The sequence below is a fragment of the Anguilla anguilla genome, chromosome 16 (assembly GCF_013347855.1).
Source record: "Anguilla anguilla isolate fAngAng1 chromosome 16, fAngAng1.pri, whole genome shotgun sequence".
In the NCBI taxonomy this organism is placed as follows: domain Eukaryota; kingdom Metazoa; phylum Chordata; class Actinopteri; order Anguilliformes; family Anguillidae; genus Anguilla; species Anguilla anguilla.
In genome coordinates this window covers 22,253,342-22,397,520 of record NC_049216.1, presented here as the reverse complement: position 1 = coordinate 22,397,520, position 144,179 = coordinate 22,253,342, and the positions used below count along the sequence as shown (strand labels likewise).

Below are 144,179 nucleotides of genomic sequence, written 5' to 3'. Positions count from 1 at the left end.
GTCCTCTCGCTCTCTCTCTCTCCCTCTTCCTCTCTATTGGCATTTTATTACAGATGGTGTGAGACCTTTGGAGGCCCTTGTTCAATGCCTCTTCTGTTGGCTCTTGAGATTCTGAGCACTGCTCTCTCTATCAGCGTTCTCATTACTCTCCCTGAGCTGTCTTTATGGTCCGGAGGCTATGTCATTGACCCCCACCGGCACCTCATCACCGCCTCCTGTCCGTGACATTCTCCCCGGACACCCGTGGGCCAGCGTGGCGCAGGTAGCCCCAAGAGCCAGCCTTTGAACAGGCTCTTCCCTCTCCAGAGATGAGCTCTCAGGGTGTGCTACAGAAGGAGGAATTTTGGGGTCACCAGGAAGATGGAGATTTGTGGTCGAATTCATTTGTGTGTGTGTGTGTGTGTGTATGCGTGTGTGCATGTGGGCGAGCTCGTGCATGTGGCCTGCTCCTTTTGGTGGTACAAAGATTCCTCTTGTGTTATTTTCCAGAATGTTCTCTCTGCTACCTATACAAATGCCTTCAACAGAAAGTGATTCATGTGATTAGTTTAATGGCCAGTGCACAAGCAATCATGTATATTGGCTATAGTAGCTTGCTAAATCATAAATACAATTGGGCACCCTGGGCAATCATAGCCAAACTTAAACCGATTTCAGTCTGGAGTTCAGTTTAAGTTTTGCTGTGATCTCTGCCTGTTGGGCGCTATGTGCAGGACCATAATCAGCACTAGAGTAGTCAGGGTGGTTGTGCTGATATGGGTCATAGGCATCATTTGGCAACTTTCAGAGAAATTACAGGTTACTTTTATAGAGACTTTCTATAAAATATATATATCCTGTAATCAGAGATTGCTTTAGGATTTTGGTGGCCCTAAACAGGGGTAACCAATCGTGGACTTGGCTGTGGGTGGTGGAACTATGGTGGTGGTTGGCCTCCATCATGGAGAAGGAGTCTAGCACAAGAACAATAACATCAAAAAATCTATTTGCACCCTGTTAATACTGCACAATTGAAATGTCTTTAAATATGTATACATATATGTTTAAACTGGAATTGTGTGGCCCATGGATGGTTGTGGCCCTAAATGACTGCATAGAGCAAAACAGAGAATCCCACACAACAGTCAAAGCTTATAAAAGAAAGAAGGTGCTCTCAGTATGGGACAGTGCATATAAAAAATATATACCTACAGTACTCTTCAGAGAGACTACACAAAGTAGACACTGGAGCAGTCATACACTCAGCACTCGTAGAGCGTTTATGTCAGCAGCCAGCTCTGACTATAAGGTTGCCCTTTTTTTTCTTGTTGTATATTAGATAATTGCAAGGGAGCATATAATCAAGGTCATTTTGAAGCAATTAACATTCAGTCTTTATTTTTCTTTTTGCATGTTTATTCTTCTTTTCCTCTGCCTGCTGGTATATGGGCTGATATTATGACCTTGATATCTCCTTATTCCTGCTGCTGTCAGGAATGTAATTACAGTAAGTCATTGAGGGTCTCCTTGCAGCAGGAGCACCTTGATTAATTAATCCCAGTCTATTAATGTCTGTTCTCCCATTGGGCTGGCAGTGTTACACAAAAGGTCCATGATCAGGATGGTTAATTACAGGTTACTCACACACCGCTGAAGCTGTGTCTAACACATCAGCTGATGTTACACCCAACAATGCTGTTCAAGGCCCACACTTGTACAAACATTTATAGCTCTAATTAATCTGAAGCCAAAGCACTGCTGAAGCTGTGTCTGAAACATCCACTGATGTTATACCCCATAACGCTGTTCACGGGCCACACTTGTACCAACATTTATAGCTCTAATTAATCCACGATCATAGGACCCATTATATCTGATGTGGATGTGTCCCCCTTCCACTTTTCAAAAATTCTTATTTTTTTCCCCAGTGACAAAATAGACAGGAAAATGTCAACCGGGTACTTGCAGGTTCTGACAGGAAAATGTAAGAGAAAAATCGGTAACAACCTGTACCTAGTTACATAGAAAAAATTGCAGAGAATGTATTCAGATAATATAATGGAGGCTTCCGTTCAGGTTAAACAATAGACGTATTACAAGTGCGCACTATTATCCAATTCTGATGACAATGGCATTTACTTAAATCATAAGAGGAGTCTCTGTCTCCCTCCCCTCAAATGGGACAAGAACTATCATAACATTTATTATTATTATTATTTAAAGCACACTTCCTCTCAAAAATAATATGGTGTATTCTGTTTTATCCTCAGGATAATTTATGTGACCTGTATTTCATGTGCCAAAGCCAAATTAGTTTTTTTTTTTTTGAGACATTCCCCTTTAAATGAGAAATAGAGCGATTGGACAGTCATTTTTGAAATAGTGTTAGACCCTGCCATCTCAGACGAAGCCGGTCTGTAAGCAGAGGCTCTGTGAGTGTCGTCTGGTGCATCAGCGGTTTACTGGAGTGACAGTTTTTTTCCCCCCATCATACGTGTTCTGAATTTACAATCATGCCAGGCTGGGGGACTCATAGGAGACCTGGCTATATTACACTTGGAGATGAGAGAAGAGAAATCCATTGCCAAGTCAATTATGACATGTCTGTTAAATTCACTTTGCCCAAGCCAGACATCTTGCATTATTTACACTTAATAAATTATACACGTTTTCTACCAGCTTTGTGCATGTGACAAGATGAAACAAGATTTGCCAGAAAAATGAGGGAGGGAGGGGGATAGACCAAGATCATCCTTTTGTGGATTAATCTTACTTGTGGGGCTGTTTTATCTTTGTTAACTGTTTGCATTTCTGTGATGGATGCTGATGCTGTGGTGCGTGAAGGAATTTTTCTCAAAGCCATAATTGATCGTGTGGAATTCTTTTGTTTTTGAAACTGCTTTGTGTTGTAAAGCTGAGCGGACGGGCCCTGCCGAGTGCATGCTTTTCTCACTCTGCTGCCCTCGTAATAATGCCGATCCTCAAAGTTCTTCAATTTGCCTTTGGGATGGGCTGCTGGTGTGGTGACCCATATCTCACACACTCCTCATTATTCACATTGGCTTATACTTATTTCCCTCTCTTTTTTGATGTTGTTCCATTTTCTGAGGTTAGTGGGACATGCCTCCTCTCTTCGCAGCTCTTATTTTTGGTGTGACAGACTGTAAGAGGACTTGCATTGCTGGGTTAACATGGGCTTGAGCCCTTTGAGTTGGAAACATTTGATCTATGTTTTAATTTTCCTTTTCAACATCTTGCACGTGGCTAGCCAGAGCTGATGAAGTAGGGACTAAGGGTATGGAAAGACATTAAGTCCCTCTCTGTGTGTAAAGGGGCATTGCTGCCCCCATACTTCCCTGAAATGCTTTGGAATCAAAAAATTCAGAGAACTAAAAAGAGGAAAGAGAAATGGTTGAAGTTGAGTTTTTTCTTTGTTCTTTTTCTAACACAGCTTCTTCCCACAGTATACAAAACATTTGTACATCTCTCTCTCATAAACAATGTGTGAGTACACATCACACAAACTTATAGGCCTATATAGAATAAACGTGCTGGTAACCATTAACCATCCAATCATCCTGTCTGACATTTGATTTTAAAGCTTCTTTCATTATCTGTTAAATTTTCTTCTTTTACGCAACACTCTGCTGATCCATCACCAACCTCTGCTCATTATTTTCTCTCCAATCACTTTCATGACTTCTATCTCTTGTTGCAAGGTTATTGGAGAAACGATAAAGAATCTTCAGTGTCTCACACTTCCAACCTTTTTCATGCCATCCAACATACGTTTATCTTTCCATTTTGAGCAATTAAAGGATGAAGTTGTGTACTGAAAGCATTATGGTTGTTACTTAAATTGCACTGATGTTCTGCCTCAACTCCAAAAGGTTCAATAAGTGTTCTTTGTTTCCCAAGCCTCCATTTCCATCATGTTGATTTTAGCTTTGTGAAGAATATCACAGGAAATAATCCAGCTTTATTTTCAAATATAAAACACATTTGAATTCTGAGGGTAGTAGGCATTGTAATCCTTTTAGCCATCTCAACTGTCATTTCAAAATTCATCTCATTACTTTGGGGACACTACCATAGCTACCTTCTCAATTTTTCATACCTATAAAACCACTTCTGATGGCAAGTATCTCTGTCCAAATAGAATGATGGTCTTGATTTTGACAGTAAATCTGTTTTACCATAAATTAATATATAAACTCAACTGAGTCTTGAATTACTCAATCAAATTTAAGCATTGTGCTAGGGCTTGTATGTAACAGTCCACACACCTTTTTCCACCTTCATTGATTTGATAAGCCTTAACAAGAACAAATCCCTACTTCCTCCTTCAGTAAGTATAGCTTTTTGAAATTCATAACACAGCTTGTCAATCTAAATCTACGGAACAACTTCAAGGTCTGCCGTTGTTTCTGAATCATAGCTGTGGCAAGCATAAAATTCTGTACTTTGCTCAATTTTATTTCCCTTGAAGTCAACAAAAAAAATGTGCTGAAACAGAAATATGGCGAGTGAGACGGGTTTGGCAATCACATGCTCAGACGGTGTTATTTCTCCAAGCTTTGTGAACCAGTCAAGCGAGGGCAGATCCGATACGGTTTGCTTCTCCGTACGAGTTACCCAGAGCACTTCAGCCGGTGTGTTCTCAGATTCCTTTCATTCTGGGTATTAGTGGGAAAAGAGCTTAAAGGTAAATTCAATTTTGTATATAATTTCCATTTTTGCAAATGTTTATGTTTCATGGTATACCTAGAACTTAATTACACCCCAGTGTAGTCCCTGCGCCCCCTTCCTGGTTCGTTTTACTGAATGTGAGGGTCTTTAGACATATGTCCCATTGAAAAACACAAGAGAAAGCAAAGAATCAGACAATGCTAAAGTGTTGATGCTGTTGATCTCTTTTTCTCTTAATGCACCCCCCCCCCCCCCCCCAACCATTTTTTGCCAGAAGGGAAGGGGATTGACACATTCCATTACAGCGGTCTGACAGAGCGAGAGATATTGGACGCCATGTCCACTTTCATCCTGTTTTTTTTTAAGCCGGGGGATTGTTGGTGCAGAACTTGTTTACTGGGGGCCATTTGAAATCTCAAGGAATGCTGCACCATTAGAGCTATGCTGGTACTGCCGTCAGAAGGGTTTCACCAACCCGTTGCCCTGGTTACAGCCAGGATGACCCACAGAAGGACGGCCATACAGGTGGAAAGAGGAACAGAGACTAACATAGACAGAGAACTAGAGCCACAGAGAGGTGGACAGACTGATTAAGTTCAGGACTGCTTTAAAAACTGCCCCCTGCTCTGTACCTGAGAGCAGGGACGGGTAGCCCCCAAACAGTTAATAGATGATCAACTCTCACTCCAAACACATCAGGCTCCCCTGCCTCAATGTTTTACTTTTAAAAGGTATTCTCGATTGAAACTCAGATGTTTTTTTCAAAACACAATTTTAAAAAATAAAAAATAAATATATAGTGTTGAACAAAGTCTTTGATATGATTTTTGCTGCATGCAGCATATAAGATACAGTCCATCCAGCCTTCCAAGTTTTAGGGGTATTCTGCTGTGTGCAATGATGCACCTGCAGAAAAGGGAGTGGAAAGCACTTTCATTTTTCAGAGACTTTCATGTTCTCGATAATGATGGCCGCCGGATAATGTTCAAATTTTGCCTTGCCTTCAGCACCGAATGACGATGTCAGGTAACTTAGAGTACTGCTAAGGGGGAGGAGCCATCCCCTCCCCATTTTTAAAACTGGTCTTTCATCACACACCCCACCCCATTTAAAACAACGTTGGATGTTGCCCATCCATTTTGACAGTGAAATCTACTTTTCTTGAGCGGTCAGTCCGTAACTCTGAGGTTCTTCCATACCAAAAAATGTAAGATGCGGAGAAGCTTTTCTGAAACAGAGCTACGAGGGATGCATATTGTTGAGACCAGTGAAGCCAAAAAAAAAAAAAGTACCTCTGATACACAGCGCCTTCCCCTGTCGGGCTCTGGAATCACAATTAATTGCAAATTCATTGAAATGGAAAGAAGGACAGAATAAAATCACATACACATGAACAGCAATAACTACGCAGACATCCTCCAGTAACAAAGATTCTGGCAGCCGGAGGGCAGAGGCAAATTCATCTGTATTCATAATTATGCAAATTACTTGAGGCTTCATTCGTTATGCCAGAGGACCTGCGGCAAATGGGGGAAAAAGTGGGGGGAAAAAATATGACTATCTGGAGATCTGTTTAAAGGCCGTTAATCATCAATCATCCTATCAATCATATTTAAAAGCCTTCATTTCCATAAAGGAATGGTATGCACCAATGAACCGCATACTGTAAGGTAGGCGTCATCTTTAAATCATTTGCTGAAAGAATGCAAATCGATCTGGCTACCCTCAAACTGCTTTAAACCAGGTTAGGCTAAGAAAATCCCACAGCAGTACAAACAACTTAATGATGCAATACACACACACATACACACACACTCACACACTGGAAGTTGTGCATTTAGTAAGAATATGTTTTACTGTAGAAGCAGAGGCCAAACACACACACACCCAATGAGCAAAAGCAGAAATCTAGGTGTTTGGAGGAGTAGAAATCTAGATTGAGAGATGTTTCAACATAAACAGACTATGTTAACCCCGATATAGTTCAGATTTTACCCAGATATAGCTTGACTACATCCTTGTCAACTATAAAAATGTTCACATTTCAAGCAAATGTAGCCAGGTTTTCACCTTAAACGTCTAGACGATATTTCACCAGCATGTCACCAACTTTTTACCACAATAATGTTCACTGCGTGCACACAGTGCATACTGTTTTTCTGCTGAGGGTATGATTCTATCAGAAAAGTGTCTTCACAAGCCTAAATATATATTTTGCAGCAATGGCCTACATGGTTGCGATTACCTAAGCAAGTTTGACTCACTCATTAATTTCCTTAACGTTAATTGTTAAGAGAAACTGCACTGCAGAGTTTGAATTATGGCGGAGTCAGAGGGTGCTAAGCCCCTCTCCTCGATCCATGATCTCATACCCTGCTATGGGTATGTGGGATTTTGCTTGTGGTACACTCAAACAAAATATAAATGAGAACAGTAATATTTACTGTGTCCACGGATAAATAATACATTAATGAATGTCCCAAATTATTATTTTCTAATTCTGTAAATCTGATGAGGTTAGTTTCTAGATATTTTAATTATTTTTATTTTATTAAGCAGGCTACTGACAGCCACAGCTCCGTTACATGGTTAAGAGTACTTGATTCCAAAACGTCCTGTGTGCTAGCTGTTCATACAAGCATCTGCCTTGTATGTAGTATTTATGTAGTAAATGGTACATGCTAACAGATTATAAAGGTTCCATGGGTCCGATAATGTATCGCCTACGTGTGTACATTATTTTAATTATGTTTTCTCTCGCTTCCCTATGCATACCCAAAGCTTCAGCTGGGATGCCAGTGGTCATATTTAATTTCCTTTTTCATATTTCTTCATGCTTTTTAAATTTTCCATTGATCCGGACTGTCCTGGAGGCATCTGAATGAACTATCCTCGTGAGGGGATTAATCCGACTGTCAACCATGCGCTAACAAAGCGCCCGTCACCGCTAGATTCACTGCCCAGTTAATTTCTTTCTAATTGGGCCTTGTGAGCGTAATTGAGCTGTCCTTAACCCGTCTGGTGACTGTCACCGAGGACATGTTTCTCAGTCCCACATGGGTTACTTTACTCCTTGATATATATACTTTTTTAAAGGCTCTAATCTCAAAAGCGACGTCTTGAAGGGGAAGGCTGCACACGAAGACTAAAACATCGATTGCCCATGCTTTCCTCTATTGTTTGTCTCCTGTGTTTTGTGGTTTTAAAGTTATACGGAGCTTCTGCAGGAAGTGGAGGTGCTTGTGACAGGATGGTGTTGTGTAGAAATATAGTGGCAGATCCACAAGCCTTCTTCAGTCCTGTAAGCCCTCTCACCTGTCCTGGGTGGGTTCTTAAGATGATTCACTGAATTATGTTCCTCTCTCACATACTTTTCTACATTAGGAACATGGCAGCATAAAAGACACTGTCTGTTATCTTCCAAATGACTGTATGGCGTGTGGGAAAACTGCCTTAGGGTACTCCAGTATGGTACTGTAACCAAACTAGACACAGAATGTATGCATTGTATGGGTAACAAACCTTAAGATTGGCCACAAAAACTTATGTGTACGTTATGACACAAGCATCCCGATCACATCCTCTATTACATCTGTCTCTGTGGTACCATATTTTTTATAAATGTTTAGCATGGACTTGTCACATGGAGACAGAGAGCGAGAACGTCCTCTTTTTAATGTTAAGATTTTATGTATGCTTACCTCGGATACCTTCCACTCACAAAACAATTGGTTTCTCTTGCCAGCAGCCCCGAAAGGGGGCCGGCACACGTATGGGCACCGTGGGCCGCCACCTGTACACGCAGATGGTGTCATGCAGGCTTCTCAGCTTGTCTGACACTCAGGATGATCTATGTACTCTGCAGGCGTTTGTGACAGCTTGACGAAATTTGGGCGAGGAGCACTAAATCAGATTAGCCTGCCCCGATACCAAAGTGGTTCCCCCCAGTTTCAGTTTTTAAGCACCTGTCGTGTCCCCATAATGCTGTGAGACACCAGGAAAATAAACAACCCGGACAGCTTGAAGCACACAATCTCAAACTCTGACACACACAAAAAAATAAATAAATAAACAAACACACATAAAATTGCTGCGCTCGGTTTGGGCAATGGTAGCCATCCGTGATTAAAACACTTAATCTCAACGGCCTGTCGTTTCTAAAGCTGATTCACTGCACTGTGCGATTTCTTCTCCTCTGTTTGCCATTCTATCATTTTCTTTCTTACACCGTCTTGTAATTGTTCTTTTTGCCCTTCCGCCTCAGAGCTCTCTTGGGGGCAGTTCCAGAGGAAAGCGCGGCGCATTAAGCCGAATTTGATTTGATGATTGATGGCTGCATAATTAACGGGGGGGACACGGCGGGGGCCGTGCGGCGGGGCCGGCGTCTGAGCGGAGGCCTGGCAGTTCGGCGCAGGTCCCACGCCACACGGTCAGGCTCGCACTTCTCTCTCTCCCGAGCGCGCGGAGTGAACACGAGCCAGTGAAGAACCATAATGCTTCCTGTTCCGTGCGATTAAGATTTCAGGTCTCGTTCAGTTCAAAATGAAAAGGCGGTACCTGCAGATTAGGCTGAAGGCGTTCCCTGCATCAAGCTGATTATTTCCTACTGATGCTGACATAGATGTTTATTTGTACTGCAAAAATCATTTTATCTCCTTTTTTGATTTACATGCAACACTAAAATGTATCATGCAAGCAAAGATGTCCAAAGATTCCCAGTGGTATGAATACACCTGCTCTAACAAAATGACTCGCATTGACGCCAAAACATATTTTGAGTTTTATACTCAAGGAAGACAATGTAAGCTTTCTGATGACATTATTTATGTACTCCAGATAGCGAGGGAGTTATGTCTCATTCCATTTTGAGTGTCGCCAAGCCATTTATTGAGAAAAACAGTTTCAAAGTGTACTGTAGTTTCAACACTGGGTTGGGTCTCAATAGCCTAACAAAACTTTGCTGCTATTTTGTCTTATGTTTAAAACCTTTAAAACTACGTTTTTACTCTAAATTTGGCATTAAGACATACAGATTGTAGTCACGAAAGCAGCTGATTATATTGCGTGACAGGTGACAAGCAGGTGAGCTTCCAAACGATACAGAACTGTGGTGATAGCTTGCCATCTTACGTTTAAAACCTTAAACTATAATTACTTTGAATTTGGCATTGCAACATACAGATTATGAAAGCCAATATATTGTTCAACTAAAATAAGATGAAATTCTAAAACAGCCAAAAGTGGACATTTTGGACAGAAACATTGATTTATGTGAATTTCGCCATAGTGGGTCAAATTTATAGATCCCTTGCAGAGTATGAGTGGATGTGCTTTATATAGTGATGCTTTGATCACAGTAGTACCTGAGTTTTCAACAGGGGGTCTGTGATCACAGTCTTAATGCCCCCCCGCGTCCCAGTCTATGATCTCACTCCGTGCTCTCAGACGCGCCCCCCCCCCCCCCCCCCCCACCCACCCCCGTGCGATCACACATTCAACCCCTGAATACCCCTGCTTTAGTGTGCTGCCAGGTATGACATGCTGTCTTCCCGTCTTGGCCCACACTATAGAACCCTTGAGTGACAGCTGTTACATTTCTCTGAACCCTGACCGCCAACCACAAAGGCACACGTTTATGATACGGCAACCGTGAAAAGAGCCAGAAGCAGTGTGTGCAGATCTCCGAGCAGAAAAAAACAGATTAGGTTCACACTAGAGCATTACATAATAATCTTTTTAAAGGCATTAATGTGCCTTTTTCACACTTGAATCTATTTCAGTTCACAATAAGTTGCTCAATGCTTTAAATGAGCAGCTTGTTAGTGTTGTAGCTCTCTCATTGTCACTATAAATCATTGTATTTCATTTTCAAGAAATCCTCAAATATAGTATTACAAATTGGATATTGTATTATTGCAATATATCTATGTACAATGCATATACTGTACAGCATGTATGGGCATATAAATTGTGTGTATGCATGTATATGTGTAGAGAGGGATGTGAATTTAGTATAAAATAATTTGCAGTTTTAACATGGTATATGGCTTTAGAAGTCCACTATTGTTGAATATATATAAGTATAATATATATTGAAGATCATTAAATTCACATTCACCAACTCTAGACTTTAAATAGTTATTGGCTAAAAGTTTTTGGCATTTTGGTTTTTATTTTTGGTAATAAACTGTCATGATTTTGGATAGTGGAGACCGATGACATCACATTGGCTTGGGAGTTTGAGCCTGGCAAGCCTTTGTTCACACCTCTCTCCCTCTGTACCTCGTTCCCAGCGGAAGATTATTGCACTGTTTACTACATCAGATATGTTCAAGTGTTGTGAGAAATCATTTTCTGCTCAGGTAGAAGAGAGCTTAAAGGGAAATGTGTAGTCGGTATGCTTTCAGTGAAGTTCTGAGAGCTCCTTTATCTTGGTCCTAGATTCAAGGGCCTTTGTGAAATGTTTCTCCAAGCAGAACATCCTCCACTGGCCTAATCTGGCCTTTGGCTTAACAAGGTGATGTGTGAGTGATGTGGCTGTTACTACACTTTCTGAATAAAGGAGAGATCTCATAGTAGTACTAAAATAAGTAATGTTCTAATGTGTGTTAGCCTTATTACAATAATATCATTTTGGGAATATGTTTGAAAAGTCCTCGCTTATCAAAAAATGTTTTTTAAAAATACCTAACTTGTATCACAAGTAACCGTTTTCTGACTGTAGCACTTTGTCCTTTGTTTTTGTTTTTGATTTAGATTTTTAAAAATCAGGCTTTGGATCACATTACTGGTGACAGTTAAGTCTCAGCCACCAAGTCTTCAGGTTGAGTTAATGTGGCTTATTGTAAATAGTTATTAAAGTCCATTTCATTGCATATTCTGTACACCTTTTATGATTCAGCTTCCAAGCAGATTTAATATTCCCTTTTGTCAGTTGTAATCCTCTGCCACCTTAAAACATTGAAAGTGATTGTCCCCCCGCCCATGCGCTTTTTCATATCTTTATTTTATTGCAATATTTGAATAAGGACAACAGAGCACACAGAGAGAAAAGTCTGCGTCATGACTTTCATAAGTGCATCCACTGATTAGGAACTCATTTCCCACTTTTATTTTCCATAAGCAGGACTGACTTGTACCTGTCAAAAAAATACAAAGGGAAAAAGAGATCCTGCAGCGGGTTGGCCAGAAGAAGACAAAAATGCATATTGAATAAAATGAGCTTTGCTGAACTCCTGAGCAATATCATGTGATGCCGTTTTGCATAGTGGGTGGAAAGATGAGAAACAGCCTCTCCGTTGCCTGCTGAAGTACATTAACAATAAATAGCTTCTGACTGTGGACTTATATACATATGGAGTATATACATCTGGCATCTGGCACATTATTGATAATGCATTTCAAGTTTTGTACTTTCCAACAGGCATATCAAACTGGTGTTGCTGGATTTTTTTTATATTTCTCCTTTGCTTATCATTTTCACACTTGTCACTGTTTTCACAGTTTGTGGAGAGCTTGGATGGTTTTTTTAACCTAAAAGCACCTATCTGTACACAAACGTCTTTATTTGTCTGTCTCTCTGTCTCTGTTTTTATCTATATGTCTGTCTGTCTGTCTAGATATTTATTATTTTTACTCTGTCCCTGTTATCACATCAGCCCACTTATGGCTTTCATTTGTATGATTGACATTTTTTATTAATTTTACCTTTATTCAACGTGCTAGGCCTGCTGGGAACTCAGTTCTCATTTGTAGTGATGTCATGGGGAAATAAAGTGGGTCAGGAATGTGAAGGATCATGCAGGCAGTCGGGTATGGACATGCTAAGGGAAAATGACATGGGTTACATTTCATCTTTAAGCATATGGGTATTTTACCCTTTCACCTAAAATCAAGAGCAGAATGCCATGCACACAATGGGATTTGAACTAGCAATCTGGATTGCTGGATATGGCCCAAGTTCATTTGTCACTGTGTCGCTCTATAAACTGAAAAAGTGCGGCAGTCACCAAGCTATCAGTTGGTAGCTTACTGTCCTCATTAGTGCAAATGTTTATTTAGGCAGACAGATGGGTCATATCCATTAATAATTAAGTGCAATATTTTAAAACGTATGGTCTCACAGTGCAGGCAGCAGGAAACACAGAGACAGAAAACGCTATGGCACCTTATTAGCGTTTAGGGTTTGTTGTCGCACATTTGTCAGATTCATTTGACAGAAGCACAATTGTACTGTCAGAGAATTCAGGCATTCTGGGGATCAGTATGGTGTCACTGTTAAAACTGCCGCAGCCCTCCTTTGAGGCAAACAGGACGAGTGTCGTGATGTATGAGTGTGAATCGCTTGCCGTCTGCCACATAGGTGGTACTTTTGAATGTGAAATCCATCCAGCCGAGCCGATGCGATTCTCTTCGCTTTCAATGACAAGAGCACTCTGTCATATCAAGACTTTCTTTTTTTTTTTTTTTTTGTTTCTCAGTACTTAATTGACTGACGAAAGCACAACACCGCACTGTTACCTTGGGTCGCCTGATTACTTCAGTCTGAACTGGTGGTTAAATTTAAGGTGAAAATAAAAACCCCTTTGGCTCTCGAGAACCCTGGCCTGGAGCCGTTACATTAAACTGGAATGACTTGGGACTTTGGCTCAGAGTACTTGTCTCCAGTTTGATAAACCGCCCAGCAGATCTGCCTCAGATCAACAGTGCACCCAAGGTGATGCCGCCTGAATGGGGAAATGGCTCCTCTTGTGTTTAAACGCTCTTCTTATCATCCGTAAACTTGCCTCCTTTCAGATAACACACTATATCAAAAAATGAATGCGAGCAGCGACTCGGGAGAAGTGTCTGCAAGAGTCAGATCTCTCCAGGATCATCGCGTTACTCAATTTAAGGGGTCGCCTTTGGTGCTTTTCAAGTAAAACAAAACCAGGAAATAACTTCTTTTTTCAGGAAATGAAAAAATAAAGAAAAAAACATTCAGTGCAGATAAGTCCATGCTCAGAATGCTAGAGGTATAGTGTGAAATTCTCCTTGGTCTGAATAGTGCTTTTACTGTAGATATTGAGCTAAGTTCTACTTGTATACACTCTCTATTCATACATTTATTTGTCACATTTGTTTTGTAACTGTCATTTTACAATCAGATGAGTGTATCGTGGAAGGGGGAGTATCATAATTACTCAGTAGCCATTGCTGTTTAACTAAAGTTAAACAGTTCTCATGACAGTTGTACCACAAATTCTTTGGACGACCCATCTGATTTGTAAAATAACAGTCACAGAACTATTGTGACATTTATTTGTTTGTGAAATATTATAAAAGGAATAGTTCTGGGCCATTGTTCCTATTGGTTAATTAGCATTCCAACTGTGACAATCCCTGATAAATTATTGGTAAATCGAATGTTTGCACATCGTTTTAATATCATTGCAAGTTTGACGTTTTAAATACTGTAAGGTTTAAATGATCCATTAGCAGCAAATTTCAGGAAGATGGAAGCGTTTAATGTGTCATTTTTCCTCTTTGACTCAATGACTTTTGATGAGTGGGCTGAAAAGGAATTACAGGTAACCCCTCAAAATCCTAGTAGTCATGCAGAAGTCTATTTGTTGAATTTAGACAATTTGGAGAGGAATAGGAATGAGATCAACACAACAAAAAGTTAACTTCGGTTATCTGAATGACTGGGTAATGGACAGAAAGGTATCGGTTTATTTTACTAAAGTAACTTAATGTGAACTCAACACCATACCACGCGAGTCTTACGGGACAATATAAACAGCTGCTGTTCATTGGACTGCATGCTGGCATCAACAGGTATATGAATTATCCTCCGCTGAGTTGGTGTTGGTGTCTGATGTGAGTTCACCACGTCCAATAATGTGTTTGAGAGCACACTTATAAAGCCACGACGGGATTGCAAGGACCGTACTACATTTCATCCCGCCATATCTGAAAGGGACATCCGGGTTATCCGATGCTCAGAAGCGCTAAACCCTAATACACTGAGAAGGCTGCTGCATAAAGTGTAGTTCAATGTCCAGCTGCATTTGGGCCATAGAGGAAAGGAGGGAAACAGGCAGCTAAATGCAGACCTGATTGCTGTCCTGCAACATAAAAATGGGATAAAATATGCAACTTTAACATTCAGTGCAGCAACAAAAATTACAATGTTCCACAGGAGAGGGGCAGAGAATCAGCCAGTAGATTTATGTTTACGTAGCCTGGAAATCCTATGTGCCTTTTTGCCTGGTTTTAAAAATACAGAAACACCCACCAAATGCATTCTACCTTCATCCTAAACTGGTAAACTGTAGTGCTACCACTGCATGGTTCATAAAAACACTTGGGCATAAACCATCTTGCAACAATGTTGCCCAGGATTTGCAAATCAGCTGCTTAGGTGCAGGATCTCAAATTAACCACATTATGCACACTACAGTATAGCCAATCAATTCCTGTTCCTGTTCTTATATGGAAATGAAATCCCCTTTTAAGTGCGTCTAGAGTCTGCTCAAACCTCAGCTTCCGGAGCACCACAATCCAGAAATTGTCTGATGCTGGGCTGCAGGCAAGGGAAATAGTGTTGGTCAGTGGCCACAGATCTGAGAGTTCTCTCCAAAGCTATTATCGGCCATCGATGGAGAGCTGGAAAAATTGGATCAACTTTCTGGCTGAAACCAAGCAGCACACTTCACCGGTAAAACTGATGAAGAATACATCCACCTACGCTGACTGTTACACCATTTTATAAATGAGATATGGCCCTCTGACCCGTGGTGTATCATGAATGTTAGCACAGCTAGGGGGGTTTGCTGATGCTTCGCGTAATGCCTAACAACTCCCATAGCCGTGCCAATATTCATGATATACCACGGGTTCTTGTGCCATATCGCTTCATGAGTTATTGCTTAATTTCAATATCCCCAATATCTCCTGTTACATCCTTCTGTCCTCTATCCTTCCTAACAATACGATATTCTGGTTGGTAATGGGTGCTTCCCCATGAGAACAGAACACCCATTGGAATAGCATTGTACTTAGTTACTCATTTTCATGAATATTCATAATCCATCATATTGGAATGTTTTGGCTTCAATGGCAGGGAGACGGAACATAAAATTTTAAGAATTCAGTGCTGAGGATGTATCTGGATCTATAGAATTTATAAATGCCGGTTATTATACCACCAAATGGGCATATAGTATCACAATTGAGATTTCATGGATACTGTTTAAATGCCACAAATCATTCTGGAACACTGAATTTTTGCTCCCCTCAGGTCAATCATTGTTTGCCTTGAAGTGCACTAATGTATGGTGTTGGTTTCTACATTTCTATCGCTATACTGAATTATTGAACACAAATGCTGTTGTTCAACTGTGATTAATATTCGGTGTGTAACCATGTTCATAAACATGTATGAATCATAAATTTTACATTGAATCATTTTTCATTTTAAATAGAGGGAAAACATCTTATTGCTGACCTTCTAGCTTTGGAAAAAAAAGGGTTTTTTTTGTATCACTTTTGCAACACTGACTATAACATGTGAGTCTTTGTACTGAGCAACCTGTCCTAATGCCTCGGTGTTGGTTTAATTCAGTACGAGCAACTCTGGTCTTTCAAAAGGACTCTTGGAATTTTCTGTAGTTTAGAGGGCTGGAGGGTTCATATCAGTCACTTAATGGTCTCTCTTGGCACCTTTCAGAGCTCCAGAAATTAATTTGCCTTTATGTCTCTGAAAATCAAATAAGATTGATGTTTCATTTGATTGGCAGGGTGATGACTGATATCCAGTATCTATTGACTTTGACTCATTATTGCTTGTTCAGGCTGGTCAGGGAGCACAATGTATTTCAGTCTCCCTCAACAGCACCATACAATAAACTTAACATGGCAAAAAGATCAAAAACATTGTGATGCATCACGTGTGTTAAAACTGTATAAATAATGCATATATACTCTATTACTAACATTAGCTTACAATCCCCCTTCTTTTAACCGAGATCAGTGCATGCAATTTCTCCTACACTAACATCTACTCATTTAATATATGGTCTCATATAGTTAGAACGTTGTGGTGCACTGAGATTAGCTGGACGTAAGTAGCTTTTGTAGCCCCATTCCCCTGACGTTCAGGTCGTATTTAGCACCGCATGCTAAAAGCTGGTTCATATTTTCCTCTAACAGAGGGGCTTTTGTTCTCTCAGTCACCATGTGTGCTGGAGAACTTGCACGACTAGATATGCATGCAAAACCCTAGTCCCTTTTCCTTGTACGTCATATTGGTTATCGCTTTAAAATATAATATTGAAATTCATAATCATGAGTTAATACTTAAATACGATTTTAATCTATGAGACTGATTATACTTTTGCACCATTTGATCACCGCATAAGATATATATACTTATATCTCTTACAGTCCTTGGTGCCTACTAGTGAGGATTGTTAAAACGGACATTTTAATTGTCCGCCATCACTATTCTACAATTTGTAGAGGTGTAAGATGAATTTAGATTTTAGATTACTGCATGTCAGCTTTTAATCATTTCTTTCATTTTCCAATCTAAAGGCATGGATATTTTGTGTCATTGATTTACTTTTTATTTATTCCTGCTTGTTTTGTGGAGTTTCCAGGACGTGTATAGACAAGCACTGAATTTTCCACTCTGCTGGGTCTAATTGGAGCAGTTTTTGCCGTTTTATCTTACAGTAGCCCGTCTGTTCTGAGTGCTGTTTAAATGCTCCTCAATTGTATTTTCTCAGGTTGCTTGTTAGGATTTATTATCCAACTCACTGGCCTGTGTTAAGGCCAGAGCTATGAGAGATTGGTACTTCACAGTGAATCCAGTGCAGTACAGTGAATAATAAGCATTTGAATAACACCATTCTCTGAGATTGCCCTGTCCTGAAGTTAAACACAAAAGTGACTGAAATGAAACACTGCCTAGCTTCTTAAACACCATGTGAACCACCACCACCCCTCCCCCCTCCCCTTCATGTATAGTAGGTTGCAGTAGGGGTTTAGAGGTGTTGGTTTGGAGTCCCAGTGTTATTTCATTTCATTGCAGTTTTTTCACTTAGTTAAAATGTGACATTGTGATATTAGATGCACATGTGGTGCTACATTACAGTGTCATTGCATCATTAATTTTTCAACAAAGATCTTATCCGTCCATCATCCTATCTCTTACTGTGGCCTTCAAGTATGAATCATAAAACATATGTTTCATAAAGAAACTTAAGTCATTATTATACTCCAATAGAGGAAAAACATTTCAAATTGATGATTTAGTTGACATGGAAAATAAAATATCATGCATTTCAATTGAACAAAAATCCACTTGGGTTTATCTGTTTCACAATATCTCAAATACATCGGTCTACCTCTCCTCTCCACACCACATTAATTCTGATGTATTGATTTTATACTTTGAATGGAATGGCTTTTTCCCTCTTTGTGATGTCCCCTCTTCATGCAAGGTTGAAAGGTGAGGAAGATTTTTATACACTGAGACTGATGGAGAGATTTTCATTTTAGGAAAAAAAAAAAAGCTAACGCTTAGGATTTCATTCTCATACTTAAGATTAATACAGAAAAAAGACACCCTTTGAAAGAAAATGCAGTTTCTTTGGTTTGAAAAGGGAAGGGGGGGGGGTGGACATGTAAATGTGCGAGGTGAGTATATTTGCATATGCAGCAGAGTGAGAATTAAATGGTCTTATGCCCTTGAGGGTCTCCGGTTCAAATCCCACATGGCACACATTGCTTATACCCTTGAGCAAGGTCCTTTACTCGAAGTATATCTGTAAATGTCTAGCTACATAAATGTATAATGTGTAACTTGTAGGCTCCAGTAGATACGGCACTGTAAGTCACCCTAGATACACGTGTCTGCAAAGCAAACTAATTACATTATGTAATGAATATCCAGCATGGTTCACTGCACACTCATACTTGCACGCATGTGCGGTTATCTTTGGGAGGAGAAGCAATGTATTCCTCATGCTCTGCATTTGTTCAGGCTAATGAGAGGCAGTTATGACAGATCAAACTCTAGTGGGTGACCAGTTTCCTCAGATTGTTGGTTCAGTCTCGTCACGTGTGTGACCTACAGGTTGTGGGGGGGGGGGAAGGTGGAAAAAGCCAATGTGACATCCCTTGAAAGGATTTGAGGCCACCTCCGCCGCTTTGGTGGAAACTGGCTGCTTTCACCCCAGGTTGAACATGGAGGTCAGTTGATTGGCGGTTGGTCTCCCATTTTGCACTTCAAAAGATCAAATGGAAATCATATTCCTGGACTCACTGTAGCTGGTCTGCTGAAGACGTGTCTCTCTCACTGGTTCGGTCTGTACCGACATCTCCTTAGACTTCTTTGCTGGCTTGTGAGACGTAAGGACGACAAGCTGTCCTGGTCAGTGAAGCTCCCACCAAAAGCATTCATCCCTCTTTCAAAATCACAGAGGTGTCCTACAGCAATGCTAGGCGTACTTATAGGAAATCAGGCGCATTCAACAATTTTTTTTACCAGACACGATGCATTCTGGGAGGCTTTATTTTACATTGCTCAAAATGGGGGGAACCTACACAAAAAAATTACTTGGCTCAAATTCAAATGCTTTAAGTATATGGATAAACTACGCATGTGACCACTGCAGCTTTATGTACACCGGTTTACACCAGGTGAGTCGTTGCTGTTTTGTTCACTAAATGTTCACTCACTCACTCAGACTGCAGGCTCGGACCCATCTGCTTCAATTTTATGCTTGAACTTGTGGTTTACATCTTGCAGTGTAGCCTCTGTATTCCTGTTTCTGAAGTGTTCTGTGTACAGTAGTTAATGAAAGATCCACACATGCCACCTGAAGCTGTTTGGGTTTTTTGCTAAAGTATGGTTAGTATTATTTGCTCATAAACTGTAGAGGCCTTCTTTGGCTTACCGGGCTCTTTGTGATTACTGAGTTGATGGTGCTCTCTTTCTTTTTTCATATTAATGCTCCAAACAGCTTATGTTGGTTAGCCTAAGGTTTGGCTTATGCCAGTTTTTCTTCTTTTTTTTCTTATTTCTTATCATGGCTTCTTTGATTTTCATTGGCACAACCCTGGTCTTCATGTTGACAAACACCAAACAAAAGGCTAGAATCAAAACTAGATGCTGATGCTAGATGTCTTATACCTGCTCTAAAGAAGCAATTGAACACACCTGACTAATCAAAAACACTAGAGATTTTAAGTATTATAAAAACATAAAACTACTTGGCTATCTTGTACCATTTGGAGAGGGAGCAGTGATCAGCACAGTTGTAACATTAGCCTCCTAAAACACCAGAACTAGTCCGAAAACACTAGCGTGAAAAAATGTAAGATCTCCATCCAGGACACTTTTTTATAATATTATTTTTAATATAAAATTCACGCAATTATGAGAAATGTGACTTAATAAGAGTTAATGCTAGAATTGATAGATTTCCCAAAATGCTTGCGTGGAAAAATAAATGCTTAACTGCTTTACCAATACCAGGCCTGCAGGTCATTTGCCCAAAAACCCACAAAGAAGCCAGTGCTAATCTCTTTTTATTCACTGTATTCCTAGTAGAGGAAAGCATAATTCTGATGACACCAAGGAACCAGGAATTAAATTAAAGTGCCGTGTCCGAGTAACAGCATAGCAATGACCCGTATGATCCGGCAACTTCCATTTTCAACAGAGGAGACGCTAAAATGTGAGATTTATTTTTGGTTTAAGACGACTCAAGTTGAAAGGCAGACAGCTGCAGTAAAATCACGCTGCATTTTTTTATTTCACATTCGACTGTTAATTTTCATGCCCGAATGTCATCGTTGTTGTTTTTTTGTTTTGTTTTGTTTCGTTTTTTTACAATTGGAATAGCATTTGATTATCGAACCATCGTATGACAGCCATAATATGCTTCATCTTTGTTCTTAGACCATGGCTAGCGATAGTCAAAACCATCTCATGCCCTCGGCCCAACCCTGAACCAAATTCTGCTGGTGCCTGAAGTGCAAAGCATTTGTTTTCCTTTATGGATAGAGCCTTTATTTATGAACCAAAATGAATGTGATGACCAAGAAAACTGTATGTGACACCTTGTATCTACATGATATATGTTTGTACATTATGAAATCAATATCTGTATAAGAAATGTTCTTAATCTTTAAAGATATTGTTTCATATATGTTTAGTGTACTATATACCTTTAATAAAGCTATTTACTGAGCACCAAGGTTGTTATTGCAGTTTCAAATGCTTAGAATATTCATTTTACTATACTGAAGAGTAATTGGCAAACTCTATTTAGCATGTACAAATTTCCAGGAACAACACTTCATGCATTTCATCATGGGTATTAAATAATTCTCTGCTTCAGAAATGCACAGCAATTAATGATTTGGTGGATGATTCATTCTGTTGATCTGCAGACACTAAACTCTGTGTGGACTGAATTTAATGTGATTCAATTATTAAAGATCTTCATTATTTGCCAAGTGTGTTCTTGCATAAATCTGCAGAAGATGATACTCTCTGCCTCGTCAGTTTGTGTGGGAAGGCTGCAGTGGTTACCGAGATACTTGCTAGCAGTGAAATGATATTCCCTCTATGGGCGATTGATAAGAAAAGTATGTGCTTGTCTTTTAAAAATGGGGGAACCAGGCAGAATGGTTTCATCTGTGGAGAACACATGCCCTCAGGCTTTTTTGGCTGTCTAAACCGGTGCCTATGATTGTCTGGAGAGCAACTGCAACTCAGTACTTGATACCAAATAGAACATGCACAATAAGAACAGATAACAGAGCAGCCTCTGTTAAGATGCTGAGCAGGTAAAACATTTTTGCCAGTAGAAATCAGCCTTTCAAACAGTGAACACACAGTGAACTTGTGTAACCTGTCGCTTCAGAGATTGATAAGCTCCTACACAAATCCCCATTCTGTTTTATTCATCAGCTTTAAAAAAAAGCTAAAAACAAGTAATGTACCCAGGGGCCATTGTGTGTGTGTGTGCTTCTTGCTTTATATCGCAAGGTCCAGTGCCATTCAAAGTTGATCTCCAGCCTGTGGCATAAACAGTGTGATGCTAATGCAAAACCCTGTCACTTCAAATAGGACAGATCTGCACATAAATGCACATTCAAACAGATGTTGCACTTGCACAGGGCCGGCCCATGGCATAAACGGTCTATGCTGTTGTTTAGGGCCACAACCGCTAGGGGGGGGCCACACAATCCAATGTTTATCTAAGGTAAATAACGTTATTTTCGCAGTTACATTGTTCATCCCCTATTGCGGAACTAGCGGTATAAACTTTAAACGGAATGGCAACCGAACATTTCATAACAATGTAATGTAAGAAGGATTTTATAAAGCGAACCCACCCCCATCCCCCCCGCACTTTCACATACACAGACTTGCTCATGCACACAAACATACACAAATATATAGATAAAAATATGTATTTGTTTTGGATTCAAATACTTTTCTGTGCTCTTTTGATCTTACCTGGTGTAATTGAGCCTGCCAATGTGACCAAAAGGAGGGGTTTGCACTTATTGAGGGTATTTCATTGGTTCCAATGCATCAGACAAGATCAGTAAAGTGTAGAAAAGTATCTGAATCCTAAACAAATATGTATTTGACTCAGGTCTGGTTATTATTGATAAAAATAATAATTGTTGTCGTCGTCGTCACCAGATTAAGCTTGCCTGCTGCTTAATATATTTTTGTGGACCACCCTGGGCTGCTTTAGAGAAGTTTAGTACTCTTGGTCCAGAGTACAGTAAGATATGACAGCTTGGCTAGAGCTCCGGATGGCGGACATGATCAGGGGACAAGGCTGGCACGGTGGGCAGGAAACGAGGCTGGCGCGAGTTGCCTCGATAAATGGAGAAAGAACTGTGGGAGGTTTCGGCGGTACTGTAGAGCGGAACTGGCACAATTCCAAGAAAGCTGATCTCTCTCACTCCCCTTCATGGTAAAAATATCTCATTTCTTATTAGAGCAGGAAGAAAAAATGATCATCTGGAAACCCTGCGCAGAGCCAGGAGGGGGAAAAAAGGGAGCGCTTACACTCCATCCAATTCCGCGGGCTTTCTCAAATTATATTTAAATCTCATTACGCACAGAGAGAAATATCAGATTGTTCTTTCATCGGCAATTACTGTAGGCTCTCATTTACAGAGGAGGATCATGGGAATCCGATGCTTATTCATGTGCTTTATTTACCGTGTTCCAGGCAGTGGGCGGGCTGGGTACCCAAAGCACTACGAGGCCATCTAGTGGAGCGCGGTCCAGGGCGGTAAATGGGACCGATGCCATGCTCAGTGATTTCATCATCCTTCATGCCTCCATCACCCTTAAAACATCGCAGTTAAAAGGTTGTCCAGTCCCGGGTGGTTTTTTTAAAAGCATTCATGTGTGGGCCTGTGGTTATCTGCGGCCATGTTTAAGTGCATTCCTGGGCGAGAGTTGTACTGTCACACTTTACTAATCAATCCTAGTCAGAGGCTGGCTGAGAGTCATTGGGTAATTGCAAAGACTTCTACCTTTATAGAATAACCTGGGTGTGCAGTCATCAGGCTGCAGAGTTTAAATACTTACTGAAAATTAGGCCTCTATATATCTCTTTATGGAACACAGAGGGGTTCTGATGGACCACTGAAAATCATAATGCAGGAGACTGGGAAGCCACTATTTCCAGAGATAGAAACCAGCAGAGCAACGGCTCATTGGCAGGCATTTCCACAGCCGTATGCGTTCCTCTGCAGCTCTGACTGGCACTGGCAAGACTTTACCCAATGGGGAAAAAATAGGATGCTGAATTATACCTGAAGCACACTGTTTCATCCTTCAGAATACTGGAAATGTAATTAAAGTTTACATAATTGTGTTTCAAGTATTTTCAAGTATTTTCATCGGTAGCCACACAGCGCTGATGTTTAAATGTACTGTAAGCAGGACACAGCCTGGGAGTAAGAATCACACGCGCACACCTGGCAAACCGTGCAGTTCTCCAGAACCAGGACTGAGGACCACTGGTGTAGAGAATGGGTACTCAAGTCTGGCCCTAAAATCTAAATTTGGCCCTGGTTTTATTTTCTCCCAGGTAATTAAGTGAACAACTGACGTTACTGCCTGGCCAAACTGTCTTCCTACCAGGTAAAGGCGGGGTGGAAAACCAGCCATTCTCAGCCCTCCAAGACCACAATTTGAGTAACGGGCGTAGAGGGATGGGTAGGGATGGGCCGAGCAGGGATTAGTCTAATGACAGGCTTGAGGGTGTGATTTTGGGGGGGGGGGGGGGTTTGAGTGTCACAGCAGGGTTCTGCAAGTGACTTGAAACATGATGGGAAGAGATACAGTAAGAGTTCCTCTTCTATCCATATGGCACCTGTTCTGTTAAAAGCATAATGGTGAACATTTAAACAGGGCATCTCAGTGCACTGAAAGATAAATGAAGATTTATTTTTGTGTATATATTACCAGCTTCTGTACTCATAAATTCCCCGTTATGCTTTTATGAGTCTGGCGAATACACCATACATCACCTCGCATGCATGAGAAGTTATGAACTTATAGGAGATGTTCAGTTGGAAGACTGGGCACTCACACTTATCAGCACACACACATGTACACACATACAAACACACACACACACACACACTGCATTTCAGGGACTGAAGAATAATTTGCTAAAATGGTTTCATTGGACATGTTGCAAATCCTCTGTTCAGCTAATCCTTTTTACACTGGGTTTAACATTAATTAATTCATTCATTCATTCATTATAGAAAGAGTTTCACAGAAACAAGTCAGAAATGCATTCAATGGTTGTAAGAAAAAGACCAAGATATGATTTTTTAAAAAGCGACACATTTAAAATTGAAGGCCTATATAGGGGGTCTATATGATGATCAAGCTGTTATGGCTTATCTCTGTAATTATAAAGTCTGATTACAGTGTGCAAGGAGCACTGCTGGAGGCTCTGGGTCCAGTAAGGAGAGGGAGGGAAGAAGAGAGAGAAATAAAATGACAGGGAGGGCTTGAGGCCTGGACAGTGCCAAGGGAGGGAGGCGGGGGGGGGGGGGTTGTTGGCTCATTCTCATTTCAACACTGCTGTTGAAAATATTACAGGAACAGCAGGGGTGGCTGCCTTAGTCAGCCTGATCGCAGGGTCTGTGCAGCGAGCTCTCCGCAGCACCTGTTCCTGAGCCGCTGATTTGATTTCAGTCCTGGTGTTTATGCAGAGTGAGCTGTTCTTTTATGTGTTGGTGGGGATGAGTTAAGCTCTTTTTTTCCCCCTTTTTTGTTTTTGTTCGTTCTCATTCTGTCGACAAGGCAGCCAAGTCAATCCGCGGGGATTGGAGTAGCTATCTTTTAAGCCGGGGAGCTGCCGTGTCCCCCCAGGACCCATTAGGGTCTCTCTATAAATACTGTCCCCACAGCGGTACAGACACTGGCACCTTTGTTTCCTGTCTTTTCATTTATTTTTATTTCTTTATGGGGGGGGGGATTGTGTAAGGCTTTTTTAAAAATAATATCTCATAGCAGCATCACCAGGGAACATGGATGGTGGCTTTGGGCTAAGGTGGCTCCAAGTTAGCGCCATGCTCTGGAGTTGGGAGAGGAGCCATTTCCCCTCCGCAGGTTAGCTTGTCATCATTTGTTTACCGAAATGGCTGCCAGAGTTTCTTGAGTAATTGCATTTCGAGCCCATTACTTGGCAGGCTGGGATGCCATTTGGAACGTGTCGGCCATGCCAGCGGGAAGACTGTGTGAACTGGTGCACGTGAGAGGGATAACTTAAAAGAGTGAGGTCTGCAGTGACTCAATCAGCACTCAAGAAATATAAAAATAAATGAGCAAACATTCTAGCCTGTGTGTTAGCCAGAGAGCCCCAAGTCACGGGTGCTGCCTGGGCTACTGGTTTGTCGCATTGTCTTCAATGGGTCACTACGATAGTCCTGCTTCAACAGCCATATGTGGTACATGTTGTTGTGTCCTTATGGACGTGAGTGGGTTTAAATTCAGGAAGCGCAGACTGACAAATGAATACACTTTACTTTTGCTTTTATGGACGACATATAATTTGCATCAGTCCCAGGAACCACCTGAAACAAAGGGCTTCAAGTACATGATGCCAATTTTTATACCAATCACACAACTGATAACAAATAAGCTCTTTACCATACGAGTCCCCACTTTGGACAAAATATCTTCTTCTTTAATACACCATACATGTTATAGAGTACATTATCATGTTTGAAAACAAAGCACCAAGTCATGAAAACCACAAAATTGTATTCACATACAAAAAGAAACAGATCCAATGACAGGTCTACAGTAAATACCACTATCAAACACAATACAATGCAGTCATGTTCTATATAAAAATATTCCACTGAGGTACACACAGACATAGGCCTGTATTCAGTTCATTCTTAACTTTTACTTTTTATTTTCACAGCATTTTATTTTGATCTGCTTCTGCAGTCCTATGCACTGTCCTGCAGAAGTGACATACATACACCGCGTGTGATACAAGGTTGATATGATTTTTTTTTACGGCTTAATTCATAGCAGTACTGAAGAGCATCCATGTCACCTTCAGCACCAGTTTTGAGGATCTGAGTGAGAGAGACTTTGGAGAGAATTCCTTCTTGTCGCAAACAGGCGTGAAAGCCCCAGGATGCTGATAAACCGCACGTGTAGGAACTTGAATGTGATAGTTTAAAATGTTAAAAATGTGCCAGTGACTGAAGCAGTCCCTGAAATGTATGTACTTATTTAATATGCGCATTACATATTGATAACAGGAAGTGGAGTTCCGTGTCGACCAAGTCTGTGTTCATGTTCGATCATGGAGACGCTTAGGGTCCTAAGATCCTAGACGCTTATAATCCTCAGTAGATATGATGATATTGCCAGCATTCAATACAATTTATTTTTATCTGTTTTACTTATTCATATGGGAAATGCTCTTATGCAAAGCAGCTAACAAGATCATGGCAAGATGCATAAATTGCATATCACAGAACCAGAATGAGAAGTACAGAGCGGTCAGTTAGTGCAATGGAAAGCACTAATAATATACTCAGAACAGAACATCATCTGATTTTGTGGCAAGCACATATTCACTTCTAAAGTGGTCGAGTACAGAAAATAAGCTAAATGAATTATTTATTATATTGACTACCCTCACAGCAAATTGCATACTTCTTAGCAATGATCTATTTGGGCAGTATGTCTAGGCTACAGCCATGGATCACCAGGCAGTGCTAACTAGGGCAATCAGGCAAGAGAGAAAATTCATGTTTCCAATGATCCCACATGATCTCTCCATCTGCTGCCCATGGCAATGGCCCACAGGAATATCCTACTTGCCCATGTCCCTTCAGGGACCCTCTTTGCACCTGTTGGGTTTTCTAAAAGACTCTAGCACAGCATTAAAAAGTTCCAGCACTGGCTCCAAGTAGGCTGGTGTCTACTTTACTTCTTGATCAGAGAGGAGACTGCACTCACCTGGTAGGATGTAGAGAAATAGGAATCAAACAATCAGAGAGAAGGAAGGATTTCAGAGGTGTGACTCAATTGCCTTTCATGTCCTCCCAGGGGAGGATATAGCATTTTCTGCTATTCTAAAGGTCACTGTGTGGGCACAGGGACCAGACTGCAGGACTGAAGGATAGCTAAGGTATTTGAGGGTGGTCTCAGAGCCTCAGGGTATAGTCATGGAGATGAACATGAGATTTTTATTATTATTTTTTACAGTGATGAACTGTGATAAATTTGGCTCAGTTAATATGAGCACCTGTTCACCTGGCCATGGGACAGGCTAATGCCTGTGTGTAGAGTGATAGTAGGGGTTGGTGTGTGTGTGTGGAGGGGTGGCGGGGTGGGGGAATGGGATGGGATGGCGGCGGAAGAAGGAAACATGCGCGAGATGGCAGGAATTGTGGGAATCACAGCAGACGCTCATCCGTGAGCGTCTATTCTTGGACGAATCTCCGGCCGTGCGCCGTTTGACGGAGATGGCGGAACGGGTCCCATGCTGGCTCTGTCTTCCGCTTTCGTGACCATTAATAGCCGCCGCCCCGCCGCGCAGCTGCCCGGTTCCTGAGGAACCCCACCGTCCCTGGATCGCATGGCTCGCTGACCTTTCCTTCCTTCATTCTCCAATGTCATAAATAATAAGAAGTTCCTTTCTCTGAGGGGAAAAGGCCCACAAGGCACCTGCCCTCATCTGCAGTCACCTGCTGACCATGGCCACCCAATCACGAGCAGGTCCAAGGACCATGGCTGCCCAGTCACACGCAGGTCCAGGGATCATGGGCAGGAGGGTTTATTAGGGACCATGGCCTGCCTACTGTACAACAGGGGAAAATTAAATTTCTGATTTAAATAATTCATTCATTCATTAAATTAATAAAATGGGGATATTTAATATTCCACAAATTAATAAATTAATAATGTAAAGTGTTCCAGCATGGGAATAATTGTGCTACAGCTCTGTGAAAGTTAATTAAATTGCTAATTAATTAGAATAAATAATAAATATATTAAGCATATTTGACGTTCTGTTTAATATGTGCTGTGGGGTGAACGGGCAGAGGAGTGATACTTCATTGTTACCGTGACAACCTTAAACAGTGTGCTGATACAACCTTAGACATGAATTTTTCTGTGACTGCATGTGTTTTTCTCTCCGGTTGATTTTATTTATTTATTTGGGTGGATGGTGTGTGGGAGGGGCATTGGAGCACAAACGGCTCCTGGTCCTGTTTGTTTCTCTGACCGTGCGGGCCCTGCTCCACCTGGCCTGCATTTGCTCTGTTAATGTGTATCTGTGGTCCTTCATGTATGTAGCCATTTGTCTTCGGCTCCGCGCCATCGATCCGCGCCATGGCGCACTGTCACTCCTGCCTTCCATTGGCTGCGTTCCGCCCGCCGAGGCCCCCTCATCGGTTAGCCTGTCTCTCCAAATGCACCTCTCCGCAGCCGGCCCCACCCCCGGCAGGTCCCGGAATAGGGCCACGGCCCCGCTTTCACATCCGCTTGTGTGCGCCGCGCGTTCCCATTCCTCCGCTCGTTCTCCCGGAATGAAATGGAGTGCAGGGTCACCCTGTTTCCCGCGTGACTTCCAGCACAGGGCTGAAACTGGAACAGCCTGCGGGAAATCTCCACCGCTCGGACAGCACTGACATCAGGAATAGTATTCTATATTTTGGTAAATTTCTCTTTGGCGTCATGAAGCATGATTTGCTTCTGTTACAAATGCATACCTTAGCACTGGGGTGCTCGAATTTGGCTCTTGAGCCCAGTCGAAATGCTGATTTTAATTCGACCCCTCAAATAATGATTGATTTGAATCTGAAACACCAGGCGAGTTAAATCTCAGGCCAATCGGTGGCACCAATCAATCACTTATCTATCAGGTAGAGAAGAAACACAGCAGTCCCACCAGCCTCACAGGCCAGATTTGAGCAGGATACAGGTGTATACCAGGTGTGTTCAGGACCAGGGCTGACAGTGTGGCCTGTTCTCTAGAATGCATGTAAAATGAGCCTCGGTGGGCTTTACCGGAATTGGTGCCCAATTGATGCAGAGTTCTCTGACTCTCAGCATGGCCATGACAGGAGGAGCCTGAGTCAGCTGACACTGCTGTAGCTTCAGAGAGAGAGCTACTCTGTGGCTCACCGCTGAGGGCTGAGCTCCTCTTCCACACATAAAATGTGCCCTGTATTCTCTCAAACTCTCTCTCATTTTTGTTTTTGTGTTGTTCTTTCAAGGAAGAGCCCACCAGATTATGTCAATATGTACACATCCACACATACATACAGATACACACACACACACACACACACACACACACACACGCATTCAGTATGTACATATATAGAAGAGCACTGAGTGCCAAAGAGAGTGTGGCGTTCACATAACACCCTGTTCTGCCTGCAGTGCGAGCCTGAGCCTCAGCTGAGAAAAACTTTTTCAAACACACACCAACGCACAGGCAACACTGAAGCCAGCAAACCCGCAATGTACTCCCGCCCTCCGAAGAGAGAAGCATCGCATTGTGCACCCCCCGCACCCCGCCCCCCCCCCACTCACCGGATAAGGTGTGCAAACATCTTGGGGCAAACAGAGTAAACATCCTCCCCAGGCAGGAAGTTGCAGAGGGGGGGCAATGAGAGTCAGTAGGAGGCCCTCGGCAGTGCCCCCTGAGCGCCAGATTAAAGATTATTTATAGCGGGGCTGTGTGAAACGCATTACTTCTGCTGCACTCGTCCCGTCAATCCAAACGACGGCGTGCTGCAGCTCTCCAGTCGTTTAAGCCTCAAATTAAACTGAGAGACGGGAGAGGAAGCTGACTGTGCATCTGTGGGTATTAATGAAAGGATCTTCCTATCATAAATAAGCGTAAGCTGCATTAAGCTTTAAAAAAAATATGCTGTTTGATGTTCATTGAACATTTCTATTTTGATTATTAAGCACTTCTGTTATGCTTCTTATTTTGCAGAACTTGCTTTGCCTCCACGATAATTGTTTGGGACAAAATCCTCTTTACAAATGTGAGTGCATTTTTTGGAACCTGGTTCATCGATATGACATCACCAGTGATATGAACACCCATGAAATGTGAAGTGCTTCAATGGCTAATGGCGCTCACCGCTAGTGCTGCCAAAGGCCTTGCACTGGTTTTAAGAATGGACCATGTTATCAGCTGACTATGACCAATTTTATACTTAGGAAAAAGAACTGGGGGGGGTAGGATATGTATAATCAGGATCAAAGCAATTTGACCAATCCGATTGGTCTCTTCCGCCCTCCTTGTGCCCAACTCATGGATCCGTGGTGCACTTTATGCACCTACGGAAAATGGGTGAGGATTGAGTGAGTGAGGGAGGGTCTGAGAGGCTGGTCTCGTTCTGCTCATCCTCTGGGCGCGAGCGTTCCTGCATCTGCGGCTCGCCCACGTTTTACAAGGCCTTTCAGCGGCACTCTCTTGTGCCATTAATGCCTGCTTGTGAAGGCCGCAGTTATTTTTTCTTTTGTGAGATAACAGGAGGGGATTAAGCAGAATATTGGGTATTAATTTCTGGCTTTGTAGCTCACCCCCACTGTGTGCTGGTCTTCAATTATGGCTGTTCTTAGAGAGGGAGATAGGGAGGGAGGGAGAGAGGGAGGGAGGGAGAGAGAGAGAAAGGGAGGGAGGGGAGAGATGCTGGCTTCCTAATCACACTGCGTTTTTTCAACCAAGATGAATCGCCCATGTGCTCTCACCAGGCACAAAACTGAAACGTGACGAGTGTGTGTGGGCATGTGTTTGCGTGCGTGCGCGTGTGAGTGTGTGCATGATTCATGTGTGCTTTTCCAGTTGCCTTTTTCTCCCCTGGGGTGCAGTCTAACGTATAACACAACGCATATTTCGGTTTATCAAGATCAGGGGTGTCGCATGGAGGGGGGAAATTAGGATGATTCCTAGGGCGCTGACTGACAGGGGTCCTCAAAAAATGGTGCTGTAATTGTGTGGGGATGGGGTGGCCTGGGGTGGTGGGGCCCAATCTAAGATCTTTTCATGGGGCTCAAAAATCCCTGATGCTACCCCTGATGCGGGTGCAGTAACAGTGGCTGCTGTTTGTCCTCATGGATGGCTCAGGCAGCAGAGCCATAACTGCCGCATAACCACTGAACCCTGACTGATCATTGCTGTCGCTGTAATGGCTGCTTTTCACGTGTCCGTTTCCCACCCCCTTCCCCTGTTTTCAGAGCAACAGCACGTTTCTGCTCCTGTTTTTACAAGCAGATGGCAGTCCAACGTTAGCCGCCGCCACGTGTCCCATAAGCAGAATGCCGGGGAAACTCCGAACTGAAGCCTGGCCGCTTGTGTGGTGTGGAGGTGACCACAGGTCTTAAGGGTCTGGCCCCCGCTATCTCTCAGATGAGCCCTAGGATGGCACCAAAAGGAGCAATTTATTTGGCTTAATTCCGAAACAGTTCTGAATTCCTGCTTTCCAGTTTGGGTCCTGAGAGAGGGATGGGCAGACAGTTGCTGTTTGTTTGTTTTGAAACCCATTCATAAACTGAATCACTCTACCTGGGTGCATAAATAAATACAGCACAAGTGCATCCAAATGAGGACCGTGCAATCTGAACATACCAGTAATAGAACTGTCACTCTTTGTGCTTCCTTCTGTCTCAGAATTTGAGAATGCAGGAACACGGACAGCAGGAACCACAAGCATGAACAAGCAGACTGGCCGATAGTCTAGTTGCTTTCATCAGATTTTTTAAAATGGAAAACCTGAGCTTTGATGAGCAGACAGTTCCATCCACAGGCATCAAGAGCACCTGACTGCTTGAAGCCAGTCCTCCCAGCCTCTGCAGGAGGGTCTCCTTATTCAGGTAACCCAGATAACTTCATATGACTGTGCTGCAGTCCCAAAACAATATCTCTCTCCAATATGATTTTCTTATGCACACGCAGTGTAACCATTATGAATACTTCATTGATGCTTTAGCAAGTGCTACATTGGGCAATTGTATGTAGGAAGTGAAATTACATTTTCAAATGTTTTGGGGCAAAGCATCTAACTGGGCAATAGGGGACACCAGTGAGAATTGTATTTTTTATTCCATGTCCTGTACATTCTATTCTTTTTTTTTCTCAACTGGTGCTGACTTCGTAATTCAATTTCCGTTTTCAGATCCCATAGTTGATCACACTGGGTGTGATATGCGTTGGAATTGACATCATTGTGATTATCATTTTAATGTAGACTCACTGCAGTCAGGGATGCTGGTTGAGCATGAAAAAGGATGTGGTGTTCTGCAATCTCCTACTTTGTATGCAAATCTGTGAGCATCGAAACTATCTGCTCTGTAATTAATCTTGGAGAAAATTGTTTTAATAGCATCAGACTACAAGAAGCTACAAGAGGTAATCGGCTAGATAAACACCATTTATAACATGATGAAAGCTGCATGGTGCAAATGTTATCCCATCTATAGGCGTTGAGATTATATTGTTTGCATATAACTAAACACACACACACACGCACACATCCACATCCACATGCATCCCTTTCTGGTCTCATCAGTGGTTCATGAGCATATCAGCTAACTAAATGAGAATTGACGTTTCTATTGGAAAATGTCCCCTTCAAAAACCCATGTGGCAATAGAAATGTCTGATGGCTTGTTAGATGTTCGACGCATTTAGAACAACCCTTAAAAAAATCAATCCTCATATACCAGGCACGCAAATTCGCATGGAGGACCATGCAGAAGGAAAACAGATGGGGGAGGGGAGGGGAGGGGGGGGTGAAGCTTCTGCTGTTCCAAATTTGGCTTGTCACTTGGTGTCCAATCTCTCTCCTTTATACTGGCACTGCTGTCGCCGCCTGCCTGCTTCACTTTCAAACCGCTTTGAAACCGTTGTCATAGACCGCCGTTTTGATCGTAATCTGCCCCAGTTTCATGTTTTTAATGGTTGTATGGAATATTGATAGGACGCACCGTGCAGCCTATCAGGATTAATTTACACGCAGAACCTCTGTGTTTCTCCCGCAGTGCCGTCAGGGAGTTATTATCTCAGCATTGCATTTCTCCCCTACTCGTGCTCTCTCTCTCTCTCTATACACTACGGTGTCTCTTCAAGGGGGTGTGCTGCTTTTTAAAGTACATCTTAGTGCTTTAAATACCCAGCTGTAGTTGGTACCTTTCAGCTGAGCAAGCAGGCCCATTGTGTCATACTCCTGATATATCAGTGTGTCAGTGCGTGGTTGATAGGAACAGGATGAAATTCTGAGGGTGGGTACTTATATAAAGACAAACTTTTCAGAATTAGAATTTTATTTTCAGCATTTGACCCCCCAACCCCCCCCCCCCCCCCCCCCCCCCCTCCTGTTCTCACAAGTTCAGAGATAAAAATTTGTCTTTCTTTCAAATCATTTAGGCTAGCTCATCTTTCCTTTGTTTCATGTGTTGTGTGTCATCATTGGCTAGCTTGGTCATGTCTTGTGCTGTGATTGGCTAGCTGGTTCTACTAGTACGTTGATTTACAAATACAAATAAGTCTGGCCAGAATTGCTACATACACTCTATTGTGTAAAATAATAAAGGGTCAGCTCATTTACTTACATGTTATGCCTGTGCCTTGGTAATTCTTTGAAAGACTTTCTATTTTTTCCATGCCCTTCACCCCCAGGCCCCCATACAATAACAGCATACATAGGTGTGTTAACCTTAGACCCCCAGTACAAAAAGACAAATGGATGTAATAAATATTAATATCTCACGTGAGATCAATTTCATACCTAATGAATTCATCCTAATCTAATCTAGCACAGTAAACTGACGGGGTAAATGTCATTTTTTGTGTTCTGTCAGTGTTATTGCATTACCGTAGCTGGAGTCACTCCAATACTGTCTGCGGTTGTCAGAGCTGATGTATGCCAGACCCAGGGACTGCCTGGTGTGAGTCACAGTCTGCAATATGTCCTTTTCTTCCTGTCCTTTCTCATGAGATTACAGGAAAGAGGTGGTAAAAGCAGCACTTAATTTCCCCCCATTTCATTTCCCTATTCACAGAGCCACTGAAATATGTTACTACCAGTACATGCAACATTTTACTGAACCGGTTAAGGCCACTACTGGAATAAATCAATCCATTGTTGCTGCTTTGCTGTTGCTGTTGTTGTTGCTGTATGCGTGAAAGTGATTTCCTCAGGTCTTTGAATCTCTTTCCAAAAAAATTATAATTATTTCAGCAAACGTTTTCTTTTCAATTCAGTCGTTTCTATGAATATCTTGGCTCTGACCAAGTGTCAGTCAGACGTATCACCCTAGTGGCAGGAGTGCAAACTACACTTGTGATTCTGAGCTGTGCCAGAGGGAGACCTCAAAATTGGTAGCAATGATATGTTCCTGCTGGCTCAGCAGAAAGCTGTAGCCCTGCTGAATTAAAATGTGAAGATTGATTCCTCATGGTGGTGAGGGTAGGGAGGCTCCAAATGTTTTTGCATCGTCGTCCACAGCCCCACCCCCCTGTGGGCGCTGGCACCATATATCACGTGTGTCTGTTTTAAAGTGATAGGCAGACACTTCTATCCCAGTGACTGAGTCCACAAAGTCATTACACAAGCCAGACGGAGAGAGCAACAATCTCATTCACAGCTGTCCCACTGGCCTGACCACTGTTATATATCACACTCCTTGGGAATGCACTAAGAGGAAACCACCACATCCCAGGAAATGGGCAGTCAATAGCCAGAGACAGGAAGATTTATAAGCCCCCGTGAGGATGGCAGGGCATTGATTAGCTCTAATAAGAAAGAATAAGTCTGTCTTACATTTCTCTCTGAAATCCACCGGAGTGGAAACTGATTTTTTATTTTATTAGATCTTGTTTATTAATTTATTTATTTATTGGTATCCCTCTTTTTGTTCGTATGATGGTACAGTTTGTATGGCTAGTGTGTCAATAAATCAGTACAAAGAGAGGACATGCTCAATACACAACATGTATTTGCAGTACTTCTGGTGTGTGTTTAAGGCTTATGCCTGTTCTGAGAATCTGTAACTCTTCTGTAACAGCTCTACATATAATTCCTCACTTATTAGTAGCAGTAGTAATATTGCAGTAATGGCAGGAGTAACCGTGGAATTTGTTCTATAGTCTCTGTCATTTTAGTAGTAGAGTAGTTGTACTAGTAGTTACTGGCAGCTGCTGAGCTGAAAATTGACATGGTGGAAAACCTCCCCTTAAACTAATTATTGGACTTGATTTGTTTTCAATAATTATTCTTGATTAACACTACAGTGATTAATTCACAAAATACTCAATACCATCAGATATATCCAGTTTGCCGCAATTATGTGAGTAATAAAATTGTTTTATTATCATTGCAAAATGGTAAATAGTTTACCAACATCATTTAAAATGGTGGATACATGTAGGTCTATTGTTCTCTGCCATCACACTTGGAGAATATTCATGGAAAATATTTTTAGAATTTATTGCATGTTGTGCTGAAAGCTAACATGGTAGTTATCAGGGTGGTGTAACTTTTTTCTGTATGTGAACTTAGTGATTAAAACTTTAAAACTAAAGATTTTTCTAAATTGAATTGGTTTCATTTCACTGAAATGAAATGAAAAATGAAGCTGTGTGTTTACCTGCTAATTAATAATTCAGATCATTGGCACACTTGAAAATCAAGGAAAATTTATGAAAACGAGTTGAGACCAATGATCAGCTTTAAGGGAATTTTTCCTTCCATCTATGTAAGCTTATACGCTGCCATTGGCAGTAGTATTCTTGTAGCAGGGGCAGTACAGTAATATGTGTGCAGTAGTCTTTGGTCATTTTAATAATAACTGTAAAAGAAGACCTTGAAGAATTAGTGAGCCATGACTGGATGCAGTTTGGAACAGCAGGCCATAAAACACCAGGTGTCGGGCGAGAGGCAGGATATAGATTTAATCCCCTCATGGGGAGGGAGGGGCGGGGCCGCACTCCGATGCAACCCACAGATTCCAGTGCTCAGATTGATTTACTTTGTGTACCAAGTGGGTCGTGTCAAGTTACATCGTCACAGGCTTTCCAAAATGTGTGGTCAGCCCTGGCTCGAAGCACCAGCTCAGTTGTGACCAGAAGAAAAATATGTAGATGATTTTGGCGTCTATTCCACAGGTGATTAGGGAGTAGAACTAATATGTCTCCAGACTCAGGAGGTCACGTGTATTCAGGCTATTTGGTTGATGCTTTAAATCACAGACAGCTCTTCCTGTTCTTGCTCCTCAAGCAAAATACCAAGGGCTCTTTGGGCCTTCAAGTAGCAGCTCTGGTATTAAACAAAATTGGCTTTAATCGCTCTGAAAGGCATGTATTGCACTCTGCGCTCAAAAGATCCAAGTGACTTAGTAACTGATAGTAATGTGGTATTTTGTAATTATGTTTAAGTAATCAAGCGTTCTAATTAGAAATAATGTTAGTATACACAGAATAAATGTGAGTAGTCCATTACTTTAATAAAAGCACTCTGTGTGTGTGTGTGTGTGTGTGTGTGTGTGTGTGTGTGTGCATGTGTGTGTGAAAAGCCTGAAAAATCATAAAGTTCTAAAAAAGGAAAACAATGAAAATGAGTTTTTGTAAGCTATATTTGCTGTATGAGTTTAACGAGCGTACATAGCGATGATTGTCCCTAAAAAAGACAACAGTTTCATTAAGCTTCATATAAATCAATTTTAAAATGCAAAATTGCCCAGCTATGAACGATCTGATGCTGCCGCATATTAGCTCTATCTAATTAGACTGAAATGTAGTGGCACTTAGTCCTGGCTCATTAAAAGAATGAAAGGGGTAGAGTGGGAAGCCCCTGAAAGGGGGAGGTAATGAGAACACAGTTCCAGAGACTGCCTACCTAAAGGCTCACCGGCGCACTGGGAGGTCACATGGTCAGCCCACGCGTACCCTGCTGCTTTCCATCTAGAGGAGAACCCTGGGAATCGCTCATTCATGATCACTGAATTATTCTGTGGGATTCATTAAGATTGTGCGGCTGGGGGAGTTTCTGGTCTTGCATTTTGACATGATTCCACTCATGTAAAGAATCAACCATGACAGTGGGTGATGGGGTCGGGGTTGGGGGGCAGATGGGGGTAGGAAGGTGGTTCGTGGAGGTGCAGAGCAGAGGGCAGGTTTGAGGGAGGGCGGGCTTTGGGATGTGGGGAGATGGAGTGTCCAGTGGGGGGGGGGGGGGGTCTCATTCCAAAGCTTCTGGGAGGGTAATTCACGGAGGAGCGGGTGGGCGGGTAAAGCCTCTCTCTCTGAAACTCTGGCACCATGGCTGTGTGCCCCCTGGCCATGGGAAGAGCATCAGGCCACTCATGCGCTCAGGACAGGAGGGGGAAATAAAAACCAAGGGCATTCACTCCCTTCCCTGTGATGAGGCAGGAAATGGTCCGTTAAACTCCGCGGGGATACTCATTCCATAAAAACCAAAAAAAAAAAAAAAACGGGACGCCAAAGACATGAACAGCCACACACAGGGATGGAGAGAGGGAGGGAGGGAGGAAAGGAGAGAACTCTCATGAAAACAGGAATGGTGACACTTTTTTTCAGGCTGCAGATATTTTTATTTTATTTTCATGTTTTGTTTTTTATGCGGTTTGTGAATTCACCAGTTGCACAAATGAGGTAGCGGCCCAGAGACATCAAACCCAGAGATAAAATAAGCTGTAAAAATCCTGAGACAATCCAGTTATCCTGATCTGCACCAACCACATCCATTTAGGAGTAATTTCCTCCAAAATGTGAGGCTTTTATTTTATTTATTTATTTTGATTGGACAAAAATCTGTTTTGTCACTTTATTAATTTTGTCTCTTACTTGAGCATGGGTTTGCCTAACAGTTTCCAACCCAAGCAAGGCAGAACTGATTCTTATCTCTGGATGTGAATGTACTCACTATTTCTCCCCATATTTTTCTTGACTGTTCTCTAAAGCTGTCCTCTACTGTATATCAAAAGGCCCCATCCCCTATTATTTTATTATTATCTATTATGTTTTATTTTATTATTGTTGTCACTGTCAGTGTTTCTATTGTCCTTCTACTGCCCCTGTATATTATGTAGTATTGTTCCAGAATATTCTAACTTGGCTGTCCTTGTATTGTTACAGAATATTCTAACTTAAGTGTTCCAGTATTTTTCCTGAATCTTTTCAGCAGTTGACTCCATAGTGTTGGATTTTAGCTGGATTGTCTTCTCATTGCTTGTTCCTTTATTTTTGTCCCAGGCTTTCCTCTGCTCTTTGCATCCCTAGCATGACTAATCTCTGCTCCTGTAACTGTGGTCACCAGCTCTGTAAATCCAGCTCCAGTGCCTTAAATCTCCTCACCTTCTTTCCTCTCCCTTGCTGGGCAGAACCAATAGCAGCCTTAGAGCTGGGGCTCATACACAACTGTTTACCCAAAGCAGGTCGTTCCCCGCCCTCCTTTTGGGAGTTGAGATGTACTGTATGCGTTTCAGCACATCTCAGTGTTTGTTTGTGCATTTAGCCATTTACCAGGAGTCTCTGGCACTCACATTTCTAATATGTTGGTAAATGCTGCAGTGCTTTACAATTATTCTGTCGTTGTTGTTGTTATTATTATTATTACTGCTGTTTGAACAGCCTTCATTGTAAAAAAAAAAAAAAAATTAACTCAATGCATATAAATTTGATCAAACTCTGTCATTTATGAAAGTGGGTTTGTAAATGAGATGAACACTGTCACATAGCCAAGTTATCTGGCTGTAGTTGCTTTTCTTTGCCTCCCTCTGTCCTGCATTTTCTTTTCGAGGTTGCAGCCGCTTTCCTGCTGACAAACTCAAACACTGAAAATCTTGTGTCATGTCATGTGACATCCCTTCCACACACACACACACATTCTCTAGCTCTCTCTCACACACACACACACACACACATACACACACACAATCTAATACATCAAGATGTTTCCAGGCGATGTATCCATTTCTTATGAATCCTGTGTTGGGTAAAAAAATTTAAAAATGCAAACTGAAAAAGGTACAATATGTTCACACACCTACAGAGATGGGCAGCATCCCTGTCAGTAATTGGAAACCCTGAGCCGTGAAGTTTCTGTGGGAATAATTTTGTGTTTGCCTACGCAGAGTCCTAGTAAAATAACACCTTGGCAATCGTGCTTGGCAGTGTTTCTCTGACGTGGGGGAGGGCTTATGAAAGGGAAGAGAGGCAGCGGAATTTCAACGGCTGTTATTGCTACCTTGTCGCGTCGCCTCTCTCCATAGAGGCACGATGTACGGAAGACAAGAAAAGGCTGAACCTGAAATTGAAATGGTGAACCTAATCTCTTTGTTAGCACAAAAAGAGAAGAAAACAGGGAGAGGGGGATGGGGTTGCTGGAGAGAAACGAATATGGCCACTGAACTGTTTTATAAATCATTAGAATTGTTGTAACACACAGCTTATATGATCATCTGTCTCTGTTTTTGATTGCCTATGAAAATCTTAACTTCTTTCTACTTGCTGGCCACAAGGGGTGGAAAATAAAGAACTAACAACTTGAACATTTCCAGTACCCTTAGAACACCTGTCTGTTGATATTTATCTTCATATTTACAACAATGAGTAACATGGTATATGCAGTTTGCTGGCTGTGCTTTTCATGAATATGAAAAATTTCAGCTCAGTCCCCCTTCCCCACCCAAAGCTGAATTCTCCCAGGATACTAAACATATCACAGAGTTGGGTTCTGTTTTGTGCTTCTATGCCTTGAAGTCCTTATGGGGGAGAAATTAGGCATCAGAAATCAATTTTCCATCCATCCCACTCACCTGAATATAAAATGGATTGCTTTTGAAATTTGCACATTCCTTGCAGTTCTTGCTTATGTTTGAACTCTCCTGCTTGTGAGGAAAACAGAAGACTGCTGTGTTCTGCCTTCAGTTTGAGGGTTTTTAAAATGTATTCTTGCTTGCAATTTAAATGACTGCAATCCTTGTAGAGCCTTTCAAGATCATTGGTATCCTTTGGTTTGTTCTTATGAACAGCCCTCTTCAATTCAATTCAAGACCACATGTTTTGAAAAGAAAGTTGAAAAATTTAGGAGCACACCAATGCATCTCAATTAGTAAATGTGCTCCTAAATTATTTTTCCTGTTAGCGCACATCAATTGTTTATGAGCATATGCTTCTAGCCTGGGAGCCCTGTAGAGCCCTGCTTGGCTTTGTGTTTTGGGGTTTTGTTTTTTTTTCTTCTTTTTGAAAAATCATTTCTGTGTTGATTTTGAGGTGCATTTTGGGTTATCGTCTTGTTGTAAGAGTTTTCCTTTGGCGAAGTCAGCTTCCTGGCAGTGGCAACAAGATTTCTGGCTTAAATTTCTTGATCCATGCATCATCTAACTCAGGAGTGCCCACACTGTTTTGACCTGCAAACTACTTTTCCAATGGCCAGCACAACGTGATCTAGCAAGTACCAGTATCTCCTCTGAACCAAGGATGGACATGCAAATTCATTACAAACTGCCGATAAAATAATATTATCAATTATTTGGCCTGAGTAACTAAATAGCAAACTGAATGTAGCTTTTCACTATGTCGCATCTACACTCAAAAAATTTTGTTGCACTCAAAATTTTTAAGTAGGCTGTCACAAACTAATTAAGTTAAAGATACAAAGAAAGTTGTATTAAGTAAATCCAACTATTTCTTTTTTGAGTCTACTCAATAACATTGAGTGCAACTACTATTCAAAATTTTTTTGAGTGCTATATATGTTCTATATGTCTAACATCGGGCAGAGCTACTAGCTTAACCACATTTTCCAGTAGCCTCATTGTGTAGTTCAACTATTTCAAAGGCCATGTAGCATTATACCTGTATTCTCATAAAAGGTACAATCGTTATACCAGTGTCATGTCTGAACACAGAAAATCCCAGCTTTAGATTTAAAACACCATTACCGTTATCCATCGGATAGCCTACTGAAAATGAAATTCCCTGCCAAAACCCAGATTCATCATGTCACCACCATGATTGCCCTGTGCCATATAAAATGCTTTGGCAAAGTTTACAATCACGTAAAATAAAAGCCAAATTGCATAGAAACCCGTATTTGCATAAAAGTGAAATCAATACACCATCATATCTGGAAAAAAATCCCTGCTTTATTAACACCATTATCCATATGATATTGAAAGCGAAATTCCCTGCCCAAAATGGACCAGATTTACTGTGTCACCACCACATCTGCTCTGCCCCATATAAAATGCATTGGCAAAGGTATCCTGTTACTATCACGAGAATATGCACATTTACATGACAATACCACTAAATTTTGAGTGCACAATCGTGTCTGTATCATGAATGGGCATATTTAACGTAACAGAGTTTTCAACAGCAGCAGATTGGCCACATTTCATGTCAATCAAGTGTACCTGTTTGTCAGACAGAAGCAGTAGGGAAGAGGGATTAAAACGGGAAGAATTATCATTTTAACTGATGCATTGTTAAAACTGACACGCAATCAACCAGTCGATCGTGGAGGTCATGCTGTTTGATCGCGTGTCAGATCGACGTATTGGCACCCCTGATCCAACCCGTTTATTGCTGGCCAGGGTCACAGGGGCTGGAGTATATCCCAGCATGCATTGGGAAAGAGGCAGGAATACTTTGCCAAGGGCAATGGTACCCAGACGTAGTCCGATTGGACACGGGGAGAACAAACTCCCCACAGAAAGGTCCTGGCTGGGATTCAAACCAGGGACCTTCCAGCTGTGAGGGAGCAGTGCTGTCCGTGCCAATGGCAGGCATGTTTTTTTCTGAAAAGTGCATATCTTTGCATAAAAACGCTTTCTGTATCTGCACTGGGGAAATGGAGGCATGTATATGCTCCTCTTGCACTGTTTAACCAATGCATCCGTCAGTGTGTCGCGAAACTCATTAAAACGCACCTTTTATTGTGCCCAACATATTACCACAGTTTCATTTCTCGTTTAAGGCTCACTTTTATTTCTACTCCTCATTTTCCAGATATCTTCCCAATGATGCATCGGTGAACTTTAGGAATAAATAAAATCTGTATGCAACTCATTATCTGCATTTCCGAATGGGGTATTCGGGTTTGATAAGAAATGGAACTCTTCACCGAAAGCTCATTTTTAGATGTGTGTATATCTTTTGGGATGTTTATGTATAATGTCTAAAAAATTAGCTTTTGGTGAACAGATCCATTTCTTGTCAATTTTAATAACGATCGCCTCAAGTCATTAAACTTTGCGATGAAATGGGCGCTGGCGTGAGATAAGGCCCATTGGCCATGATGTAACATACAATAAAGCTGTTTTATGTTGGAGCACGTTTGGATTTTAATAGAGCACCGCACGGATAGCCTCAGCCTGTGACTGATGCCCCCCCACCTACCCTTCTGTTCTTTAAAGAATCTGGACTTTTTATTTTTTATTTTGTCCGAAGCATAGGGAAAATAAGCAAATAAATAAGATAATAAATATTCCTAATTGCCTGCAGGCATGGCAATAAAGAACCGGCGTGGTACCTTGGCTCCTGCCAGCCGATCTCGCCTCCCACCCTGGCGCTCGTGAATCAGATGTGAAGAGACAGTGTTATTAGAGTTATGCAAAACGGCGCACGAGGAGGATTGATGAAGCCAGACCCAGGGGGGGTGGTGTATATTCTCGCGCTGGCAGCTGAGAGGTATTACCTTGTGTACGTTTACCTCCGTCAGAGCAAGGTTCCGGAGGAGAGTCTCTCTCAGGGAAGGAATGAGAGATGGGACTTTAACGAGGACGGGAAACCTCGCTCGGTCTTTATCTCCGAAACTACCGAGCCTCACTTCAGAAAGGATTCGGAGGCTTCCTTCAATGTTATTTATTTTTGGCAAATGGCAGATTTCACACAGCTCTTTCTCTCGCCTTCTCTCTTTGTCTCTCTGTGTCTCTGTCTTCTCCCTGTCTGTTTCTCTCCATGTCTCTCTTTCTCTCTCTCACTGCCTACTTGTTCAGGTATGGTGGGATGTAGGGATATGAAAGATGTGCATATGAGCTATGTTCTTGGAAAGCGCTCTGACGATGTGATGCTGCAGATTTTCTTCAGCTACCAGACAGGAAAAGGTAGCTTAGGGGCGGTGGACACAGGGTCCAGTGACTCAGCATCCATTTCATGGCGCAACAACAGCCGTTCCTTCAGCAAGGGGTCCACCAGGATCCCGCCACAGAGGAGCTTCTTTCCCTTTCACACTCTGCCAGCTACGCCCACCACGCCTTTTTCCTGCTCAATGGGATCTGACCTTGTCCTGCTTCGATAAGCATTATTAGGCTTGGACTCCGGCGACTGGCCGGTCAGGCACCGTTTCACGGGTGGGGGGGAGGTGCGAGGCCGCCGCGATGGAGCTCAGCGCTCCGTAACGGCTTCCATCTGGTCACTCGGGCAACGGGGAGAGGGCTCCTCTGAGCTGTTTCACAGAGATGTGGTGAACGCTCAGATTTGTTCAGTCCATGAGTTTATCTGACGGGCGTTTAATGTGCCATTGAAAGCACTGTGAGTCAGCTCGTCTCCGTGCCATCCACAGCCCCAGGGGGTGGCAGGAGGTAGGATCACACAGGCACGAAGGTGATATCAGTAACAGGAGCGTCTCCTTTCAACCCAAAAAGTGAGCCTCTTTGAGGACTGGGAAAGCCAGCGGCGTGCCATCACAACATACACGGTCGCTTCGAAAGTCCCCTTTGTGCCCACCAATTCAACGCAATCCCCCCAAAAAAAACCTTCAATCTGCTTGAGTTTCCTCAAATAAAATGATCAAAAATTAAGGATATCCTCATGGTTCTTAAAAAGAAGAAAAGAAAAAAAGCCTAAGGCTTGATTGAAAGAGAAATTCTTTCAACAACAAAAAAAAAAACAGGATATTCGGTCCAATAAAAGGCTCAATAAACGCAAGGCCCCTAAAATAGTGTTGTCTTCCTATTCCCCCAGGGGTATGGTATCATTCCGTTGGAGAGAGGGGAAAAAAAACTAAAGGAAAAAAACACATTGAAAGAAAAGTAATGAACAAGTAATGAAGTAGTGATAACGAGTAATGAGCTCGGACACTCATTCCGGACGGCAATATGTCCAGTACCACTGGCCATTTATCGTTGGCCTCGCTCTCCCCTGAGCCGCAAGCTGAAATGTGCCAGGTCCTCTCAGGAGGGGAATTACCTGGGGGACGGGCTGAGAAAACCAGCTCTGCTCTTAGTTTGCTCAGGCTGTCCAGAGTGTTCAGCATCAGTGAATCTCACCCAATCTCAAGCTCCTAAAATTCCTCTGAGACCAGGCAATATCCTTCCCCCTGCCCTTCTCCCTGTCTTAACTTCCTTCCTGTTGTTTTTTCTCTCTCTCTCTCTTAGTGTCTCTGTCTTTTCTCATATTTTTTCTTATACTTTTTTTTCTCTTACGCACTGTCTTTCTCGCTTACTTCCTGCTCTCTTTCTCCCTCCCACTCTCTTACTCCCTCTCTCTCTGTCTTGGCCATGTGATGTTTGTTAATAAACACAGCTAATATATGAGAGAGAGAGAGTTTCACAGGAGAACAGACGAGTTGTGTTTGCTGATGAATCGTATCGCTCTCAGAAAGTCAGGCCAGTAGTGTGCATTAACATATTATATGGCCATGGGTTACTTTACCCTACTTTTCAAATGTAATGTATTCACAGGCGTGTACGAACGCACATAACTCGCATACGATTAACAAGAGTCTGCTAAATTTGCAATTCAAAGCTCAACAATAGATTATTACAATCTTTATATAACCACATCTGCATATAAAATATATATAACATATTATAATGTTATGGCAATGTGATATTTTTATCAAATATTTACACTACTGAAATGTAGCCTTTGCACAGGATCAGAGTCCTTTGTTGTAGCAGAGCATGTCCTGGCTGGCTGTGTGCATGCATCCTGCAGAATGTGATATTCCACAGGGAGTCCTGTACAGGGAAGAAGACAGAAGAGAGGTTGTCATAGAACATCAATAACCGAATGTCACAGCGCCATACCGCCTTACGGGGGGGGTGCTTGTGAAATGGAGCTTGGTAGCCAGACTTGACCCTTCACGGTGAGTGCTTGAATGATTGATTGATTGACGGCTAGACGTTGAGGAACAGTCACACGGGCGTGTCCGATAGGGTGGTTAGCTCCCCCCTCACCATGCATGCTGCAGTCACCTGCCCCTGATGAGCCAATCATGATGGATCGGGGGTTGTCACTCGGTCTGTCGGACCCGCCCTGACGGGCCAAGGTTCTGTCACTCCGTGCTTTCATCAGGCTTTGTTGCAGACCCCCTGACAACGACCCCACTGTGACCTCCGCGGGACCTCCATGACCGTGGCCATGGGAGGCTTGGTCTGGGGATGGTGGGCCGTGTCAGGGACTGCGATGCAGTTTTAAACCGAACAAAGGGAAGGACGAAAACGACAGACGCTGGGTTGATAATAATAATGCCTTGCATTTATATAGCGCTTTTCTCCCACATGGAGTGCTTTGCAGTGATTTACAGGGTTGGCACTTTACAGGGTTAGTGTTCTCACTGTGATCCCCAAAGGATTGCCAAGCATTCTGAGCAGCGCAGTACCATAACGGATGGAAGGATGGATTGCATTTATATAGCACTTTTCATCCCAGGATTTTCACGAGGTTTTACAGTGGAGGTGAGGGGTCACCAATGCGTAGCATCCACCTAGGTGATGCATGGCAGCCATCTTGCACAAAAACTGTCACCACACATCAGCTGAGGCAGAAAGGTAAGGGAGTGTGAAATATTAAAGTGAAGCTGTAATCTGTCACCTTAGTGTAGCTGCGTTGAGCCCGCCTTCAGCAGGGGGCAGGAGAGAGCAGGGAAAGGGGGTTGGACTGAAGGCTCTAGAATGCTGAAAGCTCATGTCTCATGTGATACGCTTGCGAAGCACTCTGGATTGAACAACATAACTGAAGCCTACTTTCCATGACACCCAGTTATACAAATATAACACAGATAATATGTCAAATGTATGCTAAGTCACAGCGGATAAGATCACATGCTCATCTAATAAGCACTAATATTGCATTTGCAGCAGTGTGGATATCCATGCTGTTATCAGGCAATGTTGTGGCAGTAAAGATTATTCGGCTTATCTCGATCTGAGGGAATGATTTTGACATAGTAAATACAGACAACTTGACATTCTGCTGATTATCTTGTGAGAGCCATGCATATTCATGCACGTACTGTATCAGCGTGCAGAGGAGACACTTAGAGCAGCGGGTTTGGCGATGAGCCTGCTCTTGGAATGTTGCGGAGCATGGAGGCGTCCATTCCATTAAAATTAGAGCCGTGAGATCACATGCAGGGCAAATCACACTGAGGAGGGTTGAATTTGACCAAGGTGGAATAACCCTTCCAACTGAGCTGTGAGCCCATCAAGAGTTGGCGAAAAACACCTGATTTACCCATTCAGACTGAGAGTTCATGCACGACATGTATCCTTATCCATCAGCGTTCTAAGTATAAGAACACAAGAAAGCAGCATGAAGGGAACATGTATCCAGCATAGTGCCCATAGACAGTGATTAACGAGGACTAGAGGCGGAAAGGGGGTCCACGATGACCCCATCCTTCCTGCCCCCCATACTCTGATTGGTAATCACAATCTCCTCCGCTGGTCTGAAATTGCAAAGCTACTTCGCCCCGTCCAAAATCTTAATTCCCCCCCAGATTCCCCTCCCCCAGTGTGCGATCACAATTCATCCCCAGACCAACTCCCCATTCCCCACTCTGTCCACAATTGCAATATCATGCACCTACACCCCTCATGATTCTATGTGCAATTCCACTTTAGTCAGGACCACTGTTGTCAAAGATTTGTTATTAACAATCTTAAAAGGCAATATGGTGTTTGGCAGTATGCCTCTGTTCCTGAAGCGCTCCTGGCCTTCTACGCAAGCATAAGGCAGGAAGGGCAGCTGCGCCCCCCCCCCCCCCCCCCAGAACATGCAAAACTCCATATAGAAACACTATGGTCCTAATCAAACCGGGGACGTTCTTGCTGTGGGGCAACAGTGCTATCCGCTTCACCACCCTGCCACCCATAGAGGATAGCCTGATAAACACATGGGGAGGGTGATGGAGGGGTTTTAGACTAGCAGTGTGCAGCCAGCATGTGTGTAGGAGAAAGCAGGTTTAGACAGATAGTGTGCAGCAAGCATGCATGCAGGAGGAGGTGCCATGACTAGGGGGAGGCCGTTTACATAGACTGCCCTGTTATGTGAATGGACTGAAATAGGCAAACATCACGAATCAGCTGAGCCATCAGCTGATTCAGCTGGGGCCAGGCTTGATTCTCATGGTCTGCCTGAACGTTTTGCTCAATGACTGTGCCAGGGCTGGTCCAGAACACTCTAAGGGTCACTGCCTCTCCTGCGTCCTGCATGACCTGGAACACTGTCACAAACCTTTCCAAAACAAACAGGCCCATTTCCACATATGACCTCTCTCTGCTGAGGGAGCTCAACTGGAACACTGAAACGCGAGGTGCCAGTGTTATATGGCAAGGAACCTGAGCCTTCTGACTGAATGGCTTCAGTGAATAACCTGCTGAATGAAGTTTTTAAAATATTCTTCTTTAAAAAAAACTTCAAACTTGTATTTATAAAGATGGAGAAGAGGATGGTGATGGTAATGTTGATGATGGTAATGATGATGGTGATTATATCATATTGTTACTCAGGAAGGTGATATTGTCCATGATGATTTTGATGACATTTATAGTTCTGATTATGATGATGATGTTGGTGACTGATTGTGAAGATGCTGGTCACATGTTTGTCATGATGTAGATAACATTAATGCAGGCAGTTATTGTGATGGTGATAGCACTGATAATGATGATCATGTTGGCCATGATGGTTGTGGTGATGATGACATTGGTCTGTATTAATGATGACAAATGCACTATTGTTGATAATGATGTTAGTGATGGTGACAGTGCCAGTGGTATTAGTCATGAACCTGGTGATGGCAACTGATACTGATATTGGTCATGATCAGTGGTGCCCAATCATGTGCCTTAGAGGGCCGAGAGTATGCAGGTTTTTGTTCCAGCCAATCACTTTATCTCCTGATTTCACTAATTAGTTCTTTCCTCTCTGGTTGAAGTTGTGTTAATTAGTGAAATCAGAAGGTGTAGTGGTTGGATGGAATGAACAGCCGCATACTCGTGGCCCTCTATGGCATATGATTGGTACCACTGAACTTCATGCTGGTGATAGTTCTCTAGTACACAAGAACAAGTTTGAGAGTGCAAAGGACATCTCCAACAGTTATATGTTTTACTCCAAAACAACCCAGGGCGTGGTGCTCTGCAGAGATCTGGTTACTCCTCACTGCTCAGGACATCGCGAGAAACAGGATCCCCCCTCTAATCTCCCAGCCCGGGAGAAACCAGACACCCCCCACACAGCCTCCAGCTTCTTCTCTGAGCTCGAGCCTCCCTCAGTTTTTCACCGCAAGCTGCCTAGTCAGGGCTCCGGGCCCTCTTGCGTTGTCAGTCCCGGAGAAGATTCGCCGTCATGTTCTGTTTTTGTTTTTTGCTGTGTGTCTGAAAACAGTCTTCTATCTTCCATCACTCAGAGCGCAACTCTAAATCAGGCCCCTCTGCCTGCCCAGCCAGGCCTCGTCTTCACCCCCCACCCAATGACTCTGCTTACCACCCTGTCAGCTGCCACTCGCATTAATCAGAGAGCGACCTGCTCCCTGTGACCGCCAAAAGACATTAGCCCAGTTTACAAGGTCATATCTTTTTTTTGAAGTTCCTCTTTATCCCCTTGATCTCTAGTCGGGCTGAAGCCCTCTCCAATCGATAGAAGCATGAGGACAACAGTTAAACTTCCTGACCTGAGTCATTAGACTCCCCCCCCCCCCCCCCCCAAGCATTCTCTACATGGACATGCCCCAAGTACATCGGGATGCTGAGGTCCTCCATTTTAGATCAGACCAGGGGATGATAAAAGCTGACCCTTCCCTGCATTTGAAAGCAAATGAAATGGAGAAATATTATTGGCCTGTTCTGTTTTCACATACCTCTACATTGCTTATTTTTTATTTCTTTTATTTAGAGAATTGTCGTCATCCTGAATCAAGCGGTGGTGCAGAAAAAAATATTTTCCGTTTATAAAATAGCCACTGCACCCCCTCCTTGGGTTTGCCCGTAGAGTTCAGCACCTGGTGCCCTGGTTTTAACCTGGTACTTTTGGAGTTACTTGCTGGGGAGCAGTCTTATTCAAAATGGTGGAATCTGTGTTAGAATCCCCAAGAAGAACAGGGGCCCCGTGCAGCAAAAACAGAAGCATTTTTCACTTTAACACAGCAGCCTATGACACAACACAGACCATGCCTTACTACATCTTGCCAACACAACTTGTAAAAAAAAACAGATAACAGCAGTATAACCGGGTCCTCTGCACTTGCACGCCTTTTTTTGAAAGAGAAGAGGCAGATTTGCGGGCAAACGCTTGCGTCAGCCGGTCTGAGTTTGGGTAAATGCGACCTGCTCTTGCAGCAGGCGGGCATGCGACTGTTCTGATTATTGACATGCTGTGCTGGAGCTGGTAGACACACACACAACCACCTCAGGGGGTTATCATATTGGACCCGCTGCAAAAATGTCAATACAGTGACATTTAACACATTCACATTCATTCCCTGACACACACACACACACTAAATCAAGCATGCATAAATGCAAAATATGTGCACAAACATGCACACATGCATAGACACACTCATTGCGGCTCTTTTTGCCTATAATGTAATGTTTTTGCATAAACAAATGCATTTGCAATGTTCATTTATTCCAGTTAGCAAGGTTAGGTATTCAACACACACATAGTCGCTCACAAAATACACATTCATGCATGCACTCACATGTACTCACACACCCACAACCAACTACTCGAAATGCACATATGCACACACAAAAGCGCACACAGACCTACACACAAACATGTTCACACACTTATTTCATTTCTCATTTCACATAAATAGTCATGTTAATTACAGTTAGTCAAGCCATGAACTCTTCTCATAAGAAGATTGATCTCTCAGCCAAAGAAACTCCATAATGTTGATTATAGTGTTTAACACACTCAAAGAGGAGATGACAGGTCTAAGAAATACGATTTGCAAACCAGAATGCAAATAGATATCAACATGAACCAAAAACTGAATTAATCTTCTCAAAATTTAATCATGGCAATGCTGTACCAGTTGCTGAACTAGAATGACAATATTCAAGTAAAGTAGAGGTCTGCAATGGCTATCGTCACCATCAGCCATTCACATGAACAGTATATGAGGTCATATGTTATCTGGTGTAAATTCAGGTCTTCAAAAAAACAAACATTTATGACCATGACATTTATATTTGGGTTAAAGTGTGGAAACAGTCTGTTGCAAGTGTAACTGCAAGTTTAATGCAAGTGAGGCTATAGACTGGGAACCACATGTTGCAGTACATCACTCTGTCAACTGTCAAAGAATATTTGCTTATGACTACTTTAATAAGTGGTAGCAAAATTATTACTAAAGTGCTGCTTTATGAAGCACTTTAGAAGTTGTGCTTGGCAAATTGCATACATTTTGCATAAACTGATTGTTTTTCCAAAGATCTTGGTCTGCAACTTTCTTTTTAGTTTGTGAAGATCTGACAAAAAGCTTATGAATTCAGCTAATGCACTTCATTATGGAGCATTGATGGTTTATGCTTTCTGTAGGCTTATGGAGTTACATTTATAATGTGTGACCTGTGAGCGTACTTCTGTACAAAGTAGTCCATTGATTTGAATGCACTGGCATCAATAATACCTGAAAGGGCTTTTCCCCCTTTATTCTCCTGTGTGAGTCTTTGCCTAATGGAGAAATGCTGCTATTCACAGATAAACGGGATTAGCCATGCTTCTCTCCACAGACTGGTCAATTACACAGCGTGTGTGTTAGCATCCCAGCGGCTCGCGGTCACACTCAGCCGAGCCGTTTCATTACACCGCCTCATCGTCCGCCGCCCAGCGCTCGCTCAGTCATGACAGCCATCTTACCAGGCTGCGCGACGCAGGAGAGGGTTCCATACAGACTCCCTCCTCGCCATGGTGTTCCGTTGGCCCGTTCAGCATGTTCTTCTTCTTTGATCATCAAGGACTCGTATGCTTTTCTCATTGAGATGAAGTCAGTGGGGGTAGGGGGGGGTAAATCTGCTTGAGATATTGAAATTTTTTTCTTATGGGTTTTGATTGTTTTTTAAATTTATTATTCTTTAGCTTTGAAATGAATGTGCTGAAATGTCTTCACAATGCTTATATCCATCTATGGCAGAATAAAGTTCGATAAAGGCCAGCACCATTGCTGCTTTCTTTTTCATTTCTTTAAAAGAATTTTGTACCCAGCATGGGGCTGAACTTTGGAATGGCCCGTTGTCTGCAGCTGCAGCCGTGTTTATGCTGAGAACCCCGCTGCTGAATCAGGAGGATGTAGACATCCACGTTTCTCCTCCAAAACACATGGCCTCGCCACCTGCTTCTTTTCACACCGCAGACTACAGCTAAGCTCGCGCAGAGTGAAGTCACAGGAAGACCATTCATAAGAGGCTTTAGCGGTGTACAGGCGCCCGGTCGACCAGCGGGAGTTTCTGGATAACGATGAACACAGAACCCCGACCGACTGAACTCTCCCATACCCTGGGCGAGATAATCATTGTTGCTTTCTTGACTGTAATTACAGACTTGCAGTTAGCTTTGACACCTGACACAATACTCCCTCTGGGGTTCTCCCATCTTTCCACATGTGATTTCAAAGTGCAGTTGACAGACTGCAGACTGGTCATTGACTCTGTCCTTTCATTCTTAATGCCATCAGGCAAACAAACTTGTTTGCAAATGGTCCAAGGTTCACGTCTCTCTGTCACTGTGAGTGTAAAGCTTTCCTGAGCTGCCATGGTTACCGATGTTTAAATTTAATTTACAAAAGGAGATCTGCTTGTTTATTCTTTTGTTTTTTCTGCTGAACTTTCTGATCTGAAATAGACAAAATACAGCTCTTTAAAAAGATGTTTAATGTTAAAATTCAATTAGTATATGTGCATTATTTATTTATTTTTAGCTATTTTTCTTCTGAACCTTCTGCCATATGTCCCATTCACCAGAAGCACTGCAGCTGAAGGATAGACAGTACTCCTGCGGACTTTCCTATAAGCCACTGGCCCTAGCGTACAGGAGAGAGCTGTCCAGACCGTACTAAGTGGAGGAGCGGCATACACTACATGGCCAAAAGTATGTGAACACCTGACATCCAACATCTCATCCAAAATGATGGGCATTAATATGGAGTTGGTCAACCCTTTGTCGCTATAACAACCTCCACTCTTCTGGGAAGGCTTTATACTAAATTTTGGATTGTTGCTGCAGGGATTTGCTCCCATTCAGCCAAAAGAGCATTGCTAAGGTCGGGCACTGATTGGGTGATTAGGCATGGCTCGTAGGTGGCTTGAGTGATTGTGGTTTGACATTGTAGGCAATTCATTTATGGTAATGCCTCAGAACTCTGGTAGGATGAGGCCAAATGTGTCCTCCATGCCATAAACGGTGATGGGGGTTATTGGGACTAACAAATGCTCCTCATGGGTTTTTTTTTATCCTCCTTTTCACTTTTTTTATGTCATCTTGTTGAATCCTTTTGCAGGCCAGAATCAATTGCATTTCTTGTTATCAGACAATGAAAATACTTAAGTTAATTGCAGAATATTTTTGACCGTGCCCCATAGCATTCTACTCAAAATGGCATTTCACCTTTGACAGGCTGCAAATAGTGAGTGATTATTGTGTATTATACGCCCATTTTCATGACCTATTTGAATGCCGCTGGACATGTTGTTGTCACGTCCTTGAGTTATTGGGTCAGTGTGAATAGCTCGTGCAAAGCGAGTGACTTTGATTGAAAAGCACCTTCCTGTGGAGGAGATAAAAATGTTCATTCACTCATTTTGGATGAGTGTTCTATTTGCAATGGGTCTGTGTGCACGATTCCATTTTTCTGAATCTGCAATGCAAACGCCGCTTTCAAAATAAACAATAACGCGTGGAATATCATGGCTGCTTCGCTGAATGCAGGCTGTTTATTATCATGCAAATTAAATAACTCCAGAAACGCAATGGCGTTGAGAGATTAGAACAATTATCATTATAGCGAGAGGGATAAAATGAGATTGGCAGAAGAATGATTTGGGCGGTTAAAAAATAGAAAAAAAAAGTCGACCGGTAGAGCCAGTCTCCATCAGGCATGTGTTTGAACTCCTCACAATCTGATTGCAAATGAGGTGAGATGCTCTCTCTCTCTCCTCTCTGCCTGCCAGACATCTCTGCGGCAGTCGTTTCCACGGCAATCCACCAGAGCTTCGGTGCCAGGCTCAAAGTTAAGCAACAGTGCCACCCGCTGGGCTCCAAGCGTACTGCGACTGCCAGCCGCATCCACGTCCCTCTAATCAATCTCTGTGGTGAGTCATCGCTCCCTCTCCCCTCCATGCCTGGGCTTTATTATACAACAGCATTTCCCTCTGGAAGAAATTCCTTTCCTCATGGGAATGGAAATGCCGTGAATTCAGCGAGCGTGCAGATTCGCTTATTTATTGCTTGTCTGTGGTCTATCGGCTTAATATTGGTGGTCTGTTACAGGGTGTAATTTATTGGTTCCGCACTCAGGAGGGGGAATCTTATCCAGGGTGACTGCCAGGGCTAACATCTTACATTCTATCCAGTCACAGAGCTGGGTACTTACTAAGGACACATAGGTTAAGCACCATGCTCAAGGCAGAGCTCCACCCAAGACACAAACTTGCAACCCTCTGATTACTGGGCCAAGCTGTAAATAAACAGTCTGAACATGAAGTCTAAGTCATGTGGTTTGAGGGATTGGGAAACAGACAGTTATTCTGTTGTTTTCAAAACCCTTCAGTATAGGAAGGGGAAGAGAAAAATGGAAAGAAAAAATAAAGAAAGAGAAAAGAAGAAGAGAGAGGTGGGAAACGGAGAGAGCCTGTATGAGGGAGAGACCGAGTGAGTGTGGAAAGGGAGGAAAAAGTCAGAGAAGGATCATTTTTTGCAGTCTACAGAATCCGTCAAGATTTTTTGAATAAACAGTCTGAACATGCACCCTGACTCATGGCCAACGAGAGAACACTATTTGCACTCTTCAAAATTGTTCAGCATTTTTCAGCCAAGATGAATCGCCCACATACTTGCCTTTGTGTTCACATATTCGGCAGTAAATGCAAAATGTACTGCTTATGAAAGAGGCAGTCTCACAACTCAGGTATGACTTCTTAATTGCCTGTCTATTCCCTGGGGGGAACCTAACATACAACACTGAATGTGTTGAATTGTCAAGGTACATTAACAAGGTACATTACAATTTGCAATAAGCAATTAACTATTGCTGCTTTTCCCTATGTAAAGCTAATAAGAGTCCTGCCACATGGCTTAAACAGAACCCAGCAGTGGGCAGAAACCTGGCAAATGACATTGAACACAGCTAAATGCAAATTTCTGTAAGTGGGGAAATAAGACAGTAGAGTAGTATATTATGGTAGGAACAAAATTAGAATATGTTCAATTTGAAAAATAGTTGGTGGCTGTTGTTTATCAAACTGCTTTAGCGAGGGGGGGAGGCCACCATGCTGCCACATAAAGAAAAAATTATTGAACATAAATCAAAGGAAATAATGTCAGACTGCATTTAGAACACTGCATGCAGCTCCAGGTACCACACAAAACAAATGTAGAAGCTCTTGAAAAGTACAAAGAAGGGCAAATAAATTGCTTCCTGGTAAGAAATTTAAAAATTATGAGGAAAGAGTTAAGCCACTTCAGCTTTGCCAAAAAGAAAGCATTTGATGGAGGTCTTTAAATCCATAAAAGGGATTAATCAAGTGAACTACACATTATTTGTCATATTGAGTTCTGATGGTTGAATACAGGCTTAAAGACAAATTCCATATAGGTATCAGGAAGTATTGTCGAGAGAGAGAGTTGTCTATGCATGTAACAGTTTAGCAGACCATAGAATAGCAGAGGTGGAGACCCGCCACCACTCCCCCACCCCCCCTCACCCCCCATTCTAATGCTGATGTATTAAACAGAATTACCACTGGTAATTGAACACAATGTTAGCCTTAAGATCTTTTTTGAATGACCTTTAAATTAGCATTCCAAATAAACATTTTATCCTGACTTAGGTTTTGCTTATCTTATCTTTGTGTAATCTTGTTTCCAATGCCTAAACTGGCTACTGATCAAAATGAAACCATTGAGACTAATTAAAACAAAAATATTTTTTGGTAAATAATTATTTGGCTTTTCCAAGGGGACATTTAGTTTCATGTTTTCTTCTGTAAAATGTGCTACTGTTATCTATTATCTTACAAGTTCACTTTTCACATATTGGAAATATCACAAACACAGTGTTAATATAGATAAAAATGGTTTACATCCAACACTGTAGGTGTTTCAGTACTGTCTAGTGTAACCATTCTGCTGAGTGTGTGCTTGTTATTGCGCAATGCAAAGAGGTGTTAACATTTGCAGAATTAAACTTGCTCTCTGTGGTTGCTATGCACAGTGCCATATATTTTTGATACCGAGAAGAATTTTAATTAGTAATAAACATCACCTTCTGGCAAGGACAAGCATGCTGCCTTTATGCATCTAATGCACATGATTAATCCATCATATTCTCTGATATAACATTCCTGTCGCTCTATTCCTCAGGAGGTTGGGTTTGAGGTCTGTGCTGGAACAGTGCCTTTATCTCAAAGCTTTTTCCCTGACATTCAGAGAGGATCGACAAGTTCCATCAGCTGTACTCCTCTCTTGGTTCTAAATACATATTTTGAAAATGACTGTTTTTGGGCATCAAGAGTCTGCCACAAGCTTATTGTGTTACAGAATGCACATTAGCAGGCCTTCCTGCTCTGCAAGGGTCCACTTATAGAATCTAACGTGATGTTAAGGTGATGGTTAATCCTTAAGGTGATGGTTATTCACTGATTTCTAAGTGTTATTTGAATAAAGAGCTATTTAAATTAACATGATAACCTTAAAGAGCAGGAAGAAAACATTGTGCATTGTGAGAAAAATTTTAAATACATGTACTGTAGATGAAGTGATTCCTTAAGACTAATGTGACCTTCTCTTTCCACCGTGTGAGTGGTTGCGAACCCGCTTGGATGTGCACTTGGTCAGAGTCATCTTTGAATTGTAAAGAAAAGGCCTTAATTACTGTACGTTCTAACATTGGCTTCCTACACCTTGAGCTGAAACTCAACGAGAAAGACTGCTCTGTAAATAAACACAACTACACCTATAAATAACCTCTTAATAAACAAAAGGAATAACTAAGAGTTCTTATGCTGTTAGAGTAAGAAAAGTACAGTGAGCAAGTGTGAAATTGAGCAGAACCCCAAAATTTGGCAGGGCATGTTTTAGCAGTGGCTTGTGGATCTGAACCAGTTTTAGGGTTCTGATGTGCAGAGTAGAGTCTGGCGATTGAGTCATTCAAGTCAGTGTTTGGCAGCACAGGATCGTTCCCGCCATTACTGGGCTTAATGGGGCCGCAAATTCACATTACCAAAACGTTTTCCTTCTGTCTTGCGTCTCATTGTCTAAGTCCCAATAAAATTCATATTCTTGCTGAGCTATTTTATGTTTAGGAAGGCAAGCAGCATTAGCTGTGTGTGTGTGTGTGTGTGTGTGTCGTAAAGCTCTTGGGGCTCTTGTTTGTACCATAGCTCTAATCCTTTTCCTTATGTTACGGAATAGTGTAAAACGTTCCACTTTCTCAAGCAGCTGGTCGCCATGGGAATATGCAAAAACTCTTCCGCCTTGGACTCAAAGAAACCTGAGCTTTTGAATTTTCTGGACCTGTGCTTCCTGTGGGTGACCTGACAGCCATTTCCTACAAAAGCCTAACCATAATGGGCGCTGTCTGATGATTTCACAGTACCTGGGCCAGTCCACTGCGCTACAAAATAGCCACTTCTCTGAGCCTCTGTTGGGGGGGGGGGGGGGGGGGGTGGTTGAGGGTGTGTGATATTCCTGGTGAGAGAGGATACAGTTTTATATATGTTTTTAGATGTTCATGTGTCCTTTTTAGTTGAGTTTAAGAGGTGGAATGTTAAAATATGCTGAGGGAGAGAGAGGAAGAGAAACTTGCAGAAGCCCTTACACTGAAAAATATGACTGAAACAACAAAAGCAAGACATGATAGAAAAAAAAGGAAACGCTGAACATCATTAGTATTTAAAAAGGGTTGTTTTTCTTAACCTCAGCCATATAATCACCGGCATCCTTTCCAGCCGACACCTCCAGACGCCCATCCATTTAGAAACATTTATCTTACAAACAGAGAATGAAAGATGTATCCTGGCTGCAGTCATTAGTTTAAAATGCACCATGGCACCCACTCACCATTCAACCTTCCGGCTTCACCTTACAGGACCTCAGGACTGGTGGGCTTTGATTAGCCAAATATTAAAGTTAATTAGCGCGCAGCCTCGTTTCCTCTCCTTGGAGCACAGCACTCCAAAGATGAGAGAGCTCATGGGTAAGTACAGTCCTCGCTGACACCACCCACTGTTCTATTAAACCAAACGCAGGTTTCTGCAGAGCAGGCAGGTAACGGCGGTGGTGTGATTTCCGCTGCGCTACAAAATAGCTATTTCTCTGATACATCCCTTCCCTTGTTGTTACCCAGTTTGTAGAAGGCAGTTCTGTTGAGAGAGCCCACCGCCAGAGACATAGAGAAAAATATTGGGACTCATTCACAAAACTTTTTCTAAAATTCTTATTTTGTTCTTAATAAAAGTTCTCATGAAAAAAATCAATGCGGGACTCGTGAAAAAATTCTGTGTGTGTATCCCAGGTGTATCAGAGGATGAATGCCAGTCGTTCATAAACTGAATGCGTGTGCCTGTTCATGTGATTTGCGTAATGAAACACCCTAGCATCCCATAAAAGGCACACGCCTCCAGGCTCAGCCATTCATCGCTCTCCGCAAACATATCTGCGCCTCATACTGTATGTGAAAAGACACGGTCTAACCCCAAGGACAGCCAAGTAATGCAAAAGTAACAAATGCAATGAAAAGTGTGTGAGGGGAAAAGACATTAATGTAAACTGGAATAAAAATAAAAATAAAAGTTTTTGGGAAAAACAAAACTTAACTAAAACTACCAAACCTGCTCTTAAAACAAAAGCTAAAGCTAAACTGATATTGAAATCCAAAACTAGTGAAACATTAGAGCTTTTTCAGATAGGTTAGTTAATGTAGTTAAAATCAATAGTATATTTAATGTTAATATATTATTATATTAATATAATAATTGTATTGACCAACACTTGTTAACTTGAGGTCTGAAACTACTTAAAATTACTTTTCATTAATAATAAAGCATTCTAAATAGATGTGTATGCCTTTACACGTGTGTACAGACACACACAGATCTTAGCAAACCCAGCTGAAAATTCAAGCTAAGACCAGTTAGGATTCTGAACCGGTTTAAGATAGTTTAAGCTGAGTTTTTGACACTTCTAGCTGGTCAGTGGCTGGTCAAACCTGGTGTCTAACTGGACAAAGCTGGTCAAAGCTGGTAGAGTAAGCTGGTGGTCAACTGGTGGACTAGTTGACTATATAGACTGGTCAGCTGGTGAATCGCTGGTTGACCAGCTAAAAGTGTCAAAATCACAGCTTAAACCAGCTTGACTAGGTTAGGCAGGCAAGAACAAATCCATCCAGATAAGAAAAGAATGTTCATGGAAACATTCATAAGTACAGTTAACAATCAAATTTGATTATATGCATGTTTTGTGACTGAGGCCCATTAAATCTAAAAAGCACAAAAATAAGTGAACAGAAAAAAATTAAAACATAAAAGTCAAGTTAAACAAGTGGTGCACATAGAAATGGGCACTTCACCACTTCTTGCATAATTCACCTTTGGGGCATACAAGATTTTTGTTTCAGCAGTTCTCAAAGGTTTCATCAAGTGTTCATAAATTAAAAGTACAGAAATGTTTTCTGACTCATCCATTAAGAGTAAAGAAAAGTAAAAGAACTTTTTAAATCAATTTTGAGACTGACCGGTAACTGAAATAGCCTACTGGAAAACTGCACTCTCGTTTTACCACAGGTAAGAATTCTTAGTCACATTACGCACAAGTTAGAGCTGTTCTGTTCTTTTTTAGGTTTGGAGCCTGTGACAAAAATGATCTAATTATAAATGTTCTAAAAATGGAAACAGACCAATTTTGTTACTTTTCATTATGAAGCTGACATTAAAAATCATTATCCAAAAGAACTCCAAGATTCTTTGCTCCTGTTATGTGATATCAGAGGTTCTGAGCCCTTTGATCATTTTTCTCTTTTTTCCACTGTTGGTCCAATAATTAATGAATGCTTCTGTCTTGTCCTGATTTCACTGAACAACATTTTGAGAGAGAGGGAGAGTGAGAGAGAGATGGCCCAGTTCATCTGTGTTCTACTGCTACTTCATTTTTCTAATTGCGTTTATATTCTTTGGCAACATAAGTGTGTGCTTGTTGTGCTAATAAGGCACATTTGACCTGAACAGCAATTGAGAGGAAGAGGGAGGTAGAGACAAAGAGAGAGGAGAGGGTTACTGTGTAGAGAGACAGGAAGTGATATAATTCCTTGGAAACACTATACAACTCCTGTCTTGCCAGTGAAGCCTGTTTGGGTCCTTGAAACCATGAGTTTATTTCAGTGTGAGAGAGGGCGTAGGGGAGAAGGTTGGCATGACCCAACGGCTTCCAATTGTATTATTACAGTAATTATTTTCTGTTACAGAAAGAATGAGTCAGAAAATACAAAGATCAAAGGCCCATCTCATACTTTTTACTTGGCAGTGCTCTGCTCAGCAGTGACCCATGCGACTCAGTGCTGAATGTGTTGCCATTTTGTGTAATGTGTTCACAGCCATGTTTATTTTGACACTGCAATAGGATGATGCTTAAGAGGGCCCAGGGGTTAATCTTCACATTGTTTAGTACAATCACCAGTGCTTGAAGCTTGCCTATTTTTATTAACCATGCTTGTTAGCCCAATTGCTCAGAGTAGAGTTGCAATGTTTTTTTCCCCCCCAGAAAGGTCAAATTTTTTACTTAGGGAGAAAAAAATAGCAAAACCCCCCAGAGAGTGTTTCTTGCCTGTTTTTAATAGGAAAGTGTTCCTGCTGTGCGGTGTTGGTGGTGGGGGTGAATACAATGTCCCGTGGGGTGCTTTCCCCTCCCACCACCGCCAGCCTCCACAGCAACGCGCACACTCACACACACGCACATGCACACGCACACACACACACACACACACACGACCACCACCACCACCCGATCAGAAACTGAAGTGAAGGCTCTGGCCCCATGGATATTTGATGAGTCCTTCTCTAAGCACTGCCAAATATTTTTACTTAAGGGAGCAGGGGGATTCTAGCGAGGCTCGGGAGGAATGTGTTTTCTGGTCAGCACGAGCACAAACAGCATGGGGCGACAAGAATACAGACAGCCGGAAAGAGGTAAGGGCTGCTTGGGGAACCCTCTCATTCTCGTCAACACTCCTGGAGAAATTACAATCCCTCTCTCCTTCCCCACCCCCCAACATCCACCCCTAACATCTCTCAAGCCCAACCATCTGATACCTGGGTGCTCTGGGATGGATTAGGATAGTAATTATCAGTCGATTCTCTTTAGAGGGATTGAAAACAACGGCAGCCGTGCCCATTCCTCTCTCCCTCTCCTTATTAGGAGCAGGCCAATGGTTCATTCCCCTGTAACCTTGAAGAACACAAAGCGCATTATCTGAAAGTGCATTATATGAAAGTGCCTTATATAAGCAAGTTATTGTGCAGCGAGGTTCTGTACGGACAGACCTGGGACGAGCATGTTGTACAACTCAGGAGGCAGGGGAAAAATGGGGACATTCATTCTTCCATTATAAGGAAAAGCATCTTCAATCAGTCGAGCACCTACTGTGCGCAGAATAGACAAACAGGCTGCCTCGACTTCAGTGGCAGGAGCGTGTGTCTGTAATATCTTATGCAACTAGAGTGCATCCCCAGGATTTTTTTTTGTCTATTTCCGAAATGATTGTTCCTTGTCTGTTTTGCTGAGTGTGTACACTGGCTTGTGCACTTTCAGCCTGTCTCGTCTGTCCATTCCTGGAAATATATTCTCCTACTTAGAATAGTGAGGTCTTGCATTCCCAGAAGAAATTATCATCAGAATGTTAAACCTTTTCATGCTTTATTGCCTATTCAAATATTTTTACTACTTCCGTAAGTTGTGTGCTGTGGTACTTCTTGCTGTTATTATCTTTATTTTGCTTTAATGTGCAATTACATATGCAGCTCTAAACATAAAATAAAATGTTTATTTGGATAAAGCTTTCATCAAGGTGGCTTACCTGGTTAGAAGGGCACTGGTTAAGATAAGGTTGTGGACCACGAGCTGGCAGCAGTAGGGGGTGATTAATGGATTTTAGGACTTGACAGGAGAACAGAGGACAACCTGCTAGAGTTGGTGTGCAGTCTTGAAGATGTGCTGATATAACAAGTAGTTTGTCTGCCTTAAAGAGACATGAGTTTGAGATGACTTTTTAGTATCTGGAAGACATCTCTGCAGGATATGTGATGATTCATGCAGTACAGAAAGAGCGGAAGTGTGTCAACTGTAGACTCCGAGAAGGGGAAAAACCTTGAACAGAAGTAGCTGATCCATGTGATTATTTGTAATGGGAGAAGGGGATATAAATATATATGTGTGTGTGCATGCGTAAAAGTAGTTAACCCTAACCCCTTTCTGTTTGTCACACCCAATGATTTCAGATCCTTTAAGAAAATTTAATATTAGACAAAGGGAAACTGAGGGAAACTAAACCCAAAACACATTTAAAATCAACCAAATTTAATTGATAATCAGATTAAGCTGATTGAACACAGTCAGGCATGATTGGTGCCAGCCCTGCTAAATCTTAATCTCACTCATATTAAGTCTTACCATCAGAGAGATGTAGTCACCACAAAGTTTCTACAAGCACACCATGCCACGATCAAAGGAAATTACAGAAGAGATGAGAAACAGCTGTCAAAATATATCAGTCTAGAAAGGGTTACAAAGCCACTTCTAGGGCTCTGGGACTCCAAATGGAGAACACTTGGAACAGTGGTGAATATTCCCAGGAGTATCCGTCCTGCCAAAATTTCTCCATGTGCGCAGTGACAACTCATCCAGGAAGTCACAAAAGATCCCAGAAGAACATTCCAAGAACTGCAGACCTCTCTTGCCTCAGCTAAGGCCAGTGTTCATGATTCCACAACATGACTCCACAAGAGAGAAAGAGTCTGGGCATAAATGGGATTCACAGGAGAACAGCAAGGCAGAAACCACTGTTAACCATGAGAAACATCAATGCTCATCTCACATTTACAAAAAAGCATCTGGATGATTGCCAAGCCTTTTGTGATAATGTTCTACGAACAGATGAGTCAAAAGTGCAACATTTTGGATGACACAAGTCCCATTATGTCTGGCATAAAGCAAGTATAGAATAAGAATATCACACCAACATGCAAATATGGTGATGGAAGTGTGACAGTGTGGGGATGATTTGATGCCTCGAGACCTGGACAACTTGCTATGATTGAAGGAACCTTGAATTGTGCTCTGTACCAGAAAATTCTTAAGGAGAATGTCCAGTCATTCGTTCATGAGCTGAAGCTGATACATAATTGGGTTATGCTGCAAGAAAATAATCCAAAACACTAAAATAAGTCCACATCTGAATGGCTGAAAAGAAACTAAATTAAAGTTTTGGAGTGGCCTAGTAAAGTCTGCACTTGAACCCAGTAGAGATGTTGTGGCAGGACCTGAAATGAGCAGTTCATACTCAAAACCTACAGAACCAGTGTCTGATTTAAAGCAGTTCTGCAAAGAAGAGTGGGCTGAAATTCTTCCACAGCGATGTGAAAGAGTGATATCAAATTATAGGTTGCAGTTATTCCTGATAACGGTGGTGCAACCAGTTAAGTTTATGGGGGCAATTATTTTTTACATGGGTGATATAGTAGAGTATAGTGTTATTAAAGAAATGAAATATTTTTTTTAAAATGTGTTATACTCAGGTTCCCTCTAATATGTCTAATATTACATTTTGTCTAAAGATCTGAAACCGTTGTGTGCCAAAAATGCAGCTGTAACAGCTTCTATTCTTCTGTAAAGGCTTTCCAGTGGTTTTGGAACATGGCTGTGGGGATTCAATTCCATTCAGCCACAAGAGCATTAGTGAGGTTGGGCAATGATGTTGGGCGTGAGGCCTGGCTTGCAGTCGGCATTCCAATTCATCCCAAAGGTGTTTGATGGGGTCAGGGTTCAGTCCAGGCCTGTCAAGTTCTTCCCCAGCGAACTCAGCAAACCATTTCTTTATGGACCTTGCTTTGTGCACAGGGGCATTGTCATGCTGAAACAGGAAAGGGCCTTTCGCAAACTGCTGCCACACTGACTTGTTGGAAGTGAGGCATCCTACGATAGTGCCACATTTAGCTGTTCAGTACAACCCGTTCTTCTGCCAATGTTTGGCAATGGAGATTGTATGGCTGTACACTTGATTTTATGCACCTGTTAGCAATGTGTGTGGCTAAAATAGCTGAAACTACTGGGGTGTCCACATATTTTTGGAAATGAAGTGATATATATATATATATATATATATATATATATATACACATACATGAAAAAGAGAAAAAGCCTTGTACACAACATGTTATCACAAGGTGCTGGTTCGGCAAGATACAAATCAAATATAAAAAGGCCCTGGTATTACTTGAACCACTGCCAAAATGTACTAAAAAATGTTTGAAATTGATGTCCACACTCAGAAAAGCTCAAAAGTTTAGTATGACTAATTCCTTTTATTATTGTAGAGAGCAATTGATGGTGCGGACCGTAATTTTTATTTTTTATTTCAGATAATGTAGTTTTTTTGTGTATATGCAGTGCAAAAAATTATATGTTACATGTGCCTGTACAGTATATATTTACATTTTTGTGTCCGCATAGCATTGAACAAATGAAAATACATGCCTGGCTGAATGCATAAGTGAGATACGTACGTTTGGAAAAAGGTTTTATAATTTCGAATACAACACTTTCACTTCAGGGGGATAAATTGTCCTGAAATTGCATGTTTTGAAAGCTTTGACAATAAAAGCTGGTGGGGAAAAAAGTCAGTTCAGGAAATGGGTGCACTTCTACTGTGAGGCTGGGCACAGATTTTCTGATCTTTACACTGTCAGCATGATGGGTTAGGGTTAGGCATGCTCAAACAATTATGGTTGATGTGCAAATGATGCACAATTTCATTCCATAAGAAACTGGATTGCCATAAAATGAAATTATGCAGGAGGGAATTGTCAGCCAACAAGTAATGATAATGTTAGTTATCTTGGTCAGTTCGTATTAATTGAGCAAAACAGACAGAAATGGGTTGAGAACTTGTAGCAGATTAATGTTTCAGGTCTTGGAATGATAGCTTGCTTCTCTGTTTCAAGCTCACAAGCCAACTTCAAGTCCACACAAGGTTTGTTTGTATGCTCATAGTATGCATGTGTGCTATATTTGTGTGTGTGTGTGTGTGTGTTTGTACAGCATGTATTTGTATCTTTAAAGTAATAAAATATGTATGCATTTCTCCATATTAAAATGTGCTGTTTTTATGTATGTATGCTTGTGTGCGTGCAGGTGTGTGTGGTTACATGTCCATATGTATGCCTGTTTGTTTGCTGTCTCTGGATGTAGATTTGCATTTATGTTCACATGTTAAGTATGTATGCATTTCTCTGTATGTAGACTTATGCACAAAAGTGTGGTACAGTATGCATGTAGGCATGAATGTGCTGTTTGTACAATACCAGTGTCACTCAGTAGTAGCTGAGTGTTTTGCCTGCCTGGTTGCAGAGGAGTGCTAATTGTGTACCACTCAGACACACACAGTGTTGCGGTGATGTCTGCTGGAGACACCAACGCGGAGGGACATGGAGGAGACTACAAGAGCGACAGAGTGACACCACATCCAGGGACTCACTGAAGGAGCTCACAAACTCCTACCCCATTGCCATGACTCCCCCCCCCCCCCCCCCCAAGGGAAAGGCGCAGACCTCTCTTTGAGGCGCATCCTGCCCCGGCCTTTTTTTCCCAGGCACTCGTGAAACGCCGCGCTCTCTTCCCAGCCCTCCCCAGACTGTGAGAAAAGAAGAAAAATAACGGAAGAAGCAGCGAATATTCAAAGTCTGTTTATCTTTTATGTGCTGTTTATTTTTCTGTTTCGCAGACTGTTCCGCTGTAGCTTCCTGGGCGTCGCGTACACACTAGACCTTTCCTGGCGGGCTGACAAGGCCAGTCCTGTTCACCGAGGGGAAGCTCAGCAGTAAGAGCGGAGGTTCGGGTGGATGATGAACACTCAAAGCTGGCGTACATTTCCAGTGCTGGTTTTAAATACATTTGCTTATTTTATTTTTCCTGCTTCTGTCTCTGCCCATAATGTCCTTTGTTAAAATACGAGTGGTATCTGCCAAAAAATAATGATGATACAAAAAATTATGCTCTGCTGTTTTCAAAGAATGGTGGAGGACAGATTAGATGCGTTTTCTAAGTACCACCAGGGGGCAATAATAGTCAGGAATACATATCTTTACCATGATTAGATGTGCACATTTTTTCCTTCGTCTTTTCCAGCCAGAGAGGATCCTGGGTAGTGACCACTTTACAGTGTGTGACCTTATATGACTGTGTGTGGCTGGGTCTGCCTGGAGTTCTTTGTCCCAGTTTGCCTGAAACAGTTTGCCTGATTGTAATTATAATTGTGATGGTTCTGTTCTTTTCAGTGAAAAGACCAATGTGCAAATGGCTATGTTTTTTGAACAGTCTTTCTTGGGTCCCTCAGACTCAAGTGACTACCTCACTTCACTGAATAGAGGTGAAAAAAGTCAGGGGGAGGAGTGCACATTAGATTGTGATGCTCACTGAAAAAAAATGTCTCCTGAAAGTATCTGTAGCACAAGGATCTCACGTTGAAATCCTGGAGGTTTTTTTGGTGTTTTCCTAAGCTTCTGTGCTTAAGTCAGAGATTCAAAGTATATAGTGCCTTCCCTCCCAACATCTTTACTTTAACTCAGCTACTGCCATCATATAGTGTATAGCGTCGACCTGGTTTGCTTCCCATTGCTCTTTGCTATGCAGTAATTCCCATGTCCATGTTCCAGCAGGGGTAGTGCCGATCCAGGAAATAGCTGACAGTCTGATTTGAACAAATCCAAGGTTGGTTTTGTGGGTTGGCAGGGTTTCAAATTATAAAATAAACTTGGTGTTCCGCTAAACGGAGACCAGTCTGCTATGCCTTTTTAAGTCTTTGTCCACAACATTGTGTCTTCTTTTCCTGATTTACAAATATAACCTTCAAAAAGTTAGCCCTTTGTATCATTTAGAAGCTCAAGAATAAAATCTTTAATGCTCCTGCTTCAACCATGAGTCATTTCATTTGACTTATAAAAGTTGTTGCTATGTTACAAGTTAATGCCTTGCAAACATAGCCGACAAATGACATAGCTGGCAAAAATAGCCGACAAACGACAAGGACCAGGGATAGAAAAGAATCTACTGTGACCGTGAATGACTAAGCTTAATGCAAAAGGCCAATCAGGCAACATCATATGGAGAATTCTTAGTAACCATTTAAACACGCAAGCAAAACAATGGTATTGCCTGATCATTTGTGTTGACTAACAAACTGCAACCCACGATTGCGGGCTTTATAAATCTTGATTAACCCTTTAACCCTCTTTTTTAAGCTAGGGGTTGTGACCTAAATTGGGTCATGGAAGTGTATGAGGTGGGTCTTGGAATGAGTCTGTAGTCCACTAGGCTATGCTAGTATATTTGATGGGTCCCTGAAAGGTACAAAATTTGTTATTTGAATTCCGATGCTAAAAAGTGTTTAATTTTTATGCTTTAAGATGTACGGTCACAAATATATGATTAGAATTTTCTTAACTGAACATTCTAAAGCTGATGTAACAGTCACTACAGGTAAGGTAATTTAAAGCAATGGAGTTCTAGAAAACTGACAAACATTTTTAAAAATCTACTCTTCAAAAGGTTAAAGATTTCCCAACAGTCAGTCTGTGGACAAGGTAGCACGACTCGGCTTGAGTAGCTTGCTGTTGTGCAAGTGCGCAGAGCCATATGTGATACGTATATTAAACAGGAAAGGGCTGAAAGGATGGTGTGTTTCTGGTCAGTCTCATGCCACTGTACCATGCCCAACCCAGTCACATTTATTCCACATAAGTCATCCAAACTCACTTCTGTAACACAAATTACAACCTGGGTAATACACAGTAGCCATTTTACATCAGAGCTCTCCACTTACCAGTGGTATCGCAGGGTTTTACACCAACATTTTTTCTAATGTGTGCCCAAGGAGAACACTAATGCATCCCAATTAGTAGATATGCTCCTAAATGTGATTTCCAAGATATGCTCCAAAAATGGGAGCACTGTAGAACCCTGTATTGCCTCTTCATGAACCCAGCTTGGCTTTATACAGTACTTTCCCATAAATTCAGAGTCTGTAAGGTAGGTTCAACCCAGCATCACATTGTAATCTTATAAGATAGTTTTCCCATTTTTCATCAATGTTTTCGCAGTACAAAATGCAGCCTAACCGTTTTGTCAGGTTATCCATACAAAACTCATCCAGCTCTTGGCACTGCAGTCTTCACATTTCTGTCAAACTAAAGAGCCATGTATTCCCTGGTGGTCAGATGCGTTGCTAAGCACTCTGAATTGCACACAGTAAAGTGGGAGAGTCTGACAGACTGTTGAACCGTATCATTGAGGTGAAATATCAACCGCTCTCTGTGAAATATGACTGGACAAAATAGACCAATAGGCCACAATTGAATAGACAGATAAGAATGGCTCAAATCCTTATCTATCATTTTCCTCTTTTTAAAAACTTTTACTGCCCCCCTTGGTCATCAGAGCTTCTGCTAATAGTTTTAACTGTAAACCAAGGGGGATTCAGCTGCAAGTATGATAAGACATTCCAGACGTGAGAAATTTCTGATCTTTGTCAGGCTCTCACTGACCTGCGAGAAGCTGTCTCAGTATTTCATCAGGTATAAGCTCTGAAACTCTCAAGATGTCTCTAGTGGATCTGAATGCCTGCAGTCAATATCTGACTTAATCCACATGTGAAATTGACCCTGTGGTGGCCAGGGCGGTTTCACAAACACCAAGCAGGTCCCCCAGTGCATGCATGCATTAATGCACTAATGCAAATGATGCTAATAGCTGGTGCATCTCTCCACTTTTTCTTTCCCTGTTCCTTTAAAAAATATATGGGTTTGTTCTGGGCTCACTGGCAATCAAGTGTACTAATACTAGAAGCAATGAATATGTTGCATCTTTAGCAATCAGCATCAATTTCCAATTAATGCTTGCTAATTAACACCTGTTCATGCGGAGTGCACTTGCCTATTTAATAATCTAATATTTAATGAATGAAAGATGACATGCAATCTTTTCATGAAATTAAAGGAAAAATAAATCAAAAGTGTATGTTTACAGGAACTATTCAGCCAGGAGGGGGCCTGCTCTTTGTCTGCGTCTTTTAGGAGCTTTCTGTTGCTAAGACCTGTATTTATTTTGTGTATCCAGCTTAAACTCGCCTCACCCTTGGTGAGATGAAGCCAATCATGCTCAGCCGTCGTGGACCCTCAGTCAAAGTCAGTCAATAAAAAAGCCCAAGAAAGCGCCTGTTTCTTAGTGCCCGTGCCTCGGTTAAGCTGCTCCTGTGAGACTGCAATGTCTGGGGAGCTGTCGGAATAGCAGGTGGTGATCCCGAATGCAGCAAGCCACCAATTAATGAAGCAAGCAGTGAAAGAAACTAAACACGCCCGAAATGTCCCGAGGTGTCTATTTTAATTCCACCCAGCATCTCGCTGACCAAAGAGGGGGAAAAACAACAGCAGCTAAATCCGTAAATCCCTTTTGAACAGTGTATGTTTTACACAGCTTGAAAGGTATCAGATGGGAAATGGCTGTTTTTGTGAAATGTTTATCTAGATGCTGTTCTTTTCACTAAGCTTGTTATTCCTAATGGAGAGCTGTTTTGAAGACTGATGCTGGTGGGTTTTTCTGCAAATTCCATTCATTTTTTTTTCCTGTGCAGGTGAATTCAATACATAAGCGTCTGATGACAACACACTGGAGACCCAGCTGACAAAACTCAGTGCTGTAGGTAAGACGAACACACCCATGCATAAAATGAGAATTATGACCCAATTTCATTTTATTCAGAGAAGTAGTGACTCCTGAAACAATGCAGGAAAGTACATTAACTCCAAATTCTAGGGTCTGAAATCAATGTCAAAGTTTTGGGACATTTCGATTCCATTAACCCTTCCTTGCAAAGCAGCAAATGAAATGCACTTGACAGCATGATGGTAAGGTTACAGAGAACCCCAAGTAAGTTGATTGACAGCCAGATCCAAAAAGTAATGGCTCATGTTTACGTGGAGACAGTGCTATCTGTGCTCAGTATAATTCTATGGTTCAATCATGTCTGCAGTGATTTGGGTCAGAAACCTTGACCATCAGTCCTTTCAACAAGCACATTTTACTTTCATATTCCATTTTTTTGGCCCCTCAGCGAAGAAACTTTATCCAACTAGTTACTTGAAAATACAGGCACAAACAATGGCTGACGCAGATATGTGGGATGGAAATCATATTCCGAACAAATAGCTTTTTGAGCCATTCCAGATTTTACTGGGGGCATGTGAGCAGAGGTCGTTGCAATGGCTCGAACTGTGTTTGCTTGGGTATGCAATTTTTAATTTAAAACTTAAGCATTTAGTGGATACATTTAGCCAAAGAGACTTATGAAAGGTGCATTTAACATGGTTATAAAGCCACCCCTTGATTAGTAAGGCTTCAATTAAATCAGCAATTAATTATAGACCTGCCAAAGTAAGGGAGAAAGCAGTTTTGTTAAATCAGCCATTTATTAAATTTTAGTCTAAAAAAGTGCGTACATTTATCTTAGCATGCTATGAATTAGTCCCGTGGTCACTCACTTAGCATGCTATGCATTAGTCCCATGGTCATTGTCACTTAGCTTGTTATGAATTAGTCCCGTGGTCATTGTCACTTAGCATGCTATGAATTAGTCCCGTGGTCATTGTCACTTAGCATGCTATGAATTAGTCCCGTGGTCACTCAGCATGCTATGCATTAGTCCCGTGGTCACTGTCTCTTAGCATGCAATGCATTAGTCAAAATGCAAAGTCCAAAATGGGGGAGAGTACAAGTCCACTTACTAGAATTGCATCATGAGTGGCTGTTTAGGAGTAGGAAAGTCACTGGAATAAAAGGCACACTGAGACAGAATTTCCTGTTTTCCTGTCCATCTGGCTGTCTGGCTATCTAGGGGACTCTGGTTCCCTGAGCCAATTCTACTCTCTGGCGCTCACTTTGTGTCATCACAGCCCTCTTCTGACAGTTTTGTCTCATTACCTGGGCTAAGAAATGCATGTAGCCCCCCACCTCTTACTCACCAACCCCCACAGATTTGGGTTCTAATGCATGATGCATGGCACTTCATACATTCACAGAATGCATGTGGCTTGGATAAGCAGTCTGGTTGTTGATAACCTGTACCCTGTGATAATCATTTCTCAAGGTACATGTGTATATTTATGTACATCTGACTTATTTTAAAACGTTGTGCAGTAGGAATTCTGAGAATGAAATCTCTGACCTATACTCTGAGAAGAAAGTACCACGAAAATATTTATGTTCATTGTTTAATACGATAAAAAAGTAAAATGTTGATGAAAAACTGCAATCACAAATTATTCAAATGATTCCAAAATTGATGTTTATTATGTCTTTATAGCTGATGCTTCAATCATTAGATGCAACTGATTATAACCTTAATAATATACATAAACACTTGTATCCTGCATTTACCACATGTGCATACACATTATTCCCCACACATAAATATGCATACACTCATACAAACACGATGTATATGCACACACACACATGCACATGCGCAAACACATGGATAGCAAAAAATAAAATCAACACCTTTTTTCCATATTTGGAGAATGTAGACATTTGTGACAAATTGCAACTTCTTTTTCAGAGGAAGATGAAGATGAAAATAGATATGGCAAGGCCGATTTATTTGACAGTTTTCCAGAGAAAGAGAACTGAGAAGAGGAAGCAATGGCATCTCTGTTCCGCCATCATTCTGATGGCTTCTGACTGCATCTCCGTGCACAGCCTGAAATGTGCTGTGCAGACTGGGTCCAAATTCTTTACTTTCCTGAAATGAGTTTGACACCTCCAACAGAGTTTCTAAGGCACTTCACCCAATCTGTACGCATGTAAATGTGCTTCATCAAACCTGTGCTCCTGTAAACACACCACTCAAAACCTGTACACATGTAAACACACCACTCAAAACCTGTACACATGTAAACACACCACTCAAAACCTGTACACATGTAAACACACCACTCAAAACCTGTACACATGTAAACACATCGCTAAAAAGCTGTACACATGTAAACACATCACTAAAAACCTGTACACATGTAAACACATCGCTAAAAACCTGTACACATGTAAACACATCGCTCAAAACCTGTACACATGTAAACACATCGCTCAAAACCTGTACACATGTAAACACATCACTAAAAACCTGTACACATGTAAACACATCGCTAAAAACCTGTACACATGTAAACATACCTCTCCAAACTTGCATGTGTGAACACACCTCTCCAAATCTGCACATGTGTAAACACCTCTCCAAACCAGCACATGTGTAAACACACCTCTCTAAACCTGCACATGTGTAAACACACCTCTCTAAACCTGCACATGTGTAAACACACCTCTCCAAATCTGCATGTGTAAACCGGCATGCATGTGAAAAGCAGCACAGACTCTGCAGACCAGGAAATTCATTTAAATTTATATAATGAATGACATGGGAATTTTTCAATTGATTAATTGTAGTGAATAGCTCAATTAATATACAAATATGAGAGGTATCTGTAAGGAATGCATGCAAGGGTGTATGTTTGCTTGTGCATGCATGCATGCATGCCTGCCTGTGTGTGTGAATGCATGAGTGTAGGTATGCATGTATTGTGCGTGCATGCTTATGTGTGCGAGCGAGCCTATGTGCGTGCATGCCTACGTGTATAAGTGTGTGTGTGTCTGCATGTGTATGAATGCATGCATGGGTCTGTGTGGGGGCATTTTGCCTTGGGTGACCAGTGGGGGCAGTCCAGCTGTACAGGAAACAGAGTGTCGAGTGATGCTCTCCGTACAGAGGTCACTGACTCGCACAGCTTTGAAGTCTCTTTCAGTGCCGATGTATGGGGCCCCTTTCTTTGGGAATCTATGAAAGTCCAGGAGAAGTATTTAAATGAATGCAATGTGCATTCTATCGGTAAAATGAGCTGTCTGGAAATAGTGTGTTCCATTTCTTTTGACTAAAAATTTATTTTAACAGCACTCATCATGTTTTTGAAACGTGAGAATGGATGATGAAAGAGGTAGCACCCTTTGAGACGTTGCCATGACAATTGTCTTGCTCAAGGTCTCATCTACACTTTGATTGTTTGTTGGTGCTTGTGCTGTGCATGTGTACCACAAACGTGTTGGAGGTTAGTGGCCGTGATGTCTGTCTTTTGGTCCAAAACATAGCATATTATTTTGGAGGGCAAGAAAAAAGAGGGCAGTGGTAAAGAAAGGGAAATTAACAATATAAATACCCCAATCTTTAGGAGGAAAAGCATTTGGTGTAAATTTCATTTTAATTTAAAAGTTGGTGGGTTTTTTTGGTCATAGAACCAGGCCCTATACTCTTTGAGTTAGATGCCATGCTTATTACTAACACTAAAACAAAAAGAGCCCTTCAAAGTATGACTGTCCAGGCTCTGTAATTTGAGAGAGCGAGAGAGGGAGGGAGAGAGGAAAAGGAGAGAGACAGAGAGGGTTGTTACAGCTCTTTTTTTCCACGGTGAGCGTTTGGCTGTTGAGTGCGTGTGAGGGGAGGGTTTAGTTGCTGGGGGGGGGGGGGGTGTGGTAGGGCGGGCGCAGGGCGTCACTTTCGGCTCTCATATCCAGCCTCTTTCATGAGAACCAGCTGTAGTGCTGCTCGCATCCCGACCGGAGGGCAGATCTTTGAATGGGGAGAGAGAACTGGAGTTACCTGCAAACATGAGACCCCTGAGCTCCCTCGCATGCCTACTGCTGGCCCTGCTGGCCCTGTCCTCGCCCAGCCATGGAGGTAAGCACTAAATTAGCCCTGCTGTCTGACGGGTGTCTGAGTGGCCCTCTAGGGGCAGGGACTGTGGGGGTCGGGTGCTGATGGTGGTGGGAGGGGGGGTGTCACAGTTACGCGGGCCCCACACACTGGAGCCATTTATATCTCTGCTTTCCGAGTCAGTTTCACGCCTGCTTCTCTGCAGCTGCACCTTAGCCCACTTTTTAAATCTGGAGTTCCAACTGAGTTAAAGGCACAGTGCTAAAGTCCAGAAAAACCCTGAGGTTTGCTACAGTCTCAGCAACAAAACTCAGTTTCAGAGCATGCAGTGCTCTAAGCAGGGGTACAATCTCTCACATAGGAATGGTTAGGAGTGGTCGGGAGTGGTCAGGAGTGGTTAGGAGTGGTCGGGAGTGGTCAAGACAAGGACAAGAGCCTTTTCTTTTTATAACCATCCTGTTACACATTTGTCCAGGAGAAAAGGGGTCACATCTGGACAACAAACAAACACTGGCCTGGGGTCAGGCAGAAGGCAGACGAGCGAGCAGGGTGGCCTGTTTACACAGAGCCCTGAGCTGAACTGGGGTCAGTCAGGGAGTGGTGTCATGGCACAGTAGCCGGGGAGGGAGGTGAACTGAGGCTCTTTCGCCTGACTGTCCCACATATAACCAGCCCAATCCCCCTGCAGGGCCTGGGGCATGTATATGCAGTTCCATATGATAGCACTTCCATTTGAAAGTTTCAAAGCACATGGAAAGTTCTGGAACCATGTAAAGGCAGCATTGGTAGAGGGGTACGGGAACCAGGTGAGTAATTCTACGCTGAGGCACAAAAAAGGTGGGGGGAATTTGAAAATCTTTTTCTTGCTTGACCACCCTGAGAGTTGCATTCTGGTTAATTCTACACGGGACGACTTTGATCCTGCGCAGATGGCCTGTCAAGGGCCTCTAAAAAAATCACACTGAGAGTGACTCTCCGATTAACTGTGAAGTCACTGAGAGGCCCCTCTCATTGTCAATTAGGCATGGGACTGTGATTACGCCACGCCACAGCGCACCCGCTGGGTGACTCGAGTACACCGCTATCACAGCGAGCTTTGTACAGCCACCGTGAGACTAATGCCGGCCTCATAATCAATTCATTAAATATCGGGACGTACAGTGCAGAGTGAATTATTGAGCAGAATTGAGATCCATCTGGAGAGGACTTTAGCAGTCAATTTTCCTTTGACTTTGTGAATCTGCGCATGAGAGCATGGTATTGTAGCATATAAAATTAGAAACCATAATTTTCCCCGGAATGATTTATGACTGCACCTTCTTACACTGCTGCTGTCTCAGTGTTGCCGCTTCTGAAACACGATTGGTTCGAAATGTGACTCAGCTGGGCATGTGCGGAGTGGTGACTGATGAGCTGTCTAGGCATCAGCCAGGATTGGCACTGCTCAAATCTTTGGAAAGACATCTTTCATTTCCACAGTAAAAACGGTTATAAAATGTTTTCATTTCATCTCACAAAGTTAGAAACACACATTTTTTTATTCCCTCTTGGAATTATGTTCCTTTTTCCTGAAAAAAAACTGCTTTTCTTCCAGCTGGTTCTGATCCAGACACATTCTGTGCACATGTCCCATTCAGTTCTGATCATAGTCTTACACAGTTCATTGTCTTTTATTTTCTGCTTCATTCGCCTGAGTGAAAAAACTGCTTTGTATGTTAATACTGAGACAGTTCTGGTGATGTTTCCTTGGCCTAGGGTACACTAGCGGGGACTTTCCCAGGACTCAAACCTGCAATCTTTTGGACTGGTTCTGTACTGCTGTTCTGCAGGCTTGGGTTTATGAGCATGTTTCTGTACTGCTGGTTCAGGATGATGAACAAGGTTTTGTAGTGCTGTCCTGCTGACTCGGGTTGATGAACGTGGTTCTGTACCGCTGGTTCTGGGATGATGAACGTGGTTCTATTGTCTGAGCTCCTGGGCCCCATCCCTGTGTCTGCAGTATGGATTCTTCTGAGAACAGTCTGTAACCTGCCTGGAATGTGCTGGACCACTCTCTTTCCATCTTTCTCTCACTTTCACCCAGTCTACCTCTACTTCACCTGTGCTTCTTTTTCTTACCATTTACCTCTTCCAAACTCCCCCCTCTCTCACTCGTTCTCTTGTTATCTCTCTCTCTCATTCTCTCCCATTCTTTCTCTCTCTCTCTCTCTCTCTCGTTCTCTCCCATTCTTTCTCTCTCTCTCTCTTATTCTCTCTCATTCTCTCCCACGCTCCCTGTCTTTGTTCTGTTTTTGTCATGGTCATCACACAAGGCTTGCCAAGCTTTTGCGCTATTGCGACTAAGCTTACTGTTATGAAGCTCACTCCTATGAAGTTTACTGCTATGAAGCTTACTCTTATGAAGCTTACAGTTATGAAGCTGGTCCTTAACTACAGTGGATGCAGTTCACCATCATGTAAACTGACTCCGCCGTAGAGTTCCATGTGGCATGCTGTGACGTGACAGTTTTCACTGAGACCTTGGATGGGAGTAGCCTAATCTCGATAAGTTATGAGTAGCCGTGTTCAGTGGTTATACAATGTAAAAACTTTTCAAATGTGTTTTTAACTGTTTGTTTTATAGATATACAGTAGTACAGCCATTTATTTGGGTCTACTGGTACATTTATTGTGGTAGGTACTAACAGGTCCAGTTCAGGTTAAGCTCAAGGCTTACTGGTAACACAGCAATCCCCAATAAGGATTTACAACAGTCCCCTTATTGCTTATACCGCTAAGAACAGAACTGTAGCATGAGCTTGTTTCAATAAGGACCCTGTATTTAGAGCTTGTATCTAAGTAAATATGTCTCAAGCTTTCGGTCTGCGTCAGCAGTATGGTGGCCTCTGTGAAGCTGCAGCCCGTATCCGCGTCTGGCCCACAATGATGTAGCTCCTGAAAGCTCGTCCACAGCAATTTCACTTCCCCCACACGGAATGCAATCTCCGCAGCCTCTTCATGGGATCGCTTGTTCGACACGGTTTCCTCCCCTTTGATTCGTGGCGGGTTTTCTGGCGGGATCTGCGTCGGAGTCATGTGCGCACGAGAACCCATCTGTCGGCTCCAAGAGCTCTTTGTGTTGCCACGGTGATATGGTAAATAAACGTGGACTTTTTTTTCCCCCTTTTCTATTTTTTAAGTTTGTGTCTTTCGGAGTTTATGAAAGTCATGAAAGGAACCAATGTGCTTCTCGAGTGGCTCAAGGGAAGACTGTGTTCTCTATGATTTCTCCAGTGTGCAGTTAGGATTAAAAAGGGCAATATTTACCCTGGGTGATGGATGCGGTAATTCAGTTAGCTCCTCTCTCAGTTAACCGTTGTTTTGCCCGGAGACCGGGTGGCAGTGCTCTGAAACTAAATCATATTTAGCTGCATACCTCTGCATTGTGTGACTGCAAACACGCACTGCTGAGTTAACCAGTGAGTTCAATCTGTCACGGACGCACACGTCCTCTGTGTAAACGTGCATACCTAGCACATGTGTTCGCTAGTGACCTTTAACCTTGAGCAGAGGCAAAGCCACAAAAGCTATTATTCAGAACTTTATGTCACAGTCCTTGACTTTGATAAACAGGTTTGTTTTTGGCTAATAGAAAGAGTAATAAAACAGTAATATTCCTATAGATATACACAATGTTTTAAGGTCAGGGACAGGATGCTAATGAAAGTAAAAATGAAATGATGTAACATTACATGGCTCTTCCTCAGATATATGTTCTTCAAGCAGTTTTAACTGTCAACAGTCATAACAGTCTTATTTTTCCATATAATTTAGCAGAAGGTTAATGCTGGTGAACTTTATTTATGTGTTTGATAATAGAATATATTGCCCCTGCTGGATGACACTGGCATTGAATGCTTCTGTCAGCTTTTCTGTTGTGTAACAGTACCATAATCCTTTGCAGCTAACCATATGGAAATTATTACATGTCAACAGAGTTTTGTTTTCTTAGGCAGTCAGATTAAATAAATGTGCACTACTCATGTCTTGGATCTGTTAATGGCCATGACAGACCATGACCAAAGGTAAGCAAGTGGGTAGGGACAGGATTCTCAGCAGTTCTAATGTGGATGCTCTTGCCCAGCTTGTTAGCTACAGTAAGGCAACCTGTTGAAGTCCCACCATTAAAGGGCATGTGAGGGGTGTGGTCCACAACATCCATGACACTAGCAGCTGGTCGCTGTCTTCCCACAGTGTTCCCCGCTTTCATTTGCTGTCACCGTGGGTTACTGCACACTTGTGTTCCTGCAATCTCTGCAACTCGTGCAACCTCACACGTTGTCATCAACCTCACTTTGTTCTGAAAACTTTCCAAAAAACAAATACACTGTACAGGGCATTTGTGACTGTACAGGGCATTTGTGACAAGTCGTGTGCCAGGAGGGCCCACTCTTCCATTTGAGTGTTTGTCCATCTTCTCCTGTTTCTATGGAGCAGAGATCTGAGTGAGAACACTAATGTTAGTGCAAGGCTGACACTCCTCCTAAAAATCTGACACCTCAGAGCAGGTCTGTCCCTCTAAGTAATTGCTAAGCTCCTGGGTGGGCAGATTTGGGTGGCCTGAGCCCGAGCCTGTCACCAACAGTCTGCCACCCTGGCCCCTGGCCGCAGAGTTCGCTGGTTTTTGTTTTTCACCTTGAAAGCAGCAGGCAATTTAAGATTCAAGTAACTTGGTGAGATTGAGTTAACTCTGTAATCAGCTGCTTTAATTGGACAATTAAGTGACAGTTAAGTGAGTAACAAACAAAAAGCAGGAGATCCTGTAGCTCTCTAGGGCCAGGATTGCAGACTCCAGCCAAATCCTGCTGTGGCCCACCATGTTGATGAGTGGTGGGATGTGGGAGAAAAGTTGTTCAGTATAAGAATGAGAGACACACTTCCTGTTGGAGCCAAAGGATTAACTTTTAACTGAGCAGCTAAGCCAGAAAACTGGGTCAGTTTTGAAAAGTACCAGAACTTGTTCAAGCTGCAAAGTTGTCTTGAATACATTAATAAATTGTGCATGGCTTTGAGGCAAGCTGTGATACTTGGTGGATTCACTCCTGTTCATGGTATTCAGTGTATTCAGTTATTTTGTAGTAGCACAATAAGTATGTGGAACTGGACTTGCACAGCCTGTTTCCATGGCAGAATCCTATTATAAGAATATCTGATGAGCTCTGATTAGAACTGGCACATTCATGTACAGTATTGCTGGAACAGGGCTAATCTATGGGCAGTGCTTCAGGCATGTATATATCTGGAGTCTGGTTTTCATTAGGGATAATGTGGCTTAATTTTCAGCCTTGTACTCCAAACCTTCAAACTGCTTCATGTTCTTGAATGCTGCTGCTTCCTTGACCAGTTTCAAAAAGCTTTTAGTTTTGTCTGATTATTGTAGTGACGTTTATTTAAAGTATGTGTGGCAGTTGAGGTCTTTTCGTTCTGGGGTTTATTTGTGTAGGTAGTGTGTTAGCTGTTTACCTCTGGGGTCCTGATGGTGTTATTGTATTGTTGTAGTTTATATTTTTTTACAGCAAATTTTCCACAAATTCTTTTGCTGTAATAATTTCTGATTTACAAGGAACCAAAACACTCCCTGTTGCTATACTGAACTAGACTCACCGGAGTAGAAAGCAGTAACTCATTTAGCAGCGAAAAGGACTTGTGGGATATCATACAGACTCTCTCGTGGTGGAATATTTTCCCTCTCAACAAAACCTAGACCACCAAAGACTACCCCCCTTCCCACCCCTAAGTTAGTACGCGTAGTGATGGGTAATAGAGAGGAGAGGAGAGAGAGAAAGACAGATTTGGCATGGGAGAGCAATACTTATAATAGTTGTGATTATTAAAGTACAGTGTTTACCTTGTATGTTCTTTGTTTAAAATGTACACTCATTTTTCAACAGTACTTGTACATATGTTGAGCTCTTGGCAATATTTTCCCTGCCAATGAGGGAATCAGAGAGTGAAAAATGTGAGAGTGAGCCAATACTCGCAAGTTTGCTCCTCACAAATAAAATAAAATAAAACTCAGACTGAACTGAAGTGTGAGCAGCTTTTCATGGATGCCCTATCAGGAAAGTCTGAGGGGTGCGGAAGGAGCTGAGAGATACTGCAGCGCAGAGAAAGACTGAGAGCTGATGCAGACTCAAAACAGAGCCCAATTTCTCCTCTCAGAATGTTCTACCGGAGCCTGAAGTGTTCTGGGTAATTTGCAGCCTCTTTCAATCCCAGGCCGGTCCCCCTGGGAATGAACGCGGAGGTCTGAGAAAAGGCCGGTATTCGGGATGGCGGACAGACCCTGAATAGGCTGACGGGGGTAAATATAACCAGGCCAGATGCGGGGGAGGGGGGTTACCTCGCAAAAACATGGGTAGGGAGGGGTGGGTGGCTTTGGGGTGGGCAGGGGGAAGGGGCATGGGTTCACACAGACTCTATAGTGTCAGCAGACAGGGTGATGTCGTCATCCCCAAATCTCAAAGCCTTTAAATAACCAGAGGAGGTTTTTTTTCCTGTACATTCTCTCCAATGGTGTCAGGCTAGGGAGCAGATCCAGGAAGATCATACAATCTATCTTGAGTGAGGCCTTTTTGGCAGAGGAACCCCTTAACTTTTACCAGCTCCCGAAGAAAGGCCTGAATTTGTAGTCGTAACTGATTTTATCCTCCTCTGCCAGCCTCTTGCGATGTTGAAGAGCCCTTCACTTAAATAAACTGACAGTTTAGATTATCTGGATGTTCTATCTGCTGTAACAAACATTTTATCACTGTATTTTTTTAGTCACTCTCCAAAGCTTTTCATAGTTTTTTGGGGGTTTTTTTCTAAATGTTGTGACAATTTCAGAGACTTTATAAGATCAGGTTGGAGATGTTGCACAGTTGCACAACCAAATAGTTAATGGTCTTTTTTTCTGCCCCAAATCCATGCTATTCTCTAATCTATCCATAGAAACCCAGGCCCCTCTCCTTTTTGCCAGTTTTTCATTGTAGACATTCTGTAGTTAAAACCAAATTCATATTCATTATGGTCTCTTTAAAATCTTACTAAGTATTTAAAAGTGCTCCTCTGGGACTCTCTTTAGTTGGTCACAGAGTACAAAGGACACACTAAGTAGGCAGCCTTAATGGTAATGATTTATAAACACAAGTTGCCATTTTAAGTTTCTTTCCCACCATTTATTTTGTGTGGAAATGTATGACCTGATGGGACCCAAAGAGAAGGGGCAGCCTGTTGCAGGTTTTAGCTTCAGTCAGTTAGATCTAGCTGAGATTTTGCATCCTGCCTTGACCAGGATGAGTGTAATGTACACACAGTTGTGAAAACTGTGTTGGCTGAACAGTGCACCTTTCACCTTTCTGAAGAGATGGACAGAGCAAATTCAGGAATCAGGAAGTAGCTCTTCACCAGTTCCAAGCAACACCCTCTCCTCCCGTCTGTGTGTATGCTACCCCATTTTACCCTCTTATTCCTGCAAAGGTCATAAGATATCTCTTCTGTGGCCATCTCCTTCAGAAACATCTGTAAGCTGGTGCTTTAAAGACTGTTGCGTGGACCCTGTTGCATGGAATTGATTACAAGCCATAACTGCACGGCTACGCTTCCATGCTATGGCTTACATGTACAGTGTTACAACTGTGACTGCCGTTAATGACTTTAGCACAGTTAGCTGGATGTGTTGCTCTTCAGTCATACCGGTTAGGGAGAGAACAAGAACCTTGATCCCTGCTTGAACTCATTCTCATGCACGTCTGCAACAGGAAACAATGGAAACCTTTTCCGAAGGGACTGAAGTCATGCTTGATGGATCATTCACATGAAAATAGCAGTGATTTTTTAATGGTATCAAAAGGATAGCCAGGTGTGTTTTAGGTTACAGCTATAAATTTGAGTATCTCACTTCCATCCGGTGTGTTTAAAGTGACAGAGTGATTAAGTAGGAAGGATAACAGATCTTGGCTGAAGAGCTTTAAGACTCCAACATTTTTATTTTATTTTTTTGACGGAACCTCCTTTTCCTTCAGACATCCCATGATCAGTAGAATGTTGAATTATTAATTTCATAGTTAAGTGTCACAAAACTTCTATTTTTGCTTGAGACAAATATGCAGAAACAAAAACGTATTATCAAAACTACGAAAGTAGAAAATCTTCCATCCTGACAAATTACTGATATTATAATATCTTTTGCTACTTGCACCTCATGTTCAGCCTATTTCAGAGCGTCACAATTTTTCCGAAAAGTGCCCTGCTATCTAAAAGTTAAAATTCCATTTGTAGTCTAATGAAAATATACCCAGTCAGAGTGATGGATCTATAGTGGCTTTGAGTCCTTCCTTCCTCTGCCAAACTAAATAAATTGAAGTCTGCAGTGTTGAGGAATACCACTAACCAGACTCACCTAACACAGCTGTCAAACAGGTTAAAGCAGCTGGGTCTGCCTTCTTCCTGGGGCACACCAGTTAGGAATCCACGTTGTTAATTGGCAACATATTGCAAGCATCCTCGTTTTAAACATCTCCCAAAGGATTGAAAAATATGAAAATAGTATTCCACCATTTCTTTCTTTCTTGCTAATAATTTTGTCTTATTAAATCGGCTAAAATAAAAGTTTAGTTGCACAAATCTTATGTAATAGATTGTCTTCAATAATACGGCAACACAACTGTGAGCTCTTAATCTTGTGACAAGTTTTTTTTTTCTTGGATCTTCTGGAAGGATTATAAAAGATAGTCGTAATATTGTTTACAGAATGAGATCCAACCAATATCTTGTACATGACCTGTACAAATTTCTGGTGAACTGTTTTTCCCTCTATTTATTTTTAAAAACACTTTGGAAAAGTGAGGAGTACGAAACGTTCTGTAAAGAATATTTGCTGACTGATGGTGATATTCACAAATGTATCAATCCTGTTGAACCTTGAGATGACTGTGTAGGGATCTTTCAGGATTCTGGGGAAAATTTCTGTCTCTTTAAGTAGGGGGTCTTCATCGGAAATAGCCACCGCTGCTCCCATCTGTGATGGCTTACAGCGGTAAAAATAAGCATAATAAATTAAACCTGTCCAAATTGACGCGACAGCAAGGAGCGGAACTAGGGACCATGCCTGACCAACGCCCCTGACGGCAGACCAAACGCAGGCCCGGGTAACTAAAGCGAGGGCTGCCTTCTAGAAGGATCCGTTTACCCACCACATCTAATTTCATTTATAAAAACGTCCTCCTCTTCCTTTGGTTTTTTTCCCCCATTTTTTCCACCCGCTGAATGTGCTTTTCCTAGCGGTCCGACTCGTTCTTTCCAGCTACGATCATCCCTGCATTTGGCAGCAGCGCAGAATTTCAGTTGGTCTACGGAAGCTCTGAAGTTTTCAAGCCCTTCTTAAAAATATATATATATTTTTTAAAACCACAATGTTCCAAAAACAAAAAAAGTAATAATAAAACTGATGCTTTTGCACAAATCCGCTGTCTCTCTGACTCCCGTTTACTTGCTACGGTGAATAACGCTAGCTCCTCCTTTCTAGGGCAATTGGCCCTCTACCCCCATAAATATAAAAAAGCACCATTGCCCTGCAAGGAAACCACCACAAAGGCCCTCTCCTCGAGTCTGCCAGAACCCGCCATCGTAAAAAAAAGCAAAGCAGTACCAGCTCTGTGGAGAGGGGAAAATGCCAGAAGGCTGTTTGTGTCCCGCCAAAATCCCTGCTGAAGTCTGGAGAGGAGTCCCTGTTTTTCTGACCACATGCAGCCAAATTCACTCCTCTATTGATTTAATCACATATGATGAGCTTTTGGAGATTAACTCCTGAGAATCTGTGGAGCCATGAAATGTCCCTCTTCCTGATTTGGACTATTCCTGCTGAGGGGGCAGTTAGGGAAACTAGAGAGCCCTAGTGTTGCCTGGTATTTACAGAGTGCCATGCCCCGCTTTAAATAATTACCACAAATACATTCTCCCCCATTTTTTTTATAGTTCCAAAGGCGACGATGTCACACCAGCAGCCTGTCATAATGGAACGGGCGCATAATTAAATAGCAGGGCGACGTGGGTGGGTGGGGTTGTTTGAAGATGTGGAAGTGCCGTCCGTACGGCTCCACCCTCTGGAGCGAGTGCCTGCGCTGTGGGGTGGCCCTGCCTCAGGGAGACTGAAGCTGCGGTCGGGCCGAGGAGTGTGGCTGCGGCCGACTCTGCCGCCAGTAAACAGCCCAGAGGAGAAGGGGCGGAGTCGGGTTGCGGCCGGGGACACAAACTGTGATCCCGCCTGTCATTAACTCAGATTGATGGGTTCCAAAGCGGCATCAGCGGAGTCTTTCAGTAGCGCTCTTTGTTTTCTGCATACAGTGTACTTTCCCTGACGCAGTATTGCCCCTTTGCCTCAGCCAGCTCCTGTATTTCTGGCCTGTTGAAATGGCAGTTAAACCCAGTTAACGAAATGAAAATTGGAAACAAGACATTTTAAATGGCCCTGTGAACAGGAAGATGGGAACCATGGCTGCATCACAGTGACTCATGGGGGATAATCTCGGCTGCTATGACTGAGTATGGCTTTGCATTATTTCAAAGGGCCTGATTAAACGTATGTTTTCATGTTAATGTTGCCCTCCCTGACTCTAAACACTGTAAGCAAATGGCACCACGCCCTGCTGTGAAGATGAAACTGGAGCAACGAATGGCAGTCCAGTTAGACCGACCAATCACACACTTGAAAGCAGAGCTCATAAAATCACAGCATTTCGATCTAATCAAATATGTTGGATATTCTGCAGCTTTTATGTCAGTTTTTGATTTCATTTATTTATTTGCTTTTATTTTTTGCTGGCTTGTGGCTACAGAACAACCCCCCAATTACCATTACTCCAAATAAAATTTGCAAAGCAGTGGCACTTATTAGGTCAAATTACCTAAAATCCTTTTATCCAACCTCATGTTTTCAAATTGGCTATGGCTGGAACTGGTTTAAGAAAAAAATGTTCTCGGATCAGTCTCTACAACAGACAGTGCATGCATTTAGCATTACCTCCATGTGATGTTTTTGTATGGTGCCTTTCACTGAAGCTGGCACACAAAGCAGAGATTGCAGAGGCAAAGTTTCATTGTTTTATTTTGAAACTGTGATCCTCCTCCATTGTCTCTCAGTCCACACTGATTTAGTGGTTGACAAACCACTTTAGCTCCTCTAGTGAGCCAAGAGGTTTCCACTGTTGACCTTCAAATTGATCATACCCAGTGCTTAATTATTTCACACCGTCTAGAGGTGTGACACAGCAATAAAAAAATGAAATGAATAGAGTTGTGAAGGATAAGCAATACTGTGAAATGTATCACCAAGATTAAACCGTGGCCGTGAAATGATCGTAAAATTAAAACTAATAAAAAATGTTAGTTCAGTCCAACCAGGTTGTGTACTGAGGAGCCAAGGGCATAGGTTGAGGGTATGTGAGTTCATAGCAAGCTACATAGAGAGAAAATTTTCAGTGCAGAAAAATTCCCCATGTGAAACATGGATTCACTGACCACTGGTTTTGTCCCATTTGTTCAGATGTTGCCAACCTTAGAGTATGGTCATAAATGTAATGACAGGCGCATTGGTCCTGATTAAAAGGGGCATACATATAGATTATTATTATTATTATTATTATTATTATTATTATTATTTCAGTCCTCCACTTCTGATTTGAATCATGCCTGATCAAAGAACAAAGTCAGGCTGACACATCATCCCTAAAAGCTCCTTGCCACAAATGAACAGCATGGTGCACATGGTCATGGTGCTGGCCAATCGAGCCACAACACCAGAACCGATGAAAAAGAATACCCTCCAGCTTTTAACGTCCTCCATTTCTGGCAGAGTTGCCATGCCCGTTCTTCTGAGCAGTTAGCCAGCAGCACCATCCTCTCAGACCATTATTCTCTCCACTGTGACCCTGCACTTGTGTGCCGCCTGTGTTTTATTATGAATAAAAAAATCTGTTTGGCGTAATAAATAACGCTAATAAAGGAAGGCACACTGAGTCTCCCCAACCTGAGGCAGCAGACTTATTCTTTCCAGTCGATACCCTTGTGATTTACCCTCTGGTCCATTCCCGGCCTCCCAACTGTTGGGTATAATCTGTCTTTTTATCCCCAGCAGGGATCCATTGGTGCCAGGGTGAGCCATTCTAACCTGTTCCTGAATTATTCAACGTATAATTGATATGTAGGTCATACAAAACGCTCAGTTTATTTAAGTCACAACTATTCAAAGGTAGGCTGTCACCAAACATGGAGTTATAAAAATGGTATTAATAAAAAAAAAACAATAAATATCAACACCTACATTGAAAATGAATATTCTTTACATTCACATCATTGCTCACAAAAGTAGTCCACGCTCAATTTGCTTTGTCCTTAATTTAGAGTCTGTTGCTACCCAGCAATATATTTATCTATTTTTGTTTCTTTAAAAATATCATCAGGCTTACAGCATGGATAAACATTTATCACAATACTAGCATGGACAAAAATGGAGGTGTCATTGTTGAACAATTTATTAGGAGTATACTGGAAGTACAACACAAGAATTTATAAACAGGAGTGCCAAACAGTTTAGCCCCACACACCCCATCCAATAAAACCATATGAAACATAAGAGCATTTAAGTGATATGCCGCAAAAGATTCATTACTAATGTATCAAAATAATCTATAAATGTTCTTCTTCTGTTTCATCTGAGGAGAAATGTGTGAGTTGTCCACATCTGTTTCGCCATTTGTCTGCTAACATCTGATTTGCACGTTAGCATTACATAAGTGTAAAAAAACAAGCCTACATGTCCTTGAATGTCACTGACATGTGTTGGAATGTCAAGCACGTTTTTAATTATAAGACATCCTGAAAATTAGTTCCATTTGTGTATCAATCCTGCTTGAGAAGGACGTTTTGCCATCTGAAAAAGTACTTGTTCCCTCTCTACATTCCAGTAGTGCTCCTGTGAATCAAGTGAACTCATGCTGTACCTCCATAGCAATCTGCAGAGGTACTGAGAATGTGTTTATGCATTCCGATAAAGATGTACACTATGAAGATATGTGGCCATTATTATCTAAACAGTGTTCATCGTTCTCACGGTAACTGCTTGACTTTCCCCATTTCTCTTTGAGGATGAGGCAGTTCGCATGTGAATCGTGTTGGCAGTGGATCAAAGCATTACATTTTATTTTCCCATGTCTTGCAATGGCATATTTTGTGAAGCCCTGCTTTTTGTGATGATGTGCATTAATAAGAAAACTTTGTAAGTAAAGCTTCCATAAGTTCTCTTTCGTAAAGAATATCATCACGGAAAGACTGAATACACACACAGCCCTACCACTCCACAGCTCTGACCCTGGGTTAGTATCACAGCTACGCTGTGGATTTTAGCTCCTGTACTTCCATATAAAGCCAGCAGAGAAGGTTGGAATGCTAGCTCTTCAGATTCGCAAGCGCCTATTACATTTAAGGACATGGGTGGAGGCTGGGCTGTCCATGTAAGCACAGACAGGTCCCAAGAAGAAATTTAAGGACGGTTTGTTCCTCTCAAAACCGCAAATGCACTAAACTGTAGAATGTGGTAATGCACGTGCAAATGAGCCATCAGGTTGAGGACGCAAGTGTGTGTGTGTGCATTTATGCTATGTTCAGGTTTGAATTGAGCCATAATTCCTTCACGCCACACCTTTTAAACGTGCATAAGATTCTGAAACAGAGCCTACGGTCAGGTCACTCATGACTGGAATCTAAGTTTGGGAACACCATTCTCAAAATGTGAGTCGATTAAATATTTTACATTTTATCCCAAGATTTATGCAGAACAGACCCTCCTTCCCCATGTGGTACTCGTGTGTGCCCGTTCCTTCTCCATATGGCATGTGTACTGTCACACACTTTTCATGTTTCCGTGTACAGAAAGTACTTGCCATTTTTTTCAAGAAGAGCACAGCTGAGAACATCTGTGTGGCTTTCTTTGTTTTATGTTATATGCCCCCCCAACCCCACTCCCATTAATTCTCCATCTTTTTTGGAAGATCCCATGTTCTTCTCGTTTGAATGAGGAAAAGAAGAAAATGTTCATTTCGACTGCAACAAGAAAAAAACAGCTAAAAAAAATAAAGTCTTGTCACAAACTGGATGATTGTCCTATTTGTGAAAGGTTAATCTGTTCTGAGGCAGAGTAACCCACAAATAGCGGCTGGCCGGATGTTATATGTAACAAATATTCCCTGGGATTCTTTCCGTTTCCAGAGGGAAACAGTCTAAATGCTGTAGTCTATGATAATAAGTCATATGCATCGCAATTTCGGTCAAAAAATGGGCACCAACCATTCTGCAATAATCTGACTTGCAGAATGGCACAATAATAGTTCTGCATCGTTGCTATGGATCCAAACCAGATTATTCATGCACGCTGTGGCATTTAATGTTTGTTTTAGACACTGAGATGGATTACCTATCGATTAAGGCTTTGACATGATATGTTTTGCATGCTTTTTATGCCAAAGCATCATTTGGCTGTGGATGCCTTTTCAGATTATAGCACATAAAGTAGGCTTACAATTGGCTGGAATGTGTTTCTGTATACCACATGGAGGGAAAGTATCTATGGCAGTGGTTCCAAACCCTGTTCCAGGAGATCTACCATCCTCAAGGTTTTTACTCCAACCTAAACAAAAAAAAAAAAAAAGTGTATATTGCTCTGAATGAACATGAGCAGGTTTGTCAGGTAGCAAAAATGAATGGGTCATGGATAGGAATGCTACATTGGTATTTTTGTAAGTTGGATACCTTGTAAAAAAAAAGTTATTTTTTGTTGTTTCTGGAATAAATTCCGTAAGTGGCGTTGTGCTCTACAAAGTGCATCTGCTGTTTTAATTTGCAGTATTTTCTTTGAAAAGGAACACAATCTAAGGATAATTAGGCAAGATGAATTGCTTTTTTCGCTTATTTTATCGCAGAAGAATGCCCAAATAGGCTGAAGTGATTTTATTGCCTTTCTTGGTCCAGAACAATCCTTCCTGTTGCAAGATGCTAAGTTGGCAGCGGTGGGGCTGGCCTCCAGTGATGAGTGTCACAGACGTTATTCACTCCCTTTCTAAACTCCTCTGCAGCTGGGCTTTGTTCCCCAGGCAGGTCCACAATCTCCACCACATGTTTATGTCACCACTCTGCTCGAGCAATACATATGCAACGCAACTCTGACAGGAATGTCAATAGTGCTTGCCAGAAGTTTTCAGTGGGGCAAAAAAAAAAAACAAAGAAAAAACTGCTATGGCCCTGCTGTGAGCAGGAAAAGTGCTCATTAATCCAAACATAAATTCCTGGTTTGTAGGTGTGTGTTTGTACTGATTGGAGAAATGTTCAAAACCGAGTTGCCTGTTTGTAACGGTGCAGATAACATCTTGTCTAAAGATGGTTGTTCATCCTTGAAGCAGTGATATTCAAAAGAAGAAATCACTGGCAAATGTGAGTACTAAACAGGAAGTGAAACGATAATTTTTTTTTAATTGTATTTGAAAATAGCAGTGCGACCGATACCACACTACACCAACCACCCCCTCCCTGGTCAATAGTTCATTGCCTTTTCTTTTAGCTTTTAGAGCTGGATGAATGCTGCTTTGTATATAAACTGGAAAAAATTGATGGAAAAATAGGCGAAAAGTTGGAAAATTATTGGCTGTGAGGTTCTGCCTTATTTCCGTGGGCAGAGTAGAACAAGGCCACTGTTTGTACCAGAGGCTGGGGTGCCTTGCGTCAAAGGGGTTTAATTGGATCAAGATTGTGATGTAATCCAGAATGGGTGTAGTCTATGAAAGATGAATAAATAGAGAGCCCATGAGTACCCCCATGTTGAGGCTGATGGTAGTGATATGATATTTTTGCACAGTCATAAGTCTGCCCACACGCTAAGCACAGAAGGCACATCAGAATCAACTATGGTAGCCTCAGAAAATCATGAAAACACTGCACACCATGTGGAGGATGATGTAGCTTAAATTTCAGTGAAGTCTAATGGCAGTGGGTTCCTTAGTTAGGTTCTTAGTCCCTTATTTTTTATGTTCTCCCAATTTCCAAAGCCAAATCATATTCATGAACTTGTCTTATTTCTGCAGTGTTCTCCCTTACCTGACGAGAGCACAGAGAAGCACTCATTATACTCCAAAGTATGCTCTGCCACCTGCCACCATTATTCATTCCACTGCCCAGTGTAGCTAGTCATGCCATCAGAGGGTTATTCTTCATACATAGCCAGCACTGGCAGACTGCGGTCACCCTATCAACTAGAGATATTGTGCTCAAGCAAGAGTATTTAACCGGTTTTGACCCAAGGACCCACACCCAGACTCAAAGGCATCCCATGAACCCCCATCAAAAGTTTAAAACGGTTATATTTTTAAAAAATCAAATCTAGTCATTGCATATCAAGTCTGGCCAGAAACTCTTTACAGTACCCTCATGGCCTCCTGTTGAAAACTCAGGTGCTAGCGGTGTGAGACGGGGACAGTTCCTCCTACTCTCCTACACACAGCCCTGCTGGGCTGCTGGCCACAGTCAATATTGGCCTGGTCAGGGTTCGAAACCAAACGGGACACAGGACTCATCACAATACCAAAATGGGGCTTTAGCAGGACAAACCACAAGGCAGCACCCACTGACTCCTACATATGGCGAAGCATGTCAGTAATTCCAAGGCCCTGCTGCTTGAAAACCCCAGATTCCTGTTTTAACTACAGAAATAATGTGGATAAGAAGGAAACCAGCTTTAAGAGACTGTCAGAGAGAGAAAGGATAGCATGGGTTTTTTTTTTTAAATCACTCAGGTAGGACAGGTACAGGCTTTGACCAGGAAGAATTAATGGCTAGAAGTGAAATTTTGAAGTCATACACATAATGAGAGGAGAGATGATGGGGCATGTGATACATGATCTGATTTTGTTTTGTTTTTGTAAAGAGTGGACCAATGCAGTTTGGAGTGGGACCATCCCCTTCATGGTGTCAACTCTCAAGTCACAGTGGTCCAGTACAGAGACATTGCCCTTATAAGCTGAATAAGACAACCACAGCATTCATTATAGTATAGTTTCTGCACCTTACAAACCCACTAATTTCCTGGTTTGCCTTTATTTTTAGCTTTTACAGCTTGGTGACTACTTATTTTTTAAATAAATTGGAGAGTGGAAAAAAAGACGTATGATCCTCAAAAGAGCACCCCATCCCCACCCACACACACACACAAGGCACACCAGTGGTTTTGCTTTATTTCTAAGATATTCATCATGGGGTCAACTGTCCAGTCACCAGAACAGAAAGTACAACCCTTGTATGTCCTTGTATATGGAAACCGACAGCAATGACCAGATATTTGCACATTTAATAATAAGGTTTGGTAAATATTGGAGTGGTTTCCTACAGCTAGGCCTACACTGGGTGTGGTCTTGCAAACAGGCTAAGATTAAGCTGTTTTATTTTGGTTTTTTAAGTTTTTTTATATATATATTGCACAGCTGTCCACAACAGATGGGGAACATTTGAGCAAAATTGAGCTTCAAAGGAAATTTACAAGGAAGAAATGAAAAAGTGAAAGAAAAAAGTAAATAGGTGCCAAGTAAGGAAATGCTCTCCAGGATTGTGGCTAGAAAGAACAATTGAAGGAAAGGCATATGATCTACAACTGAGTAGTATTAGTAAGGGTGTCATTAATAGTAATCACATTATTAATAAAAGTTACAGTGAGGGCTTCTCCTTACTTTTTGTGGGTTTGCACAAGGGCAGTCAGTAGTGTTGTAATGAGTCTGGCCAGCAGTAGCTTTTTTCCCAGTGTCAGAAAACGAGTGTGGCTATAATGCATTGAAAATGCTGTTATCACCTCAAGGCGAGCATTGCGGACATGCCAGAAATAGTACAAATGTGGAATAAGGTCTGTTTCACATCAGCCAGTGAGTTGTGTTCTCTCGGGCGTGCGTTCAGTCACTGGAGGGATCAGCCAGACAGGCAATAAGGAAGAGAAGCCAATGTATAAAAAGACCTTCAGAACAGTGGTTGGAGTCTGTGTGCCATTTTTCTCTTTTTCTTTCTTTCTTTTTTTTTTTTTTTTTTTTGCTTATTTTCAGCTGCGTATAGTTGAGGAGCGGGCGAATGGCGAGGTTCGGGGAGGGGGGTGGTGTGCAGCCAGCTAATGCGTCCCAAATGGAGAGGCGGGGTGGATTTGGCGGGCAGCAGAAATTGTGGTCCCGGCTTGCAGGGCGCGGCCCACGAACAGTAGCGGTATGAAAAGGGCAGGGCCGCAGCGGCTGCGTTGGGGTGGGAGGCTGCCACCGGGAGCTGTGATTGGCCAGTTTGCAGGAAAACTGTGCTCATGTTCAGGGAAGGTCGGAGGCACAAGGCCAGCTCTGGTCATCTGTCGCGTGGAAAAATCACTTGCTGTGGCTTAACAAGGACTGAGGTGGGGCGGTTATTTGGACAGCTTGCGCCACGGCGGTACGGTCTTGTGCAAAGATTCCTGACACTGGGCCCAGAGGCGCAACAGTTTTGGTTTGAAGCTGGTCCTCCAGCACTAGAAGAAAATGTGTAGATGGAGAAAGGGACGGAAGGCGTGGCGTTTCTGGCATGGTGACATTTCTGTTCGTTTGCGCCCCTTAGATCTTTTATCTACGATTGGGGTTAATTGGCGGCTCTATCAACTGTTTTAGTGCCTGGGGCAATTACCAACTTATGTAACTGAGCCTCATTGAGAGAGCTGGCACAGATGTGTTTAACAGATCGTTACAAAAAAGTGGAACAAACCCATTTACTTGTACCTGTGTTTTTTAATAGAAGAAAAAAAGCACCAACAATGTTTCTTTTGCAAAAAAAGATGGTACTATTTTTTTTTAGTTTATATAACTAACAGGAGACTTTAAATACAGTTTGGTTCAGCTAAAGGCTCAATAACATCCAATAAATCAAGAGCTTGATGAAGAAAACAGAAAACCGCCACAAACAGCGTGCTGGCTAGGAAAGCGGAAAGGTGACGTGAGACTGCAGAAGTGCTAAGAAGTGCTAAAATAAGCAGTTCTAACAACAAGCTCTTGTCAAACATTTAATTTACACCCAGGACAACTGGCAAGGGGCCTTTAATGCATTCTCTCCCAGTGCTGACACCCCTCCACCCCCCAACAGCACTCTGAGGAGTCCTGGAGAGACATCAGCGGCTGTGCGCGGGAATACTCCGCGGCACACAAAGGCTCGGTAAAAACAAGCCAATCAGAACACTCCCCACGCTGACATTAATGAGGCCATTTATGACCTTGATCTGCCACTTGCAGCACTTAAGTGCCCCCTGCCCCAACTGTTTTTCAGTCAATGATGGCTATCAGTTCAGCAGCTCTGCACTGGTCTTATGTAGCATGCCTACTTTGGGAAGTTTAGATAAATTAAAGGAGGGGATTTTCTGTCACGGTTGTTGAAGACAAGTATGATGCTAATCATATGTCCCAGTACACTCCCCTTTCCATCTTTCCCCACAATTGCCAAAAGAATGTCAGGATAGGATATAATGGGATGCTAAGGTTGGGGAGAATAGTTGGAGAGAATATTTTCCACCCTGCACCCCCTACTCAGAGTTTCCTAATCTAAATTTCCAGGCCACAGGGTCTAGCAAGAAGTGTGCCCCCCCCCCCCCAACAGACACCAGACAGAGCGTTTTACAGTTAAAATTGTGGCTAATAAACTTACCACTGTTCTTCTCTTACCTCAGGCCTGAAACAAATGAGCAGTCATAGGTTGTTTTATGTATTTGTTTGGGGTTGGCTAAGTGGGAATGTGTGTGTGTTGGGGCGGGGGGGGGGGGGGGGGGGGGGGGGGGGGTTAAGGAATGGGGCGCTGTGTGTGTGCGTTTGCCAGTAGGAGGGTTGGCCCTCTTATGTCTCTGAGGAGTTTTTAAACTGTAGTCGCCTGCTGGGATCACGCGAAGCACAGCAGCTTCTGTGGCCGCACAGAGGCGTCCATTGTGCTGCCCGTCCATAAACCCCGCCCAGCTCCAGGCCCCCACAATGCAGTCGCTCAGCTCTCTGTTTTCGTTTCTGCTCTGCCAGGTGGGTGAGATCATCCCTTCAGCACATTCTGTTATTCTGTGACTAATGTTAGTACTTTTTACCACTCCTGTGATGAACTTGAGCCGAGCACACCTCAGTCTGTCTGCCTTCTTACTAGAGTGGAAAACCCGCGCGCTCACACGGGGCACCATGTCTGGAAACGGGCATTTGCGCTTGGGGAAAAGACTCTAAAGGTCTCCCTTGTTTTTGGGGTGTGGTTTATTTATGTTGCTCTCAGACAGCCGCTCCCCCTCTCTTGCGCATGCAACGGTTTCTGGTGTTCTGCCCTCATTGGAGCAGATTACCACCTGTCCTTCTATGTAGGTGTCAAGCAGGTCAACAGGTTGTCCTGGACAAGATGTGGACACCACCAATAATGTTATTTTCCAACACATTTTCCATTTTAAAACAAAAAAGGATTTTGATAAAGTTATTTTTAGCCTTTCATAGCGAGTATGTTATGGTGGTGTGCATGACGTGGTCGGATAGCTGATCAATTACATAGTGAACATCAATTATTTGATCATTTATACAGCACCATTGACAGTCAGACTATAAGAAAATGAATACTGATTAATGTATCAAAATGCTGCAGAAATGCTCATGAATAGCACAATTTGCTTAATTGTAGCTGCTCTGTCAAAATGGCGAAGGAGACTGTCTCAGTGTGGTAGCCATCTTGGTGGGTTCTGCTAACAGGAAATTAATGAAACTCAAGGGGTCAATGTGTAGTGTGCAGTGTGGTTTTAAACCCCCGAACCACAGAACTGAATTACGACTGGAACAGCTAATCATTATTAAACAGATTTTGATAGCTGTTACAGTTGTAATGCGGTTCTGTGGTCTAGGGGTTTGAAACCTCTAGAGGTTTAAACTCCAGCTAAGCATGCTGCAATTGACCCGGGGGTTCTCAAAGTGTACCCCTGAATTCTGGAAGTTACCGGCAGTGCTTTATAAATGCAGCTGCTGTGAATCATGCAGTATTCTGCAGCAATGGAGGACTTTCAGTTCCATGTTTACCATGAGTAGGGTTGAGTACCAAAATCTGGTGCCACTATGTGCTACACAGTTCCCGTATGACCTGTACCTACCGGACCGAATTGCGATGCAGATTACGATGGCTCACTTTGGTGCCATCTGCCTTTACTCGCTCTGTCAAATCCATCAGTGACAGCAGGTACAATTAGCAAGATAACTAATGTTAAACTTGGTCAAAATGCCAAAATCGCAAGGGTATTAATGATAGGTATAATTTAAACAATGAAATAAAACAATTAAACTATTCAGTTTCTTTGCCTTTGCTATAAAAACAAGACCAGGTTAAAACCTAGTATATGGCTGGACCTAACACACATGATCCGGCCGACCAATGGTGTAACTTCATCACTCACTTGGTCACAGACATTCACGTTTGTAGGGCTGGCCCTGCTGTTGCGGTCCAGCCAAAAAAACATTTAATATTGTTCTTTGCTCTTTATTTTAAAGAAGGTATTTGTTCAGGCACCATTTAGGCACCAGGAACTTTTAAAAGTATAATTTTGGCATCAGTATCTGCAAAATCTAAATGATACCCATCCCTAAATACGAGCATATTTCATATATTATTACATGTACTCTATTATTATTATTATTATTATTATTATTATTATTATTATTATTATTATTATTATTATTATATGTATTATGTATTATGTATAACTGAATGTAATCCAAATGCTACTTCAGTAAAATTATAACTGGTAGCTGTGTCTATTGTTTGCGGATAGATCATATATTATTTATATTACTCAGTCTGAACCCAGTTCCATTTATGTTTGTAGAATTATGTGTACGTTTTGTATATTGAATGCACCCCAAACATGTGACGTCTCTTGAGGCCCCCTTTTCATTTTGTTTCAAGCAAGTGTTGTTGATGTTTCGTTTTTGTTTTGTTTTTTTCAAAAAAGGAAAGCAACATGATTAACCACTATTGCTTTGTGACAGTAATGTAAAAACATTGAAATATTAATGCAGGAGGGCCGCAGTTAACTTTGACGCTAGAGGAAGTAGGCCGTCGTTTCGTAAGGTTCGGTTGGACAGTGTGACTCATCGTCTCCTTTAATGCACTGCTATTTTAGTTCTTTTAGTGCTACTGTATGACTAATGTAACCATGAGGGACGGGTGGAGGGGTGGGGGCATGGGGGGTGTGGAGGCCAGGCTTGCTTGAACTGGGAATGGGAATCAAACCTGGGCGTTCCCCCTCCTCAGAGCCAGGCCATTACCACTTGGCCAAAAAACCAGGTCTGCTCACAAGGCAGCAATACACCGCTACCGAGCTCGGCATCACCCTGCACTGACAGCTGCGATTGCCACACCCGTCTGTCTGAAAATATACCGTACTACTTTAAGGAGGAAAGTTTGAGTCATACGATATGACAATTACACCGGCAGCTGACCCTGACTACGAGTCTTGTTCAAAATTTACAGAGTAGAAATAAGAAATTGTACACTAAGGAGTATCTGCCTTCCCCTAAACTGAAGTTTAATGTGTCTGCTTGTATTTGCATTTGCGTGTGTGTGTTTGTGTGTCTGTATGTCCCTGTCTGTCTGTGGGAGGGACCTCTTTCTTATTCACCTCACAAGACTTTAATCTGCTTGCTTTTAGAGTGATGATCTAAGAATTTAATCTTGTGGTGAATACCAGCGCTAGTCGCAGAACCAAAGCCGCTCTTTGGGACCCATCACAAATTCAACCTGTGCCCTGCAGCTATAGTCACGACATTCAGCAGAAAGTGAACTGACACCACTGCTGAAACAAGATCATTTATTTATTTGTTAGAAGACGTGGTTTGTCCTTGTGTTGTTTCATTTTTCCATTCTGGGAAAAGCCCATATAGTGCTATAGATGTCAAACGGACTCCCAGGAGTAGTGAGCCCAGCTTGTGCTCAAGATGTCTGGGCTATAAGGCCCTACCTGAGGCTTCACAGAGGATATTTTCCAGATTAGCCACCGGGGAGCTAGCTCTGCACTTTTTGAACATAAAACCTGAGTTTTGCCTGCCAATCAACAAATAGAAACACAATAATTTTCCACAAAAGTGTGGTGCTCTCCATTTCCAACGGAGGGGCAGAAATAAGTGTAATTATCTGCAGAACACCCTCCCCTCTCCACTGCCTGCTGTGAAGCGAACACCAAGGGTACATTTATGTTTTATTCTTTTCTGCTCCCACAGCATCAGAAAAACATAAGTTGTTTCCAGAGGGGATATGAAGGGAGAGTTAAACTGCGTTTCATTGCTAAATGCCAGGGTTTGGTTAGAGAGGAGCGTGTGACTGTAACAATATTACCTAAGTGACTTCTAAAGAGTCCGGGGCACAGGAAAAACACCAAGTTCCTGCAAAGACTGAGGATCTACTGCATTTTCACTCAATCATCACAAACCAGTGTAAAACCAAGAAACCAAATGAGGTTAGCTAATTGATCTATTAAAAAGCGGTTAATTACAAGTGCTGAGTAACAGTTAAAACCAGCAGATGCTGCTGCTCTCTGATTCTAGGGCTAGCTAACCCTGCTAACATGCTATGCATCTGTGTGGCTCAGAAATGTAAACAAAGGTGTTCATTTTCAGCACAAAATCCTAATTGTGATGTCACTTCCCCTGCATTATGACTGGACAGGAACTCTGAGGGTTTAGACACATACAGAAATGAGACATAAAGAAGCATCTCTTAGCTCATAAAAGCATTATCGCCTTCCAAAAAACGAAAGCCCCGCTTGTAAGACTGTTACGAATATTGAATTTATTTTGACTGAGCTGTGAAACTTGGAGTGGAGATTGTGATTTTGAGTCCATCATAATGTTTTCATCTTTCCATCCTGCCTCTACAGTGCTGACATTAACTGTAGCTTCCCCCCTGCCAAATGGTTACAGACACATTATGTATGGTTAAATTATATCTCTGAGTTGGCATGGCCAACCCCCCATTGATGCACCATCTGTACTGTCAAAAAAAATGGAGGATATAATCAGTATGTACAGATAATTGAGCATAATTATACGTATGCAGATGGTTTGTTTTGCATTTCTGTGGTCACTTTTGGTTGCCATGGAAGTGATGTGTACAGTTTGTGATGTCCACCGAAGTCAGTTATTAAGTTACTGAATTCAGTGTGCACATTTTCCTGAGTCGGGAATATGCCAGCGGTTGAATGTATTACGTCCCGTGCTGTGATAACAATAGCAGATCAAGACAGGGACAGAGTATCCCTTCTGTCAATTAAAATAAAAAAACAGCAAAAAAAACACCAAAACTCAGATTTCGTTTTGGAACAGTGACAAAGCCTGAACGAATCCCACCCACTGACATTCACCTTGGCCGACTGGCAAAAAGGTGAGAAGGCGTGATTTTGCGGTTCTGAATAATGGAAAGAAAAAAAATATAGTGTTGCCAAAAACCATGTCGCTTCGTGGTGGAATCTGAACAGCTTTCTTGCCAAGTTGCGAGGACGTGCCTGTCTGGAAGCTTCCTGGCTGGGTCTTTTCCCTGGAGCGGCATCCGGCATGTTCTAGTGTTCTGTGAAAAATGCAGGGAGGGGGAGAGTGGAGGTTGGGGATGGGGGGAGAAGGAGAAACAAGGGGGAAATTCATGCATTTGTATACAAGGGAGTAAGGGAGAGAGAGAGATGTAGTTGGTTTCCTCTGCACTCTATAAATACAGCCCCGGCCAGTCGTCAAATTATAGCCATCTGCCCTGGACAGCACCCAGAGCTCTGGGCCCGGCACAATAAGGCAGTGTTTCCTTGGGCGTGGCAGCCAGTTCTGAGCCGTTATGCAAAATTTGAAAAAGGAAAAAGGGGAGCCGGAGGCTCATCGGAATATGGGGGCTTCTGGAAACCATTGTTAAAAAAGTGACCGTATGTCGAAATGAAGCCAACTATCACTGGCGTTGATGCTAAAGCTTTGGAAACTCCTGGAGAGTGGGACTAGAACTGAAGCAGCAAAAAAAGACAACATTGCTACCGAAAGTGAAATCCCTAAAAATAAAAGCATTTTCCTGTAGCTGAGAATTTGATTGAAATCTATTTCATCTGATTCTTTTTGAAACTGGATTATGAGTCTAGATCCCCAGGAATTAGGGCTTAAGACCCCTGACATCCTGAAAGCTTAATGGAGCAGAGAGGGATCCAATATAAGGGGCTCGGGATCCAGCACAAAGTCTTCACAAGAAGAAGCTGTCCCCCACCCCCACCCAAAAAAAATAAAAAAATAAAAAAGCCTGGGGTAAATTGACATATGTGTTCCATTTATGAGCTTCTCAGGGGATAATTAATTCCAGGCCCAGGTAACAGCTTCTTAAAAAGCAGGGCATTGTATGTGTTCGTTTCTGTTATAAAATGGCCTCCTTCACGAACTGAAAGGCGCTTGGGAGAGCAGCCAGTCCACAGAATCTGGAGGCAGAAGTGTTTGGCGCCTGCTCTCAACTCAGCGATTTTATTCTCTTCTGCAAAACAGTCCAACAGAAGCTCATGCTCTTCAATCATAAGGCCGATTATATTATTATAATATTTGAATTCTCTCTGGTTTAATTCCAATTACTTTGAACTTGTTTTTAGCTTTTTGCCTAGAAACAAGATTCTTTGATTCTTTTTCGTGAATAAAAAGCCTTCTGTTGTCTTGACAGTTGGCCTTTGATGCAAACAACTTTGTGTGACCCTTGACCTTATTTATTCCTGTCCTTTAGTGCTGGTACCAGTGCTTTGTGTCTCTCATATTGTAGTGAAATTGCCTGTTTGGTGACAGGCTTTGACAGTTTTTCTGCTCTACTTCACAGAGTACACGCTCCTGTGAGCCATTTCTGAATTTCAGGAAATGTTATGGTACCTGTCCGTGTTTTTCCAGAACTTGGCAGCCGGCTTAGACAGTCCTTAGACCTGTACGATTTTGGTTTCAGATTTGCTGTGACCCACATGGAAAACAGTTTTTATTCTGGTTCTGGGAAGAACAGTGCAAAAGCTCCATGCGATTAAATCTCACTGTGAACATTTGGCCCGCAGTTGAGACAGTTAATCACAAATGTCTTTGTTCACCAACTGTATGCGCTTGGCAACCACTGCTCATTGGCTGCATAACAAACTCAAAATGTCATTGACAGAGGATGAAAAACAGCAACCGTGCAGAATTCAGTTGATATGAAATCAATATGTTACAATTGCGGTGTGTGTGTGTGTGTGTGTGTGTGTGTGTGTGCATAAATGTGAGTTAGTGTGTTTGCTTAAATATGTGCATGTGTTTGTGTGTGTGTGTGTGAGGTGTTAGGAAAGCTGTGCTGTTTCCTGACATTTGTGATCTTCAGCTAAACTTTTTTTAGGATGGTCAAGCACCAAGCAAATTCCTCTGCATGCCACATCTGCAGTTAATATGGCTTGTTGTTTAGGATTTTTTTAAACACCCAGTTGTGTCGCTGTTCCTATATGCGGAGCAGACCATAAATTAACCAGCAAGGATATCTCCCTTGTGTTAGGCTGCAATGGCTGGTGAGGGGCTTTTTGTTCATCTTTGCTGTTTGGTCAGAACCTGGTCAGAACCTGCCATAGGGTTCAGAACATGGGCAGAACCTGCCACTGGGTCCGATCCTGGTCAGAACCTGCCATTGGGTCAGAATCTGTTCCGAACCTTCCATGGGCATGTGTGAGGTGGGTCTTGGCCCACACATGGCCAGGGCTCGTCCCTCTGCTGCTGACCTGTTTCTGCAGGTTTTGGGGGGCCCATGAGGACGTGGGTGGAGAAGCTTTGACCTGTTTGGAATGTCCCTGGTTCCAAATTTCTTGCCAGCCTCCTCCTCCTCCTTTCCTGCCCTGAAGCGTCTGCATTGTTTGCTCCTGGAAGTGTGTTAGCGTCCCACTCCAGAGTCCTGCACTGTGACCTCTGACCCCTGAACAGCAGCAAATGGGTGGTTGTGAAACTCCCCCTCCTCCAACCATAAAACCTCTTGGCTCTGGCCCTGGAAAATACTGCACTGGATGCAAAGGCCTTTGGAGGGGCTCCAGTGTAATTTAGGAGCACGAGCAATGGGAACTAATGGACTTCCTGCATGCCTGAAAGTCAGGAGTCTCCCCACCCCCCTCGCCCTCTGTCCTATGCAGGTGGCTGATACTGTGTTGTGTCCAGTGCATGGGAATGTGTCAAGTAACAGTGGGATGGCCCTCTGAAACAGGTCAAAGGAAAAATGACTATGTTTCCACACATGGGGGGAGGTTCATAAAAAAGAGAATCCCCCCCCTTTGCTCCCCATGCAAAAATATTTCCAGCTTCTTTCTCAGTGTGTTATCACAGCAGTTTGGAAAGGTTCACATACGGACGCGTACTGTATTGTGTGATTTCACGATTTCACGATATGAAGAACAGTATTTGAGTCAATGCAGGGACATGACTGCAAAAAAAGGCAAACTAACCAAAAAGAACGACTGACAGTATACAGTGAATCCTTAACACTAATTACAGTAGTATTACAGATTATCACAATGCAGGGAGATGACGAATAAAATAGACATACCAATAAGCACCAATAAATGACTTACAGTAATACAGTTTATCCTTATCAATAATTACAGCAGTTATCAAAATGTGATGAATATGGAAGCATATTTAAGTGTAATAATTGCATACATGGTGTCTAAGTCTTAATGTGTTGCTTTAGCAGGGTTTGGAATATTCCTTTAAACACTGTATTTGTTTGCCATTGAGCTGCATAAGCTGCTCCACATGCTTGCCGATCGTCAATTTCATGCACATGCTTCTCATCATGTAAACCTCAAATTAAATTAAAATACTTTCCTGGTTTCCATCAATGCTTATTTATCCTGATTGAGGTTGCTGTTTTTGTTGTTTTTTAAGTGGCTCTGCCTTGAAACTTTCAGGGAAATTAGATCTGGCCTCTTCTTTTACACTGTTATTATCACTGTATTGGCAAAACTCTTATCTCTTTCCTGTGTGGCACATTTAAATATATATTAATATGCCACACAGGAAAGAGATAAGAGTTTTGAAGCCATCCAGGGCTGTAGGCATAGACAACATAGGCGGTCATCTAGGGTGTCATCTGTCTAAAGAAGCGCCAAACTTTATTGCAATCATACACCCCCCCACCCCCCCACCCCCCCCCCACCCCCACCCAATTGCCTGCAAGCTCACCTAGGGTGGCAGAAAGGCTGTCTGAAGCCATCGCGCACATAAGGTTTTACTATGATTAATCGCATTTCCTTGTGGTTTTAAGATCTACTTGTGGGTTTAACATCCTCATTACGGTTTTGTGTGTTTCTGTTCTAACAGTGTCTTACTTTGGGGACAGCATCTGCGAGATACAAGCCATTCAAGATGTCTCCACATTCCACCTTTCACTGCAGTTCAAGACCAGCCGCCGTAGCGGTCTGCTCCTTTTGGCGGGTGGTGTTCATGATTATCTGGCCCTGGAGCTTCATAACGGGAGGCTACGGGTAAGCAAAGAGTTACCGAAAAACAGACCTGAGCTACAGGAGAGGTATATGGCTCCATTAAGACAACAGAGCGGCAGGTGAGGAGACTGCAGCCACTGGAGAGCAGAGTATGGCTACAGCCTAGGAGAGCACAGGGGAGAAAATAACCTGGGGGGTAACCCTGGGGGTAAACGGTTATAGGAGAACAGATTAGCTGTACTGGTGTTTAGACTCGAGCAAAGGGAAATAAGAGAGATGAAGAGGAGTGCATGTGCAGAACCGAAGACATCACCTGAGCAGGTGATGGTGGGTCTAATCCTATTTGAGGATCCTTTGTCTCTCCTAGCAACAATAATTGATTTTCACTTATGTGGTACAAATCAGGAGAACAGGAGTACAGCTGAAAAAGACCACATTTGCATTCACATGATTATTGCAATCTTATTTGCAAAACTGAAAAAAGTATTCCAGTTAAAATACTGCCCTTCTTCCGAAAGCCAAAACCTGGTAAAGCCCATTTTCCAAATGTTCAAAATCTGAATGATACGTTGAATATGCCTCTAAATAATCAGCAAATAAAGTATGAAAACACCTTATTACATTTGCAACTTTTAAGCATGGTCTGCACATGTACTCTCACTTCTGGACTGACAAAATGACACTGTGCAATACATGGACAGAAGAAAAACACTGCAATAGTTTAAGACTGTAGCAGACATAAGTGACACACATATTCCTTAAGAACTGAGTCATTGTTAATTCATGCTCTTGTCTCAATATTGTGATTAAAAAGGAAAGCATGAAGTGTTATGGCGTGTTGCATGAGTGCTACAATGAAAATACAATATTACATAAAATCCAACATCTCTCTGCTTTTGTCAATTTCTGCAGACTTTACAGGGAAAAGCACATAAGTCAAATGAAATATTCAGCTAACCATACAGAAATAAGATCAGGTTAATTCTTTCAGGACATGTAAATGTAATAACTGAAATTTTCTCATAAAAAGGACCATAATTTGGAATATAGTGTGCATGCAAACATGGTCATTGATAGTGGTGCAGGTGAAGAGGGTAGTGATACAGTTGAGTAAAGGGTAACATGACCAGTTGAGGGTAGGCGTAGAAAAAACTATTATGCTATTATTGTAGGTCCCTTACAGGTTTGTACATGAACTTTAACTTCAGTTCTTATCCAAAGGAAGACATTCATAGTCACAACATTTGTGCATTATTGAGCAGTAAGTGAAAAGTCTGAAACTGGAAAATACTGATTTCAGCAGCTTAATTCTGTTTCCTATTGGCAATCACCTCTAAACTAAATGCTCAGGATCATATGCATTTAATAATAGTGTAAACTGCTAGATCGCAGATGAAGGAAACTTTGTAATAAACAGATTATGTAATGCAAGGCATTAAAGAAATCACTTCAGAGACTGTGCAAAGAGGTTTAGAAAACAAAAATAAATTGCATCACTTTGTTATGCTCACTGCCTGTCATTTCAGAATGAGATGCCTGGTATTTTAATCCCACAAATAAATGGGTTGATAGATTATATGTGGAGCAGAATTAGCATCAGATGTGCTGTCATAAACACTTGCTAACGTTGGTGTGATAAACAAACACAAATAAAATTGAGCTGGTTTTCTCATGGAGTGTATCCATAACTTTTTCCATCTCACAATGTCACAAGCTTTACATTGTGAGGAAATGTGATGTGTGGATCGTGACTGGGTACAAAATGGTTACCATGCATTACATTACATTATTACATTACATTACAGGTATTTGGCAGACACTCTTATCCAGAGCGACGTACAACAAAGTGTATAACCATAACCAGGAACAAGTGTGTCGAAAACCCTAGAGAGAAGTACCGTTCCAAGTGCAGGGAACAACCGCATAGTTCGGGGCGACATAGCTCAGGAGGTATGACCGATTGTCTGGCAGTCGGAGGGTTGCCGGTTCAAACCCCGCCCTGGGCATGTCGAAGTGTCCTTGAGCAAGACACCTAACCCCTAACTGCTCTGGCGAATGAGAGGCATCAATTGTAAAGCGCTTTGGATAAAAGCGCTATATAAATGCAGTCCATTTACCATTACCATTTAGTTCAACTTGGACCCTGAAGGATAAACTGATTAATACTAACACAAACGAGAACAGCAACAACGCAGTCTACGCAAAAAAAAAAAACAAGCAGTAGATAAGACGAGTGCATTAACTAAGTCACCTACGAAACAGCTACCTAGTTACAACCCTAAGCTTACAGTTAATTTTGAGATTACAGGGAGGTAGGGAGAGATGGGGAGAGGTGCAGCCTGAAGAAGTGAGTCTTCAGTTGTCGCTTACCAAGGTTGGTGCCTCACACTGATGATAGTTGCATTAACCACACGTCCACTCCTCTCTTACTGTAAAACACTCTTTACTCTTGAATTCCCTGATGTCAGGTGAAAGGTGTTATGTGATGCTGTACCCATACCTCTCTCATAGTTTAGACTATCTGGTGTAACGTGTTAACTGCATCGCAAGTGCATCAGACCACAGCACAGGCATCAGTTGCATTGCTCCTGGTGTACAGGTTTGCTGGACATTTAGGTGGTAACTCCTAAGGCAACATTAGCGATTCCAACTTGAGGAGAGAAAGAAAAATGGGAGGAAAAACAAGTTGAATTAAAAATACTAATTATAAGAATAGATGGATGACAGAATAAAAAAGAGGTTATCCTAAATAGCTCCATTGCTATTTTTTAAATAGCTACATTTCATCCTGGATGAGGGTGAATGAAAGACATTTGATGTGGTGGTAACAATCTTCTTCTTTCTTTCATTCAACTGCAGGTGAGAATGGACATGGGATCTGGCCAGGTGGAACTGGAATCCGCTCTCAGTCTTCAGCTGAACAATCTTGTGGAGCACAATGTAGCAGTGTCCCTTGAGGAGTCTAGGCTGACTATGGTAGTCGATGAGCTTTACAGCACCTTTTTGCCCTTTCCAAACACCCAGGATGTCCTCAACATCGACCTTGGATTCTACCTGGGGGGCTCAGGTAACTTGGAGGCCCCCTACCTAGACAGCTCTATCCCACCTCTGAGGGGCTGCATCAGTAATGTGAGGTTTGAGTCCCACCACTTTGACATACTGGATTTGGCACCAGTGTCATGCCACGACACCAAGGAGGGGTGCAGTGCCGAGTTTGAGGCTGGAGATGGGGAGACGATCAGCTTCATCAGCCCCGACTCCTTTGTCTCCTTTCCGTCCTGGAGCGCAGCAGAGCCCCGGACTCTGGAGCTGCTCATGAAGACCACCATTGAAGACGCCCTTTTGGTTTTCCATGCTGGCCACCAAACAGACTTTATAGGCGTGGGTGTAGCAGGAGGATATCTCAAAGGGGTGGTGGACCTTGGAAGTGGGCCTGTTGTTCTTGACAACAACTTGGTGCAGTTGGATGATGATCAGTGGCACAGGATAAAGGTTCAGATTGTAGCGAACATGTTTGATTTGACTGTGGACAGCCAGACAATCTCAGTCCCTCTGAGTGGTTCAGACAGCTTGGACCTCACAGGCAACTTGTACTTCGGAGGTCTGGAGGCAAAGCTGAAGGAGGTATTCCAGGAGAGTGGGCTGTTGACCCACTTGGAGGATGAAATTATCTTGGAGTCCTTCATTGGCTGTTTGGGAGAGATGAAGGTGAACAACCAGGAATGGAACCTACAGAATGCTTTGGTGACCAAAGATGTTCACGTGAAATGCGAGGGAGAGGACTACGACTACCCAAACTACTATGAGCCAACTGATGCAACGACAACCTCCACCCCACTGGTGAATGTCAGCACCAATGAGAGGCACTGCTACCCGACGGACGACACACCAGAGATGTTCCACAACATCACCAAGCTCATTGATGTCACAACCTTGCGCGTTCCTGAAGGTGGGGAAACCTTTTTGGAGCTACGCAACCTCAACCCCACTCTGGACCTGAACAAGGTGGGACTCCGGCAATCCCAGATTATCTTCACCCTTCAGAATGATCCTTGGTATGGTCTGATGGACATGAATACAAATAACAAGAGGACAAAAAAATTCACCCTGCTAGATGTTGTTAACCAGAAGATCAAGTACATCCACGATGGCAACGAGAAGCACGGTGACCAGATTCAGCTGGAGGTCAGCGCCCTGGGTTATAGCAACCTCCCAGACTGCCTGAAAAACCCTCACCTGTATGTCCTCCCAGTTGAGATCATACCCATTAATGATGTGCCTCAGGTCAGCGGGACTCACATCTTAATCACAGAGTATGGGCGCACTTGTTTGGGCCCTCGGCTAATCAAGATTGTGGACTCTGACACACGATGTGATGAACTGAAGATCACCATCATCTCTGCGCCCAATGCAGAAGAAGGCTATTTGGAGAACACTCAGCAACCAGGAAGGAGCATAAAGGAGTTCACCTGTCGGCAGCTGAAAGATGGGAACATTTGTTATGTCCACAGAGGTGGGGCCACTGCAAGACTGGTCCTTCAGGTGTCAGATGGACAGTCAGCCAGCCAGGCAACCACTTTTGACCTCCTGACCACTTCCCCGCAGTTGACCCTGGTGACAAACACTGGGTACCTCCTGGCACAAGGGGGGTCTGCTCTGATTGGAATCCAGAACCTAGCAGTGTCTGCCACTCCCAGGAATGGCGACATTGTGTACAATGTGACGCAAGCTCTACAATTTGGGGAGCTGCAGATGCTAACAAGCGATGGCCTGATGAAGCAAGTCACAACTTTCCGCCAGTCTGACCTGGAGCAAAACACACTCAGGTATGTTAGCACAGACTCAAGTGACCGTGAGGATGCAGCAGTTGAGCTCATTCGTTTTGATGTGCAACTGGGACAGCTGACACTGCCAGACAACACTTTCATAATTAAAATCATACCATCTGACATCAAAATGGCTGCAATGGTCCCACTGGAGTTAAAAAAGGGGGACCAGAAGGTGATTAAACAAGAACTTGAAGCTGTAATGAAAGGCAAAAGCATGGCTCCAGAATCCATGATGTACACCCTGGTTAAGGTTCCATATCTGGGAACTTTGCAGCTGCTTGATAGAGAGCTAGCAGAGGGTGACAGCTTCACACAGCAGGACCTCATGAACTCTTACCTCAGCTACAAAGTGGACGTTCATAGAACTACTGACATGGAGGATGAGTTCCAGTTCAGAGTATCTGCAGAGAACCAACTTTCACCTGTTTACACGTACCCTATAAATATCCTGGCTGATCCAAATGCCCCATCTTTGATTAATGAAAGGTTTGTGGTTCTGGAAGGAGGAGAGAACATCATAAACAAAGATTACCTCTGGGTCCAGACTAGGAACTCAACAGATTTTGTGTACAGGGTGTTCAAGGACCCAAGGCATGGCCGCCTCATTAGGGAGTCCCCACCAGGACAGCCTCGGTTTGATGGCGCCATCAAAGTCTTCAGCAATGAGGACCTGCTTCTGGACAGGCTCATCTACCAGCATGATGGATCTGAGAACTCTGAGGATGAGTTCACCTTCCTTACCTTCATGCCGAATCAGGAGCAGGACGCCATCAGTGGTATCTTCCGGATATATGTGCAGTCCAGCAATGATCACGTGCCTGTCCGTGTTGTGGACAAGATCTTTAATGTGGTACGAAACGGACAGCGTTTGTTGACCACTGATGACATCCAGTTTAGGGATACGGACTCTGGCTTCAATGAAAGCCAGCTGGTCTACATGCGTGCAGGAATCCTATCAGGGAACATTGTCTCTGCCATGGATGTGGCCCAGCCTCTCTTCCGTTTCACCCAGGCTGACCTGAGGGAGAAGAGGGTCCTCTTTGTGCACCATGGGGCAGACCGCGAGAAGTTCCAGCTGCAGGTCTCTGATGGTCTGCATAAGACCACAGCACTGCTGGAAATTCAAGCCAGCGACCCTTATCTCCGCATAGTAAACAACACCATAGTCATCATTGATAGTGGCAGCACTAAGACCCTTAACACCAGCCTGCTAAGCATTGAGTCCAATGCCGACATCAGGGACCTCAGTGAGATCAAGTATGAGGTGACGTCGCCCCCCAAGGATGGGGTGATTATCGTCAGTGGAATAGAGACCTCTTCCTTCACCCAGGAGGACTTGAGGAAAGGTGTGGTGTCCTATCAGCACCATGACAGGAGCCTGAGATCCAAAGACTCCTTCGGATTCACGGTGCAGTCCAAGGGTCTGTCCCAGGCGGGCACCTTCAGGATCAAGATATTCAAACAAGGATACCTGTCAGAACCTCAAGTTATTGCCAATGAGGTCATCATCTCTTATGTAGCAGAGCACATTCAAATAGACCAGGATCATCTCAGAGTAAGTTTACTCTATTCCTGTTTTTTTGTGTTGAAATCTTAATTCACCCCAGTGTTTCATTATAACATGAAATATATTACTATTGAAATATTGTTAATAGTTTTTATTTTTCAGCTGAAAATTGTCTAATATCTTCTTCAGTGCTTTATTGTAATATTTATTATTCATATTTATTTTAATACAGTAAAACACTTTATTGCTGGTTTTTGTAACCTCCCTGTCAAACACTGTATCTGCTCAACCAGATACATATAAATAATGGGAAGTACAAGTGCCTCTCAGTTAAATTTCCCATATTTTTATTCAAGCCAAAGTGTGGGAGGGAAAGTAAAACCCTTCACATACAATATAAAATCATTTGTTATGATTCCCTTCATTTTGTGTAAAAAAATGGAGTGTACTTCATTTGAAACAGTCTCTTCTTATCCATGTTTTAATGGTGTCATTAATTACTGCCAGCCCTCTCATCTGGAACTCAACTGTAGGGGGGGAGTATTCAAGCACACTAATTATCCAATTACAAAATTTCTGTACAGTCAAATACGCGCTTTGAGCACTTTTTCATTCAGTCACAGTGCAGAGGTCAAAGTTATTGCTACAGTCATTCAAAAAAAAAAAAAAATTCCTAACCCTAATGCATAGATTAAAAAATGTAAAAATGTAATGTGCTTTGAGTCATTCAAATATATGCTTGGATAAAAAGGAATTGCATCACCTGACAAAGCACAGTCATAAAACTATCTGCATGGAGAACACATTGTATAATGTATTTTTCAAAAAAGTAAAAGACAACCACTGCAAATCTAGTTTTCTCCATAATTTGATCTCTGTAAATCTTTTATATTGTTTTATTGGTACATATGGTACCAAACAGTAAACACTAAACCCTCCAGTCAGTTTCAAATGGTGAATTCCAAAGCCAGTTTTCATTGCGCTGGCTGGCCTATGCAACTGTGAACTTGTGACAGAAAATATGTATCATAACATGCCAATACAATTTAGAAATTGAAACCCTAATATGAATTAAATCATGTTGGACACAACAAGTATCCCTTATAAAGTGGAAGCTTAGTTAGTGGAATGTGTTCATATGTGAAATGGATAACCTGGGTTCTTCTGATCACATTTAGCATGATGTAGTATAACAGTTCTTGGGCTATTCTGAGAGAATCTTTACATAGTAGCCAGCAAATGTTAAGGTCATAAGTAGTTAAATAAACATCAGTTTACATGTACAATATATTACCAAGCAGTGCTTACTAAGTAATTTAGCTAATGCTTGGTAATTAGCAAGCTGAATAAGAATCTGCTTATATATTAAAAACCAGGGTGCTCTGAGCGCTAAGTACTGTTCTTGTCATTCCGGTCAGGTGGAGCAGGCAGACATCCTTCCATCAGAGATGGTGTATACCATCAAAGAGCTGCCCCACCTGGGCCACATCGTCATGGCAAACAACGGCTCTGCCCTAGACTATGTGCAGTCCTTCTCCCAAGAGGACATCAACCAGGGGCGCATCCTCTACGTGTCAGCCTCCGTCCAGGGCTCAGACGCCTTTATCGTGGAAGTTAACAACGGCTTCACGACGGTGGAGGACATACGGGTGGCAGTGCACGTCGTCCCTGGAATGATCCCTGTGAAGACCCTCAACATCACCCTGCGGGAGGGCAGCGGCGTACCCCTGTCACCAGACATTGTGAACATCTCCCACCCCTTCTACAGTTCCGCCAACATCGACTTTGTCGTGGAGACTCCACCTCAGCATGGGAGCATCCGTTACCTGGATGGAGAAGACGATGACGTGAGCTTCTTCACCTGGGACGAGGTGAGCACTGCCAATCTTCTGCCTTGCCCAGAAGATTGGCCAAACAAACATCTGGACAAACATCTAGTATTAAAAGACCACTCAGCTTACCACTTAATCATACATGAAGCAGTGAGACATCCACAGAGTGGCAGCATCTGTACAATATTGATTTGTTGCTTGGGGAAAGCCATGATTAAACTATATTGAAGATAGTGACAACAATAGTCCCCTGTAGGTCATGTCTGTTCAGTTTAAAAGTATAGGTGCAAAACAGTAGTACTGGGAGAGATTTCTGATAAACTCTTACATCAACATACACTGTCTGTAGTGTTATAAATAGTTAAATATGGCCTGAGGTTTTTAGTACATTAAATACAATGTCAGTTATAGTCTTAAAATGTAGCCACTGAAGCTATTTTCACTTTGTCATATGATAATTTGGTCAGTATTGTTGTATCTTCCCTTTAGCCAGTACAGTTCCTTGCTTTGTCGTTTGCCGTTGGTGTGTTTCGAGTGATTCAGTATGGATTGTAGAATGAACTGTGTGTTGTTATGGTAACAACGTCGCCTCACAACAAGACACTGCACAGAGCTCAAAGCTATGCTGAAAATAAAAAGCCTGGTTTTCCGGGGAGCCTCATCAGGTGGCCTGAACATATCATGTGACGCAGCAGGGCTTCTTAGTCATTCGCTTTAAAGACTCATGTGTGCAGTTTGTTGTGTTTAAACTTTTTTGGCCTCCTTTGTAAATTCTGTGGAAAATATGAAGCTTATGCTATACTCCCCCAGAGCCAAAACAAACTGGCCCCATATATTTCTATAATAAGAGCAGCATGCGCACTCCTGCCAGCATATCTTTTACTCAGAAACTCCACTGTGCGTCACAGACGCTGTTGTATTTTCCTGTGTCTATAGCAAAGGAGTAAATAACCACATTTGAACATAACCTGGTGACTGTGAAAATCCAACTGAAGACAAATCAATAAGAGGTGTAGAAAACTGACCTGTAAACTAATAGTCATAAACTTGTTTTATTTTCCCATCTTTTCAATTGTATGTTCTTTGCTTCCCAAATTCACAATGCCCAATTGCAAATGTACAGTGTGTCATCCTATTCTATATGCAGTCTTTTCCATAGGGTGCACACTAACACATTATAATGTGTGCGGTAAATTGCTGCCTGTTTCATTCCAATGCAATCCACCAGGTAAACTGCATGCACAGTCAATGCACCGGATGACTGAGCAGGCAAATCTCAGGTGCCCAATAGATGTCACCTTTGACCAGAGAGGCGGGGAAAGCTAGTCAACTCACACCCTCCCTACTACAGTGGTACTAGGGCCAATTATTCACTGCACCATGGATCGCAGTTAAGAATAGGTCAGGATCATAATGTGCATTACTGGACCATCAATGGGCACCTGTTTCCATTTTTACTTTGTTTACATCTAATGTGGTAGTTTCTAGCTTTGTGCACCTCACATTGAACATCTCCAATACTAATGGATTACAGAAAACCATTGGGGAGAATGACTCTCTAAGTCTGTTGTTGTGTGCTTCCCCTGAGACCATTTAAGTCACAGTGGGAAAGGCCCAACTGTTCAAATTAAAAACAGATCTCAAATCTCTCCCAGAATGCTTAGCACGCAGACTGACAGGAGTCAACTGCTTGTGGAAGATCCTTATTTAAACTGCTGTGATTGTTGTCATACATTTAGAATATAGCCCTGAGTAAGAATTGCATTCTGCATTACAGCCCAAGTAAGCTTCTCACAAAAGGGCTGAATGCTAATTCCAAATACTCTCAAGAGTCTGCTGTGCCTGGGGGTGGGGGGGGCACCACTGTTCATTACATTACATTTACATTATAGGCATTTAGCAGACGCTCTTATCCAGAGCGACGTACAACAAGTGCATAGGTTTCATGATGTAGAGGCGCAAAAGAAACACTAGAGTGAAGTGTTCACTATATATATTTTATAAATGGACTCAGTTTTTCTTATCATGCAATGCACTTTAATCAGAATACAACTGCTGATTAGAGGAGCACCAAACTGTGAAATGAATCAGACCTGGGAACCAGGGTACAAGTGTTGCTAAATTAAAGACCGATGTGTTGCGCCGGAATGTCGACTTGGAATTCCAAGAGGCCTGATCATGTGGAACCCGCGGTTCTTCACATGCGGCAGCGCCTCCGTTCACGCCTCGCGAAACAAGACCATCACAACCGTAATTGGAGGCAGAGCCCCGATCGCGCTTCATAGTTGGCCTGCGATGAACATGTCACATGGGAACGGACGCAGATGGACTGATTTAACATGGGACTTGGATGTTGGGCTGTGATGATTGATGGCTTCAACCTGGCTCTGGCTCGGGTTGTTAATGTCATCTGGAGAAAGCGTGCGCATGTTGATATTTATCATGCGCAGAGTGCTGACTTGTTAGCGCCTGAGGTTTACGGAGTTGTGTCAGTTTTAGTCAGTGTCTCCTTTGTGTCTGTCAGAAAGTCTTTGACAGTGTAAATCAAAAGCAAACTGACAAACATATGGCCACATGAAGGCCAGCGTGTGAAAAAATCAAACTGTCAATGCTGCAAGATCAAAACCGCAGTATACCATCAAACATCACACACAGACATGTATGCGCACACAACATACTTTTACAAAACGTTTAAATCATGTCAGCGAAAGTGAAGCTGTTTGCTGTGCATTTGACTGAATAGTTGTGTATAAATTATTTATTTAACCTTTGTGTTCTGTTTATTTATTAGCACCTGTGCAAATTTTAGCCTGTTAGGTCAGCTATTCCTGGGGTATTATTGGGATTTCAAAGCGATAAAGAAATAAATTTTATGAAAAAATGCTCAATATATAGTACATTTATCTCAATTCTAAACAATATATATGAATAGTGGTTGTCATTTGCCTCTGCTAGATCACATTTAACAATGAAAGTGTCATTCTTTTGTTTTGCGATGTGATTTATATAGAATATCCACTATAATGAAGGCATTGGGGACATAAATCATGTTTATCTGTGAAAAATTAAAATGAAAAAAGGTTTTTCATGCAGGATATTATTAATATTTTTTGTTTTGAACTGACGTTCTCGGTTATTTTTCATCTGTATCTTACTATATATTCAAACAAATAGAAACACAATACAAGAACAAAATGTACACTAGTTTAGTCACTAGTTATGAAATACATTTCTCAGAAGTGACATTCCCTTTCTGCTAAAAGTTTAAAATGGGTCAAGTTGACCCAAACCTAATACAAGGGTTTACTTAGTAGTCCAAAATGAATGCACCTCAGAAGGTGACGTACATTACATTTGAAGCTAGTGTAGCCAACTGGGAAAACTTCACATAATGGTCCCATGATTTTTTTAGATATTACAGCAGCGTGGTAGGGACTGTCATGTGGCTTATGATGGGGACCACCCTGTTTGTGTCATCCAGATGAAACAAAGACTCATCTATTACCTGCATGACGGGTCAGAGACTACAGAGGACAGCTTCACCCTCTCTGCATCCGCCTTCGATATCGAGAGAAGCGGCCCCAACTTCACGATCGGCATCACCATCCAGCCAGTCAACGACGAGCCACCAAGACTGGTTCACAACACCGGTCTGGAGGTAACTTTCCTCTCCCAGAAAATTCTCCGTGCTACACAATGCCTCCTGAAAGTTCCCCGTAGCACTGCTAAACTGACTGGAAAAGGCCTACTATAATCACTATTTAAAACTGGAAACCAAGCGTGTGATTCAACTTTTTTTCATCTCTGTCTGTGGTTCCACGTCTCCTTGGTAACATATATTTTGCAAAGCCCCGTCCAGGGCAAACATTCAGTGTTCAGAGCAACAAATCAAGAGGCATCCATTCCTAACCCTTTTCTCTTTCCCACAAAATATAATGATACTTCTTGTGTTTTTGGACTCAGAGTCTGGTCTTATTCACAGAGGCCTTTTCTTCTCTTCCTTCACTGTGTTAATTAAGGGAAGTATCGGTTCTCAACAACAGATGGTCAGACAGAGTGAATAACGTTACTGTGACACATACACTGATCGCCGTATATCCTGGCAGATTGTGGCACAGCTGGCTTCTGTTACTGCCCTGGTCATTTACAGGAGCCCTTTTCCTTCTCAAGAAAGTCTATTCTTGCTTGAGCTTTGGCTCCCCCTAGAGGCACCCTTGCATGTGCTCTGTTGTTGGTTTGGGTGGGTGAGAGGACATACCTTATAATTTTGTCAAAATGCATGCAGCATAATCAAACGCACCTAATACAGAGCTTATGCTTTTTATGCATCTCACAATACAGAGGCAGTGCAATAAATACATAGAGCACTGTAACTAAAACATTTTCTGCCCTAAAATGTATTGCATAATACTTATCTTATGTCGCCATCTAGTGCTAAATCTGATAGGTACTACACTATTGATATATAAATTTCCACTAGAGGGTAGTAGACAACTGTCCCAAGTGTTTCTTCTGTGTGCAGTACTATGTTAAACAGCACTTAGCGCAAGTGTTCAGTGATGATAAATAATGTGGTAAGTTAGAAGTTCACTATAAAGTAAGGTTACACATAACAGGTAATATTTGTTTTCAGCCTATTGTGCCAACAGGAATTACTTCTCATTTGCTTTATCACCCAGGAAACAATAATACCTCCATTTACCCAACCCCATGTTTATTTGGGTCATGCTGCTGTTAAGTAAATTTCTACAGCTGAAAAATAGAATAATTGTCAGGAGGGAGAGTCAATTTTGATGGCAGCAATGGGGAGAAAAACTGAAAATCACTGCAGTGTGCTCCCTTAACCACAAGGCCCAGACTCCATCCCTACTGCTTTCAGCTATTTAATAACAACATTCAGGAGATCTGCTCCATTTCTTTCAATTAATGTCCTTTACAGCGACGACGCCATTAGTGGCGACCAGTCCATTAAACGTGCGTCCTGGGAGATTGCTGCAGCATGCCTCATCCTTAGATAGCAGGCCAAGCCAGCCTGCTGTGGAGACCATAGACACAGGGGTTGAAAAAATGACAGCCTCTCAGCTTTGCTTGTTTGCTTACTGCTAATAGGTATACTTTTAGAAAGACTGTTATTTTGTCTCATTTTGTTATGCTACCAGCTCCTCTCGGGAGAAGACGCTGAAATCACAGCCAATATGCTATATGCTGATGATCTGGACACCCCTCCTGAGGAGTTGGTTTATTCCATCGAAGATCTATCCAATGGGATTGTGGTACTCAGAGTGTCACCCGGAGACAGCATTGAAAACTTCACCCAAGCACAGATTAACAGCGGGGAGGTGGTCTTTATCCACAAAGGTGAGCCTTTAAAAAGAATTACCTTTGTGGGGAACATTGTGTTCCACTTAGAAAAAAGCCCTCTGAAATCCAAAACACAGGGGTGGCCTTACTGCCTGTTGAAACATAGAACAACATTCACAATTCTATGAAAGTCCAATGAAAGTTCACTTAAATTTTTTTTTTTTTTTTTTTTATTTTGAAATAAATCTGAATATGTTTTCTAAAGACATGCTCACAGAGTATGTTATTTATTAAGTTCAGAAAGTGACCGTTTCATGTTTATTTCTGTCTAAGAAATACAATTATTATTACTGGTTGTACTGTAGGAGTACTATATTAATGGAACATATATAATTGGGTAATGCAAGCTACTGAGCTATTGCTTTTTGTTTGGATGCATGTCTCATTGCCTGTCTCTGTGTGTTTTCAGTGTGTGTGGAGTATCAGTGCATCTGTGAGTGCATTTGTGGATCTCAGTATATGTGAGAGTATGTGTGAGAGAGAGCGTGTGTGTGTGCTTGTGGCATCTCAGTATGTGTTCGGAGTATCAGGGTATCAGAGTGTGTGTGTGTGTGTGTGTATTTATTTCTGTGTGTGTGTTTGTGTGTGTGTGTATGTGCATGTGTGTGAGGAGTTTCACTGAGAGCAATCTCTCGAAGTGTGGGGTCTCGGTGTGGAGTTGTGACACCCCGCTCTGTCTCTCCTCTCTAAGGTGGTCCGTCGGGGGGGTTCGCCTTCACAGTGACAGACGGAGAGCACACGTCCCCTCTGCAGCATTTCCTGGTCACAGCCAGACCGCTCACCATCTCCATGGATACGCAGGAGGAGCTTATAGTGTTCCCAGGTGTGTGTCATCTCATCTTAACACTTGCTCTCTAAGACCACGCTTATGATAAAAATAAATAACTGAATAAATAACAAGCTCTATAGCTAAAATTGCTTTGTGAATTCAATGCCATGTGAACATTCTCATAGATGAAAATGTTGCTCTTCTGGATATTTTTAGGTACTATGTCCATGTTGGTAGGATGAGTGTGTGTTTTTTCTAGGCACTGGCTATGTGTATGCTAAAACAATTACGTAGTATCATAGGCTTTTAATTCAGCTCAGTGCTCCAGCATGCTGCTTATTTGTCACCTTTTGTTGTTTTTGTCACCGATGCAACATCTCTTTAATGCATCTCGTCATGGTAACCATGTTAGTCACTCTGGATAACAGCATCTGTGTAATTAATGATTTATCTCATAATTTATTGAATTAATTAGCTGAATAAATGACTGTGCACTTGGTGACATAGCGCTACACTGTCGGCTGATGCAGACGAAGGAAGTCTGTTATTCAGTCGTCTTCCAGTGGGTGCCTATGACACAGCCTCATGGGAAAATGTGTTTGTTTTGACATAAAATAATTTATGGTTAAACCTTGTTAGTGCAAATTAGCTGGTGAGAGCTGACTAATCGCTTTTGAGGTTAATTAACAAATACGTATCAGAACATTTCATGTATTTCAAAAACAGCTGAAGCTCCAGTGCAAAGTGAAGTATCCAGTTTCCTGTTTACATCTGAAAAAATATAAATTTTCCTCATCAGTCTGTTAAAGCCACACTAATGCATGTAGGGGATGACTGACAGTTCTGGGTAGCCTGTAAATGTTCAGCATTAATGATGTACTGAATGTTATCAGTTACAATAAATATGAGGGGTCAGAAGTAAGGCTCCAACTGCCAAAACAGTACTGAGGGAAATAAAGGGCAAAATGACTGAGCTAATGGCCCTCAATCACATCTTCATGTGACATTTACATATTATATACACATAATATCTACATATTACGTCTACACTCAATAAATATATATTAACTATAATTTACATATCACACGCAGCAGGGAGAAATGTGTTTTGTTTTTTGTTTTATTTAAGGCACACGGCAGCCAATCACAAGTGAGATACTGAAAGCGACAACCAATGAGGACGGAGATGAGATCACTTACTCTGTCCAGAGGGCCCCTCGCCTTGGCAGGCTCATCTCAGCCAACAACAAAAACCAGTTTCAGGAAATCTCCACATTTACCCAAGCAGAGGTGAGTGCATCCGTGTGTAAAATACCATAAAGGTATATTAGGATAGTGCACAGAATTTCAAGAGCTAGATTTGTACTTCTGTAATTTAATGCATTTGGTTCAGGAAGATTATTTGTTTTTCATTCTCTGAAAAAAAAATGACAACTGGTGTTCGACAAGGTTGGCCTCTCAAGTGAACACAGTTTGACTTTCCCATTAAAACCACAGACTAATTAATTGTCTTTTTGAGAAGGGTATATCATTTTTTCTACAGAAGGGGCAGAAGTGTAACAAAGTGCTCTTCTCTTGATCTCTTGTAATTTTCCATATTTTTAGAGCTCAGTGGCTCAGAAATGATGAAATTAGCCTCTATTGTGACCCACGTTCAAAAGCTGAAATTCTACAACTACAGTACAATGTAAGAAAAACCCTGCGGTGTCTACGTTGCCTCTCAGTTCTGCAGTGCAATGTGACAGAGACTGACATACTTTATGGGACCTGCTAAATCTGCCCTTTCCAATGTGGGGGTAATGCGGGTTTTACTGTCATCCCACCCTCATCCTACTGTACCTCAGACATGAGGCAGTATATGTTGGGACTTCCTGTTGTGTCTGAGTTATAAGCACTAGAAGGATTGGCCACCAGCAAATAGACATTTCCACCAGGGGGTGCAGTGGCGCTCTCTGCTCCACCTCATTTCCCATCTGGACATGTTGCAACTCCCTCCTCTTCTGTCTCCATGCCTCCGTCAGCAGACCTCTGCAGCTCACCACGAACACTTCTGCTCACCTGATCTACAGCCTTTTCTGACAGCTGTGCCACTCCCCTTCTACCATGTCACCTCTAACAGCTTGCATCAAATTCAAACCCTTGGTGCAAGCCTATTGGCCAGCTAAAAGCAGCCAGTCAGTTACAGTGAGTTCCATAATGTTTGGGATATACATTTTTTTCCTTTTGGCTCTGTACTCTTTAATTTTAGATAATTTTGTAATCAAACAATTCACATGTGGTTAAAGTGCCATTTGTCAGCTTTTATTCAAAGGCATTTTTATGCACTTTGGTTTCACCAAATTGCTGCTCTTTTTATATATTTTTATATAACACCCCCACCACCATTTTCACAGATGAGGGGTGGTGCTTTGGATCTGGGGCAGATCCTCTACACTTTGCTCTTGCCATCACACTCTGATACAAGTAAATTGTGGTCTCATCTGTCCTCAAGACCTTTTTCCAGAACTTTGCAGGCTCTATTAGTTGGTACTATGTATAAAAATACAATTTTATAAAAGCTGAGATGCACTTAACCACTTTGCTTGATCACAAATCTAAAATTGTGGACTACAGAGCCAAAACCCAAAAAATATCTGTCCCAAACATTATGGCGCTCACTGTGTATCTTCAAAAGATCATCAGACCCGACACATCAACCAGATCTCTCTATGCTGAAACATCTAGGAACCTGTGTTTAGTCTCAAGAGTCTGAATTGAGTCTCCTTCAGCTGTAGTTCAGCTGCTTTTCATGTAGTGCGGTGATACCACATATCTGCGGAAATCCAACATCATCTCTACCAGCCTCCTCCTGTTATTCTCTCTCCCAGCATCAGGGGGCTCCCTTGCACATTTAGTTCTGTGTTTTTTTTCAGTGCAGTTAAATTGTACGAGGAGGGCTGCCACCCATTCTATTTGAGTTGTCACAGATTTCACCCAAACTTTGTGGGGTTGAAAAGCTAGTCAGCATTTTGGGTGTTTGGGTACTGGATTTTGCATCTAAAGTATAATCAGCTTTACAACAATATGTGCGTACTGGCCAAAATAGCAACAGTGACTCATTTCTGAGCCAAAATGATTACTTGACTGTTTATTTGGAAATATGCTTGTTGTAAATTACCAGCAGAATATATAATTAGTTTTTTGTTTTTTTGTGCTTTTTATTGTTAACTGATGTGACATCATGGTTTTGGCTTGTATGGAAGACAGCTTACATCACCTTGGCTCATGAATTACAATCAGTTCAAGAGAGAGCTTGGCTGAAAAAAACAGATCTGCTGCTTCCTCTGCACTGAACGTCACCACTAATCCAAGGCCACACACAGGTGGACGTCCATTTCAGCCAGACATTCTGACTATAGCAGTAATCACAATCATAACCATAACCATCTTGCTCCAGGTCATGAAAGGAGTGTTTTACCCTTGTTCTCTCTGCCACCTCAAACACAGCTGAGAACAGTGCTATGGACAATATTAGCCTGTCTGAAATGGAGCAGGGCTTTTTCAGCCTTTGCTGATACAGGGAGCTCCACCCAGCCATCCCGGGGTCCCCCATCACAAGTTAAAAAGTGTTCAGATTGCAGTCTCAGACCCAGGGAGAGAGGTTTGGGATTGTTGCTCGGGGACCCCTTACACTACCTTCATGGACCCCCTGTTGATTTTCTTTGCCAGTTTTTAAGCCCGGTCTTTTCTATTGCTCCTAATTTGCCATTCTTAACAGTCTACACTAGCACTGTCTACCTTTGACACCTGACCAGGAGGCACACAGCCAAGCAGTGCCTTAACAGGGTGAGGCACCCAGCAGTGGCAGGGCTGGCTGGTTCATCACAGTCTGAAGCATTTCTCTCTCCACACGTAGCTGGACTCTGGGTCCATCTTCTATGAGCACCAGATGCCCGAGGAACCCTTCTGGGTGGTTCGGGACTCTGTGGAGCTCCTGCTGTCATCCAGCCCAGCCCAGGACCTCGAGCACGTCCTCCCCATCACCGTGTCCTTCTACGCCGAAAACCGCAACTCCTCCACAAAGCTCTGGAGGAATGCAGGTACTGTGCCGTCCCAAGAATAAGAGCACACTTTGCATTTTATTCTCTTTTCTTGTTTTTAATGTTGCTTAAATGTATTCACCACATGATTTCCTCCACTAAAAAAAAAGATTGCTCCAGTAACCTCAAGAGCAGTGTTTTTAGCGTGCTCCACTGAACTGAATGCTAAATGTTTTGTTTTTAGATGTCAAACGTTTTATTTTTTCTCCAGATGAAATTCTGATGGTACTGTAATAAAATGGAGGAGCATGGGAGTCATTTGTGGAGGGCCTAGTCTCTTTCTCTCTCTTTCTCCTTCAGTTTTTCCAGATGTTCCAGCATTTTTCTTCTCTCAGTTTTATTTCAGATCAGTCCACCCCTCATCAGCTGACTCAAATACACGCTGTCCTCTCTGCTTCCTTCTATTTTTCTCTCACTTATGTTGCTTTTATTTCCCAAAGGTTTCAAGGATGATCACTCACTCTGACTATTCAGTGGAGGTCCCAGACACCCAATTACCCCTGGTTTTGTGTATATCATTTGTTTATTTTCATGTTTCCTCTTTATTTTTCAGCATATCCAGTGATTATTTAATTAAGCTCAGCAAAACTGGTTACATTTATTTGCTTGTGGTGAGAAAAACATGATTGATTGCTGAAATATCTGACCAAGACGTCACAAACCAATAGTTTAATCTGATATTCAAATATTTGACCTTTTATAAAAATAAATGTTTACCATCCTTGATTTGTGATGCAACACTTACAGCAGGCCTCTGAAAACTGATCATTTTTGAGTAATTGTATTTTGCATGCAAGTTTTCTTGGGCATTCAGGAGATCAGGGATATATTTGATTCGGTAAACAGAAAGTTCAGTAAATCAAAGTGCACTGCCTGTCCAACTCATTAATTATCATGTGTGATTGAGTTTTCCACAAAATTCACCTTTGGGAAATGACAGAAGGCATCAGCCCTGCAGAAAATGTCCATTTTCAGGGTTATTTCATGGTCCCTGAGGTGCTTTCCGTTCAGAGGCAGTCAGATTGACAGTGGAGCTCACTGCGAACCCCAGACTCCCAAGTATCAGGTCTCGAGGCTGGAGCTGATAAATGTCTTTGATAAACATTAGCTTAATAAATTTATCCTACCCTTTTTCTAGCTTTCTGCCTGGCTGAATAAAACAGATGGGGGAAGAATAGTCCAGCACGTAGCTCTATAAAGTGTACATGCTGGAAAAATAATCAAATACATATGCTTTTGAATGTCTGTATGAGAAGCACTGTATAAATAAAGTTTATTATTATTTATAAGATGTTGAATTGCACAGACAAGAGCAGTTTTTTTAAAGTTTTCTACACCCCCTCTCTCAGTCTAATCTTTGAATGGCCAGTGGAACTGAGGATAAGCATATGCGTGTGTTTTTGTGCTCTGTGTTAACCCCAGGTCTTGACCTTCTGAAAGGTCAGAAGAAGGTGATTGACAGCTCCAGGCTGGATGCCTCCAACCTGCTGGCCAGTGTGCCGGAGTCGAAGCGGGGATCCATGGGCGTAGTGTTTGAGGTGATCCAGTTCCCGTCCCACGGGACCCTTATGCTGGGGGACGTGGAGCTGCCCAAGAACACCCCCTACTTCCTGCAAGAGGAAGTAGACAAAGGGGAGCTGGAGTATGACCACGGAGGGGACCCCGAGCCCCTGTCCGACAGCTTTTTCTTTCGGGCATGGCTCAACCCAAGCGGTAGGGGCCCCCAGACCCCGGCACCGTCCAGTGAGGTCCTGGAGGAGCCGTTCATCATCGCGGTGACGGGCAGGCAGAGAGAGCCCCCCGCGCGGCCCGAGCTGGTGAGCGTGGACCTGCTGCTGGAGGTGCTGCAGGGCTCCTCGGCCGTGGTCACGCCTCAGCACCTCAGCGTGGCGGACCAGGACAGCTCGCCCACTGACATCCTCTTCACCGTCACCCGCCCACCTGCCAACGGCCGCCTGGTCCACGCCGAGACCGGCAGCCCAATGGACAAGTTCACCCAGGAGGACGTCAACGGCGGGCGGGTGACCTTCGTCAGCGACGGGACCCTGGCCAACGGCTTCCTGGAGTTCACCGTGTCAGACGGCCGGCACCGCACCGAGTCGCACTCCCTGCACATCGGGGTCCTGGCCCGTACCCTACAGCTGGCTCTGTCCCGCGAGATCCAGGTCAGGCAGGGGGACGACGAGACCCTGGTGACAGAGGCCATGCTGAAGGCCACCACAGGTGGGCCCAGCGAGGAGGAGGTCATCTACAAGATCACCAACGTCCCCGAGTACGCAGCCATGATGGTGGACCGGCAGCCCACCTCCGCCTTCACGCAGCGGCAGATCCGGGAGGGCCGGGTCAGCGTCCGCTTCGTCAAGTCCACCTCCTCGCGGGACTGCGTGGCCGTGCTGGCCCGCAGCCGAGCCGCCAACGCCTCGGCGGTGCTCAACATCACCGCCACGCCACTGGTGAACCTGCCCCGGGCCCGGCCCCTCCTGCCGCGCGCCTCCACCGTGCTGGTGGACCAACGCCTGCTGGACGCCTCTCCGCTGGCCAACAAGACCATGGAGGTGCCCACGTTCAGAATCACCCGGCAGCCGCGCTCGGCCTGCTTCGTGCGGGTGGGGGGGAAGGAGGACGGGCGGCCCATCAGCACCTTTACCCAGAAGGACGTGGAGGAGGGTCGCATCGGCCTGGAGGTGCTGAAGGACCTCCAGGCCAGGGACAGTGTTCAGGACGACCGGTTCGAGTTCCTCCTCCAGGCCCACGGGGTCCCGCCCGCCGAGGGGACACTGTCTTTCAGGACAGCCCCCTACAAGCCCTCAGCGGTCTATGGGGCCAAAGTCCTCAAGGTTCCCTCGCCTGATGCCGGATCTTCCGCCACCACCCCCAGCCCAGACCACTCCGAACGCAAGCCTGTCGTGTCCCGGCCCAGCAACCTATGGGCCATCCTCATCCCCATCCTGGTCATCCTGCTCCTGCTCCTTCTGGCCCTCGCCCTGGCCTACTATCTTGTGAGACGGAACAAGACGGGCAAGCACGACGTCCAGAACGTTGCTGCCAAGCCCAAGAATGGGGAGGTCAAGCAGGAGACCTTCCGGAAGACCGACCCCGCCAACAGCATCCCCATGTCCAGCATGGACTCCAAGGAGCCTGACCCGGAACTCCTGCAACACTGTCGGACAACCAACCCACCCCTGAAAAAGAACCAGTACTGGGTATGAGGACGAGCCCTAGACAAGGGATGCAGAACCTTTATGATCCAAAGTATTCTATTGGAGCTTCTCTGAATCATTCCTTTCAGTGTTATTTTCAGTGACTCCTTGTAAGGATCCATTTTAGTATTGAGAATTTTAGCAAAATGCCACATTCGATTTGAGTGTTTTGTCTCGGTGGTTACCACAATCCATTCTTCTGTGGGGCCATCCTCAGGTAATTAAACACTGAAAAACATCTATTAGTAGTGGGTGGAGATTAAATCAGATGAGTAATCTAAATAAGAAATGTTTTAGTTTTTTGTTGTTGTCTATTTATTTTTCTAAGAAACCTTGCTGGATCCTTGGGATATTTTTTTTCTTTTTTACAGAGCCCAAATGGTGTTCAAGGACATGAACATAAATTGTGTCTTTGGAAACAAAAAGGCCACAGAAACGCAATGAATGGTGAGAGATGGAAAAGACAGATTCTATTGCCTAAAATAAATGTACTTTCATTTATTGCCAATATTATTCCCCTGAAGTACATAGATAGACAATTTTTGCGTTTCAAGCATTTACCTTTATGATAAAAGAGGGATGGATATGTATACAGTAATAGTGCATTTTGAAATAGAACTACACTTTATGAAAGAACAGATAGACTGTCTTTTTCAGTATTTTTTCTTTATTTTTTTTATAAATATAGTCTTTATTTACTTTGCGGGTCTGCCAATCCTTTTAATTAGATGTAACTCTGCACCCCGCTGATGAACGCTCGTTAGATTCACTGGACTGACCTACGGCACTGAAAAACCCTATAACAGTATACATTATTGTGCAACCACAGACAGGAAGTGACTCACCAGGGATCTGTGTTGCACCCATTCCATTGGCTGACAGAGTAGTGTGATGTCATTCAGTCTTGTAAATGTTCCCTTTTACAGGTCTCTGCTTAGGTCTTGAGAATGATTCAGATAATTCTGTTTTCTCATGCCGTGTGTCAGGTTCGACAACCTACACCATCTCAATAAAGCTTGTGTTACTCAAACCCATGTAAACTTGAAAACCGGCTCTGAAAAAGAGGAACTATGACAATTAAAGGAAAGGAATGTGTATAAGCATGCTTTTACAGAAACTCTTTATCGTGTATTTTAAACACAGAAGATTGCATAAGGTTAGGCAATAAAACTATTAGTGGTATAGATTCAGGGAAGTAGGAGAGAAATGGAAAACAGAGGAAGGTTTAAAAATTGTGCATATGGTTTTGGAAATAAGCATGTAGTATCCAGGGTTAACTATTTTATGAAAGAAGAAATAAGATATAAGACAGACAGAAATCTTCTCTTATTTTAACCCCACCAGAATATGCTTACAGATCTGCCCCACTGATGTATAAGCATGTTGTGTCAGGGTTAATTAAAAGAAGATGACAAAGGAAAGACAAAAATGTTGTTTTCAACCTGAGCAGGGCCTGCAAACAGATCTGGTCCAGTTGTGTTGCATCGCAGCTGGTTGCTGTACATGTCTGCTCGTGTGAAAAATGCATTTATCTAGTTCCTCAAGTTATTCTGCATTTTGCAACGCTGCATTTACTCGCCTTGGCTATGATCTGACCAAGATGCCAGATATGAAATAAAACGTATCTGTTTGTGTAGAGAGCTCACTTGTACTGTTGGACAGTTTAGGAGATATCTCAGGAGGTGTTGGAGTTATACCTTTCATTAAGCTAATGGCTAATGCGCCCGATGGTCCTACTTGCTTATTTATTTATATTTAATTACTTTTACACATTTTTGTTAAAAAAACAGCAAGCCATATCCTTGTGTATTTTATGTACCATTTTGACCTATAATTCTTCCCTTTTCTGAACTCTTTACCTATGCATATCGTTGGTTTGACGCCTCTGAGTTGGTAACACTGGTGAAGATTTTAAAAAAGAACTCTTCTTTCCATGAAGCACACAGAGATGTTTGCTGTAATCTTTGTCGAAGTTCTCAGATTTCAGGAACAGATTCTCATTGCTGCCAGTTTGTCAGCTGCAAGTATATTTTTGCTATAGTTGTTGCCTTTTGTCCTTGTTGAAGTGAGCCATGGGTTTTGCAGGGATTGTTGGTTATTGAATGTTTTTAGAGCATTTCGGCAACCCTGATGCTTCAAGAAGCAAAATGTGTAACGAAAGCCCAATTTTTGTAAAATAAAAAAAATCACCAAACAAATGACGAGTGTGGTTTTTGTTCTTTTGCTTTAATTGTATTGTTTTTTTACATTGCTTTTATTTGTGAGCCAGTTATTTTATGCTAAAGTTTCTGGTTATTGAATTTTACAATGGGGCAGAACATTTTTAACATTTTTATTTGGTTATTAGATGGCCTGAATGCAAAATAAAAACAAAAAACTTTTGGTTAGATTTCCTTATGAACTGTTCTATGTGTTAAAAATTAATTTAATCCAAGAATCACATTATTGAGTTTGTTTAATCGGGTTGTTTGTTCGAGTTTAATCGGACTTCTGCCTCAAATTATTGTCAACCACCTGCTATAAATCAATAATGTATGAAGACTTGATGGCCATCTTACATCCTGTACCACCCAGATCAAGCAATGGATCAAACTGACCAGCTGGTGGCGCCAGGGTGCAGCTAAGATTTTGCCGAGGAGCAAGCGTTTCATAAAGTGGTTCATCAGCATTTACTAGCCTCTCATCTACACTCATTCTTTCCTATGTACCACTGTTTCCTGTGTCTTTAGTTTCTTCTTTTCCCATTTTTTCCTCAGTAAGAGAGGCCTTGCATTCTCAAGCTGCAGTTTATCAGCTCCCTGTGCTGCCATACACGTCCCATTTCAATTGAAACAGTTTTGATTAATCACTCAAAAATTTCACAATGTTTTTCACTTCTTAGTATAAAAACAGGGGGGGTGTAAATTGTAGTCACATGTTCTTCTGGGTGTTCTTAAAATGAATGGCCGTGATCCAAGTATTTTTTGTCTCTCTTTAGCTAAACTTTTGTGTTAGAACATGTTTGTTTGTTTGTGCGTGTTAGCACAAATGAAGCCTACATTTATAACTTGCTTAACAGTTTGTTTTAAATTTAGGCAATCAAAAGAGTAGTTTCCTTTGAATATGTTTAAATTGACCATAGATGGAGACAGAGATACAAATCTATAGTGTAATGATTTGAATTTATCCAGTAAAGCTTTAATTAATTGAATGAATGTTTGAATTTGGCATGTTCAAAGGGAATGTGTAGTTTGTTCCGTGTATTTATTGAATGGTGTAATAGCAATATAACTGCTCTGCTTTTATTGAGGGTGGGTTTGTTTTAAGATGGAATTTACCTTTCGAATTTGAGTATGGCAAATATACTTCATCTATTTCATTTTCATCACATATGTGTACAGTAACCCTGAACTTTCCATTTGGAATACTTTATTTTTCTGGTTTTTCTTGGAGGCAGAGAATATGGAACCTATTTTGTAGGGTTCAGGTTTCATAACAGCTGATTGTTGGAACAGGTGTGGCTGGTGAAGCATTGAATTAAAAGAAGCTGCTATTTCCCATTTGAGAGTGAGTGATTTTAAAGAAAGATAAGCCCCCTGATGTTAAAGTGAATACGTATGGCTGCCCTCATTATATTGTGCAGTTAATTGGTATACAATTTTTTAATGAGCATTTAATTTCCTGGAATCATTAAACAAACAGCCCTGTGTAGAGAAACAGATCCAAGTGTTCGGCGCACAGAAAATAATCTGTGTGTTCATTATGACCCTCTTGAATAAAATATGTTGGTGTTTGTATTTACAGAGTTCCGCAGAATGTACAGTACTTGATGTCAGTAGTGTTCTGGAGAATTCAGACTTCATCCTTTTCTTAAGTGCTGTGGAGATTATCTAAACTCCGGAGACTTTTCGGTTTTTCAGGTTCCGAAGCCCGTTGGTGGTGTTAAGAGTTCACCCATATCATAAAATCACTGGTTGTCATTCCTCGTCAGGAAAAAACTCCCAGGTAACATACAGAAGATTTACGAATTTCTGGACATGCAATTTATATGTGTGTGTATGGGGGGGGGGGGGGGGGGGTTCTGTGTGTGTGATAGTCAGTGTGTGTGTATGCATTTATATGTGTGTGTGTGTGTGTGTGTGTGTGTGGGTCTCTGTGGGTCTGTGTGTATTTATTTTATTTATTTGTTTATTTAACAGGGGCCATGCACAATACAACCGTTGGGCCAGAGTTAGCTATATAGCTAATTTACATCTGCGGTCCCTGGGCAGGTAGATATTAAAAACAATACAGTACAATACAAACAATACAATACAAAAAATTAAAAACAATACAATTAGCAAAATTTACAAACAGTACATCACATATAAAACAACATCATACAAAATATGCATTACATACTCTCCATGTTGGAAAACAGTTGGTTCCATACATAGGTTTAGATCAGTGATCACATGATTGGTTTGTCTTGAGCCATGTTTAAAGTGTTGTTTTAAAAATACTGAAGCTTGTGCATTCTCTTATATGGGTGGGAATTGAGTTCCATTTATCTGCTGCTCTGACTGAAAATGCTGATTGTGCGAAAGAAGTTTTCCTAAATTTAGCCGAGCAGTCAGCTCTGACTGATGGCCTGGTCTCCCTAGCATTGTTCCTGCAGAATGACACACATTGTTTAAGTGGTGGTGGCGCAAGATCGTATGTTAGTGATGTGGGTGATAATGTGTGTGTGTCTGTTCCTGAGTGTGTGTTAGTCTTTGTGTTGTTGAGTGTATGTGCGTATGTTTGAACAGTAATGTTTAATATGAGTGTGCTCCCTGCTCTGGTTACCACATGTACTTGCTGCTGAGGCAGGGACTCACCCTGCAGTACTGCATCCGTTTCCTTTTCCCACAGTTCTGCTGATAGGATCCAAATGCAAAATCATTTAATAACGGTCCAATAAATAACATGGTGACCCTTGATCTAAGATTACTGTGTATGAGAGTGACAAGAAAGAGTGAGAAGAGAGGACATAGGGAAAGGGAAGTGGGAGAGGTGTGTCTGCTTGGGGGTGGGTAAGCGGGTGTGTGTGTGCGTGCGTGTGTGTGCGCGTGTGTGTGTGTGTGTGTGTGTGTGTGTGTGTGTGAGGGCATGTGTGTGTGTGTGTGTGTGTGTGCATGAGTGTGCACGTGTGTATCTGTGTCTGTGTGTGTGTGTGTGTGTGTGTATGGTGTGTGCATGGGTGTGTGTGTGCCACAGTGAGTGTGGGTGTACATGAATAAGAGTGAGTGAGTGAGAGTTCTGCATATTTACTTTGCTACGTCTATTTCTGTTTGGTGGATGATAGGGCTTTGCCAGAGGACAAACACTGAGGCCATTTGGGAATTTCATTGCTGTAGCTATGAATTTCCCAAGAAACTTACAAATGGGATAATTTGTTGGACGAAAACATAAATTAATGAAAAACATAAAGTTGTGAAAGACACCTCAATTCAAATAAAAAACACTTGGCCCTGAGAATGGTACAATTTCATATTTTCAATGAGATTTTTTTAGCTTGACGATCTTTTACTTCAGGGAAACCAAAACCATCTGTGACCCTGGCTGTGTGGGGAATCATGGGAGCGCACAGTGTGAGTGGGTAAATAATGTGCAATTTTAAATAAGGAGTGCAGCAGAGAGGATCACAGGAGAGACTAAGAGGACAACCCCCTCTAGCCCAAGTCTTTATTCCGTGCTCCAGGTGTTGCTAAGCAGTGCGGACACAGCCCTCTAGATTCGAGACTTATGACCAGAGGGTTACAGGTTTAAATCCCTTGTGGGGCGCTGGTGTTATGGCGTTCCAAGGGTACCAAACCTGATCTGCGTGAGTAAATATCCAGCTGTACAAATAGATCAGGCTTTCAGGAAGGGAGCTATGTTACTGTGCCCCGGAAGAGGACAAACACAACTGCAGTACAGGAGTTCAGTTGTGGGGAGGAGGCAGTAACATCTGTTGCAAAGTGCAGGAAAGAGGACTGTTCAAGGCCCCCCCACTGCACCCCAGCCACCTCACTGGTGGGGTACTGTCCAGAGGACAGCTGAGTGAGCTGCACCCCTTCCTGCAAATGCCCCACTCTCATGTGTTTTAATGGTTTTTGGAGAGATTTTCTCTGCAAGGCAGCTCAGAGCACCAGCCTCAGGCATTATCTGACATATAATTCACATTCCGAGAATGCACTTGGATTTTGTCCTGTTGTTGATGTCAGCTTTTTCAGGGAGAATACATAGCATGTGGATTATTTCAAGATGCAGTTTAAGTTTAATATTATGGTGCCATAATCGCATACAAATGTAAAACAACTTCATCCATTTCCACAGATGTATAAATAAATACAGCAGGAAGGGCCAGTTACCTGAGAGACCGTTATGTTCACCTGGAGAATAGAACATGGATGAACACGATGCACTCTGCAGTGTGTTTGTGTAACTGTTTAATCGCCAATCCCTGATGAACGGGACCAGGTGCATAGAGGGTATTATTGCAGTAGAGGCTGTCGGATGCTTCTGGAACATATGGCAATTGTCAATGTACTGCACAAAACAGAGCCTCTGTGTTTCTCTTTCTCTCCTTCTCCCTCTCTCTCTCCTTGCCTCCTCTTGCTCTCCCTTCCTCTCTCTCCCTATTTGACGGAAGGGCAGGAGAAGGAGATAAGACTGCCGTGGTATTGTGGAAGAGCAGAGACAGCTGACCCACACATGCATCCTCACACAGACTCTGCCAGCAGAGCAGGCCCTGCAGTTGAGCCCTGCCTCAGTCCCGCAATGCCCTGATGTTCTAACATGGACAGCCCTGAGCGAAAGCCCGTTTGCAGACAGTTTCCCCAAATCTTGTTTACAGTTTGGAGACCGTGCTCTTGAGCGCCCTGTCTGAAATTAGGAAATGAAAGCATAGCTGCACGAACAGCTGAGAAGCACAGCCATTTATCACATTGCTCTGCGCACATTAAGGGGCCATTCAGGCAACAGCCAGAGGAAAATCTGTTAAAACAAAACCAGTCGTTTAACAAGGTCACCGAGTTCTGTCTGCATGATCATCCTAAATGCTTGTGCTGATATGTTTAATTCCAAGGGACAATACTGAGTATGTTTGCATTATAGAAGCTTGTTGAAAATTTCTCACATTCCCTAAATGTCTTTTCTTTGTGGGTCACTTACCACACACAGGCCCTCTTGATGAGCACCGGTAATGCCGGACGGCGGCTGTTCCGGTAAGGCCTCAGGTATGTCTTCACCGGGGACCCCGTTGATTTAGCACAGAGGTGTCAAACCTAATTCCAGGAGAGCCTTTCCACATCTCTGCTGTTCCCTGGCCTGTTCTCCAGACGTAATCATAATAAGAAGTTAATTAGTCTTATGCATTTCCTCAAAATGTACAGCAGTAATCCTGCTGTTTTTTTTTTAGCGTGGAGCTTAAACAGAACACTCACATGCACTTTGATGTTTGGGAAAATGGAAAATTGAGTGAATGGCTCAACAGCGGAATCAGCTGAAGTAGCAAAAATCTGCCAAGGAGTCATATCCACTGTCTGCCTTGGGATTCATTGGTTATGATGTAAACAGAGGGGAAAAATACTTCATGCTAAAAATATTATGCAGAGAATGTGTTTTCATAATCTTGACAGGTTCTTGCTGTTTTCCCCTTTTCCTTGTTGCCATTATTACTTGAGTCATTTTCTGTAGGAAATAAATAGGAAATTATTTTAATTGTTTTAAAATCTTGGTCTGTGAGTAATTTTCCTCTCTTTCCTAAAAAGGGGGTGGGCATGAGGTGGGTGAGCAAGGGGCAATCTTGGTTTGTGGATTCTGGCTGATGTGCGTGAGGAATTTATGAAGGTGCTAATTCGGTCTATCTTGAGCCAATACGAGGAAGAGTGTGAATGGGACTCAGGAGAGGATTACAAAAGTACATTTTGTTCCCAAAAAAGGCTTGTTATTTTCCCCGTAGTGCATAGTGACAGAGCCACGCCTGTAGTTCTGACATCATTTCAGACATGCCCACTGTCTTCCAGCTGTTTCAGACAGGAAGTCTATTTTCAGACCATTTTTTTTTTTTTTTTGCTTTCCATTTGTAATTATGAATGAAAACCTCATTGGTCTTAAACTTAACTCTGATGTTGAATTAATAAGGAATCTATGTGCCCTTTTCCATTTCTGCTTTTGGCTGTAACCCAAACCCTGGAGGCTTTGTTCGGGCCTATGAAACAGGGCCTCACTGGTCCTTTCCATTCATGTGTCTATTTGAAACCTGTAATTAAATTATACACAGCCTGGGTTTATTTGCTGGTGTGGGGAATATGTTCACGTTCTTCAGCTCGTGAGTTCAGCTTTGCTCTGTGTGTGTGTGTGTGTACGTGTGTATAACTGTGTGTGGTGTGTGGGGGGGGGGGGGTATTTAATCACACAGCATTTTCCAGGCCTAGACCACATCTCTCGATATTTTGTGCATTGTACCTTATTTAGGCGACAGGCACATGCATGAGGCAGACTGCATTTCCTATGGAGACCCGGGTCAGTGGGGTGAGAAAGAAGAAAGCGATTTCAGACCACAGTGCAGAGCCATTCTGTCTCACCAGCACCCCCGGTGGACAAACTTCAGGAAGTGGACACTGGGCAGAGCTGCCCGTCTGATGCTTTGGTCTGGGTTTTCATCTCCACTAAATTCAGCCAGCGGTAGTGCTGTGCTGTGTGGAATTAAAATCAGAGTTAGTCCAAGGGGGGAGAAAGAATGAGAAAGAAGGAGAAAGAGGGAGAGAAAGAGACAGAGAGAGGGAGGGGGAGCTGGTATGCAGCCTGGCCCTGAAGTTATTTTAAGAGAGGCAGAGCTTCTGGAAATGCACTCAGACAGTGTGCAGTCACCTCTCGACACCAGCCCAGGCGCTCCAGAGCACGAAAACACAGCAGGCCCTGACCACATCCCCCGTTCTGATCCAGAGGCGAGCCCTTACAGAGGGCCTCAGGATCACACCAGTGTGTCCATAAAGCTCATTTGCTCCTTTCCTTTCTTGTTTGCGTTTCTTTTTTTTAAAACCATCAAGCAGTATCAAAGTCAAATTGCATTCATTCTGCTACATATTTTTCCAATGCATTCCCTTCTTGTGTTCCCAGTGTATTGTGCAGTTTAATCCTGGGCTTAGTCTACTGCCAGAACCTGTGTCTGCGTAAGTATAGTTTCGTTCACAGTCATGCTACTTGTTATGTTGTAATGGAATTACATGTTTTGTCATTTGCTTGGTGCTCCGAGTGCTTTAATGTGTTTATGCTGAGTCAAGGCCTGGCCTTTCTGGATGTTTAGAGTCTGTTTGTCCAAATTGTCTGTGGTTATTACAACACTGCTTGTTTTCTCTACAAATTCCTTGCACGCTTTTTTTTTTTCTTTTTTTTTTTGGATTCTTCATCAGGGTAGCTTTGCGTGTGTATAGTTGCTCAAGTTTGTGTTTTCATTTCAGCCCTGCTCCCTCCATCCTGCCTGCGCAGGACTGCTGATGTGAAGCATGAAGGATCAGCCGGATTCAGCTGAAGGAGGAAATGTTGGCTCCTCTACTCCTGATAACAAGGTCAGCCTCACACCTCCACTTTTCTCACCAGTGATGTCTGACAATTAATGAGAGCACAACATACACACACACACACAAACACACACACACAAACACTCACACCCTTCAACACACGCACACACACACACTCTCACACAAACCGACACACTCTCTCTCTTTACACATATAAACGTTCACACACAATCAAACACGCAATTCAAGCACGCACATGCAAACGCACTCACGCGCACTGTCCTTCCAGAATCAAGGTTATCTGTGAAAGTCTGAGGGACGGAGGGAGGTGAATCCAGGAAAAAACATTTTTGGGTGGAGTGTGGCGCTGATAACAGTGTGTGATTGGCTCCATCCTAATTTCCCTTTCAGTTGGGTTCCCATGGGGGTGTCGCCTGGATGTTCACTTCCTGTTTGGTCCCACTAAAGTTGATGCTTATTTATGAATTTCCTGACCTGCAATTTGTGTCTGTGTGTATTACTGTGACTTTAAATGATTTTTATGGATCAGGGTACATTAATACTATGATAACAGATAGCATGTTTTTTTCCCATCATGAACGACATGTACAATAAAACTTCCTTTCTTACTCCTTTAGTGAGAGTTTCTAAGCAAAAAATATGCCGTTGTGGCATTTCAAGTAAGCATGTCACATGGAACCAAAGCGGAACAGCCTGATTTTTTATTTTTAAATGGGTTAGAAAATTCTCTTTCCGGTTAGTGCCACACATGCACTAACCGGAAAGAGTAGGGTGAAGACACCCCTTACATTGAAATACATTCTGACTCAGGGTGCTGGCTGAAAAGTACATGTGATGTTGATAACCAGGGCAGACTGGAACTTACCACTGTCAAGTTGCTGCCAGTCCAAAGCCCTCACCTGATTCTGCTTTAATGCCAGAGCACACGTTCAGACCATCTGTTTGAGTCTCCCAATGGGTCCTTAGCAGAGACATAGCCAAGGGAGAGGGGATGGGATTTGGAAAGTCTGGAAAGTAATAATTCACCCTCACCCTGCCCCCTCCCCCTCCCCAAATTATCCATAGGCCCTGTGAAGGCCAAGACACAGTGGCGGCCCTCAGTAAAGACGCACAATACACTCTACTGTCTGTGACCCAGGACTGACTGTAAACATTTTCATAGTCATTACTGTCTATTTATCTGGAGAACACCAGCCCAAGAGAGAAAGAGGAAAAAGAGAGAGCAAGATAAAGGGAGAGGGAGAGAGAGAGCAAAATGTCAAGATAAAGGGATAGAGAGATGGCAAGATAAATGGGGAGAGAGAGAGCAAGATAAAAAAGAGAGATTGTGTGTGTGTGTGTGTGTGTGTGTTTGTGAGAGAGAGAGAGAGAGAGAGAGAGAGAGAGAGAGAGAGAGAGCAGCGAGACCATGGTTTCAGAGCCGGGTTTTCCCAGGCCGGAATGCTGTTTAAATGGGCCAATCGGAATGCAAGGAATGTGTCCAGGCTGTTCTGAAGGAAATGGCTGCTGTCTCCACAGGGAACTTGGATATGGTCCCAGGAGGACAGAGGAGAGAGGGATAAGGGGGAGGAGGGAGAGAAAGAGAGAGAGAGAAAAGACTGCCGGTGGAATGGCGGTCTGTAGCCGAAGCCTAACGTTTTTGTGCCTGCCTCCTGCATTTTCCTGTTGAATGCTCGTTTTTCACTGAGAGTGCATCTCGTAAAATTCCTCCGGCCCACAAAACTGACCGTATGAACATGACTATAGCAGACATGTCCCATCATGACCGCGCTTTAATCGCAGCTCACACAATCACCTGACACACCACGAGGCTGCAGGATGATTTCAGCATGCTTGGATTCGTCACTTTTTTCACAGTAGTCATCATAAACTTCATGAGCTCTGCGCAGCTCATTTTGACTGCTCTAACGCCTTCAGGCCTGGCTACCACATGCTTTGACTGCAGTATGCACGTCCTTTCCTGGCTGGACGCTGTTAACACATTGCAGTACGATGTGTCCATACTCTGTCCAAAGGCCCTACAGTGGTGTTACTGTAGTGAGCACACCACTTATTTCAGTATTCATTCATTTTAACTGTGAACAGTACTGAAATATTAATTTGGCCTCGCCATTACTTCACGCCACTGCAGTACATTAGTACTTTGACCTCCATCCCTGCTGCATTGTTTCAGCCCGCTGGTATTCGGTTTCAAAACGAAATGGGACGTCATGCATGAAGAGCAAACAATCTTCAAAAGCGGTCATGCCCGGCCCGACTGCTAGTTCGCTCACGGTCCCGCCTCCTCATTTCATCCTCTGCCTTTTGTATCTCAGGACACCTCCCTGCTGCTCTGCAAATATTTCTGTCAGAGCCCCCCCACGCCACCCCGCTCCCCCCGCCCAATGTGACTTTGGGCGATAATAGGGTCCTTCGTTCAAAATGTGCACATATGTACAGTCCTCTGCGGGCCACACAGCTTTCACCGCTATCCCCAGCAGAACAATAAACACACAAACGCAACATTTGCACTCAGTAAATGATCAACAGGCACAATGCGCGGGGGTGGGGGCAGGGGGTTGGGGGTTGGGTGGTGGGGGAGAGGCCACAGTGCTTCAAACAGGACGTACAGTAAAGCCTCCGGAGAGAACACTGTACTGCAAGCTCTTGATGTTGACATGACGCAAATGCTCTAATCCAATGCAAATAACACGCGGTCAAACAGGCGCGGCGCAGCTGAGCTCTCTAACATCTGATGGAGGTCATTTAGTCATGTGACATGTTATCCTTTGTTTCACTGCTCTTTTATTTGGATTGTGTCATCTGATGTAATCTTTTACTTTTCTTTTATTGCAGAGGAACAGTGACCACCTTTTATCAGGTAAGGTAACCTATGGTAGACACAGCATTTCCTACATTCAGTCAGCCTTCCCTTGATGTCTGTAGTTGGTTTGGAATGGAAATGGAGCAGCTGAAGTTTTGGAACAATAATGGATGAGGGGTTAAACACGAAGCGAATAAAGGAGAAATAAGTAACTCTGGACCCACTCTAAATCTCAATTTAAAGTCCTACCTGTGGTTTGTCGCTGTATCTGAACAAAAGTGGGCTTTATATGGCTGGATCCTCTATAGCAAACCTGATTTTATTAATTTATTTATTTCCTCATTTTCTACATTTCCTGACACCTTTTTTCGTTTTCCCCATTGTTTTATGAATTTTTGAGTAAATGAAAAAATTGTTGTGTAAAACTAAATCATAATAAAATTATTGAATGGAAGCAAGTGAAATGATGGCATTTAAAGGGTCAAAAAATGTATTTAACCTTCCATGAGGACACAACATAGGAAAGTATGTTGGCTCAGCAGTGGAGATTGTGGTCAATAACTTTTAACCTGCTGCGGCATTTCCATTGCCAAGAGCTGGAAATCAGTTTGGAAGTTTTGAAAGCAATGAAGGTTTGTGACTTGTAGAATATTCCATTGGAGTTTTCTTTATGGCTCCATGGCATACAAACCATAACTGAATTACATGAAAATTGCTTCTAGGGATATGCTAAACATCATTCTAACCATCCAGGAAATCTACATTGAGGATATTCTAGGAACATTTCTGACCTAAAAGGATTTTATTGTCCCATAGACTTGTTTATCGTGTCAAAATCATCACCAGCATAATCTTTTCTCCCATTTTTGAATTACCGATTGTATCTGTATGTCCCTTCCCTCCCCACCATGCCCAAACTACTCACAGAAGCGCAGGCTCGTGTTCTTGCCATCTGGAATGTGTGCAGCCAGACAGACCCGCCTTTTTTCAAGCTGAGTTGAGCAGTCGCTGCTCTGGAGAACTTGCTTCTTGCACAGCTGCCACAGACAGACTGCAGGCACCCGGTCAACCAGAGGAGGTCGCAATGGAAACCCTGCCGACGGACACCCTCCCTCCCAGGACCATGCGATGTTCGGTCGTTCATCATCTTCACAGGGCTCAAAGATGCAGTCGGCACTGGCACAGTCACGGTTAGATTCCAGAGTGTAGGGTACATTACCACACCTCACTCTAGGACAGGGATGCTCAAATCTGGCCCTCGAGGCCAGTAGTACTGCTGGTTTTCATGCTTCTCCTCTGATCAGGACTGATTTATCTATGACCAGATCTATGAGTAGCCATGGACCCAGCAGTATAAGGAAAATAGGCCGGTTTAGTACACCTGTAGAATTACAGTATTCCAGGCTTACAGACACAAAGAAACAGACATCACTCAAGAAAATCAGTATGTTTATAGGTACTTAGGCACTAATCTTTCTGTTATGGGAAAATGCTTACAGTCCAATGATACATTAGGCACACTTGATTTTACTAATTAGCAGCTCAACAAGATCTCTAACTGTTGAATGATGTGTGTTTTGTTAGGGTTGGAGTGAAGACCTACATGATGGTAGATCTCCAGGAACAGGATTGGGTCAACCCTGCTCTGGCTACTCAGTGGCATCGATCAAACAATTTCCTATCAGGTAGAAAAGAAAATCAGCAGTACTACTAGCCTCAAGGGCGAGATTTGCATGTCCCTGCTCTAGTGCTTTAAATGTACAATCCATTGGATGGCCTCTTCTCTGTGTAAACATTCTGAGACGTCTGTCTGAATAGCTGTCTAAATGTACATTCCAATGGCGTAGAAGTGGCCATTTGCTTGGCCCTCAAGTGGCATTACTCAGGTCCGATCCCACTGTAACTGCCTGGGCTTTGCACGAGTAAAGACTGGGCCTTTGTTACTAAGGGTCACATGACCCCACAGCCTCCACAGACAGTGGAATGTCAGAGCGGTTGAGAATACCGTTCAAATATGTGTGCTGTTCCAGAGTTTACACAGTGCGAAGCAAAACCGAAACATCCAAGATTATGACTGTGTCTTTCCAGATCGTTCACATGCCTTTCCAAACCTTCCTGGATTCAGGTTACAATCACATATCCTTATTTTCACTTTTTTTTCTTAGTTCTATTTATGTAATGCTGTCTTCATGAAATACAATTTTGTGATGTTTTTCTCTTTTTCTTCTTCTGCTGGTCCTGCTAGCATAGCCAGAACAGTACATGAGTTACGATCCACTGTTCGATAGACGGCTTTCGTGTGCTCAGAGACCCTGGGACTTTCCATATGAACACTGGAGTTTCGAAATTTCAACCACCGGAATTCTGTTTGGTTCCAGTAACTGAGTTCAGCAGGGCAAAAGCTGCTGACTGTAATGGCAGACACAGCAACTGCCACAGTTATGGGGGCACTGCCCATTTTTTCCTCTGAATTGGTTCCCCCTGAGTAGTTCTGCCCAACTATTAGGCACATCTGGAACTGGTTTGGGCGATGTTCCTCCCCCGTGCAAGAGCTGGTGTGCGTGTGTGTGCGTTGTGGGGGGGGGGGGGGGGGGGGGGGCAGGGGGGGGGCTGAGTTACTGCATCTCTTTGGCCAAGAGACCAACCAGCAATTTCCATGGTGCTAGAACAGAAACCACGGCAACACTCATGAGTACTCTATTATTCTATATGCTATTCATCCTGGGCTCCTTACACCCTGGCGTAATTAGCAGATCCAGGGCATGCATGCGTCTACACTGCTATGGCGTGCCCATGGTTCCAGAGACGTCACAAAGCAAACTCGAGACCAATTCAGTTTTCGTGTTTCTCTCATTTGTCCCATTGAGATTGTTCCAGGTGACAGCATATTTCCAGGTGGAATTTTTTGGAATTTTCCATGGTGGAATTAACAATACAATTTTCTGTTCCCAAACAGAGGTCAGATTGTTCTGTCAAAATGTTACACCACTAGTGAAAAGCGTACACTGTACGGTATGTGTTCAGCAATTAATGCAATTACACTTAAAGTTTATGGCCAGGGTTGAGTTAAGTATGGGCCTGACTGTTCATGTTGAGATCAACAACCAAAAATCTGTCCAAAATGCAAGGCAGTGCTCACCACACTACGTGTTAAACTTTCTTTGGTAATTTTTCACACCATTTTCTTCTGTTGAAGAAAGTGGTGTGTTTTTATAAGGTTCCCTGTTTCGTTCCCTGTCTAGGGAGAATTTTCCTGTACGTATACATTAAAAATAAAATTTATTTATATGCTTTGTTGCGGAATGGTGGATTTTCATATCACACAAACATCATGTGACAGATTTGACTTTCCCTCTACCAATCAAATGAGGGCTGTCCTGGCAGTGAATACATCCAGAGGGCTTTCTTATGGGTTGGTGATGAGCCACACAGTCCAGAATTAAGTTGTCACCTTGCCAGTTCTGACTGTCGGGAGGGAATTCCATGATGCAACACACAGCTGGCTCCCATTTCACCCAGGGAGGGAGGGATTCAGTGGACAAGGTCTGCCCCAGTTCACTGTGAAATAGCGCCCCCTCTGGTCAAGCAGCTGTTCTGCCTGTATTTATAGCTGGGCATTCCAAACAGGCAAAACTGAGAAGTGTGGAGACAAAAGGTGTTAAGATTCTGCTTTTCAATGCAGAGTATTAGATTGATTCAAACCTCCGATTCCTCAAAAGCAAGGGACAGCTGTAGGCATTCCAAACCTGAAGAAGGCAGGATCGTGGGTTCCCATCAAACCATGCTCCAGGTCCATGAGGCTCTGTGAACAGACTGACTTCTCAGAAGTGAGCAAATTAAGGAGAAGAAAGGCTGTGGCAGGATTGGCCTGGTGACATGAGCGGTGGGGAGGTGTGGGCAGAGAGAGGATTTTGAGCCCCTAGCTGTGAGAGGAAAAGACCATCTGTTCATTTTGTATTATTTTACATCACAAAATAAATAAATTAATGAATGCCCCCTGTCAATTTTTGATCGCACAGATCTAGGAAGTGTTATGCAGCTTGGCTGTGTACCCCAAACAACCAAATAGGGCGCAGTCCCCTCTCACTTTTGCCCCTGGATGGTGTCAGAAACCCCCACCCCCACACCCCAAACTGTCATAGTGGTGGGCTGGTAGCTCTGGCATGGCACCTGCATCTGACTGCCATTCCTTTGATGAGATTTGTTTTTTTTTTAAAAAACATTTCTGCATCTACTATGCAAGTAAATAATGTAATGTAAAGAAAGCATTTTTTTGACTTTTTCAAAGCATATGGAAAGCAAATTGTTTTGCACAGCTGAGACTGCAAGAGTCTTTCCTTTGCCAATATCTGTCATTTTCTCCATGTACTGTTTTTCTCTATTCAAACTGCAGCACATGCAGCACAGATGCTAGAGCTACACTTGACCTGTGAGCAGTGTGCATGTGTGCATGCGTGCATGTGCGTGCATGTGTGCATGCATTCATGTATGTTTTGTTGTGTGTGTGTGCCAGACTAAAGAATCACTTGTGCTTTTATTTGTTACAGGCCTGTTGTATTGGGCAGACAAAAGTGAAGATGTCCATTATAAAGGTAAGTTTGCGGTTACCTCTTTTGTCAGTGCAGACTGTAACAGAGCTGTATTCATGATTTTGTGAAATACACCAGACAAATGGATCAGCTGATTAACCATCCACTGGCTTTCTGTTCTCTGTTCCAGCTCAGATATTCATTGATTAAAACAGCATTTCCCAACCCAATTCTTTAAAAAAGTAAAAGTTATATATCCAGACATAGTGATGAAGAGATACTGAATACTTACTATTTTCTTTTAGGTTAAGTTATTTTAGGTTTAGTCTACTAAGTCTACTTTTTAAATGTTTTTCTTCTTTTTTTACAGTCCCTATATAGCAAAATGAAAAAAGTTTACATTTTTATTTCATGAGCCATCTCATACAAAACCACTTTAATAATTATTTATAGGTATTAATAATTAATGTTGTCTGTAGTGATATTGTTGGTACTGTTGTGTTTTTGGTTTGGGTTTGGAATGTCTGTATAGATTAGTTACGTGTGTGTGTGTGTGTGTGTGTGTGTGTGAATAAAAAAATAATAAAAATGTTGATCACAAAAAAGTAAAAGTTAAAATGAATTTTAAAAACTTAAATGAACAAATCCCCATTCAAAAAAGCCAAAATAAATGCAATTAAAATGCATATCACTTAATTAAAACCCTGACAGATCATTTAGGCCTACCGTTGACATGCCACATCAATGTCATTACGTTGTTCACTTTTGAGAGTGGTGTGCTGTGAGATCTCTCTCTCAGCTTCAAAAGGGATACCTCATGCAGAAATGCAGCTGTATTTTTTACAGGGGTAGAGGGAGAGAGAGAAAATGTTGAGGTTTCATTTTTGTTTCCCTGCTTCTTCACCAGAAACAAACTGCCACAGAACGGGCAGCTTCCTAAGCATTACTTAAGCCAGGAGTAATGCATGATGTAACGTTAAGGTGGGGCCTTATTCCTCAGCCATTTCCTCCTTGGTTTGCTCATTTTATAGGGACTTAGCTTTTTAAAAAATGAGGTGGGGTCGTATTTCTACTGAATATTTTACTATTCGTTGGAAATATACATTTTAAACCTCTGCTTTAATGTGTTCATTCCTTCATTCCTAAGTGTTTTTCTTTCATCTAGAGGTGCAATAATAAAAAAAATATAGAGACATTTTGTACTGCCACAAGCAACTGACGTCACTGCAAAGTCCCTTAGCAAGTTCTCTCCAAAGCCAAAAATAAAAATCAAAAATATGGAAGAATACTTTTAATACAGTTTCTATGTTATTATTAATACGAGAGGTGATGAAAATGCAACTCCTGTGAAGGAAGAAGGAATGGGGGATGAACTCAGTCACGGTGAAGTCAATCAATCTGAATTATTCAATTTGCCATTGATCTGATTTGCAGAAGTTTGGCTTGGAGGGAAGAAGGCTCATGGTGAACTCATATTTTTTTAACAGTGATGGAACAGATTGAATGCTTTTGCAGATGAATCTCTCCAACACACACACACACACACACACACACACACACACACACACACAGTAGTTCAGTTGTAGGGTTTCTCAGCGTCAGTGAGTCTCAACATGATGCCTATATCAGGTGCAGTTTCTAGTCAAGTCAAATTGCATTTGCAATGCAGTGCAGATATATTTGTCAATTGCAGTGATATGCAATTTTATGCATTTACAAATATTTTGAGTAGATCAGTTTGACCTTTTAGATACCTTAGGGCAAGGCTGCCCAGCCGTGCTCCAGTAGGTTCTACTATCCAGGAGGTTTTCACTCCAGCCCTAACAAAACACACCCCATTCAACAGCTAGAGATCTTGTTGAGCTGTTAAATGTCATAGAATCCGGTGTGCCAAATTAGGGCTGAAATCAAAACCTACACAGCATCAGATCTCCAAGCACAGAGTTGGGCAATGCTGTCTTAGAGTTTTTGGTATGGATTACTGTATCAATGGAAAAAATGTAAAATGTTTCCCAAAACAGAAAAATTAAAAAGCCTTTAATCTGTGCCTATAAACAAACCGATTTTCTTGAGATGTCTGTTTCTTTGTGTCTGTAAGCCTGGAATACTGTAATTCTACAGATGTTCTGGATAGGCCTATTTCCTTATACTGCACACTGGGTCTATTCACTAGGTAAGATAAACATTCTCTAAAAGTCACACCTCTGACACAAGCACTGTAAAACACACAAACCTGTCCCTAGATGTAAAATGAATATTCTTTATCTATAAGCTGTTGTAATGACTGATGGTGTCCTTCATAAAGACAACACTGGGTTTCTTTGAAGAATGGGTTTTTTTTTTTGAAGACCAGGACCATGCCATTGCTGACTATGACCAGCAGCTCCACAGGCCAATGTACAAGTGGCTCTAGCTTTACCCAGCAACAGGAGTTGTGTCAATCTCAGCTGGCCGAGATTGATAGTGCACCTGCTGATTAATCAGGTGCTCATTGCTTAATCTGCCCATGAAGAGTCCGCCTGCAACTCATGTCTGTGCAAGCTTGGCGTGTAGATCGTGGGGTGAGAAGAACCCCCCCCCCCCCCCCCCCCCCCCCCCCCCCCCCCCGCTCTCTACGTGATTGGCTTTCCACATTTTAAAACTACATGATTTTTTAAATTCACCCTTGTTCACAGTCATATTCGCAAGGGTTGCTTTGGACATCACCAACTGCAGCTGTAACCCTTACCTTAATTTTAACCTCAGTCCCAACCCTAAATAAATTTGGGCATCACACTCAATTTTTCATAAAGAAGTGCCTGGGGCACCTGCGAACAGACAAGCTTCTTGGATCTCAGATTCTCAGACCATAAAATGAGGATGGGGAGGTGGGAAGGGGGTCTCATCCTCCCATAACGCAGAACAAAAAGAGTATGGCTTCCTATTTGCCTTGGCCTCTAGCTCTTCCCCCCACCCACGTTCGGTGGCCCTGCAACAGATTTTTAGACTGTAAACATCTTCAATCCACTTTGATGTTACCTCCCTCTGGATCTGACCCCAGCAATAACAATATTTTGACAAGACCACAATATTTTCATGTTAAACACTGAACATGGTTGTGCATTTTTTGGCAATGTCTGAGGTATATATTTCCAAAGCTGTGAAATCCAAAACAGGCATTGGTTTCAAGAGAAATTGCTTCAGGAGCTGATTTTGCACAGCTAATTATAAATCTAACCAAATTTTCTGACACAAAAAATGTGTCTTGTCATCCTTCTAATCAAGTCTGACAATGTATTTATACAAAATTATTTGCTTTACAGGAAAATGTTGATTTTCTTATTGAGCCATTCTCCCTTTTGGCATCCTTAGCCAATGAGAGTGGTCTAAAATATTTTTTGCACAAGTAAAACTACAAAAAGCTAAGAACAACATAACTTAGAAGAACAAAAAAAAATCTGGCTCACAGTTTTAATACTGTGTAGGCATTCCACACAAAGCTGAAATA

At 42.5% G+C, this 144,179-nt stretch overlaps 1 protein-coding gene and 1 long non-coding RNA gene across 2 annotated transcripts; both read left to right on the top strand.

Moving 5' to 3' along the window:
• The first annotated feature begins 45,200 nt into the window (after nucleotides 1-45,200).
• On the top strand, nucleotides 45,201-71,865 carry LOC118215740. Its single transcript, XR_004762881.1, has 6 exons — nucleotides 45,201-45,336; nucleotides 52,448-52,574; nucleotides 53,654-53,794; nucleotides 65,689-66,674; nucleotides 69,592-69,660; nucleotides 71,575-71,865. It is a non-coding gene; the product is annotated as an uncharacterized LOC118215740 (long non-coding RNA).
• Nucleotides 71,866-73,570: 1,705 nt separating this feature from the next.
• On the top strand, nucleotides 73,571-126,031 carry cspg4 (chondroitin sulfate proteoglycan 4). Its single transcript, XM_035396706.1, has 10 exons — nucleotides 73,571-73,740; nucleotides 102,135-102,298; nucleotides 105,116-108,640; nucleotides 110,011-110,463; nucleotides 113,906-114,082; nucleotides 115,584-115,782; nucleotides 116,477-116,608; nucleotides 117,684-117,844; nucleotides 120,450-120,633; nucleotides 122,056-126,031. Exons 1-10 carry the CDS (start codon nucleotides 73,671-73,673, stop codon nucleotides 123,840-123,842), a joined length of 6,852 nt encoding a protein of 2,283 aa, XP_035252597.1. The 5' UTR covers nucleotides 73,571-73,670; the 3' UTR covers nucleotides 123,843-126,031.
• The last annotated feature ends 18,148 nt before the right edge of the window (nucleotides 126,032-144,179 follow it).

What these genes read in the sequence shown, in the direction of transcription:
- cspg4 (XM_035396706.1), top strand. Translation starts at nt 73,671, where the DNA reads ATGAGACCCCTGAGCTCCCTCGCATGCCTACTGCTGGCCCTGCTGGCC. An exon ending in TTCATAACGGGAGGCTACGG is followed by an intron (nt 102,299 to 105,115) that starts GTAAGCAAAGAG and finishes ATTCAACTGCAG; the next exon opens with GTGAGAATGGACATGGGATC. An exon ending in GCTTCTTCACCTGGGACGAG is followed by an intron (nt 110,464 to 113,905) that starts GTGAGCACTGCC and finishes TGTGTCATCCAG; the next exon opens with ATGAAACAAAGACTCATCTA.